The sequence below is a fragment of the Oncorhynchus nerka genome, linkage group LG14, assembly GCF_034236695.1.
Source record: "Oncorhynchus nerka isolate Pitt River linkage group LG14, Oner_Uvic_2.0, whole genome shotgun sequence".
Lineage (NCBI taxonomy): Eukaryota > Metazoa > Chordata > Actinopteri > Salmoniformes > Salmonidae > Oncorhynchus > Oncorhynchus nerka.
The window spans coordinates 59,363,582-59,496,395 of record NC_088409.1 but is presented as its reverse complement, the minus strand read 5'-3'; the positions used below and the strand labels follow the sequence as shown (position 1 = coordinate 59,496,395).

The following is a 132,814-nucleotide window of genomic DNA, read 5'->3' as shown; positions in this document are numbered from 1 at the left end:
ACATGCCTAGAGAATACGTACTTCATTGTATTTTCAGAAGTGACCCCTGCTGTGTATTGCCGCTGTTCTCTTTAGACAGTCAACATGCTGACGACAATAACATCCCTTGTAACCTATTTGTTTGAAGGGTCAAGGCCTAGCCTGTTGTTATTGGTCATGAGGCTGATGTGGTGGTGACCTGTCAACACGTGCCTGATTAGCAAAGAGGAAGAAGGTCATGGTAATCCTCCGAAACAGCATTAACGTCTCCTCGGGATCCTATTTGTTTTGCCCTCTGTGCTTCAATCGTATGGATGAAGTCCTGTTTTTTCTTCTCCTGTAACCCCTAGGTAAACAGACGATGTTCTTGATCACTGACCATTTGGAATCCTATTTTAGTCAGTACTTCAAAACACTTAAAGGTCGTCGTTGGCAAATACACTTTCAAGTACTTTGTTCTGTAGGGGTTTGCACCAAAAACCTCTGCAATCCTATTTGTGCATCAAAGCAATTGCTGTCCCACTTGAAATTTAATCTGTCAACTATTCAGAATACCTCACTCATCATTTTAATAACATTCCCATGTTTTCCTGAAAAGAAACAAGAAAATGGTAGGGCATGTGCGTTGACTGTCTACATATATCAAACCCAGCTGTACTGTATTATGTGAAACGGATCTCTCCAAACCCAAGCTCAAGCAGGAAGGTTAGTGGATTTTAATCTTCAAAGAGGAAGTGCATATCTTTGATGCTGCGGTGGCTGTGTCAAAGCCCTGGTGTGTGGGAACACTATTCTGCCTCTTTCCAGGCTGCCTCAAGTGGCTCCCTCCCTGGTCCTCAGTCACTGAGGTTGGGGGGTGGGGGTAATAATATCGACTTCTTGGGGGATACGAAACCATATTGCTGACATTTCTCTAGTGGAATTAGACGGATGAGACTCCCAGCAGCAAGTGCCGAGCAGTCGCTTGTTGAGTGGCTTTTGCTGTGTTTTCACTCAAAGATTAAAGCCCAGGCTCAAACTAGAACAACGTCAGTAATAGAAAGTGTAGATCATTTACCCCATCTTTCCCCTTTGAAATTCCCTCTAAGGTTGATGACAAAAATGATATTATTTGTGGTATAAATTATGATTTGGTCATTTTGAATAAATTCGCTTACCATAAAGTAGGTCTAAATGTTTTGAAGTGCCTGCTGCTTATCAGATGTCGAAATCAAGTAAAACAAGTAGTTTATTTTATTTCAGGATATTTTAAGATATTTTACATTGACCATTTAAGGTAGAACATCTTAAAATATCTTAATTAGATAAATTACTCGTATTAAGCCTTTTTAGGGTTAAAATCATTTTTCATGGTAAGAACTCACCCCACCTTCCCCCCACTAATTTTAAGTATTTTATTACTCAATATAAGATTGCTTATATTTTAAACTTTTTGCAGTGTAAATAAATCTGAGCTGCTTTTTTCTGTCAGGACCATGGGCTCAAAGACAGAAGGATGCCTCAGACTCATTACCAATATATTTATCCATATTTAGCTCTAATACTTAAGTCTCTGATAAACATAACATATTACAGGTTTAGGCAAGATTCCAAATCTAGAAATGTAGACATAAGAATACAAATGAAATGCTATACCTTTTGTCTCAATTCGCTGCAATTGGCTTCTCTGTGTTTCTTTTAAATTCTTTCTAAAAAAGTTTATTTTAAATCTCACCGCAAGGTGCCTGTCTGATGAATTGATGGGTTAACATTTGTAGACCTAAGAATGGCCACAAGGGGGTTAGGGCTCCAGTCCAATATCAATATCTATAAAGTGTGGTGCCCATTGGATGCCCAGTAGTAATTCAAGTCAATAGCCAATTCGGAGGAATCATTAATCGGGTTATCTCTTGAACCATTCAAGACCAGAATACTTCTGATTTATATACATTTTTGGATCTCTGTGTATAAATATAATTGGAATGGAATGAATCCTCTTAAAACAAAGTACATATTTTTAGTAGGAAAGTTGGAATAACTGTTGATTTTTACCCCTTAGAGATGGTGATTCAGGACAGAAAATAAGCAGATAAGCCAAAACAGATTCCAAGTAAAACCGCAGCGGGTGGAAGAGTTTGACTTGGGTCTCCCACATAACATAAAATCACGCTTGACATCTATTTGACTCTTTGACACACGTCTAGCCCGTGCTGAGTCTGTTTACCATGCTTCTGAACACACTGTGTTCCCATAGCCCACCACACTGTAGAGAAGCCATCTCCCTTTCACTCTCAACGAGGACCATTTAATTGATCACCTTCCAGTCTCTGGTCTTGTGTGCAGTATTTATGTCGGCCACTATGAATCAATCTCCAGCTGGATATACAGAAGAGATACACTGGGATTCCTTTTCCATTTATGGCTCGCTTGTGAATTATAGATGTTCCCTCACTTAGGTGCCCATAAACATTCTCTCTTCTACTTTATAGCCCTGACATCCCAGCAGACTGGATGAAAGACTAATGGGATCTCTCACCATCACAATGTAGACTCACAGGTCATGTGGACAGATGCAGTTTCTACAACACCCGAGTGAACACTGAGATGAAAAGTCTACAGTGGGGTCCAAAATTGACAGCATTTATAAAGATGAGCAATAATGACTGTATGAAGTAAATAATTCAAATACTGAGCTATATTGTACGCTCCAACAAATTGGGAAGTTATACTATTTGATACTAATTCAATTGCGCAGAGAAAGACATTTTGTTTAACAAGGTAGGGGTCAAAATGATTGATTGTTTAGTATTTTGTCCCATATTCCTAGCACGCAATGACTACATCAAGATCGTGACTCTACAAACTTGTTGGATGCATTTGCAGTTTGTTTTGGTTGTGTTTCAGATTATTTTATGCCCAATAGAAATGAATAGTCAATAATCTATTGTCATTTTGGAGTCCTTTTTAATTGGAAATAAGTATATAATTTGTTAAAAACTTTTACATAAATGTGGATGCCACCATGATTATGAATAATCCTGAATGAATTGTGAATAATGATGAGTGAGAAAGTTACAGAGAGTCAAAGATCATACCCCCAAGACATGCTAACCTAGCATGTCTGGTGGTATGATCTTTGACAAATTTCAGACCCCACTGTATTTCCACATCATATACTGTAAGCTGGAATGTTGTTGTCATCATATGGGAAAGATACCTGCCCTGGGTGAAAAATTCTAATAGATACCTACTATTTGTAGATACCTGCCCTGGGTGAAAAATACCCTTCTCTCTGTTTCAGGCTTTAATCCTCCATGTAACAATAATTTCATGTTTATATGTAGGCAAATGACAGGTCAAGGGGTCGATAATCCAGAGTAGTGGCAAAGGCACAGGACGGCAGGCAGGCTCAGGGTCAGGTCAGGCAGATGTCGGTAATCCAGAGTAGGTGCAAAGGCACAGGACGATAGGGAGGCTCAGGGGCAGGGGCATGCAGAGTGGTCAGGCAGGCGGGCTCAGAGTCAGGACAGGCAAAGGTCAAAACCAGGGGAGCAAGAAAAAGAGAGACTGTGGAAAAACAGGAGCTGAGACAAACTGCTGGTTGACTTGACAAACAAGACGAACTGGCAACAGACAAACAGAGAACACAGGTATAAGTACCCAGGGGATAATGGGGAAGATGGGCGGCACATGGAGGGGGTTGGAGACAAGCACAAGGACAGGCGAAACAGATCAGGGCGTGACAGTTTGTAGAAACCTGCCTGGGTGAAAAAGTCCCTTTAAATGTGGAAAGCTTTACGCTTCATTAATGACATATTTATGGTGTGCTTATAAATGCCTAATGAATGCTTCCTTATACAGTTAATGTAAATCATTACCAAATTGATGTGTAAATAATTCTCACTGTGACCTCTGTGAAACATTCTACCTGTGTAGACTGGATATAGTATTTATGACCTTTTCAATAGACCTGAGCTCTGCCCAGTACAAAAGGACAGGAAACAGAGGCTAATTTCTCTCCAGAATACATGTACCAGTCTCCTCTCTGGGAATATTTCACATATCCAGATACTACTATTTTAATTATGCTAACTTTTTATTAATCAATCATAGCAGTCGGCCTATGTTATGAAGTCATGGTCAGTAAAGGCTATTATCTCTTTACAAGAGACTACAGCATCATTAAAGCATGGTGATGCAGCAGTGTTCTGTCCAACATTCTGTTTACTATATGTGCTACTGGAAAATTGTACTAAAAAAAAAGAGCCTGGATTTGGCCTGGGTCAAACCCCTTGCCAAGACAAAAAGACACAGCTAGGAATGTATGTCCATAACAATAATTAATTGACACTACAGGGGATCCATATATGCACAGGCGTGCTTTTGAATTAGAATGTTGATGTTTCTGTATTGAATGGCTGCTAACTTGTGCATGATGTACACTGAGTGTACAAAACATTAGGAACATTTTCCTAATATTGAGTTGCACCCACTTTTGCCCTCCGAACAGCCTCATTTGTTGTGCATGGACTCCTCAAGGTGTTGAAAGCGTTCCACAGGGATGCTGGCCCATGTTGTCTCCAATGCTTCCCACAGTCGTGTCAAGTTGGCTGGGTGTCAGCTGGGTGGTGGACCATTTTTGATACACACGGGACTGTTGAAAATCCCAGCAGCGTTGCAGTTCTTGACGCAAACCGGTGTGCCTGGCACATACTATCATACCCTGTTCAAAGGCACTTAAATATTTTGTCTTGCCCATTCACCCTCTGAATGGCACACATACACAATCCATGTCTCAATTGTCTCAAGGGATAACAATCCTTCATTATCCTGACTCCTGCCTTTCATATATACTGATTGAAGTGGATTTAACAAGTGACATCAGTAAGGGATCATAGCTTTCACCTGGATTCACCTGGTCAGTCTATGTCATAGAATGAGCAGGAGTTCTTAATATTTTGTACACTCCGTGTATATCCTGCAGTGCCTTGAAACTCTGCAGTCCCCGACATTTGCTTACTGCTTGGCCCAGTGCTTGTAACGGTATAAAGTTCAGGCTTTTCCAGGATTGAATGGCTGCGCATTCTGAACTCTGTTGAGAGCGAACCAGATAGCTGAGATCCCCTAAAACCTCTTGGTGGAGATTGTTCTAGTGCTGAAATCAGCCCATGCCTGAGCTCTGAGTAATGTAGTAACTGTTGTAGGCTACACTGTTGTATTGTGTGTGAACTAAAAATGGATACCGGTAAGTGGATTATTATTATTTATTTTAGCATGGACACAATGTCCTCCTCCTGTCACAGTCTTGATTCATGTCCAGAACATACTGGGGGACTTGGTGGGAGGAGCTCATAGAATATAGAAAACAATGTTGTTTTTTTTACAGTGGAAAAACTTTAATCTAGCAAATAAGTATTTGATCTGATGTGGAAATCTGTACACGCTACAATGCGTTGCTCTATAGGCTACTGTAGGTGGGTTACTATGACTCCAGGCCTGCATTTGACAAACCCCTTGCCTTTATCTCTCCCGTAGATTCTAATCGCCCTAGGCGATCTGTCTCCGTGTCTCTTTGGAGGTTTGGTTTGATCAGAGCTGTTTGTGCTGTGCATTTGACACATTCCATTTGCCACAGTAGTGGGTCGGCAAGGCATAGTGGGGTACTCTCTCTCTCTCTCTCATTCTCTCTCCCTCTCTTTATCTCTTGAGTTCATCTGGTGTAACACATGAGGAAGGTAGCTCTTTTAATGGACTGGAATGACTCTGTTGTTGCTAGGATAGAGACCTTTTAGTGTGATGTACAGAAAGATGGGCTGTGATTTTAGCAGGTTTAATTTCACATTGAATCTCTCTTATGGTGTTGACCATTACTTTCCAATCATTTATGTCTTGTTCATGGCTGCAATTGAATCACTATCACTCTCACTCTCTCTTTCTCTCTCCATCACCTCATTACATAGAGTGCTGGTATAACAGTTTATTTGAAGTATCCCACTGTTGAGGTGAACCTATAAATGTTTCAATATTATGAATATGAAGTACTGTTTTCATTCACAACTATGCCCCGGGATCCAGCCCAAAACCCCATTTTGGCTGTGACGGTAACAGCACTTAAATCTTCTCTGAGGTACGGTGCATTCAGAAAGTATTCAGACCCCTTGACTATTTCCACATTTTGTTACGCTACAGCCTTATTCTAATATTGATGAAAATATTTGTTTTTCTTAACAATCTACACACAATACCCCATAATGATGAAGTGAAAAATGTTTTTTAGAAATGTTTGCAAATGTGTTAAAAATACATTTAAAAAACAACTTATTTACATAAGTGTTCAGACCCTTTGCTATGAGACTCTAAATTGAGCTCAGGCGCATCCTGTTTCCTTTGATCATCCTTGAGATGTTTCTACAACTTGATTGGAGTCCACCTGTGGTAAATTCAATTGATTGGACATGATTTAGAAAGGCACACACCTGTCTATATAAGGTCCCACAGTTGACAACGCATGTCGGAGGAAAAACCAAGCCATGAGGTCGAAGGAATAGTCCGTAGAGCTACGAGACAGGATTGTGTCGAGACACAGATCTGGGGAAGGACACCAAAACATTTCTGCAGAATTGAAAGTCCCCAAGAAGACAGTGGCCTCCATCATTCTTAAATGGAAGAAGTTTGGAACCACCAAGACTCTTCGTAAAGCTGAGCAATTGGGGGACCTCCCTTGATCAGGGAGGTGACCAAGAACCCAATGGTCACTCTGACAGAGATCCAGAATTCCTCTGTGTAGATGGGAGAATCGGCCATTCCGATTAAGCGGTCGACTTCTAATCCAGACCTTATGAAAGTTGCCCAGTATACCCTTAAACTTGTAATAAATCAAATCTAGTGATACATAACTTGACATTGTGGGAAGATAACCAACCTTCCAATTAATGGAAATGCACTTCTTAGCCGCTATAAATGCTTGGTTACACAGTTTCCTCAGATAACAGTTTCCAGTATCAACGTTTCCAAGCAAACAAAAACAGAGAGAAGGGAGAATCTGTGGACATGCTGAGATAAAAGAACATGTGCATAACATATGCAAATATATCCCTTTGGGGTTGTATATGGAATGACATGACTGCACGTAATTCAGTTTCACTGGCATATAGTACGTTCTATGGATGGCCTTAAATGACAGTAATTTATGTCTGAGATTATATGAACATGACTGGGCATTCAAACATATCTGTATCCATTCATCATCATCATCCATAGCTTATACCAGGTCTCCTCACATTTTAGTTTGACATGTTTTTGTTTTGTGTCATCGAGAAAAGCTTTTATCAAACCTTGATACAGTTAGGATATCAACTGTGGAGGTTTGCCAGACTGCCTTAAAACATTATCTGGCTTGTCCAGTGTTTTGCTGCACAGAGAGAATAAAGTGTTGTGTCTGCAAAAATGTATTTCCCTTCCATGGCCTTCCCTGGCCACCTGACCCTGCTGAGATCCCTGTCGCCATCTGATCCTCCTAAAATGAGGCATGATAAAGAATTACCTTGGTGTACATTTAGAAATATTATACAAGAATAGAATCAATGGTTCAATATTAGAAATGACCATTATTCCCAGATCCCAGACTGTAGCTTTAAACTGCTGTCCTGTACAGATCCACAGATGATGCAAACTCCATTGCACTCCATAATGCCCTTTCCCACCTAGACAAAACACCTATGTGAGAATGCTATTCATTGTGTGCTCAGTCCCCTCCTGTACAACCTGTTCACTCATGACTGCACGGCCAGGCACGACTCCAACACTGTCATTCAATTTGCCAATGACACAGTGGTAGGCCTGATCACCAACAATGACGAGACAGCCTATAGGGAGGAGGTCAGAGACCTGGTCGTGTGGTGCCAGGACAACAACCTCTCCCTCAACGTGATCAAGACAAAGGAGATAATTGTGGACTACAGGAAAAAGAAAACTGAGCACGCCCCCATTCTCCTCGACGGGGCTGCATTGGAGCAGGTTGAGAGCTTCAAGTTTCTTTGTGTCCACATCAACAAACTAACATGGTCCAAGCACACAAAGACAGTCGTGAAGAGGGCACAACAAAACCTATTCCCCCTCAGGAGACTGAAAAGATTTGTCATGGGTCCTCAGATCCTCAAAAGGTTCTACATCTGCTCCATGGTTGCATCACAGCCTGGTATGGCAACTGCTCAGCCTCAGACCGCAAGGCACTATAGAGGGTGGTGCGAACGGCCCAGTAAATCACTGGGGCCAAGCTTCCTGCTATCCAGCACCTCTATATCAGGTGGTGTCAGAGGAAGGCCCTAAACATTGTCAAAGACTCCAGCCACCCTAGTAACAGGTACCGGAGCGCCAAGTCCAGGTCCAAGAGGCCTCGAAACAGCTTCTATCCCCAAGTCATTAGACTCCCGAACATCTACTCAAATGACTACCCAGACTATTTGAAGTCCCCCACTCACCCCCTCCTTACACTGCTACTCTCTGTTATCATCTATGCATTGTCACTTTAATAACTTTACCAACATGTACATACGACCTCAAATAACCGGTGCCCCCGCACATTGACTCTGTATCAGTACCCCCCTGTATATAGTCACGTTATTGGTTTTTCACTGCTGCTCTTTAATTACTTGTTACTTTTATCTTGTCACGAACCGGCTCAAAGCCCGTAACAAAAGGGAGACAACGTGGAGATAAGGAGTAACAAAATATATATTTATTAAATAAAGTAAATGAAGTACAATATACAATGGTGTGTGTAATCAGTAGTGTAAGTGAGTGTTTTGCATGCATGAATGTGATAATGCAGGGTGTTGAAAGGTGCCAAAGCAAACAACCCAAAGGTTGTGTGACGAATACAATTTGTAGCTACTGTAGGTCTACCCATCAATTCAAGATGGAGCTTTGTATCATTCACTGATATTGTTAATACAGGCATACTGCTAAGACAGGATCAGATGTTGTGTATTGACTGCACTAGAGGGCTCCATTTCCGCGGGATGCCTGCAGGTCTTGACAGAGATCGGGCGATCAGACAGACGACTTTGGGATTAAATTATTTTTGTTGTCCCATTTGGAAATGGTCCTCTTTCTGCTTTGTATGCGTTAGCCTACCTATTGTATTAAAAGTACATATTTCTCGCATTATTCACACACTCAGAATTCACTGCTTCAACTTCAGTAGTCTACCTCTCCTAGCTGGGCGTGAGAGTTCAAGTGTGCCTAGTATGTGTGGTCTCTAGTGTGGGTGCCTACATGGACGAAGAATCAAGTGGCAGTTAACTTGAACATGAAATTAACTTAAATATGATTAGAGAGACCGGGTCAGTCAATTACTTATATACTAATACTCTTAGTAAAAGTATTTATCTTCAACTCGCAATCTGTGGATTCTATTTGATTAGATAGATTGAAATTGTATGTTAAACATCACAGCATAGCTGAAAGATACAGTGCGGCAAAAAGGTATTTAGTCAGCCACCAATTGTGCAAGTTCTCCCACTTAAAAAGATGAGAGAGGCCTGTAATTTTCATCATAGGTACACTTCAACTATGACAGACAAAATGGATCATCCAAATGCTCTCTAGCAAACTTCAGACAGGCCTGGACAAGTACTGGCTTAAGCAGGGGTACACATCTGGCACTGCAGGATTTGGGTCCCTGGTGACGTAGTGTGTTACTGATGGTAGGCTTTGTTACTTTGGTTCCAGCTCTCTGCAGGTCATTCACTAGGTCCCCCCGTGTGGTTCTGGGATTTTTGCTCACCGTTCTTGTGATCATTTTGACCCCAAGGGGTGAGATCTTGCGTGGAGCCCCAGATCGAGGGAGATTATCAGTGGTCTTGTATGTCTTCCATTTCCTCCCACAGTTGATTTCTTCAAACCAAGCTGCTTACCTATTGCAGATTCAGTCTTCCCAGCCTGGTGCAGGTCTACAATTTTGTTTCTGGTGTCCTTTGACAGCTCTTTGGTCTTGGCCATAGTGGAGTTTGGAGTGTGACTGTTGTGGACAGGTCTTTTATACTGATAACAAGTTCAAACAGGTGCCATTAATACAGGTGACGAGTGGAGGACAGAGGAGCCTCTTAATTAAAGAAGAAGTTACAGGTCTGTGAGAGCCAGAAATCTTGCTTGTTTGTAGGTGACCAATAGTGCCATACATGTGTAATGGATGTGAAATGGCTAGCTAGTTAGCGGTGGTGCGCGCTGGTAGCGTTTCAATCGGTGTCGTCACTCGCTTTGAGCCCTTGAAGTAGTGGTTCCCCTTGCTCTGCAAGGGCCGTGGCTTTTGTGGAGTGATGGGTAACGATGCTTCGAGGGTGACTGTTGATGTGTGCAGAGCGTCCCTGGTTCGCGCCCAGGTCGGGGCGAGGGGACAGACGTAAAGTCTATACTGTTACACATGCATTCAAACATATTCAGTTTGCCTTGCTGTTATGATTTCCTTTGTCTTTTTCTCTTTTGCACATTTTGTTGGTGCATTGGGGGGATGGAATTATTTTATTTATCATTTTTTTCTCAGGGGGAGGGTCTGTGGGTGGGGGTTTGGATGGTTGAGGGGCAGCTCTTGGAGAACTGTGGGGGGGATCTTGGAGGGCTACTGGCCTGGCGGTTGGGAGCTTGGGCCGGGTCCCCATTTTTGACCTTGTGGGAGATCTGTCAACGTGCCTTTGAGCAGGGCGTTGACTCTGGTTGCTTCTTGAGCAGGGCGTTGACTCTGGTTGCTTCTTGAGCAGGGCGTTGATCCTGGTTGCTTCTTGAGCAGGGTGTTGACCCTGGTTGCTTTTGTGTGTCGCTCTGGATGGGAGGCTGTAAGATGACTAATGTGATATAGTTGTTAAGCGGCTTCACTGCAAGTATATTGTATGTTTTAAATATTCAATAAAAAAATATATAATAATAAAAAATATGAAAAATAATATGATTAGACTGTAGTTTTACTACAGTGTCTGTAAATAAATATGGATAATGGAAAGAGTGGAGGGAACTCACCAATGTGAGTCAATGTGCAATCAAAAAATGTAATCATCATTGAAAAGGCACAACGCGCACATAGGTTAGGCTACTATGGTGAGCGACCACTGTGCCTTTTCATTTTTGATTAAAATTGATTACCCATTTTATTTGTCTCTGCGTGCAAATCGTCCTCCTTAAAGGTAGGCTATATCCAATAGGCCCATGCAAAATGTAGCAAGTGTTGCTGTCATCATTCTTCCTGCTTCCAGTTCAGTAGTCATACCTGTGAGATCAGGTGCGCTTGTGGTCTCAATTAAATAGAGTAGGCTATAGCCTATACATGGACGGAGGCACGGGCAGTTATCTTTCCAAGGAAATGTACTTCTTATAGGTCTATGATTCCGCTATAGTTTACTATATTCCCTAGAAATATGACAGAATATTGATCACTCATATTTCTCCATTTGAAAATCTTCCCACTCCTAACAGGTAGGCTATAAAAATAGCTCAAGAGAAAGTGCAAGTCTCTCCAACTCTGCTCTCTTCAAACTACATCTATCATATTGGCTGACATAGCCCAATAATAGCAATATAAGGGCCATGTGAGAATCTCTGGTAATTGAATCTATTTCCAAAGTTATTTTTGAGCGTTTGATATTGCCTATGGGGCGCAAAATTGCTGGAACTATGGCCGGCAAGTGAGCTGCGTCACATACGCCTAAAATAACATTGTGGGACTGTGGTTGGGTTTGGGACCAGTTCTTGCAGTAGCAGGTAGGAGTTGGACAGACAGCCAGGGGGAGCAGTAATGTTAGAGCTGTTTATTACTGTGTGAAAAGTAGGGAATTAGCTAGGGAAACTGACAGATCAATAACGTTACATTGCCATACTGACTAATTAAACTAACACTGCACTGAAAAATCATCAGAATATCAATCTTCAATCATTTGGCCAGTGGTTTCATCGTTTGATTCAGGTTTAGTGTGATTGAGAGAAAAATAATAGCTAATTTTAGCCCATTTTTGCTCAGCTCTCTCTAATGCTACATCAACTGGCGAAAGCTAGCCAAGTTAATTCACTTCTGAAACGGAACAAAAAAGGATAGAAAACATTTCCGTACAAACAACAGCTCTTAGATAGTGATATGAGGCGGCTATTATTACTATCTGACAGATACTTAGAGGCTAGAGCTGACCTGGCTGTGGTAGCTACTAGCTAGCGTAGCTTATTCATTCACTTCAGTCGAGAGGGGATGAAACATTAGCTAACATTACATGTCAGTTACAATACTAGTTTAGCACTGCGAATAAACACTGGTTTCGCTTGTTTCTGTTAAGTTCAACAGAAGTTACCTTGCCAGCTACATCATTAAACTAAAGAGTAGCCAGTCTCTGCTCTGCTTTCTTTTACAACTCGTGAAAGAGCGCAACACATACACACTGAACTATGCTCAACTCTCCCATGCTGGTCCAGCCAGCCATCCAGAAGCTTTTCCTTCATACAGCATGTCAGCCCGCTCTGTGGTGTCAGACCATCCTATATCCAGTCAGCTGAACACCTCAAACAGCCTACCAGACAGCTCGGAGGCATCCGCATGGTCTTAAAGCAGACCGTTGCCGCTTTTTGTATCACATTGCAATGATAACACTGTGGGTGACTAAAATGCAATTTCAGAATGTGGGAGGGACATGACCCCCGTCCCCAGTGAAAATTGCGCCACTGGAATATACTTTATCAGCGGGTGAAAGGTTAACAAAAATGTTAGTCATCCTGTAAACCTACTCTCCCCTCCCCCCATGATGAATTTCCCTGAAATGGAGCTATGCACCATAAAATGAGGAAAATGGCTCTTTCAATGGACTGTAATGACTTTGTTGTTGCTAGGATGGAGGTATTTTAGTGTGATGTACAGAAAGACTGGCCATTATTTCAACAGGTTTCATTTCACACTGGATCCCTGTTTTGGTGTTGACCATTACTTTACAATAATTGATGTCCTGTTCATGGCAGCAATTGAATCTCTCTATCTATCTTTCTCTGTCTCACACACGCAGGCACGCTCTCTCATATAAGTACGCACTCGTTCTCGCGCTCTCTCGCTCTTACTCTCTATTTCCCCTCTCAATTACTTTTTGGGGTTTTCCACAGAAGTTAAAGAAATGCAATGTCCGATAAACAACTGATGGCAAATATGAAGCATTCTGCCAGATAGACTACAATGTGCAGATTGCAGACGCGTACCGCGAGTGCAGTGTACCAGTGGCGCCATCTACAAGGTGAGCAAAGAAGAATTCGACACAGCTCCGGACTCTCTCTCGGAGGAATACGGAGTGAGGATTACACAGTTTCCTCAACGAATGCGTTGTACTATAGACAATGTCGTGGAGGTAAATTGACACCGAACCTACCTGAATGTAAGTGTTCCACCGTGTATTTAAGGTAAACTATAAATGCCAATTTAGACTTTAGAAGTGCGCGCTCCTGTTATCACCTGCTTGAGGATGGGCATTTATTTTAGGCGTATGTTTTGTACCATCATTACATTTATCATTGCCTTTTTATTTCAATAGATCTCTCTGTTTTCTATCTATCTAAATCTATTTTGGGTAGACCTATCGAAAGTAACGTAATAGTGTGAATTCCTGATAAGATAACATTTGCAATTGTTGATGGGTTTAGTGAAAAGGAAACTACTATATTGGCAGCATTTATAGTAACTTTATTTGAAGGTTTTACTATCTCTACCGCTCCCACTTATTTAACAGTAGCAAAAGCAGTTAATTGATAGCACGTCCTTAAGTGAATTGCTCTCCTGCTATACCAAAAAATATTCCATTATTAATGTATTAATGGAGTCAAGTCCAATGCACATTGGGGGTCTTTTCTGTAAACATTCAGCACAATGTAACGTCTGTTCCTCCTTCAAAATGCTCATTGGCTGCATTGATGGTTGTAGTATTTACAGCAGAATCTCACCGATTAAAAACTCTGTATTGTATTCAACTAATGCCCATTTCTGAACAAGGAGAAACGATTGCCCTTTAACGGGTTGAGCTACTGACCTTCAAGACTCACAGTGTGGTTTGCTAAAAGCTCTGGAATTATTTACCCTGGCTTTTAGACGGTGTCGTCTTACCAAACCGCTGCAATTAACTGCTGCTGTTCACTTCCAGTGCTTTTATAAGCCATTTATTCAAACACTCTGCAGTAGCGATGCGTGGGTAAAATCAGTGGGGAAGCCAAGCCATAAAAAAAGCCATATTACACCCTACGTGTTGTGATATGTGTGTTCTTTGCTCGAGAACCTGTTAGTTCATAAGCCACACCTTCGTTTCATCACAAAACCAGAGAGCAACATCTGTCTGGTGGAGTCCACAAAGCATACAGTTAGTTACCCGACGCTGGCTGCAACCTGGTCTCAGAGCATTTCGTATTGTTTTGTATGATATGTTACATTTCGTATGGTATGTATTAATTTGTGGATGCCCATCACCCATTTTGTATGATATGTTACGAATTACAATTCGTATTATATGTAGCTAAAAGTAGTAAGTTGTTGAAAAGTTGCTAATTAGCTACAATGCTAAATTTGTCCGTTATGAGATTCAAACTCACAACATTGGTTTGCTAGATGTGTATGTGCCCACTGGAAGACAACAACATATCAAGATGCAATAACTAAAGTTTTTTTCTGTCAATAACGTTTGGCTTTTGATGTGATGTGATTGGTGTAAAACCAAATCCAAACTGGCTACCCTTGGCACTGTTAATTGATGCAACAGGACCATTCACAGTTGAGCTCACTCAGTTTAGCTCAGCGCTGATTGGCTATTATTGTATCATTTTCTAATCAAGGGAGGCCAAATGCTTGCTGGCTTCCCTTGCATTCAGTGCTACGGGCGGCAACAATATTATACTATTTTTGACCAGACAGCATCAGATAGATGGGCTACAGAGACAGAGGGGCGCTGTTTTGCTCGCTCAGATGCTTTCCCCTGTGAGATACATTCAGCCTCTTGCAAATTGAAGGACAATTATGAAACACAGAGGGACGAACTCTAAATTATTTAATAAAACAAGTTATTGGTACATTTTTTGGGGGAAGCCTGACTTCCCTTGGCAACCATGAATACACGCCACTGATACTCTCCCCAATACCCCATACATTTATTCGTGTACGTCCTTTCAAATCCCAGCTTAAAAAGGGATAGATCAGCAATTTAGATTTAAAAATTTTTTTTTTACATTAGTTTCCTTACCTTGAAAGTGGTGTATGGACAACGAATGTCTGCAATCCACACTTTGGTTTAGCTACACTAGCCACTGCAAACAATGAGCAGCATGAGCATTGTGGGATCAATGTTACAGTCACTCCTTGTCCATAGACTGGAAACAAATATCTAAATATCTAAAAATGCTGTCCCTTTAACTTGATGAGTTATAGTACAGTGCTCTCCTTATGCACTCACTTTGTATTGGGTTGTATGCTGGCACTGTACCTACTGTAGTGCACTGTACCCACTGAAACGGAGCTAGGGAGGGTTTTACCGCCTCATTGACTGTGTTTTCATGGCATCATATTAAATCATGTCCACACACAATGACTGGTGGTTGATCTCTTCCAGGTCAACCACTTATGAGGGTTCATTCAGTAGCTAGTCCTCCTGCCTCTGCCTGCCTGCTTGCAGGCCTTTCTCTCTGGGGCTGGGTCCTCAGTATCCAAGGTCACTGAAGGGGGAAGCGCTCACATGTTTAATCTAGCCAAGCTAGAGCCACTTGATTGCTCACAGTCTCACAAGGGGGACGTGTGATAAGCATGGACACTTAAAGCTGCAATATGTCACTTTTTGGGTGACCTGAACATATTCACATAGAAATATATGTAATAGATCTGTCATTGTCATGGAAAGTAAGTCTAAGAAGTGGTAGAGCTGTTCTATGTGTGCTATGCTTTCATTTTTGCGACTTTTACTTTTGTACACCAGCTTCAAACAGCTGAAAATACAATATTTGTAGTTATGGAAAATATATTTCACAGCGGGTTAGATGGTACAATTATTATTACCTTTATTTAACTAGGCAAGTCAGTTAAGAACAAATTCTTATTTTCAATGACGGCCTAGGAACAGTGGGTTAACTGCCTGTTCAGGGGCAGAACGACAGATTTGTAACTTGTAAGCTCGGGGATTTGAACTTTCAACCTTCGGTTACTAGTCCAATGCTCTAATCACTAGGCTACCCTGTCGCCCTGCTTTTCTACACTATACTTTCTTGTTTTGTCACATAAACTGATATTAGGTGAACTATTCGAATTTTAGAAACCAGGAAATTGCGGAATGATTTCTGCACAGTGCACCTTTAATAGCCTGACAAGTGAAGTGGTTATCACCAAATAACGAGCGGGGAGCCTCAGCCGGCCCAACCACAGCTTGGTCTAATTGAATATTGTTTTCCAGGCAGAGCTGGATTGCCTGCTTAGGTGTTGTCATTGGACTGTAGTCTCTAATTTGTTGTGCAGGCCACTGAGGTAGACGGTCCACTGAGAATATGCCATGAAAAGGCTTTTGACATGTTTTCAGGTCTCTTGCGGAAGGCCAGAGCGTCAAGCGTGCACTCTGAACGGTGAATGAGATGGGTAGGGCTAAAGCTTAAGAGGGTGTGAACGATGCTGAATGGGTGTAGACAAAGAAGAGCTCTTCACTAGATACCAAAACATTCAAAGGCCATTTTTTTCAAAAGTGAGTTTACAAGTCTATCAACTTTCAAAGCAGAATTGCTTTCCCATTGTTCCTCAAAAATATAGTGTATGATATACCATTTTGTAGTGCTGAGTCTCTACTTTTATCCAATGTAAAAAAAAACACAAAGTTGCTACATAAGACCGAATCCAGGTGGTGAGTCACATATGCTACTGTAAAAGCTCCAAATGCTTTAGAGGGAAAACATCTTCCCATTGTTCAGGCATATCCCTATCCCTCATAAAGCTAACTGGAATTTACATTGAAACAATCCATCTCCCATGCTTGTTTGTGTTCTTTCGGTAAAGCAACAAAGAAAATATTTGTATATTCAAATATTAAAGGACTAGCCTCCTTATGCCCATCTGTTTTTTTTTTCATTTTTGCTTTATGACAGCTGTGACCAATACCATGTTATGCAGGTGAGTGAGGACCCAAAAGCGATTTAACAGAAACAGAGTCTTTTAATGTCCAAACAGGGAAAACATAAATCCTCAATCTTTACAGGAGATGTCCAAACATAAATCCTCTATCTTTACAGGAGAGTCCCCCTTCTAGTAGTAGAGGAGAATAGCAGGGCTAGCGGCAACAGACTGCTGGTCCCTCCGGGTAGGCGCGGGCCGTAGAGGACAGAGACACCTGCTCACACGCAGCATCTGATGAAGAGGCAGATTACGACAGGACGGGACAAGGGCAAAGCAAACAAGAATCCGACAAGGACAGAAGCAGAAACAGAGAGAGAAATAGAGACTTAATCAGAGGGCAAAAGAGAGGACAGGTGTGAGAGAGTAAACGAGGTCGTTAGGAGAATGAGGAACAGCTGGGAGCAGGAACGGAACGATAGAGAGAGAGAAAGTAACCTAATACGACCAGCAGGGGGAAACGAAGAGAAGAGAAAGCACAGGGACAAGACATAACATGACAATACATGACAGTACCCCCCCAGTCACCGAGCGCCTCCTGGCGCACTCGAGGAGGAAACCTGGCGGCAACGGAGGAAATCATCGATCAGCGAACGGTCCAGCACGTCCCGAGATGGAACCCAACTCCTTTCCTCAGGACCGTACCCCTCCCAATCCACTAGGTACTGATGACCACGGCCCCGCGGACGCATGTCCATAATCTTCCGGACCCTGTAGATAGGTGCGCCCTCGACAAGGACGGGGGGGGGCGGGAGACGAACGGGGGCGCGAAGAAAAGGCTTGACACAGGAGACATGGAAGACCGGGTGGACGCGACGAAGATGTCGCGGAAGAAGAAGTCGCACTGCGACAGGATTAACGACCTGAGAAATACGGAACGGACCAATGAACCGCGGGGTCAATTTGCGAGAAGCTGTCATAAGGGGAAGGGTGCAGTGGAGAGCCATACTCTCTGACCGCGACAATACCTAGGACTCTTAGTCCTACGCTTATTAGCGGCTCTCACAGTCTGCGCCCTATAACGGCAAAGTGCAGACCTGACCCTCTTCCAGGTGCGCTCACAACGTTGGACAAAAGCCTGAGCGGAGGGGACGCTGGACTCGGCGAGCTGGGACGAGAACAGAGGAGGCTGGTACCGAGGCTACTCTGAAAAGGAGATAGCCCGGTCGCAGACGAAGGAAGCGAGTTGTGAGCGTATTCTGCCCAGGGGAGCTGTTCTGCCCAAGACGCAGGGTTTCGAAAGGAAAGACTGCGTAAGATGCGACCAATAGTCTGATTGGCCCGTTCTGCTTGACCGTTAGACTGGGGGTGAAAACCGGAAGAGAGACTGACGGAAGCCCCAATCAAACGGCAAAACTCCCTCCAAAATTGAGACGTGAATTGCGGACCCCTGTCCGAAACGGCGTCTGACGGAAGGCCATGAATTCTGAAAACATTCTCAATGATGATTTGTGCCGTCTCTTTAGCAGAAGGAAGCTTAGCGAGGGGAATAAAATGAGCCGCCTTAGAGAACCTATCGACAACCGTTAGAATAACAGTCTTCCCCGCTGACGAAGGCAGACCGGTAATAAAGTCTAAGTCGAGAGGGAATGGAAAGCGGTCTGAGACGGCCGGCAGGAGGAGAGTTACCGGACTTAGTCTGCGCGCAGTCCGAACAAGCAGCCACGAAACGACGCGTGTCACGCTCCTGAGTGGGCCACCAAAAACGCTGGCGAATAGAAGCAAGCGTACCCCGAACGCCGGGGTGGCCGGCTAACTTGGCAGAGTGAGCCCACTGAAGAACGGCCAGACGAGTAGGAACGGGAACGAAAAGAAGGTTCCTAGGACAAGCGCGCGGCGACGGAGTGTGAGTGAGTGCTTGCTTTACCTGCCTCTCAATTCCCCAGACAGTCAACCCGACAACACGCCCCTCAGGGAGAATCCCCTCGGGGTCGGTGGAGGCTACTGAAGAACTGAAGAGACGGGATAAAGCATCAGGCTTGGTGTTCTTTGAGCCCGGACGATAAGAAATAACGAACTCAAACGAGCGAAAAACAGCGCCCAACGAGCCTGACGCGCATTAAGTCGTTTGGCAGAACGGATGTACTCAAGGTTCTTATGGTCAGTCCAAACGACAAAGGAACGGTCGCCCCCTCCAACCACTGTCGCCATTCGCCTAGGGCTAAGCGGATGGCGAGCAGTTCGCGGTTTCCCACATCATAGTTACGTTCTGACGGCGACAGGCGATGAGAAAAATACGCGCAAGGGTGGACCTTATGGTCAGAATGGGAGCGCTGGGACAGAATGGCTCCCACGCCCACCTCTGACGCGTCAACCTCGACAATGAACTGTCTAGAGACGTCAGGTGTAACAAGGATAGGAGCGGATGTAAAACGCTTCTTGAGGAGATCAAAAGCTCCCTGGGCGGAAACGGACCACTTAAAGCACGTCTTGACAGAAGTAAGGGCTGTGAGAGGAGCTGCCACCTGACCGAAATTACGAATGAAACGACGATAGAAATTCGCGAAACCGAGAAAGCGCTGCAGCTCGACACGTGACTTAGGGACGGGCCAATCGCTGACAGCTTGGACCTTAGCGGGATCCATCTGAATACCTTCAGCGGAAATAACAGAACCGAGAAATGTGACGGAGGAGACATGAAAAGCGCACTTCTCAGCCTTCACATAAAGACAATTCTCTAAAAGGCGCTGGAGGACACGTCGAACGTGCTGAACATGAATCTGGAGTGACGGTGAAAAAAATCAGGATATCGTCAAGGTAAACGAAAACAAAGATGTTCAGCATGTCTCTCAGTACATCATTCACTAATGCCTGAAAGACAGCTGGAGCGTTAGCGAGACCGAACGGCAGAACCCGGTATTCAAAGTGCCCTAACGGAGTGTTAAACGCCGTTTTCCACTCGTCCCCCTCCCTGATGCGCACGAGATGGTAAGCGTTACGAAGGTCCAACTTAGTGAAAAACCTGGCTCCCTGCAGGATCTCGAAGGCTGAAGACATAAGGGGAAGCGGATAACGATTCTTAACCGTTATGTCATTCAGCCCTCGATAATCCACGCAGGGGCGCAGGGTCCCGTCCTTTTTCTTAACAAAAAAAAACCCCGCTCCGGCGGGAGAGGAGGAAGGGACTACGGTACCGGCGTCGAGAGCTACAGACAAATAATCTTCGAGAGCCTTACGTTCGGGAGCCGACAGAGAGTATAGTCTACCCCGGGGGAGTGGTACCCGGAAGGAGATCAATACTACAATCATACGACCGGTGAGGAGGAAGGGAGGTGGCCCTGGACCGACTGAAGACCGTGCGCAGATCATGATATTCCTCCGGCACCCCTGTCAAATCACCAGGCTCCTCCTGTGAAGAGGGGGCAGAAGAAACAGGTGGAATAGCAGACATTAAACACTTCACATGACAAGAGACGTTCCAGGAGAGGATAGAGTTACTAGACCAATTAATAGAAGGATTATGACACACTAGCCAGGGATGGCCCAAAACAACAGGTGTAAAAGGTGAACGAAAAATCAAAAAAGAAATGGTTTCGCTATGATTACCAGAGACAGTGAGGGTTAAAGGCAGCGTTTCACGCTGAATCCTGGGGAGAGGACTACCATCCAAGGCGAACATGGCCGTGGGCTCCCCTAACTGTCTGAGAGGAATGTCATGTTCCCGAGCCCAGGCTTCGTCCATAAAACAGCCCACCGCCCCAGAGTCTATCAAGGCACTGCAGGAAGCTGCCGAACCGGTCCAGCGTAGATGGACCGACAAGGTAGTACAGGATCTTGAAGGAGAGACCTGAGTAGTAGCACTCACCAGTAGCCCTCCGCTTACTGATGAGCTCTGGCTTTTACTGGACATGAAATGACAAAATGACCAGCGGAACCGCAATAGAGACAGAGGCGGTTGGTGATTCTCCGTTCCCTCTCCTTAGTCGAGATGCGAATACCCCCAGCTGCATGGGCTCAGCACCTGAGCCAGTGGAGGAAGATGGTAGTGATGCGGAGAAGGGGGGAAACGGATAACGCGAGCTCTCTTCCACGAGCTCGGTGACGAAGATCTACCCGTCGTTCTATACGAATAGCGAGTTCAATCAAAGAATCCACGCTGGAAGGAACCTCCCGGGAGAGAATCTCATCCTTTACCTCCGCGTGGAGACCCTCCAGAAAACGAGCGAGCAACGCCGGCTCGTTCCAGTCACTGGAGGCAGCAAGAGTGCGAAACTCTATAGAGTAGTCCGTTATGGATCGATTACCTTGACATAGGGAAGACAGGGCCCTGGAAGCTTCTTTCCCAAAAACTGAACGATCAAAAATCCGTATCATCTCCTCCTTAAAGTTCTGATACTGGTTAGTACATTCAGCCCTTGCCTCCCAGATTGCCGTGCCCCACTCACGAGCCCGTCCAGTAAGGAGAGATATGACGTAGGCGATACGAGCTGTACCCCTGGAGTACGTGTTGGGCTGGAGAGAACACAATATCACACTGGGTGAGGAACGAGCGGCATTCAGTGGGCTCCCCAGAGTAACACGGTGGGTTATTAATTCTGGGCTCCGGAGACTCGGAAGCCCTGGAAGTAGCCGGTGGATCGAGGCGGAGATTGTGAATATGTTTCGAGAGGTCGGAGACTTGGGCGGCCAGGGTCTCAACGGCATGTCGAGCAGCAGACAATTCCTGCTCGTGTCTGCCTAGCATCGCTCCCTGGATCTCGACGGCTGAGTAGAGAGGATCCGAAGTCGCTGGGTCCATTCTTGGTCGGATTCTTCTGTTATGCAGGTGAGTGAGGACCCAAAAGCGATTTAACAGAAACAGAGTCTTTTAATGTCCAAACAGGGAAAACATAAATCCTCAATCTTTACAGGAGATGTCCAAACAGGGAAAACATAAATCCTCTATCTTTACAGGAGAGTCCCCCTTCTAGTAGTAGAGGAGAATAGCAGGGCTAGCGGCAACAGACTGCTGGTCCCTCCGGGTAGGCGCGGGCCGTAGAGGACAGAGACACCTGCTCACACGCAGCATCTGATGAAGAGGCAGATTACGACAGGACGGGACAAGGGCAAAGCAAACAAGAATCCGACAAGGACAGAAGCAGAAACAGAGAGAGAAATAGAGACTTAATCAGAGGGCAAAAGAGAGGACAGGTGTGAGAGAGTAAACGAGGTCGTTAGGAGAATGAGGAACAGCTGGGAGCAGGAACGGAACGATAGAGAGAGAGAAAGTAACCTAATACGACCAGCAGGGGGAAACGAAGAGAAGAGAAAGCACAGGGACAAGACATAACATGACAATACATGACATACCATGCCTTATTTACATTTTTAAGTCCGATTTTTCATATTATAGAATTTCAAATGTTTCATTCTGGTTTTCAGAATGACCTTTGCTGCTGTTTCTGACATCCCAGGTTTAGTACCTTGGTAGGAGTCAATTCCATTTCAGCTTGCTCTGTTCAGAAAAGTAATTCATGCTGAACTGACTCTATTAACATTGGGATTAGGGATGTTAACGGTTAACCGTTAATCGGCCCAAAAATACGCTTGACCGCTCATGCATATCGGTTTATAGGTGCATTTGCATGATTTAGTGGAATTAAATTGGCCACTAAATGGTATTTTAGTTAGTCGTCATGTATCTTATTTATCACACGCACACAGCATACATACAGCATACATACTGTACAGAGCCTAGTTTGAGGAGAAGAATAGCCTATTACCTGTCCGCTGGTATTGGAGTGACACGTGTTTTTATAAACCCAGTCATTGTGCATTGCGCAACAAATAACTATTCTAAATGCAATTGCGTGTTAAAAACTGTTTTGATGGCCACGATTTAATAGAGTTGCTTGTAATTTAAGCACGCATCCCATTTGTCATTCGACTGCATAGGCTATAGTCAACAGTAGGCGGCTATCAGCGTGTCACCCACCACTTTGCAACATGAGCCTGACGCAGTATAATTGTTTGAAACCTGAACGTTTTACTTTACTTCAAATAATGAGGCATTTCTTACCTTGCTTCAAAGTAGCCTAGTGAAAATCCAACCTTCGTGCCATTAACCATCGTTTCTCTACTGTTCTATTGGTTTTCATATCAACTTTCTTTAGTTGTCCAGAAGCCAAAGGCACAATCCTAGCCATGTTAGTTTTTGCTATTAGAATCCCCATCTTTGTAAGTTTCAAACTGAGATTTTCATCTCTGTCACAAATGGAATCACTCGCATTAGGTTCACTGTTTAGAACAGTGTTTCCCCCCCCTTCCCACCCTGCCTAGGAACAGGATGTTGGTTGTCATTCCCCACTCCCCCATATCTCTATCTGACCCCCTCCCATAAACATTCAAGGTTGCTTGTCAACCGTGGATGTTTTTACATCCTCACTCCCTCCCTCCTCCTGGCGACCCAGAGAAAACCCTCCCCATACCACCCCTTCCCTGTGGGACTGAAAGCATGCATAGTATTTTCTGTTGGTCACATCATTTTACTGTTTGGAAAGATGTTTACCATTTGTTGACCGGTTAATGAGGGTTGGCTAGTTGACCGAAATTTGCATCCCTAGTTGGGATTGATTGAACTGTACAGTCTGTCTCAGTGTCTCCGATGTGTTATGTAAACGGGATTACCATGTAAGAAACAATACTAACAGATATTTCAAAACCTCTTTGACCGTGTCTCTGTACACCTTTGTGTAAAGATTTAAACACGTGTCTCCAATGACCCGCTAGAACAAAGAAGCAGCTTCACAAGAGAGGAACGCTGTGACAGAATACAGTGTGTTTTACAGAAACACGGATGATGACTTCATAGACAACAAGCATTTCGAGATGGCGTCAGGTTGGCAGCACTTTCACAAAGACATCAGAGAGGGAATACAAGCCTCTGAGTCGTCCTGCACTCTGTGTGCACCTGCTACCAGCACTTTGCCTAATCTGCAGGCCATCGATTACACAGCACTCTGAAAATGTAAGTGCATGTGGATGAAATATCATATGGGAAGAAAGCCTCGGGGTTAGAGGAGGAAGATTTCTTCTTCCGTGGTTTGGAAAGTGCAGTCATAGATCCAGGGTACTTTGTCCATGAGTGCTGTTGTGACAAACATGATTTGTATTGTGAATGTGAGGGGCAATGGATTGGCATAGCAAAAGGGTTGCTTTCGTTTAGGTGAAAAATGATGGTGGAAAATATCTAATCTATCTAAAAAATCGAATTGAGTGACCATTTCTAAAGGGGCTGCGAACTATCCTTCCTGTCAAGAGGTTGTTTTTCTTTCATATTCACGCTGCTTGTAAACTGGAGGATTTCCTGACTTTGAGTGGTGTTTTAAACAAAAGATGGGTTAAACACACATAGCAAAACATGCCAACTTGAGTTAGTACTGCCTCAGATTCTCTGGCACTTCACATAAACCTTTTATGGTCGGCTAGGCCTCTTTCCACCTTTTTAAACAGTAAACAAAATGTGTCCTTTCTCACCCCTATTTTCTCACTGTGAGGACAGAGGAAAGCTTGTTGGGGACTTGTATTCTTGACCGTTAATCAAGTAATATTTGGTTAATTTGGGCACCCGTCCCGCACTTCCTTTTTGGTAATATAAAGCTCATTCTGGTTAAGAACTCCCACGGCACCCATACCCCCAGAGCCAGACCTCTCTTTGAAGTGATCTATTTGCACTCTGGCATTCGCCTTGTAGTACCACCATGTATTTCCTCTTGCAGGCAGCCGTTTTATTTGTCTAGGAAGTGTCAGTGGCATTCTTCCACTGTGTACTCTGGGTCTGCTGCCATTTCAAGCCTGTCAACCAGCAGGCTGATAACAGTTACTAGTGGGGCTTTGGCTCAGGGAGGATTTCAAAGCCTGAATTCAGACTCAAACAAAAGCAGCTTTCAGCTGTGATTACTCAAACTCATAATGTGCTGGCGTTTACAAAAATCCCACAGATTCTTCTGTGGGATCTGTGGCATCTTGAATGCCCCGGTGTGTCCCTGGAGCTGGCTGGTACTTCAGCATCCTACCTCAGAGAGAGAGAGAGAGAGAGAGAGAGAGAGAGAGAGAGAGGAAAGGGTGATATGTCAGTTGTCTTCTAAGAACCTCAAAGGGTCTGCGGCTCAGAGTGTGGCCACAGTCCAACACGCAATAATTCATTTCCGGCACAACAAGCTGATTGGACCAAATTAAGGCTCAGCCAATAAAACCCTCCGGTGGGAATTTGAATGGAAAATGCGTCATTTTTATTGAAGTCATTAATTCTCCCTGCAGGAAGCCTGCCCAGGGCTTTATAGAGACCCGACGTTGGCTCTCTAGCCGAGCGTGAAATGAGCAGCCTGCTAGGCCAGGATTAAATACCTGCTCTCTGCTTAGGGCCAAGTGAAGGTTGCTGCAGCCGACACCGCACACGGGCTGGGCTCCCCCTCATCAGTCACAGGCTGTATTAAGTCACAGGGGTGATGCAGGGAGCTAAGGACACTGTGCTGCAATGGTTTGCACTGCAAACATGGGGGCCAAGGGGGATGGCAGCTGAACTTGCCCTTCATCTCATGGACAGTACAGTATTTCAGATCATAATGTCTGGAATGGGATGAATGGGTAGCTGACCTCCTATTAAACCTTTATTTAACAATGTGTCGGTCACTTTAAATTGACAGACTTTGTCATGGTATGAAAGAACAGATGGCCACCATCCAAACACAGGTCAGCGTTCGAGATAGTAGAGAAATGATAGAACGTTTCGGGTAGCCTTCCAGGGGCTTCCCACAATAAGTTGGGTGAATTTTGGCTAATTATTTCTGACAGAGCTGGTGTAACGGAGTCAGGTTTGTAGGCCTCCTTGCTCGCACACGCTTTTTCAGTTCTGCCCACAAATTTTTATAGGATTGAGATCAGGGCTTTGTAATGGCCACTCCAATACCTTGACTTTGCTGATGTCTTGAGATGTTTCTGCAATATATCCACAGAATTTTCCTTCCTCATGAGGCCATCTATTTTGTGAAGTGCACCAGTCCCTCCTGCAGCAAAGCACTTCCACAACATGATGCTGCCACCCCCGTGCATCATGGTTGGGATGGTGTTCTTCGGCTTGCAAGCCTCCCCCTTTTTCCTCCAAACATAGCGATGGTCATTATGGCCAAACAATTATATTTTTGCTTCATCAGACCAGAGGACATTTCTCCAAAAAGTATGATCTTTGTCCCCATGTGCAGTTGCAAACCATAGTCTGGCTTTTTATGGCGGTTTTCGAGCAGTGTCTTCTTCCTGGCTGAGCAGCCTTTCAGGTTATGTCGATATAGGACTCGTTTTACTGTGAATATAGATACTTTTGTACCTGTTTCCTCCAGCATCTTCACAACGTCCTTTGCTGTTGTTCTGGGATTGATTTGCACTTTTCACACCCAAGTACGTTCATCTCTAGGAGACAGAACGCGTCTCCTTCCTGAGCGGTATGACGGCTGCCTGGTCCCATGGTGTTTATACTTGCGTACTATTGCGTGGACTGGGATATGTTTCGTATTGTTTCGTATTGCGTCAGACAACAACAGTGACGAATACGCGGATTCGGTGAGCGAGTTCATTAGAACGTGCGTTGAAGATGTCGTTCCCATAGCAACGATTAAAACATTCCCAAACCAGAAACCGTGGATTGATGGCAGCATTCGCGTGAAACTGAAAGCCCGAACCACTGCTTTTAATCAGGGCAAGGTGACCGGAAACATGACCGAATACAAACAGTGTAACTATTCCCTCCGCAAGGCAATCAAACAAGCTAAGCGTCAGTATAGAGACAAAGTAGAATCTCAATTCAACGGCTCAGACACAAGAGGTATGTGGCAGGGTCTACAGTCAATCACGGATTACAAAAAGAAAACCAGCCCAGTCACGGACCAGGATGTCTTGCTCCCAGGCAGACTAAATAACTTTTTTGCCCGCTTTGAGGACAATACAGTGCCACTGACACGGCCCGCAACTAAAACATGAGGACTCTCCTTCACTGCAGCCGACGTGAGGAAAACATTTTTAAAATTGATTTTACCTTTATTTAACTAGGCAAGTCAGTTAAGAACAAATTCTTATTTTCAATGACGGCCTAGGAACAGTGGGTTAACTGCCTGTTCATGGGCAGAACGACAGATTTGTACCTTGCCAGCTCGGGGGTTTGAACTTGCAACCTTGCGGTTACTAGCCCAACACTCTAACCACTAGGCTACCCTGCCGCCCCATTTAAACATGTCAACCCTCGCAAGGCTGCAGGCCCAGACGGCATCCCCAGCCGCGCCCTCAGAGCATGCGCAGACCAGCTGGCTGGTGTGTTTACGGACATATTCAATCAATCCCTATCCCAGTCTGTTGTTCCCACATGCTTCAAGAGGGCCACCATTGTTCCTGTTCCCAAGAAAGCTAAGGTAACTGAGCTAAATGACTACCGCCCCGTAGCACTCACTTCTGTCATCATGAAGTGCTTTGAGAGACTAGTCAAGGACCATATCACCTCCACCCTACCTGACACCCTAGACCCACTCCAATTTGCTTACTGCCCAAATAGGTCCACAGACGATGCAATCTCAACCACACTGCACACTGCCCTAACCCATCTGGACAAGAGGAATACCTATGTGAGAATGCTGTTCATCGACTACAGCTCGGCATTTAACACCATAGTGCCCTCCAAGCTCGTCATCAAGCTCGAGACCCTGGGTCTCGACCCCGCCCTGTGCAACTGGGTACTGGACTTCCTGACGGGCCGCCCCCAGGTGGTGAGGGTAGGCAACAACATTTCCACCCCGCTGATCCTCAACACTGGGGCCCCACAAGGGTGCGTTCTGAGCCCTCTCCTGTACTCCCTGTTCACCCACGACTGTGTGGCCACGCACGCCTCCAACTGAATCATCAAGTTTGCGGACGACACAACAGTGGTAGACTTGATTACCAACAACGACGAGACGGCCTACAGGGAGGAGGTGAGGGCCCTCGGAGTGTGGTGTCAGGAAAATAACCTCACACTCAACGTCAACAAAACTAAGGAGATGATTGTGGACTTCAGGAAACAGCAGAGGGAACACCCCCCTATCCACATCGATGGAACAGTAGTGGAGAGGGTAGTAAGTTTTAAGTTCCTCGGCGTACACATCACAGACAAACTGAATTGGTCCACCCACACAGACAGCATCGTGAAGAAGGCGCAACAGCGCCTCTTCAACCTCAGGAGGCTGAAGAAATTTGGCTTGTCACCAAAAGCACTCACATACTTCTACAGATGCACAATCGAGAGCATCCTGTCGGGCTGTATCACCGCCTGGTACGGCAACTGCTCCGCCCACAACCGTAAGGCTCTCCAGAGGGTAGTGAGGTCTGCACAACGCATCACCGGGGGCAAACTACCTGCCCTCCAGGACACCTACACCACCCGATGTTACAGGAAGGCCATAAAGATCATCAAGGACAACAACCACCCGAGCCACTGCCTGTTCACCCCGCTATCATCCAGAAGGCGAGGTCAGTACAGGTGCATCAAAGCTGGGACCGAGGGACTGAAAAACAGCTTCTATCTCAAGGCCATCAGACTGTTAAACAGCCACCACTAACATTGAGTGGCTGCTGCCAACACACTGACTCAACTCCAGCCACTTTAATAATGGGAATTGATGGGAAATGATGTAAAATATATCACTAGCCACTTTAAACAATGCTACCTAATATAATGTTTACATACCCTACATTATTCATCTCATACGTATATGTATATACTGTACTCTATATCATCTACTGCATCTTTATGTAATACATGTATCACTAGCCACTTTAACTATGCCACTTTGTTTACATACTCATCTCATATGTATATGCTGCACTCAATACCATCTACTGTATCTTGCCTATGCCGCTCTGTACCATCACTCACTCATATATCTTTATGTACATATTCTTATCCCCTTACACTTGTGTCTATAAGGTAGTAGTTTTGGAATTGTTAGCTAGATTACGTGTTGGTTATTACTGCATTGTCGGAACTAGAAGCACAAGCTACACTCGCATTAACATCTGCTAACCAGGTGTATGTGACAAATACAATTTGATTTGATTTGATTTGTACAGATGAACGTGGTACCTTTAGGCATTTGGAAATTGCTCCCAAGGATGAACCAGACTTGTGGAGATCAACAATTATTTTTCTGAGGTCTTGGCTGATTTCTTTTACATTTACATTTAAGTCATTTAGCAGACGCTCTTATCCAGAGCGACTTACAAATTGGTGCGTTCACCTTAAGACATCCAGTGGAACAGCCACTTTACAATAGTGCATCTAAATCTTTTAAGGGGGGGTGAGAAGGATTACTTTATCCTATCCTAGGTATTCCTGAAAGAGGTGGGGTTTCAGGTGTCTCCGGAAGGTGGTGATTGACTCCGCTGTCCTGGCGTCGTGAGGGAGTTTGTTCCACCATTGGGGGGCCAGAGCAGCGAACAGTTTTGACTGGGCTGAGCGGGAACTGTACTTCCTCAGTGGTAGGGAGGCGAGCAGGCCAGAGGTGGATGAACGCAGTGCCCTTGTTTGGGTGTAGGGCCTGATCAGAGCCTGGAGGTACTGAGGTGCCGTTCCCCTCACAGCTCCATAGGCAAGCATCATGGTCTTGTAGCGGATGCGAGCTTCAACTGGAAGCCAGTGGAGAGAGCGGAGGAGCGGGGTGACGTGAGAGAACTTGGGAAGGTTGAACACCAGACGGGCTGCGGCGTTCTGGATGAGTTGTAGGGGTTTAATGGCACAGGCAGGGAGCCCAGCCAATAGCGAGTTGCAGTAATCCAGACGGTAATCCAGAGTTTTCCATGATGTCAAGCAAAGAGGCAATGAGTTTGAAGGTAGGACTTGAAATACATCCACAGGTACACCTCCTATTGACTCAAATTATGTCAATTAGCCGATCAGAAGCTTCTAAAGCCATGATATCATTTTCTGGAATTTTCCAAGCTGTTTAAAGGCACAGTCAACTTAGTGTATGTCATCTTTTGACCCACTGGAATTGGGATACAGTGAATTATAAGTGAATTAATCTGTCTGTAAGCAATTTTTTGAAAAATGACTTGTGTCATTCACAAAGTAGATGTCCTAACCGACTTGCCAAAATGATAGTTTGTTAACAAGAAATGTGTGTAGTGGTTGAAAAACGGGTTTTAATGACTCCAACATAAGGGTATGTAAACTTCCAACTTCAAATGTAAATACTTAATGAGTAATGATAACATGGCTGTATACACAGGGTACCAGTACCAAGTTGATGTGCAGGGGTACGAGGTAATTGAGGTAGATATGTACAATCAACAGGATAGATAATAAACAGTAGTATCAGCTTATTTGATGAGTCAAAGAAGTTACTGCTAAAGGGGTCAATGCAGGTGTCCAGGTAGTTATTCGGTTAACTATTCAATTAACTATTTAGCAGTCTAATGGCTTCGGGGTAAAGCTGTTCATGGTCCTGTTGGTTCCAGACTTGGTGCATCGGTACCACTTGCCATGCGGTAGCAGAGATAAAAATCTATGACTTGAGTGGCTGGGGTCTTTGACAATTTTTAGGGCCTTCCTCTGACATCACCTGGTATAGAGGTCCTGGATGCCAGGAATCTCAGCCCCATTGATGTACTGGGCCATACACACTACCCTCTGTACCACCTTGTGGTCGGATGCCAAGCAGTTGTCATACCAAGCGACGATACATCCAGTCAAATTGCCTTTAATGGTGCAGCTGTACAACTTTTTGAGGATCTGAGGTCTCATGACAAATCTTTTCAGCCTCCTAAAGGAGAAGCGGTGTTGTCGTGCCTTCTTCATGACTGTGTTGGTTTGTGTGGACCATGGTAGATCCTTAGTGATGTGGACACCGTGGAACTTAAAGCTCTCAACCCGCTCCACTAAAGCCCTGTTGATGTGAATGGGGGCGTGCTCGGCCCTCCGTTTCCTGTAGTCCATGATCAGCTCCTTTGACTTCCTGACTTTGATGGAGAGGCTGTTGTTCTTCCTATAGGCTGTCTCATCGTCGTCGGTGATCAGGCCAACCACCGTTGTGACGTCAGCAAACTTAATGTTAATATTAATATTTAAATCACAAGTCACGTATTAAGGTTGGTCAAATACTGTAGATGTAACTGTAAACAATAAATTACAGTTATATCTGATATGATCAAATAAATAACTCACAGAGGTGTGGAGTCCGCTGTGCTTCAGCTGTGTGACTCCTGTAGCTTAGCATCTGCTTCATCGGACCATTTCCGTATTGAATGGTACTTCCTGTTTGAATTTTTGCATGTGAGCAGGCATCAGGAGGATAGAGTTATGGTCAGATTTGCCAAATTGAGGGCAAGGGGGAGCTTTGTAAGGGTTTCCGTGGGGTGGAGTAAGGTGATCTAGAGTTTTGTCCTCCTCTAGTTGCAAAGGTGACATGATGGTAGAAATTGGGTGAGACAGATTTCAGTTTCCCTGCATTCAAATTAAATCTGTTGGGTTCGATCCCAGGCTGTGTCACAGCTGGCCGTGACCAGGAGTCCCATGGGCCGGCGCACAATTGGCCCAGCGTCGTTTGGGTCAGGGGAAGGTTTGGCCAGGGGTGATTTCCTTGGCTCATCATGCTCTAGCGACTTCTTGTGGCGGACCGGGCACCTGCAAGCTGACTTCGTTTGTCAGTTGGATGGGGTTTCCTCCGACACATTGGTGTGGCCGGCTTCCGTTTAAGCAAGCAGTGTTTTAAGAAGCAGTGCGGCTTGGCAGGTCGTGTTTCGGAGGACGCATGACTCTCGACCTTTGCCTCTCCCGACTCCATTGGAGAGTTGCAGCGATTAGACAGGATCTTAACTACCACTTGGATATCACGAAATTGGGCAGAAAAAGTCATAATAATATACAGTGGGGAGAACAAGTATTTGATACACTGCCGATTTTGCAGCTTTTCCTACTTACAAAGCATGTAGAGGTCTGTAATTTTTTATCATAGGTACACTTCAACTGTGAGAGACGGAATCTAGGTGTGCAAACCTGGTCAAGAACTACAGGAAACGTATATCTCTGTAATTGTAATTATATATATCTCTGTAATTGCAAACAAAGGTTTCTGTACCAAATATTAAGTTCTGCTTTTCTGATGTATCAAATACTTATGTCATGCAATAAAATGCTAATTAATTTCTTAATCATACAATGTGATTTTCTGGATTTTTGTTTTAGATTCCGTCTCTCACAGTTGAAGTGTACCTATGATAAAAATTACAGACCTCTACATGCTTTGTAAGTAGGAAACCTGCAAAATCAGCAGTGTATCAAATACTTGTTCTCCCCACTGTATATATATATATATATCATTGTGTTTCATAGGTACTGTAGTAACCTAGGTGAGCCAAAGTGCGACATATGGTGAACTAAATTTGTGTGTGTGTCCTCTGTATGGGATATGTGTATGTTTGCTCTTACGACCTTTACCAAGACAAAATCCCGACATAATCCTAATTAGGGGGCTAAGTGCATGTCGACGACTGAGCACACCACATAGTCTAGACGGTGATAACTGCCCTGACACCTCGACTACCCCTATGGTTAGCAAGGCTGTAATGGTCTACTGTGTCGTCATGCCTCCAACGCCCATTCTGAGCTGCACTACATCGATGAAATAGGAACTGAAACCAGGGTGTCTGTTGAGCAGAAAACATGTTGCTTCCTATGATCTTATAATAGAAACAGGATCTCATGCACATGGAAGACGTATTTTTGACGACCCTATCGAGCCCACGTTTCAGCTGATCAGTGAGTCGGATGAAACAGAAAGAAACAGATGAGACCACGATCAAAAGGCCAGCCTCTGTAAAGTAGAGCATTGTTTTTGTCAGAAGAGTAGAGACTGGGTAATGAATGTGTTCCTGACCTGGTTTTAGCGCCTCTTATCCATCTCCCTCTCGCTGTTCCTCGCTAAATTGAATTTTCTTGCTTCTGGTTGGGTTTGGGGCACTTTTTATCTTGATATTTTCAGCAACCACCTCATCTTTGATAGAAATGACAAACACACACACGCACGCACGCACACACACACAAAGCTTTGGTCTTATGACATTCAACGACTCATACTTAAAGACAGTGCGGTCAGAGTGAGTGATGATAATTATGATAACTATCTCTTGCCCACCGTACTAAGTTTGGATTGCTTGTTGTGCCACCTATTTGTTGGTCATGACTCTGTTACCACCGTTGCGGTTTTGTTTGGCCGTGTAATGTACTCTGATGAGTCCATTTTCTTTTTCAGTTCCAGCTAGTGGACAATCCAGATAGAAAGCACAGCTGGTAGGGTGCAGTTGGCATCCGAACACCTAGTTATCAGTAATCTAAAGCAAAGAATGTATAACCATGACTCATCTGTAAAAGGAGCAGCCTAACATTTTGAAGAAAATTCATGATCAACTCTGGTATCCTGTTAGACTAGATGTGAACCATTGATGAGTCTATGTCATCACCTATACGTTCAGAAAGGAATGCTTTTGTGCCGGAGTCTGCCCTAGTGGTTAGCCCTCTAGACCGTATGCCACTGGCGACGTGGGAATGAATCCCGTCTCAGTCCTTCCTCTCTATATGTTTCCCCGTCATTGTAAGTAAGAGTTTGTTCTAAACTGACTTGCCTGGTTAAATCCAATTCCAATGTAGCCTCCATTTCTGACTATCACTGTCTAAAAAAACAATGAAATATATTAAAACATTCTGGCTAACAATTAAGTACTTTACTGTGATTGTTTTCAATTAAAAAATGTTTTAAAAAAATAAACTGAAATAGCTTCTTAGCGAAGAGCAATTTCTGAAGCAAGAATTTTGCTAGGACTGTCTGGGAGTGGTCTGAGTGGGGAGGGGAAACTGAAAACCATCTGTTATTGGCAGAGAGGTTTGGAACTCTCTTATTGGTCTATTAACTCATTTCAAATCAAATCAAATGTTATAGTTTACCCCCTGATGTCACCAGGCAGGCCAAAACTCAGTCCCACCTAAACAGGTTGAAATTTCAGGCTGTCTTTTCAAACAGCTCTTACACTAAAAGGGCATTATCATCATTTTCGCAATTTCACAGTATTATTCCAACCTCCGTAGTGTGGACACATACAAGGACTGCACTGGGCCTTTTAAAGGATTTTTTTTGAGAATCTGAACATGGCACGTTATATAATATACTTCCTGTTACCTAGTCACCTTACACAGCCCTGATAAAGGCCAAGTCTAATTTGTCATTATATGAATCCTTTGAATGTGAACATCTATTCATTGTGGGTCTTGTAGAGTTGTGCCCTGCACTGCTTCCTTGTGACAAACCAAACTACGTGCTGTGAGCAGTTCTTCATTTGAACAGATGTTGTGTTGACCGTTGCAAAAAGGAGAACATTAGATCACTTCAAAGCCATCACCAGGCCAGAACGGCCACACAAAGTGCCTGTATCTTCACATCTGAGTTTGGCCTCTGCCAAACATACACCAAACAGTGGTGACCGAGACTTTTGAGAACAGATGCCCTCGGCAGTCAGCTAGCTCTGGTTCAGTTGAGTTCGGCACAGGACATTGTGTAACACCAGAGACTCAGCACAGTGTGGCCTCTCCACCAGCTGGAAGAGCAGGATTCCCCGGAGAGCACAACAACATATGAGCTCGAATGTGTTGAACCTAAAGAAGATCTCAACTCTTATCCACATGCTGTAGATAGCATTGCTGTGTTATGGTACGGTACATTAAGAAAATAACACCCACACACTCTGATGGCTCCTAAGCAACACATGTAATAGATACCAACAGTTTGACAGCTATGCTTCCCTCATCAGGGTTTCATCTTGTACACTATACTGTGTGCTGTGATGTCACAATAACTATTTCCAATGGCAGCTGGACTTGAGATGGCCATGTGTAGCCCTAGTGTACAGCTGCATCCTGTGGGTTTAGAATCAGTGAGGCAAGTAATCCCTCTGAAGAAGATTATTATCTTACGACTTTCATTTCTTTTGTTGAAAAAAGATGTGTGATTCATAGCTAGACGTATGAGTGGCAGCGTCTGTATTATGTTGGTTAGATATTCGTTTTCCACTCCACCAGTTCTTATGTCAGCGGCAGCTGCTAGCTTGAGTTATGTCACGTCATTTCCTACCCATTTCCTACCCACAAGGCACACACGTTGTTTCAGCGTAATTTGTTGACGTGTTGTGACGTGGAATCAACGTGGAAAATACATTGGGATTAGAAAAAAAGCCATATCATCCAGCACTGTTTTCATCTCATTTCAACCAGCGTTGTAAACCTTGAAATTAGGTTAAAATGTCAACTTAAAAACATTGACTTAACCGGACTAACATGTTGTTACATCAATCTAATTTCAACATAATCATCAGAACTATGTATACATTGAAATTGCGTTGAAAATTCCACATAGAAACTTAACTTTTTTATTTTATTTTTCATCCTATATTCAATATACACTGAGTATACAAAACATTAAGAACACCTGCTCTTTTGATGACATGGACTGACCAGTTGAATCCAGGTGAAAACTATGATCCCTTATTGATGTCACTTGTTAAACCCACTTCTATCAGTGAAGATGAAGGGGAGGAGACAATTTAAAGAAGGATTTCTAAGCCTTGAGACAATTGAGACATGGATTGTGTATGTGTGTCATTCAGAGGGTGAATGGGCATGACAAAATATTTAAGTGCCTTTGAACGGGGTATGGTAGTAGGTACCAGGTGCACCGGTTAGTGTCAAGAACTGCAACGCTGCTCGGTTTTTCACACTCAAGTTTCCTGTGTGTATCAAAAATGGTCCACCAACCAACGGACATCCAGCCAACTTAACACAACTGTCGGAAGCATTGGAGTCAACATGGGCCAACATCCCTGTGGAACGCTTTTGACATGCCCCAACGAATTTAGGCTGTTCTGAGGGCAAATGTGTAAGGGGGGAACTCAATGTTAGAAAGGTTTTCCGAATGTTTGGGGTGGTTGACCGTATGTAGAATATCATATTTGATTAGACATATTTTATTTGAGTTAGAGGAGTTACTTTTAACTATTCAATGTTATTCAAAGTTCAACATAATCTCAAACACCCCAATATAGGCTATATTGAATATACAGTAGGGTGAAAATATTTTGTACATTTCTGTGGAATTTTCATTGAAATTTAAATGTATACATTGTTCTGATGATTATGTTGTAATTAGATTGATGTAACAACCGGTTAAGTCTATGTATTTAAGTTAAGGTTGTACCCTAATTTCAATGTTTACAACGCTGGTTGAAATGAGATGAAAACAATACTGGTTGATGACTTACTTAAAATTCAATGTATTTTTCGTGCTGGGTCCACATCATGTTGGGTGAAAAATTGTTTTTTTTGTTACACCCTCTTTTTCTTTTTTTTATACCAGAAAATGAACATCCATTGGGTAATTTGTCATTTTCAATGATTTGTAATGTTTTGAGCTAGTATGTATTCAAATGTTGTATATATGATATAATAAATAACAGATTGCATTTTGCACTCCCTCCCCCGTCTTCTCAAGATGAATGGTTTTGACCCCTCTAAAGTTTTTCCTTCACTCCCGCACGCCACTGTTTTGCTTTTGTTACATTTGTATCGTTGTTTAATGTCCGATGCACTCAGGGTGTTGTCACGTATCATTTTAGCTGCGTGCGCCCCAAGCAAATTCATTGGATCCTTTCACGTTGCCTGTATGAACCATCGTGTCTGCTTTTCTGTATCGCAGTCTTTGCCTCTGTGTGGCTTGCCCTTCCATCAGCCTACCAAAGGCTGCACATTTGACAGAAAACTGCATGCCCAGTATCTGTGCCTGTATGCACAGGAAATGTTTGATTTGATTAGTTTTTTAAAAATATTTGTATCTCGATGAAACAGCTCTGCTTGGCTTGGTAAGTAATATCGACCAATTAAGCCATTTCTACTCTTGTGGCATCAAATGTGTATGCTGCTGAGAGAAGTTAAGTGTGCCTTGAATTCTAAATAAGTTACAGACAGTGGCCACATCTATCACTGTGGGTGGGATTGTCAGGGGTGGAGCAGGATATATGTGAGTCACAGGGTTGATAGGGTTTCAGGCCTGTCAATTAATTATCGGGGGTGGGATTTTCAGGAAAGGGAGAAGATTAGAAATTTAGTCCTTAAAAAACTTTTTCAATACATTTTTTTTTGTGGCAAACCTTGTAGGTCCACTAGACCCCCGGCCCAACCATTGGGTAATCAAGTATGTATTTGGGGATGAAATTACACATACTAGAATAATGTACATACATTTACATTACATTTAAGTCATTTAGCAGACGCTCTTATCCAGAGCGACTTACAAATTGGTGCATTCACCTTATGACATCCAGTGGAGCAGCCACTTTACAATAGTGCATCTAAATCTTTTAAGGGGGGGGGTGAGAAGGATTACTTTATCCTATCCTAGGTATTCCTTAAAGAGGTGGGGTTTCAGGTGTCTCCGGAAGGTGGTGATTGACTCCGCTGTCCTGGCGTCGTGAGGGAGTTTGTTCCACCATTGGGGGGCCAGAGCAGCGAACAGTTTTGACTAGGCTGAGCGGGAACTGTACTTCCTCAGTGGTAGGGAGGCGAGCAGGCCAGAGGTGGATGAACGCAGTGCCCTTGTTTGGGTGTAGGGCCTGATCAGAGCCTGGAGGTACTGAGGTGCCGTTCCCCTCACAGCTCCGTAGGCAAGCACCATGGTCTTGTAGCGGATGCGAGCTTCAACTGGAAGCCAGTGGAGAGAGCGGAGGAGCGGGGTGACGTGAGAGAACTTGGGAAGGTTGAACACCAGACGGGCTGCGGCGTTCTGGATGAGTTGTAGGGGTTTAATGGCACAGGCAGGGAGCCCAGCCAACAGCGAGTTGCAGTAATCCAGACGGGAGATGACAAGTGCCTGGATTAGGACCTGCGCCGCTTCCTGTGTGAGGCAGGGTCGTACTCTGCGGATGTTGTAGAGCATGAACCTACAGGAACGGGCCACCGCCTTGATGTTAGTTGAGAACGACAGGGTGTTGTCCAGGATCACGCCAAGGTTCTTAGCGCTCTGGGAGGAGGACACAGTGGAGTTGTCAACCGTGATGGCGAGATCATGGAGCGGGCAGTCCTTCCCCGGGAGGAAGAGCAGCTCCGTCTTGCCGAGGTTCAGCTTGAGGTGGTGATCCGTCATCCACACTGATATGTCTGCCAGATATGCAGAGATGCGATTCGCCACCTGGTCATCAGAAGGGGGAAAGGAGAAGATTAATTGTGTGTCGTCTGCATAGCAATGATAGGAGAGACCATGTGAGGTTATGACAGAGCCAAGTGACTTGGTGTATAGCGAGAATAGGAGAGGGCCTAGAACAGAGCCCTGGGGGACACCAGTGGTGAGAGCACGTGGTGAGGAGACGGATTCTCGCCACGCCACCTGGTAGGAGCGACCTGTCAGGTAGGACGCAATCCAAGCGTGGGCCGCGCCGGAGATGCCCAACTCGGAGAGGGTGGAGAGGAGGATCTGATGGTTCACAGTATCGAAGGCAGCCGATAGGTCTAGAAGGATGAGAGCAGAGGAGAGAGAGTAAGCTTTAGCAGTGCGGAGCGCCTCCGTGATACAGAGAAGAGCAGTCTCAGTTGAATGACTATTCTTGAAACCTGACTGATTTGGATCAAGAAGGTCATTCTGAGAGAGATAGCGGGAGAGCTGGCCAAGGACGGCACGTTCAAGGGTTTTGGAGAGAAAAGAAAGAAGGGATACTGGTCTGTAGTTGTTGACATCGGAGGGATCGAGTGTAGGTTTTTTCAGAAGGGGTGCAACTCTCGCTCTCTTGAAGACGGAAGGGACGTAGCCAGCGGTCAGGGATGAGTTGATGAGCGAGGTGAGGTAAGGGAGAAGGTCTCCGGAAATGGTCTGGAGAAGAGAGGAGGGGATAGGGTCAAGCGGGCAGGTTGTTGGGCGGCCGGCCGTCACAAGACGCGAGATTTCATCTGGAGAGAGAGGGAGAAAGAGGTCAGAGCACAGGGTAGGGCAGTGTGAGCAGAACCAGCGGTGTCGTTTGACTTAGCAAACGAGGATCGGATGTCGTCAACCTTCTTTTCAAAATGGTTGACGAAGTCATCTGCAGAGAGGGAGGAGGGGGAGGGGGATTCAGGAGGGAGGAGAAGGTGGCAAAGAGCTTCCTAGGGTTAGAGGCAGATGCTTGGAATTTAGAGTGGTAGAAAGTGGCTTTAGCAGCAGCGACAGAAGAGGAAAATGTAGAGAGGAGGGAGTGAAAGGATGCCAGGTCCGCAGGGAGGCGAGTTTTCCTCCATTTCCGCTCGGCTGCCCGTAGCCCTGTTCTGTGAGCTCGCAATGAGTCGTCGAGCCACGGAGCGGGAGGGGAGGACCGAGCCGGCCTGGAGGATAGGGGACATAGAGAGTCATAGGATGCAGAAAGGGAGGAGAGGAGGGTTGAGGAGGCAGAATCAGGAGATAGGTTGGAGAAGGTTTGAGCAGAGGGAAGAGATGATAGGATGGAAGAGGAGAGAGTAGCGGGGGAGAGAGCGAAGGTTGGGACGGCGCGATACCATCCAGTAGGGGCAGTGTGGGAAGTGTTGGATGAGAGCGAGAGGGAAAAGGATACAAGGTAGTGGTCGGAGACTTGGAGGAGTTGCAATGAGGTTAGTGGAAGAACAGCATCTAGTAAAGATGAGGTCGAGCGTATTGCCTGCCTTGTGAGTAGGGGGAAGGTGAGAGGGAGAGGTCAAAAGAGGAGAGGAGTGGAAAGAAGGAGGCAGAGAGGAAAGAGTCAAAGGTAGACGTGGGGAGGTTAAAGTCGCCCAGAACTGTGAGAGGTGAGCCGTCCTCAGGAAAGGAGCTTATCAAGGCATCAAGCTCATTGATGAACAATCCGAGGAACCTGGAGGGCGATAAATGATAAGGATGTTAAGCTTGAAAGGGCTGGTAACTGTGACAGCATGGAATTCAAAGGAGGCGATAGACAGATGGGTAAGGGAGAAAGAAGAGAATGACCACTTGGGAGAGATGAGGATCCCGGTGCCACCACCCCGCTGACCAGAAGCTCTCGGGGTGTGCGAGAACACGTGGGTGGATGAAGAGAGAGCAGTAGGAGTAGCAGTGTTATCTGTGGTGATCCATGTTTCCGTCAGTGCCAAGAAGTCGAGGGACTGGAGGGAGGCATAGGCTGAGATGAACTCTGCCTTGTTGGCCGCAGATCGGCAGTTCCAGAGGCTACCGGAGACCTGGAACTCCACGTGGGTCGTGCGCGCTGGGACCACCAGATTAGGGTGGCCGCGGCCACGCGGTGTGGAGCGTTTGTATGGTCTGTGCAGAGAGGAGAGAACAGGGATAGACAGACACATAGTTGACAGGCTACAGAAGAGGCTACGCTAATGCAAAGGAGATTGGAATGACAAGTGGACTACACGTCTCGAATGTTCAGAAAGTTGAGCTTACGTAGCAAGAATCTTATTGACTAAAATGATTAAAAATGATACAGTACTGCTGAAGTAGGCTAGCTGGCAGTGGCTGTGTTGTTGACTTTGTAGGCTAGCTGGCAGTGGCTGCGTTGTTGATTCGGGGGCTAGCTGGCTAGCTAGCAGTGTTGATTACGTTACGTTGCTTTAAAAGAACGACAATAGCTGGCTAGGTAACCTAGAAAATCGCTCTAGACTACACAATTATCTTTGATACAGAGACGGCTATGTAGCTAGCTATGTAGCTAGCTACGATCAAACAAATCAAACTGTTGTACTGTAATGAAATGAAATGAAAATGTGATACTACCTGTGGAGCGAGGCGGAATGCGACCGGGTTGTTGAGTTCTAATTGGTAGACGTTGGCTAGCTGTTGGCTAGCTAGCAGTGTCTCCTACGTTAAGGACGACAAATAGCTGGCTGCGTTGTTGATTCAGGGGCTAGCTGGCTAGCTAGCTAGCAGTGTTGATTACGTTACGTTGCGTTAAAAGAACGACAGTAGCTGGCTAGGTAACCTAGAAAATCGCTCTAGACTACACAATTATCTACACAATTATCTTTGATACAGAGACGGCTATGTAGCTAGCTATGTAGACGGTGGGCGTTAGCTAGCTGGCTAGCTGCTGGGCAGATACGTTAGGATGACGAAATACGATAATTACGCAATTATCTTTGATACAAAGACGGCTATGTAGCTAGCTAAGAAGAAATTGCTAAGATTAGACAAATCAAACCGTTGTACTATAATGAAATGTAATGAAATGTAATTAAAAGTTATACTACCTGCAGCCGGAAGTGCAGACCGAAGTGCGGATGCGACTGTACAATTATTATTTTATTTTTTTACATTGTTTTTAACATTGATATTTTGTGTGCTTTGATCATTTTAATAATTATCGTCTCACAATCATAACTATCTGATGAGCCCATGTGTTATTCAGACTTGTGGAACTGCCAATGAATGCATTCCCATTAGAATACAAAGTAAAAGTCCCAAGTTCTTCAGAGACCAGAGTCAGGGAGTTGCAGACGACATGATCCCTTTGACCTGACCTTTCCCTGTGCTCTATGCATTCAGTCCAACACAAATAACCCTTAGCTGACCCCTCTGTTTGTTGTCTGTTTAGGAGACCTGCCAAGCCTTCTCGTAGTATCCTCTCACTGATCTGCCCTAATGAATGAATAATCATGCGGCTCAATTTTCGACCCATCTCTCTCTCTCTCTCTCTCTTTCTCTTTCTCTCTCTCTCTCTCTCTCTCTCTCTCTCTCTCTCTCTGTCTCTCTGTCTCTCTGTCTCTCTCTCTCTCTCTCTCTCTCTCTCGTTAAGTGAGGGGGAAACAGAAGCGCCTCTCTCTCTCCCGGGCATTGCTGGTGGTTGATTGAAACACTGCCAGGTTCGTGATCACCATCCCTACTGTGTTTATTGTTGTGTAGCTGATTCGATAACGCAGGGTCTTTCCCACCCGACCTCAGAGAGTTGACAGAGAGGGGTCCTCGCCGAGGCCATCAGGAGGCCTATGTGTTTACGCTCATTATTAAACTGGGACCAACTGGGCCGTCCAACTGGGACGACCTGTCCAAAACACAGACTTGTGAATGCCTGCGACACTGTCCAACTGGTAATGTCACTTGTCCAACTGGTTATGTTACAGGGAGGGAACAACCATCCTTATCATTGCTAATATTAAGTAATGTTGGGTCAGTATGGTGATGGTATAGATTGCTTATCCGCACTGATCTGGTGTGAGGTCATCACTACTATTGAGGTAAGGAGTAGGAAAAACTGATCTCAGATCTGTGCTTTGAAGCATATATTACCTGGAGTGTATTTACTATGTCACTTGTGTCAAAGAATATATTATTTAGAAGTTTATTACAATCAAAGTTTCCCTATGAAAATGTCATAGCCTAAATGAATGTAAATCGATTATGAACTGTCTATTGTGGCCCTAGCTTCTCAATTGTCCGTTCGTCATAGGGTTCACCAAAAGGGTTACTTTTCTATCAGACAAGGAATAGTTTGAGTGGTTGCGGTGCGGCTTGGACAGCCATCGCCAGGTTAGATAGAACTGTCTGAATGTGACTCACATCCTTGTGTTTCCTGTCCCAATCCAAGCAACACTGACAATTTCTCCTGAGCTGGAAATAGATAAAAAAAATTATATTATGGTAAATGGTTTTCAGACTTAACCGTGTCTGGCAGTTTTAAGTATTACATGCCGTTTGAATATTGGCCAGGGGACACTGCTAATTCAGTTGCACAAATGCACTTATTCATGTGCGGTAAAATGGCGACTGTGTTGAATCTAAAGAGCGAAAGTCACCATTATGAAACGTATGAAGGTTGGTCAAATAGATATAACTGTGAACAATAAATCACAGTTATCTGATATGTTTCAAATAAATAACACACAGGGGTATGGAGGCTGCTGGTGCTTCAGCTGTGTGACTCCTGACTAACCTGAAGCTAATGGTCCACTGTTACGGATACAGGTGTCCTGTGTGTATTTGTTATCTCTCCTTCTGCCCTGGTCACAGGTGGCAGTCATCAGTCGCCAATCTGAAGACACTGCTCCTTTTCCCTTACCCAATCACATCCCCTATCCCTTGGTTTAAAAGAAACCCAATCAGTTGTCTCTGGAGCTATCGCTCTTTTGATTTTGAGCCTACATCTCAAATAGTCATCTATCATCTGTTATCATCTGAGTATGTATTGCTGTGGTGTATGACTGTTTGTTTGTTGGTGGGAAAAGGGGATACCAAGCCAAGTTGCCCATGGGCATACATTACCCGTAGGAAAACTTTGTCTAAATACCCTAGTTAGTACTGGGCGGACCACCCACTGTATTTTATTGGTTAGTTAGCTAGCTGTTCTTTACCCAGTAGGGGTTTTTGGATATTTATTATTTCTTTCTTTGGGTCCAGCTCAGCCCCTTTTTCCCACACCCCATTACCGTGTGTTTGACAATAAACCTAAAGTGTTTGACGGTAGGTTTAGGTTGTCTGTGGATTTCTTTTAGTTCTCACTGTTCCTTTTCACTGTTGTGATTTGCATAAGATATGTTACGGGTCTCGTTTCCCTCCCCCCTAGACTGCTGGGAGTAAGGGGTTCGTAACCTTGGCGTGATCCTGGACAACACCCTGTCGTTCTCAACTAACATCAAGGCGGTGGCCCGTTCTTGTAGATTCATGCTCTACAACATCCGCAGAGTACGACCCTGCCTCACACAGGAAGCAGCGCAGGTCCTAATCCAGGCACTTGTCATCTCCCGTCTGGATTACTGCAACTCGCTGTTGGCTGGGCTCCCTGCCTGTGCCATTAAACCCCTACAACTCATCCAGAACGCCGCAGCCCGTCTGGTGTTCAACCTTCCCAAGTTCTCTCACGTCACCCCGCTCCTCCGCTCTCTCCACTGGCTTCCAGTTGAAGCTCGCATCCGCTACAAGACCATGGTGCTTGCCTACGGAGCTGTGAGGGGAACGGCACCTCAGTACCTCCAGGCTCTGATCAGGCCCTACACCCAAACAAGGGCACTGCGTTCATCCACCTCTGGCCTGCTCGCCTCCCTACCACTGAGGAAGTACAGTTCCCGCGCAGCCCAGTCAAAACTGTTCGCTGCTCTGGCCCCCCAATGGTGGAACAAACTCCCTCACGACGCCAGGACAGCGGAGTCAATCACCACCTTCCGGAGACACCTGAAACCCCACCTCTTTCAGGAATACCTAGGATAGGATAAAGTAATCCTTCTCACCCCCCTTAAAAGATTTAGATGCACTATTGTAAAGTGGCTGTTCCACTGGATGTCTTAAGGTGAACGCACCAATTTGTAAGTCGCTCTGGATAAGAGCGTCTGCTAAATGACTTAAATGTAAAATGTAAATGTAACATAAGTGGGGGCTCATCCGGGATCAAGTCTTTACTAACACCCATGCCGCTCGTGCAAATAATTGTTGTGGTCTAGTTCAGTGTTGAGCGTCACAGCTGGGAATAGCTGATGTAGCATTAGTTTGCTATTTGTTGGCGCTTGTGTTTTAGTGGTAGTTCAAAATAGCTACTTTTGATTTGAAATCCTTTTTTGGATAACCCTATGTAGGAGGTTTTTGACAAATGTCGTAGAATTGATTTACTGACCTTGGCTGACCATTATTCTGTATCTGTTCCCGCAGAGTTTAGTTAAAGCAGAGGTTAAACAACTTTTGTTGGAAGAGCAAGTGCTTGTGCTTGTGGCGCCGACAGAGATGGCCGCCTCGCTTTGCGTTCCTAGGAAACTATGCAGTTTTTTGTTTTTTTACGTGTTATTTCTTACATTAGTACCCCAGGTCATCTTAGGTTTCATTACATACAGTCGAGAAGAACTACTGAATATAAGATCCGCGTCAACTCACCATCAGTGAGAATATGATATGAATATGATTTTCGCGACGCGGATCCTGTGTTCTGCCTTTCAACCAGGACAACGGAATGGATCCCATGCGGTGACTCAAAAAAACGACTCCGTAAAAGAGGGAAACGAGGCGGTCTTCTGGTCAGACTCCGGAGACGGGCACATCGTGCACCACTCCCTAGCATTCTTCTCGCCAATGTCCAGTCTCTTGACAACAAGGTTGATGAAATCCGAGCAAGGGTAGCATTCCAGAGGGACATCAGAGACTGTAACGTTCTTTGCTTCACGGAAACATGGCTCACTGGAGAGACGCTATCGGAGGCGGTGCAGCCAGCGGGTTTCTCCACGCATCGCGCCGACAGAAACAAACATCTTTCTGGTAAGAAGAGGGGCGGGGGCGTATGCCTTATGGCTAATGAGACATGGTGTGATGAAAGAAACATACAGGAACTCAAATCCTTCTGTTCACCTGATTTAGAATTCCTCACAATCAAATGTCGACCGCATTATCTACCAAGAGATTTCTCTTCGATTATAATCACAGCCATATATATTCCCCCCCCAAGCAGACACATCGATGGCTCTGAACGAACTTTATTTGACTCTTTACAAACTGGAATCCATTTATCCGGAGGCTGCATTCATTGTAGCTGGGGATTTTAACAAGGCTAATCTGAAAACAAGACTCCCTCAATTTTATCAGCATATCGATTGCGCAACCAGGCGTGGAAAAACCTTGGATCATTGTTACTCTAACTTCCGCGACGCATATAAGGCCCTGCCCCGCCCTCCTTTCGGAAAAGCTGACCACGACTCCATTTTGTTGATCCCTGCCTACAGACAGAAACTAAAACAAGAAGCTCCCACGCTGAGGTCTGTCCAACGCTGGTCCGACCAAGCTGACTCCACACTCCAAGACTGCTTCCATCACGTGGACTGGGATATGTTTTCATTGCGTCAGATAACAACATTGACGAATACGCTGATTCGGTGTGCGAGTTCATTAGAACGTGCGTTGAAGATGTCGTTCCCATAGCAACGATTAAAACATTCCCTAACCAGAAACCGTGGATTGATGGCAGCATTCGCGTGAAACTGAAAGCGCAAACCACTGCTTTTAATCAGGGCAAGGTGACTGGTAACATGACCGAATACAAACAGTGCAGCTATTCCCTCCGCAAGGCTATCAAACAAGCTAAGCGTCAGTATAGAGACAAAGTAGAATCTCAATTCAACGGCTCAGACACAAGAGGTATGTGGCAGGGTCTACAGTCAATCACGGACTACAAGAAGAAAACCAGCCCAGTCACGGACCAGGATGTCTTGCTCCCAGGCAGACTAAATAACTTTTTTGCCCGCTTTGAGGACAATACAGTGCAACTGACACGGCCTGCAATGAAAACATGCGGACTCTCCTCTCCCAGCCGAGGTGAGTAAGACATTTAAACGTGTTAACCCTTGCAAGGCTGCAGGCCCAGACGGCATCCCCAGCCGCGCCCTCAGAGCATGCGCAGATCAGCTGGCCGGTGTGTTTACGGACATATTCAATCAATCCCTATACCAGTCTGCTGTTCCCACATGCTTCAAGAGGGCCACCATTGTTCCTGTTCCCAAGAAAGCTACGGTAACTGAGCTAAACGACTACCGCCCCGTAGCACTCACTTCCGTCATCATGAAGTGCTTTGAGAGACTAGTCAAGGACCATATCACCTCCACCCTACCTGACCCTAGACCCACTCCAATTTGCTTACCGCCCAAATAGGTCCACAGACGATGCAATCTCAACCACACTGCACACTGCCCTAACCCATCTGGACAAGAGGAATACCTATGTGAGAATGCTGTTCATTGACTACAGCTCGGCATTCAACACCATAGTACCCTCCAAGCTCGTCATCAAGCTCGAGACCCCGGGTCTCGACCCCACCCTGTGCAACTGGGTACTGGACCTCCTGACGGGCCGCCCCCAGGTGGTGAGGGTAGGCAACAACATCTCCACCCCGCTGATCCTCAACACTGGGGCCCCACACGGGTGCGTTCTGAGCCCTCTCCTGTACTCCCTGTTCACCCACGACTGCGTGGCCACGCACGCCTCCAACTCAATCATCAAGTTTGCGGACGACACAACAGTGGTAGGCTTGATTACCAACAACGACGAGACGGCCTACAGGGAGGAGGTGAGGGCCCTCGGAGTGTGGTGTCAGGAAAATAACCTCACACTCAACGTCAACAAAACTAAGGAGATGATTGTGGACTTCAGGAAACAGCAGAGGGAACACCCCCCTATCCACATCGATGGAACAGTAGTGGAGAGGGTAGTAAGTTTTAAGTTCCTCGGCATACACATCACAGACAAACTGAATTGGTCCACTCACACAGACAGCATCGTGCTGCGCCTCTTCAACCTCAGGAGGCTGAAGAAATTTGGCTTGTCACCAAAAGCACTCACAAACTTCTACAGATGCACAATCGAGAGCATCCTGGCGGGCTGTATCACCGCCTGGTACGGCAACTGCTCCGCCCACAACCGTAAGGCTCTCCAGAGGGTAGTGAGGTCTGCACAACGCATCACCGGGGGCAAACTACCTGCCCTCCAGGACACCTACACCACCCGATGTTACAGGAAGGCCATATAGATCATCAAGGACAACAACCACCCAAGCCACTGCCTGTTCACCCCGCTATCATCCAGAAGGCGAGGTCAGTACAGGTGCATCAAAGCTGGGACCGAGAGACTGAAAAACAGCTTCTATCTCAAGGCCATCAGACTGTTAAACAGCCACCACTAACATTGAGTGGCTGCTGCCAACACACTGACACTGACTCAACTCCAGCCACTTTAATAATGGGAATTGATGGGAAATGATGGGAAATATATCACTAGCCACTTTAAACAATGCTACCTAATATAATGTTACATACCCTACATTTATTAATCTCATATTCATACGTATATACTGTACTCTATATCATCTACTGCATCCTTACGTAATACATGTATCACTAGCCACTTTAACTATGCCACTTTGTTTACATACTCATCTCATATGTATATATTGTACTCGATACCATCTACTGTATCTTGCCTATGCTGCTCTGTACCATCACTCATTCATATATCTTTATGTACATATTCTTTATCCCCTTACACTGTGTATAAGACAGTAGTTTTGGAATTGTTAGTTAGATTACTTGTTGATTATTACTGCATTGTCGGAACTAGAAGCACAAGCATTTCGCTACACTCGCATTAACATCTGCTAACCATGTGTATGTGACAAATAACATTTGATTTGATTTGTGTTACCGCTGCCTGAGCCTACTACCCCTGTAGGGGATGTTGCAGCTCCTCTAAGCCCGTTGGTGTCTGAGAACGAGGGCGAGGCTAAAGCTCCAGCCACATTGCTCTGTTTTGAGCAACTGTCACTGTCCCCACTGTCAAACGGTGATGCCATGAGGGATGGCCATTTGACACAGCTCCAACTGGAGGCGTAAGAAAGCCCAAATCAGGCGAGAAAATCTCCAGTTGGAAATGTGTAAAATTGAGGCAGAAAGAGAACTGCGGCAGTTGGAGTTCAAAATGCGCCAGATGGAACTGGAGGCAGAGACAGCGAGGCTAGTTTCCGTTCCTGCTGTGCCTGTTAGTGAGCCGTCCTCACCAGCTGTGTCTTCCAACACTTTTGACATTAGTAGGCAGATTGCCTTGGTTCCTTTGTTCAAAGAGTCAGAGGTTGACTCCTATTTTTGTGTTTTGAATTTAAAGCCATAGCATTGAAATGGCCTGAAGCTGTTTGGTGCCTATTACTTCAGTGTAAATTAACTGGTAAAGCCCAAAAGGGTTTGTCAGCGCTACCTCTTGAAGACAGTTTGAATTATGAAGAGGTCAAAGCTACTGTTCTTCGCGCCTATGAGCTTGTTCCTGAGGCATACCGACAGATTTAGGTCTCATAGAAAGTCTTCTACTCAGACTTATGTGGAATTTGCTAGAGACAAGGAAAATGTGTTTGATAAATGACATGCGGCTAGCATGGTAACTGATTTCAACTCTCTCCGGGAGTTAATCTTGTTGGAAGAGTTTAAAAATTGCTTCCCAGAACGCATTGTAGTTTACCTAAATGAACAGAAAGTATCCTCCCTGTCAGAAGCGTCTGTGTTGGCAGACGAGTTTGTGTTGATGCACAAGAGTGTTTGCGGCTCATACTGAGAGTAGAGCCACTGAATTACCTACTTGTAGCCCTACTCGGTCAGCAGTGAATCAAGCACGCCAGAAAAATGAGCGTCCCTGTTTCTATTGTCATAAGATGGGACATATGATTAATGATTGCTTCCTGCTAAAACGCAAACAAGGGATGCCTCTTCGTGCCAAGCCGCCAACAGGTGTTGGGCTAATTCGTACGGTTGTGAGGTCTGAAACGAAACGGATGCCTTAGTGTAAATGTATTTTGAAAGTCTCAGTCCCCGACTGAAGTTATGAGCCGTTCGTTTTTGACGGGTGTGTTCCCTAACGAATGACGAAGCATCTCTGTCCGGTTAAAATCCTTAGAGATACTGGTGCGGCGCAGTCATTTATATTGTCTGATGTGTTGCCCTTCTCCGACAATACCTACTGTGGTTTCAGTGTGTTAGTTCAGGGTAATGAAATGGGTTTTGTCCCAGTGCCATTGCACTTTGTGAGTGTACACTCTGAGTTAATCAGTGGAATATCCAGAGTGGGGGTACATCCTATGTTGCCAGTAAAAAGTGTGACCTTTATAATGGGTAACGATATTGCTGGAAGAAAGGTAGTACCCGTATTGGATAAAAGTGACCGCTCTCTCTCCAATGAGCTGGCACAGAATTTTCCACATGTGTTCCCCGCTTGTGATGTCACTCGTGCTCAGGCACGACAAGTGGGTGACGTGATAGATTTGTCAAACACTGTTCTGTTCAAAGAGTTTGATCAAGAGGATGGGTTGTGTGCTACCTCTGAGAAGCTGATCCCCTCTGACAAACAGCACAGGGAAGAATTGAAGGATATTGAACGTATTGCTGATGCAATACAGTTACCAGTCACTCGTGAGCAGCTGATTGCTAACCAAAAGGTTGACAACAGACTTGCTAAATGTTTTTCTAGGGTTGTCTCATGGGAAGAGGTGCAGAAGAAAGTGGTTTACTTCATTGATGGTAATCTCCTCATGCGTAAATGGACATCCCATGTTGACGCGGGCAGAGATTGGAATGCTGTTTACCAAATAGTGATTCCTACAGCCTTTCGACAAAATGTGTTATGCCTTGCTCATGATCACCAGTGGTCCGGTCATTTTGGAATCACCAAGACTTATGATCGGGTCCTTCAACATTTATTTTTGCCAGGTTTAAAACAAGATGTGGCTCAGTTCTGTCGGACATGCCACACATGTCAGATAACAGGAAAACCAAATCAGGTTATTCCTCCCGTTCCTCTTTGTCCAATACCTGTCATAGGTGAACCATTCGAACATGTGGTGGTTGATTGTGTTGGACCTTTACCGAAGACAAAATCGGGTAACCAGTTTTTGTTAACAGTTATGTGTATGGCAACAAGATACACCGAGGCCATTCCTCTGCTAAGGATTACAGCTCCGGTAGTGAGTAAAGCTTAATGAAATTCTTCACAACATATGGGTTACCTAAGGTGGTACATACTGCTCAGGGTACCAATTTCCTATCAAAACTCTTCAAGCAGGTGTTATAATCCTTGTCAATTAAGCACTGTGTCAAGTGCATATCACCCAGAGTCTCAGGGTGCGCTTGAACGTTGGCATCAGACACTGAAGTCTCTGCTACGTAAATATTGTTTCGAATCTGAGAAAGATTGGGATGAGGGAGTTCCTCTAATTTTGTTTGCTGCTCGTGAAACTGTACAGGAGTCCCTAGGGTTCAACCCGGCTGAACTAGTGGTTAGTCACACAGTGAGAGGACCAATGAAAGTCCTTAAAGAACAGTTTTTGTCCCAAGAGTTGTGTGCGGGAGATGAGAATGTGTTGGACTACGTTAGTCACTTTCGTGAGCGCCTACACCAAGCATGTGCTCTCGCAAAGGAAGCTCTGTCTTCCTCACAGAGGAGTATGAAAAGATACTATGATAAACAGGCTGTTTCTCACCCACTACTGCCGGGTGACCAAGTTCTGGTGTTATTGCATGTTCCAGGGTCTTCACTGTCAGATTGTTTCTCTGGTCCTTATTTATATAATTGAAAATAAATTAAGTGAAACTGATTATGTGCTTAAACTCCTGATAGAAAACGCCAATCTCGTGTGTGCCATGTTGAAAGCATACCACACATGAGCCGTCACCCAGTTAGTTCATATACAGCAGCAGGTACTGCTGTCTCCTCTGCTTCTGCTGCTATGATAGTGGGCTGTCATATTAATGATGTTGATGGAGATGGATTAGAGTTGCGCAATACTCAGCAGCAGTGCGTTAGATTGCCCAACTCAGGAATGCTGCTGTCTCTCCAGTCAGGTCTGGTTCATTTAACAGACGGACATGCTGACGATATTGTGAGGCTACTACACAGTTTTCCATGTCTCTTTAATAACGTTCCTACTCGCACAAATGTGTTGGAACATGATGCTGCCTCTATCAAGCAACACCCATATCATGTCAACACTTCTAAGAGGAAGATAATGAGGGATGAGGTGAGATATTTGTTGAAGAATGACCTGGCTACGCCAAGTTCAAGCCCTTGGAGTTCTCCTTGCATTCTGGTTCCTAAACCTGATGGTACTTCCAGGTTATGTACGGATTATCAAAAGATCAATTCTGTCACAATGCCAGATTTGTTCCCGTTACCCAGACTGGACGACTGTATCGACACTGTTGCTGCTGCTACTTATTTAACTAAGTTAGACCTCTTAAAAGGTTACTGGCAGGTTCCGTTAACCTCACGAGCTTCTGATATTTCTGCCTTTGTAAACTCAGATAACTTCCTGCAATACTCTGTCATGGCTTTTGGGATGCGGTATGCACCAACCACTTTCCAACGACTGGTTAACTCCGTATTAGCTGGCGTTCCCAATTGTAGTGCCTACCTTAATGATCTTCGTCTGAGTGGTCAGATCATGTTAACTCTCTAAGGGTAGTATGTGAGTGTTTGGCAGCTACTTCTCTAACCCTGAAATTGGCAAAATGCGAGTTTGGGAATGCCCGGTTACCTACCTCGGCAAAGAGGTCGGCCATCGACAGGTGCGCCCTGTTGATGCCAAGGTCTTGGCTATAACTGCATTCCCCACACCTACCACCAGACGAGAGCTATGCCTCTTTTTAGGGATGGTTGGCTACTGCCGTAGTTTCTGTAAATATTTCTCTGCGGTAACTGCTCCATTGACTGATTTGCTCAGTCCGGCTAGATCATTTGAGTGGTCCCCTGATTGTCAGGTAGCTTTTGATATTGCTAAAGCACTCTTATGTAGTACCCCTGTACTTGCTGCTCTGGATTTTGAATGACCGTTTAAACTTGAGGTAGATGCTAGTGCCAGAGGTGCTGGTGCTGTTCTACTGCAGCAGGACAAGAGTGGAGTGGATCATCCTGTTTGTTATTTTTCTCGAAAGTTTAACAAATGTCAGGCTAATTATGCAACCATCGAACAAGAAGCTCTAGCTTTGTTGTTAGCTCTGCAATACTTTGAAGTATATATTGGTTCCAGTGCCCTACCAGTGATAGTATATACTGATCATAACCCCTTAGTGTTTCTCCACCGGATGTACAACCAGAACCAGCGCCTTATGCGTTGGACGGTTATTGTACAGAATAATTTGGAGATCCACCACAAAAAGGGGTCTGAAAATGTATTGGCAGATGCTTCGTCTCGTGTTTAAAAATGTATGATTTTTGTATGTCTCGTTAGGCTGCCTTTGCTTGTTGAACTTGTTAGTATTCGTTGTAAATGCTTTGGTCGCAATCCTTATCGGGTTGCTCTTTTAAGGGTGGGAGTGTTACGGATACAGGTATCCTGTGTGTTTGTTTTCTCTCCTTCTGCCCTAGTCACAGGAGGCAGTCACCAAACTGAAGTCGCACCTGCTCCTTTTCCATTTCCCTTGCTTTAAAAGAAACCCAATCAGTTGTCGCTGGAGCTATCGCTCTTTTGTTTTTGAGCCTACATCTCATATTGTCCGTTATCATGTGAGTATGTATTGCTGTGGTGTATGGCTGTTTGTTTGTTGGTGGGAAAAGGGGATACCAAGCCAGGTCGCCCATGGGCATACATTGCCCGTAGGAAAACTTTGTCTAAATACCCTAGTTAATACTGGGCGGACCACCCACTGTATCTTATTGGTTAGTTAGCTAGCTGTTCTTTACCCAGTAAGACTGGCTTAGGGGTTTTTGGATATTTATTATTTCTCTCCTTGGGTCCAGCTCAGACCCTTTTTCCCACACCCCATCACCGTGTGTTTGACAATAAACCTAAAGTGTTTGACGGTAGGTTTAGGTTGTCTGTGGATTTATTTTCGTTCTCACAGTTCCTTTTCACTTTTGTGATTTGCATAAGATATGTTACAGGTCTCATTTCCCTCCCCCCCAGACTGCTGGGAGTAAGGGGTTCGTAACATCCACTAACCTACATTTAATAAAGAAACAAACTAAGGCCTATGTGTTTAGTAACTTCAATGCTGTGCAAGCTCTGTTTTCATTGGCATAAGGATTAGTTCAACAAAGCTCACCAAATAATCTCAATAGACTGTATCCTCGTGTTTTTCCTGTGGCTATGTATATATCAGAATCACTAGTTCATGATGGTACAGTATAGAGTCTAATGGGTTAAGATTAAGAATACCGTGTCTAGGTTCCTTTGTCCTGGATTTACTTGTGTTGTGTTATGCGTTGAATTGTTAGTCGTAGTACTTTTACTCCCAGTGTTTCATAGTCAAAGTGACTGTTTGGCTAACCGCCAGCTAGTTTCCGATTCTCCTGAACACACTGTCGTGTGTCTGAGTGAGCGCTTTCTCACTATGTTAGGTCCATCAGCTTTAGCTCATGGTTAAACCACTAGACATCCAGAAATACTCACTGGGAAGTTCCTGTAATGTTAGAGCTCCTTGTTAGAGCACTTGTACTTAATCACGCTTTGAGACCTGTTATGCTGGTTCTATGGAAAAGTCTGGTCTATTATTCATTCATTATAGAGGGTGACCTACATGTGCCCCAATTACCAGGGTATAATGGCACAGACCAACAGCACTCTGGTGTGAGTTAGGACGTCAAAATAACTTCTACACAAAGGTGGCGCCAAGATCGTGGTAGTTGCTCACAATGACTTTGTGAAATTGGACTGAGTTAAGTTGGGATCCATCATTCATCAATGTTTTCAATTAGTTTCAGTTACCCACTGTATTATGGTATAAGGGCACACTCTCATGCAAACTATAGCTGAATATACCCATGGAAAGACATCCAACGTATATACCCCCATTGACAATGGAAATCTCTGAAACAAAAGTAAACAAAAGACCTACAGACCAAAATCAGTTGAACGGAAGTGACATTTGTAGGAGTGAGCAAAATGTGTGGGCTAAGCACATTTATGGGAGTGAAGGGTGAATGCATTGTGCGGGGGTGCTGGGCGCGACAGCCAAAGTGGTGGGCTTTGTGTGGTGGGGCTTCGATAATCCTAGCTGGCAGCTGATCAAACACCACGCTTTGTTGCACAATGTGTTCCAGGTTAGCACAGGCTCCCCTAGTTCTCCCTGCTGCTCCCACTGGAATCTATAGGCTGTGTGGGCAACAATGTCAAGCCCTCACAAACCACTGGCTAGCATAACGTCCAATATGGCACAGGTTTAGACAGGGCACAATTCCAAGAGTCATCCAGCCAGGCAGGCCTCTGGGCTCGACTGACCAGGTAGGAGGACACAGGACAAAACAAACACCCTTCGGATGAGTTATATTATACAGGCTGAGGCTTGTACGCCAAAGCAAACTGTTGGAAGACGTTGAACCTGATGAATGTTGTCAGTACGCCTACAACCTTCAAAAGACTAGCGCAGGTATGATGATAACATCGGTGTGGTCACTGAGCCATGAAGGAAGAGTTGTCAACACAGTCTAAGTACAGAAAATGAATATACCCAGGCAAATAATGTACAAATTTAAAATCACCAGGGTGAGCATTAATAGAAAGACCTGTGCATGATTAACTTCAAAGTCAACCCAATATCAAGCATGTTAAGTCCAGTTTGTCTCAGGGTCAGGTATAGATCACAGCTACATTATATTGTAGTTGACATTGCAGTGTTAAGATTCCTCCCTCGCATATGCAAACACTCTGAGATAAGCATCTGAAATTGACAGTAGGCACAAACCACATTCTTCAGTGTCAGTGCTAATTTTTTTCCTGGAAAGAAACCAGATCCACATAAGCTTTAAATCTGTGGAAATGAAAATAACCCCAACAGCGCAGGCTGTAAAATCGTCATAATATTAGTGCTGGTGCTGATGTATGCAAGTGTCATTAGACATTTCTGTGGATGAATTGAAGTCTACTTGCATTATCTTTCCTTACAGCATTACCCTAGCCTATCTCTGCTACTCAGCACCTCTCCACTGCTCCTCCCTGAGGTAGGTAAATCAATAATCAGAGGGGAAATTCTCGACATCATTTTACAATGCAAGTATGACGGTTAGGGTGTAATCGCTATAAGCATGCTGTGTAATTCCCCAAGAAAACCAACAATTATTTTTTGCCTGTAATTGAATGGTGATAGGAAAATTACACCTTGATACAACACATAGTGGAATTACACCATGCTGTGCCCTGGATACACTAGAATTATGTTGAATTATTAACATGCCCTGTCCTTTAATTTTCCGTGCCCTAGTCATTAGGGGGTATTCCCAGGGATAAATGTACCCAGAACACGCGGTCGTACTTGCAAACTGACGAGAACGATTTACATTATTGGTCCCTCGTCACCATGACTGTGTCATTTGTATCTGTCCTATTGTGGGTACTTACGGGAGCCGTAACTCTAAGCACTTTTTATTATGGCTTGCTGACTACGTGTTTTGTGACCCTGTATATCAATAGGAGTGTTCCCGTTGAACTGTATTCGACAAGGTCACCATAGGAGTGGTCCGTCCTTCCTTTCTCTACAAAGACTAGCCTGGTATCTTTCGGGGCCTACTTCAGTAGTGAACTACTGTTCACTACTGAATATTACGCTACCGGTGATTGGTGTAGTTTCCATCAGAATTGGGACTAATTGGACCAATCATGACAGGTGGATAAGACAGGGCTGTCCCTCGTGTCCGTCTGTATTTCTTTTCAAGAAGGAGGAACTTGGAATGTGGCTGTGTTGAGTGCTGTGTTGTCAATAGAAAAGTACACTTTCAAGTATGTACAGTGGGGCAAAAAAGTATTTAGTCAGCTAACAATTGTGCAAGTTCTCCAACTTAAAAAGATGAGAGAGGCCTGTAATTTTCATCATAGGTACACTTCAACTATGACAGACAAAATTAGGGAAAAAATTCCAGAAAATCACATTGTAGGATTTTTTATGAATTTATTTGCAAATTATGGTGGAAAATAAGTATTTGGTCAATCACAAAAGTTTATCTCAATACTTTGTTATATACCCTTTGTTGGCAATGACAGAGGTCAAACGTTTTCTGTAAGTCTTCACAAGGTTTTCACACACTGTTGCTGGGGGTGGAAACATCATGCTTTGGGGCTGTTTTCCTGCAAAGGGACCAGGACGACTGATCCGTGTAAAGGAAAGAATGAATGGGGCCATGTATCGTGAGATTTTGAGTGGAAACCTCCTTCCATCAGCAAGGGCATTGAAGATGAAACGTGGCTGGGTCTTTCAGCATGACAATGATCCCAAACACACCGCCCGGGCAATGAAGGAGTGGCTTCGTAAGAAGCATTTCAAGGTCCTGGAGTGGCCTAGCCAGTCTCCAGATCTCAACCCCATAGAAAATCTTTGGAGGGAGTTGAAAGTCCGTGTTGCCCAGCAACAGCCCCAAAACATCATTGCTCTAGAGGAGATCTGCATGGAGGAATGGGCCAAAATACCAGCAACAGTGTGTGAAGACCTACAGAAAACGTTTGACCTCTGTCATCATTGCCAACAAAGGGTATATAACAAAGTATTGAGATAAACTTTTGTTATTGACCAAATACTTATTTTCCACCATAATTTGCAAATAAATTCATTAAAAATCCTACAATGTGATTTTCTGGTTTTATTTTCAAATTTTGTCTGTCATAGTTGAAGTGTACCTATGATGAAAATTACAGGCCTCTCTCATCTTTTTAAGTGGGAGAACTTGCACAATTGGTGGCTGACTAAATATTTTTGCCCCACTGTAATTATATTCTTGTGTAAAGCATACACTATGTGTAAAAACATAAGAAACTGAGAAAGACCGGAATGACAACATGAAAACAAGCAGAGAGGTGAGGAGTATTGGAAGTTCAACGTTTGACTACATACCAGAAACGATAGACAGCAGAAAGTTGATATAGAGTAACTTGAGAATTTAATGGATCTGACAATTCACTCCACGTGCATAAACATTTCTATGTGAAAAACTGACTGGGTTGGAAAACTCAAACAAAGTGTGTCTTGCCAATTCCAATATCTCACACGCTCTCCTTTCTTCTGTTTCAGGTGGGCAGAGCCTGAGGCCTGAGTTAACAGATCGCCTGCTGCTGTGTGCGTGGCACGGATCGTCAGTGACTCTCTTGGAGGGAGTGTGTGTGTTTGGCCTTTGAAGAGCTCTCATCCGGCACACAGTGGCCCGGTCCTCCCCCTTCACCCCATCGTCCTCCCCACCCACCTCTCCACAGCTAGCGACAGACCCCGGACAATAGTCTCGCCAAGATTTATGAGGTCCTTGTGGTGGCCTGGCTCTTTGTCAATAAGAGGGGTTTTATTTCACCACTTTTTTCTTCTCTTGTCTTCTTCCTCTGAAAAAGGTGTGGGACCCAACTGTGAAATGGGAGACGGCTGTTTGACATGTGAAGCCCGCCTGGAGAAAATGTCTGCTTTCAGGCCTGGATATAAGGAATTACTCAACAAGAAGGAAACGTCACTGTACGGAATGTCGTTTTCCCTCTTCCCTTCTCATTAACAACAACATGTCGGATTGTCCTGACCCTGCAAATGCTTAGTGTCAAAATAACAATGCACCTACAGAATATGAGGACAATGTGCAACATTTCCTTCTGCAATGTGGACTCAAAGATCGACCAGTACTTCCAGCCTACGCTGTACATCATTGTCATCGTCCTGGGCCTGCCCACCAACTGCATGGCTCTGTGGGCGGCTTACTTGCAGGTGAAGCAGAAAAATGAGCTGGGCATCTACTTGATCAACCTCTCCGTGGCTGACCTCCTCTACATCGGCACCCTGCCCCTATGGATCGACTACTTCCTCCAGCACGACGACTGGATTCACGGCCAGAATTCCTGCAAGCTGTTCGGATTCATTTTCTACACCAACATCTACGTCAGCATCGCCTTCCTCTGCTGCATCTCCATCGACCGATACCTGGCCGTGGCCTACCCGCTCAAGTTTGCCAAGGTCCGGAGGGTCAAAACCGCCGTGCTGGTCAGTTCCGTGGTGTGGACCATCGAGATAGTGGCCAACTCTGCACCCCTCTTCCACGACGAGCTCTTCCAGGACCGTTTCAACCACACCTTCTGCTTCGAGAAGTACCCCATGCAAGACTGGGTGGCGGGCATGAACCTTTACCGGACCTTTCTGGGTTTCCTGGTTCCCTGGCTGCTCATGCTGGGTGCGTACCGGGGCATTCTGCGGGCGGTGCGTGGCAATGTGTCCACGGAGTGCCATGAGAAGGCCAAGATCAAGCGCCTGGCGCTGAGCCTAATCCTGATCGTATTGCTGTGCTTCGGGCCATACCACGTGCTCCTGCTGTGTCGCAGCATCCTCTTCCTCCAGAAGCCCTGCAACTGTGGCGCAGAGGAGGACCTGTTTGCAGCCTACCATGTGGCGCTGGCGCTCACCAGCCTGAACTGTGTGGCTGACCCTATCCTCTACTGTTTTGTTAACGAGGGTGCACGCCATGACGTCGGTCACGCGCTCACCACCCTGCTGGGGGTCTTCAAGTGGAACTCGCCCTCGCCAGCTGACGCACTGACAGCTGGCTCTGTCACCTTGGAGACACCACTGTCCACCAAGAAGCAGCTGGGCCTGTACAGTGAGGTCAAGGCCAGCACCTACAAGACAGAGCTGGTGGCCCTCAAAGAGGAGTGTCTTCAGATGACCATACTCGGTGTTAAGAAATGAACAGCCATCCTGAATCGCAATGGGCGGACATGAGAAAACACAAGACTATGTGGAAGTGGGGGATGATTCAGTTTATGTAGAATAGAACGTGGGGGAGATTTTAGAATTCTCATGTGAAATGTTTTATCAGTTTTGGGGATGACACCTCATTATGTACCTCAAATGGTAAACTGCGATTGAAATGTGTTTGATACAGATGAAAATAATCATATCAAGATTGACCACGAGTACATTGTGACGACAGTAAGAAAGACCACACTAAGTTCAGTCGCATAGATGTGATGCAACGTGAAACTAAGGATGTTTGCCATCAAACTGTGTCTTTCTCCACCTCGTCATCTATTATAGGTATGTGTTCTGGGTGGGACAGAGTTATCTAACAATGGATTTGACATGTTTACATTTCTCTTTCAATGAGCCTCCAGATGCATTGTAACAGCTCCAAAAAAATCCTAAATGTGTTCTGTCACCCGGAGAGTGAAGCACAATGCTACGTGTTTGTGTTCGACAATTTCACTGGGAAATAAATTAAGTGTATCATCGTTTCAACTGTGTTGTGTCTGCTGTAACGGTACATTGAACAAATATCATGCCAGGAAACCGAAGTCGGGGGTTCAACTGTATGGATGATGTGTTGCCGTAAAAGCATTAGTGTGTTGACCATGGGCCCGATAACAGTGTTGTGTCGCTGTCTTTCTTCAATGTTCATTGTCTTGCAGTTGGTGCCTATTTGAATAGATAGAATAACAAACACTTAAGATTAATGTCCCCATTAACATTTCTTGTGTCTTGTCTGTCATATTTGGAAATCACACATAATGACATTGACACTGCAATACCATTCCCTGATGTGAGGATGATGGGTAATTCCACTGGCTGATGGGACTGTCACATTGTTGCATGCAGAGGGTGGGTGTTCTTGAGATGTCAGCGAGACATAACTCCTCCTAATGGTAACAGTACAGAGCGAGTTAAATAAAGGTGAAATAAAATACAAAGTAAAAGATCCAGGTCCACGCTACATTGGCATTGCAAGACCTGCATGATGTGCCTATTTAAAGTAAGCAGGGCAAGGCAGCTATCACCCTCATCACCACTGCTTACCTGCTAATGAGCCAGTGAGATTCCTAATCAGATGTGATCACAGCTCTGCCAGTCAAATGTTTCCCAGATCAGATTGAGGCCATCTGCAGCCTCTCACTCTGCCTCCAGGGTTTTAATGGTTTTGCTCAATGACATGGAAATGATTAAGGTCAATAGTTCAAATACAATGGGTGTCTTATCTCCGAGAGGCAGGTTATGTTTTCATTGATATTAATGGGTTTAAAGCGAGCCTGGTGACCTACTTTGTTAAGTCAATATGGAAATACGAATGAGTGTTTAAATTAGATTAAGCTATGGTTTTAAAATGGATTTTGAATCACCTAATTGTGGAAAGTTCAGGAGGAGGTGTAAAGCAAGTGACATACACTAGGTTTGTCTGGAGTCTGTACAAAATGTTATTTCTAAAGGAGCTCTTGTCACAAAAATAATCCGGGAACGAACGACCAGTAAAATATCCCAGCCTTAGACTATTCCATTCCACTGATGTTTGTTGTTGTTATTGGCGTAGGCCACTTAATCAGATGTAATAATGGCCATGCTGTAACCGAAACAGTCATTTCCTTATTATTACACTTGCGTAATCTTAGCACGACAAGCCCACCCCTTGCTTTAGTGAGCACCGCCGAACGAATCCCGCTGCATTGCTTTCAAATCATTTTACCACAAACAGGTCTCTCCAATGCGCCCTTGCCAACCTACAGATAAAACAGAAAATGCAGAATTTTCCACTGCTAATTAATTAATTGGCATCACAAACCCATGTTTATTCCGAATTTAAATCTCATTTGACATTTCCCACAAATCAAATCACTGGCTGGACACTGATATAAAATACAATCTACAGAGGCATTTCATTTGATTGATATCCTCAGTGGTAAGACAAGGTGTTAGTGTACCCCAGTTGTCCTATATCAATCAGAAATAACTAACACTGTGAATACTGATCTTTGTGTTACTGCTGTATTTGGGATTGTCATGCATATGATAATTGGTATACTATATTACTCTCTGAGGAACCCAAGCTTGAAATTACTGTAAGCTTTTACCCAAATGAACCCATTCATTTGTATGGTACAGTAGGACACACTGTCAGAGCAGCCTGGTCTCATACACTAGTCATAACATAGCAAACGAAAATCCTGGCCACTCAAATTAGTATAATAGTTTATGTTTGGTATGGTATTAAAGTGTCATCAAACACACATCCTTTAGTGTGGGCCGAAGAATAAAAGTCGGCATAAAAAAATAGAGCCCGCAAACAAAAGGAGGGTGGTTGGTTGACGTGGATGGGTTGCCATATAATGTGAACGTCTAGCAAACCAAAGGTTACATGTTTGAATCTTATCACGGACAACTTGAGTATTTTAGCTAATTAGCAACAACCACTTAGTATATTTTAGCTACTTTGCAACTACTTAGCATGTTAGCTAACCCTAACCGTAACCCTTTAACCTAACTCCTAACCTTAACCCTAACCCCTAGCCTAGCTAACGTTAGCCACCTAGCTAACATTAGCCACAACAAATGGGAATTCATAACATATAATACGTATTGCAAATTTGTAACATATTGTACGAATTGCAATTCATAACATATGATATGAAATGGATCCACAAATTAATACATACCATACCAAATGTGACATATCATACTCATTTCAGTCCAGGTTGGTCAGAGGTGTGCCTGATAGGATTGTAATCAGGAAAATGTGAAAACAATGTCTGTTTTTGCTTTCCTTCATGATGTCATGCTAAACGGGCCAAGGCCCTTTTAGGGTGTTGTGTCAAAGTCAACACTACATTTAGTGTGTTTTTCCCTGTGCTGTTGGTCTCAACATGGAATTAAGTCATTTTTCTCTGAAAAAATATAGTTGGCCCCCCATATGAAAATCTGTTTACTGTGTCACAATGATACACAGTGGGTACATTTGACGTGTAATATTGTGAATTTTCATGCAGAGCTACAGATAACCTCTTATTGTATGTAATTACTGTCTCATTGTGCTGGCTTTTTCAATTCACACAACCATCATTTTCTTTACCACAGTATTTTGTGATATCCTCTGTAAAACACACGGGTTTGCTTCCCAACACGTGCTGTTGAGAGAATACTGGCAAAAGATAACAGCGCTGTATTTATGGAAACTGGGATGTTTTCACCAGATGTAAAACATTTTAACCTAAGGTTTTGTATTCATATCCATTCCATGAAATCTGATCTCCAGCTAGGATAACTTCTCTTTACATAGTTGAAAATGTGGAATCATTTTATGAAAAAATATTTACATATGAAAGAACATGTATTTTTCTATGTATATGACAGGCACTGTATCAGAATGGATCCTTTACCCAGTAATACAAATTGCTTAATTATTTCATTGTGATCTAGTTTGGTGGTTCCTATTAAATTACCTAATGCACTGAATGGGCAAAATGTCATATAATTTGTGCAAATGTAGAATAGCATTAGCATAGAACTTTGAAGCAATTTAAAATCAGGATAGACACTACACTTTTAGAAAAAAGGTTCTACCCAGAACCTAAAAGGGTTTTACGCAATGGCGACCCATGGCTATTGGACCTAGGCCTTCAGTGGGGGGATTTTATTGTTTTTACAACATGTACCAAACTCAAAAATCAAGAGAAATTACAGAAACGTAGCATCACGTATTAATGCGCCCAACTGAATCGAACAGGCCTGAGGCTGAGCCGTGATTCGGACTGCCACTCACACAGAGATGGCATCCGCACGGATAATGCTACCAGCAACAACAACCACACTGCTTACACAACCTGTGGTAGCCTAACGCCATCACTATCCCACCATCACCAAACGCGACAACAGTGACACATCAAAAGATGGGAGTGTGACAGTCTTGTGATGCTGAACGGACAACGACCGTAATATGCAGCGCTCTCCATGCACTTTTTTGTAAAGCACATTAGGGCCGATGGAAAGACAGCAGTCAAACACAGCGTGATGTTAAAGAATAAGCAGCACATTCACGCGGACATAATAAGAGAGTAGGTCCCAATCGTAAGAATACAAAAACACAAGCTAGCTAAGTCAGCCATTGGCTAGACTAACAGAAGCTACAGTGCCTTCAAAAAGTATTCACACCCCTTGACTTTTTCCACATTTTGTTGTGTCACAGCCTGAAAATTGATTAAATTGAGTTGTTGTATCACTGGCCTACACACAATAATGCCATAATGTCAAAGTGGAAATGTATTTTTAGAAATGTTGGCAAATTAATTTTAAAAAATAAAATGGGGTATTGTGTGCAGATGGGTGAGAACAAAAAAAATGTATTCCATTTTTATTTCAGGCTGTAACACAAAAAATGTGGAGTAAGTCAAGGTGTATGAATACTTTCTGAAGTCACTGTACTGTAAATAGAAGTCATCTGCCATTCAACTTTATTAGGGCAGAATTTTGGAGTGACAGTGGAATTAACCAATCACATTTGGAGTTGTAATGGGTGGGACTGGACAAAAACGTATGGAATCGTCCACCTTCTCAAAGGCCGACAGGTCACTGCGCAATAGAGCGTAGTAGTTTTCCCACAGTCTAGCTAGCTACTGGCTGCAGTAGGTGTTATCCTAGCCAAGTACAGTATATCTCAACACCACAATATTACATCCGCGGAGTTGAGTGCAGACTAGAGTTTTTGGAGTGAACCTCCGACTCCTTCGAGTCGCTTCTGCCCTAATACATTTGAATGGCAGACAATTTTAATCTAACTTCTGAGGGCCTAGCCAATGGCTAGCCAGATTTATCACCCCACAGAGACCGCCAAAGAAAAATCCTGATTCAATCTTTTTTTTCTCTTCAACAAACTAAAGAGATTAGATCAGAATATCATTGAAAATAATAATATAATTAGAATATCGTTGAAATATTATTGAAAAGATAACATAGAAATGAAAAGGACATTTACATTTTAAAACTACAATTATTTTATAAATCCTTAGGCCTTAGGCATAGAAGGCCCTAACTTCCCCACTGGACTATCCCCTTGAAGAACCCTTTTGGGTTCCATGTAGAACCCTTTCCACAGAGGCTTAAACTTGGAACACAAAGGGTTCTGCCACAGGGACATCTGGAGTGTAATAATATAACAATATAATAATAATAATCATGTGCCACTTAGCAGACGCGTTTATCCAAAAGCGAGTTACAGGCACGCGTGCATATATTTTACATATGGGTGGTCCCGGAAATCAAAACCACTATCCTGGCGTTAGAAGTGCTGTGCTCTACCAACTGAGCTACAAAGTGTAGGCTGCACGCATCCCACTTCCTGCTGGTGTCATCGTCATGGTGATGGCTCGTGGTTCGTCACACTGTTGGGTCACCGAGGAGACAGGATTCCAGCTGGTCCCGCAGTGTTGAGTCCAGGGGGACCAGGGGAGACAGAGACAGATTCAGGATGCGGTTATGTTTCCCGCATTCCCATCCTCTCTGTAAACACACCCTCCAAGAACTTTGTGTTCTGCACCAGTGGGGAGCCTGAGAGACAGACAGAGGGAGAGAGAGAGAGAGAGAGAGAGAGAGAGAGAGAGAGGGTGAATGGTGGATGATGGCGAAGCGTACAAGCGACAGGCCTAAATCCCTAAACAAAGAAATGGTCAGACTGTTTTACTGTTGTGACATAAGGTACTTTCATCAACAGGTTTGCTTTGGAAGTTAGCTCGTATGGCTAATTGTATGTCAAAAGTGAATTTCAAAATGTAAGCCCCTGTAAGTCCTCTTGACAATCTCTTCAGCGCACAGTACATGGGAATGTGAATGACCTCTTAGCGTTGCTGTAATTATTTCCTGCCAAGCATCATGCACTGCACGGCCTTAATAAGAGCAACTGAGAGCAACTGCCTTTAAAAACAACAAATCTCTTTGAAAAGCTGGTCTAAAACAGAGTTTGGAACATGTGTGCGTCACAATGGGTAAATGAAGGCTAGGATGATGTCCATGATGTCCATTTGCCCACAAATATGGGGTGAATAGCTGCTGTGATTGCGCTCTATCCAATAGCTTAGACCATGAGACAGACCTGCCCAGCAACTACGACTTTGTTAACAGACATGTTGCAAAATAATTATACTTGAGAAATACTGCACCAAATTGCGACACTAAAACATGTGGCACATTTTGTTACTTGAGAAACACTGCACCAAATTGCTCAACTACAAAATTTACTACAGATTTCTTGAGTTATCTTCATTCTGGGGATTTTGAGGAAGTGGAATAGGCTTCAGTGTCTCGTGGGGAACAAACATCATTGATTGTCTAGTACAGGTTTTCGTAGGCAATGGGTAGGGAACCAAAGTGGGCCCCGGGCATGTGAGTGGTGGGCAGTGAGTTATAAGAATCCATCTATTAATCACAATGATTTATTCTTAATTTGGGTAGTTGGAGGATGATTTGTGTCCCAGAAGGATGGTCCATTTCTGATTTGGGTCTCGAGCTGAATTTCTTTTAGAAACACTGGTCTAGTGATTGGTACCCAAAGAGTGGACTAAAAACAACAACAAAAACTCACCACTGTAAAATCAGCAGGACTTCTGCCCCAAAATCAACGTGTCAGAACGGGTTTCACTTGGGAGCTTCACTCCTGTTCATCCTTTATTATTGTGCGGCAAATGAAGATGAAGAAGCCAGTGAGGATGTGGCCCCAGTGATGGGCCTGCGAATGCAAGGCACCCAGACACCAAGACAGAGATGTACGTTGCCTAATTCTGCATTGAACCAGGGATCATTTTCCCCACACACAATCCAAACAGAAAATAACGTTGGAAAAATAAACACAGAGTGGTAAAAGAATATTGTGTCTATTTGTCTTCCATCAACCTATCACATGTACCAACATCCACTGTGGGGGACAATGTCTCTGTGCTAGACAGGCAAGAACAGACCACACTTAAAATATACTAGTATATACAAATATATGTACAAATGTACGATAAGCATGAATCAATGCCTTTAGCGACCAATACCTCTAAGGGTGTATTAGGAACATCTAGAAATGACTTGCTTATAATGTTGTCCCTAAACTAGATGATGAAAAGAAAACAACACTTTGGCAATATACAACAAATACACAATGTTCAGTATGTTTTATAGGTGTTGATGTACCACAATTGGCCTTGTACCACAAGTACACAGCTGTTGCTGTAGAACAATTTAAAATGGACAAAGGTAAAGACACAAGAGCGCCACCTAGTGTACAGTCATGTGCACCTTTCTACATTTTCCAGCTTCTGCCTGATAGTCTGCATCATTATCTTTACCAGCGCAGCTATTGCCACACAATACATCCAGGGAGAAGTCAATGATAAATATCCCTCAAATTTGTCAAAACTATTAAATTAAATCACACTAAATAGTGGTCTAGTGCTTCTGTGGTAATAAAACTGTGGCAGAACAAACGTTTTGGTCAGTGTTTCACAAGGGACCTTAATTAGTGGTGGGCACGCAGAAATGACATGTATAAACACATAGAAAATCTCTAAATGGAATCCTTAGGATGTCTCAACTCTGACCATCACCCCACTGAAGTTGAAATGTAAATCTGTTAAAGGTCCATTGCAGCTGTTTGTGTATCAATATCAAATCCTTTCTGGGTAACAATTAAGTATATTACTGTGATTTATTTCTATTAAAATGATAAAAAATAAACAAAAATAGCTTTTTAATAGCAAAGAGCAATTTCTCAATAAATAATTTTGCTGGGACTGGGAATGGTCTAAGTGAGGAGGGGAAACTGAAAACTAGCTGTTATTAGCATAAAGATTTGGAACTCTCTTTATTGGTCTATTAACTAATTTACTGACGGGTGATGTCAATAGGCAGGAGGCAGGCCACAACCCCATCCCTCCAAAACAGCAGAAATTGCAGGCGGTCTTTTCAAACAGCTCTTACACTATAAGGGCATTGTCATAATTTTCACAATTTTACAGTGTTATTCCAACCTCATAGTGGTATATATTAAACACTGGAAAATTCAGTTTTTGACTGCGCTATGCCTTTACAGCTGAAATATGTCACTTCTTTTGGCAACCCGACCAAATTCACATAGAAATATAAGTTATAGATCTGCCATTCTCATAGAAAGCAAGTCTAACAAGTTCTACTTGCGCTACTTCAATGCATCCATTTATAAGTTTAGTTTTTGGTTCTTTTACTTTAGGTTTTGTACACCAGCTTCAAACAGCTGAAAATACAATATTTAGATGATATTTAAATGAGTATCTACACAATTACTGCTTGTTCGCTCACATAAACTGAAGTTAGGTGAACTATTAGACTTTTAGCAACCAAGAAATGGCGGGCCGATTTCTGTATACTGCACCTTTAAGTAACGCTAACGTTATGGTTAAGGTTATGGTTAGGGTAAGGGTAGGGACGTCCCAGGATCCAGGATAGCACTAACCGTAAAAGCACCTCTTAGATCTCTTCAGGTGCAACACTCAGGTGAGCAATTGTTTGGGGTGTGGTCAAATCTGTTTAGGAGATATGTTTGTTTCTCTACATCAGTGTTATTGACCATTTGACAATCACAATTTTTGCTCACTGATCATTTGGACAAATAATGATTTTGCAGGCACTGGAATTTTCTGAACTTCGGGGGGGGGGGGACTTTTCAGATACTGGCTGAGAGTTTCCGTTGAGACGGGGGAGACGTCACTATTCTTGTTTGTACATTTTCTAACATGTCTCAGAACTTAATCAAGCATCTTAATCAAGTGTCCAAGATTAGTAGTCTGTGAGCACTGCAACATTTTGAAAGTGATATAGCCATCCAGTGAAAGGAACTGAGATATTTGCGTCCTTGTGTCAATGTGTTTTACTGTAACCTAAACCTCTAACCTTTAATAAACTAAGCTTGTTTTTTTCAAATATCTGAATGTTTATAAATGGGCCTAGAACCTGTACTTTGAATAGATCTTACAAAAAGTTAGCAGTAGTTTTAGTAGCCTAAAATATTTAACATTAGCCAGGGGCCATGTTTGTCGGGGACTGCAACTAGATGCTGCTACATACTGTATCTAGAGTAGTTTAGCTGTAGAATAAACTGTGTCAGTTTAACCACTAGGTGGTGACATTTTATAATAATCCTAGTTCCACCTCTCTCATAGCCTACTTTTACTTTCACCAATCACAATGTGGATAGGCCTATAATGCAAAATGATGAGGGTTTGTAGATTCTAACACAGTTACTTTTTGGATCAAGGATCCAGAAAAAATATGAAATATATCTACAAAACATACCAGTAAATAACAATGCGATTTAAAAATAAAACTCTTGCATACAACTTGGACCTAATTTTCATGTAGTTGAATAATACAATTATTATTAATAATAATAATTATGATAATAAATCATAAAAGTACATAATGGAGACTTGAATAGCTTAAATAACATAAAGATGATCACACCAGATGTGGATATTTGACCGGCTCCTTTCATGCTGCAGGTCAGGAGGGAACAGTAGTCCCAACACCATGTAGGAGGGGGCAGATGGGGATCCCTCCAAACAATGGGATGGGGGTTATGCATGGAGAATCATCTGCTGCTGGTCTACATCAAGCTTGGCTTTAGCCTTTTACTTCTAGCACAGAAGGAGAGCCACATGGGTTTATGTGAAAGCTCATAAACCCATATTGCTGGAATGGAGGGGTTTACCCCGAGCCATCTGTCCAAAATTACCAGATGAATCCAATGCTTTGATGGGAAAATTCTGAGATTGGTGGCTTTACCTACACATAATACATGCCAAATCACTCTAAAAAAAATAGTTATTTTAATGGTGGCATTGGATCTAGTTGCCATTGTTACATGAATGATCTCTATCAACCTCCTGATAGTTTACTATCGTTCTAATTGCCTTGTCCAATGTTTGCACTTGTTTTGGTATTTATATTGTCCTTCTTGTACACAGCATTTTGCTTTTCCTTATTGCATATTTCTTATCTCTATTATTCTCCCCTTCTCAGAGGAGCCTTTGTACCAGACCATGCTATGTTAAAGATTCTTCCAGTCTCATCTGCTCCTCTATTGGACCTGCTGTGCTCTCATGGCATTGTGGCCTGACACTTTTCTTTAGGGGGACTTCTATTGTGACCTATGACTTAAAATGTGATTTATTTGATTGATATTACATTATTGTTTGAAACCTGTGTGTCAAAATCAAAAGTCTACAGCATATCATTTGGATTTCTTTTTGTCTAAAAAACTAAATCAAAAATCTACATGTGAAAACAATAATGAGAAAACATAACTGGTGTATATTCACAGACCAATCTTGCTTCCTCACCCTAGTTACCACATGGGGAGCCAATCGGACAGGCTCCATCTGCGATTCAGTAGGGTCAGACAGGGCCGGCCCTAGCCTTTTAGGGTCCCTGGTTGGGGGGCCTCCCACCTAGCGGCCAAAATATTTTAGTGCCCTGCCGCTTTAAAGTGGAGAGATTTCATTTTGAAAGTTGATTTCCTGCTGTTCTACACATTTTGCAATGGAGCGTAGAGAAAATGTTGCCGTTTTAAAACAAGTTTCCTGCAATTCTACACATTTTGCATGGCGAGGAGTGACATTTTTGTCATTTAGCAGACTTAAAGTTAGTGCATTCATCTTAAAATAGCTAGATGGGACAACAACATATCACAGGTATAGAAAGTACATTTGCAGTGGATGAGAGCTTCGACGGGGGCCCTAAGTGACCGCTTATGTTGCCTATGCCTAGGGCAGGCCCTGGGCTCAGCTATCATCCGTTTTACTGCCTGCCTAGACAGTCCAGAGTTTTGAATAATGCCAAAGGGTCACAGTTGTAAAGATTGCTTTTCTTTCTCCATGGTAATCAGAGAGAACTGCAGTTCCTTAGCTTGTGTGTGTGTGTGTATACCCCAACTCCCTCATTTTCATTGAAGCAAAATTATAATTTTCTGGCTAATAATGGGGGCCTCAAGGAGTTAAATATTCTGGTGTGGGTCCCTCAAGGGGGCGAAAATGGGCCATTGTGTGGGCCTCAAGGGGGGGAAATGGTCCAGTGTGTTAGAAATGCCAGAACCGATTTCTGGTGCCAGTCCGCCCCTGCGATGAGGAACCAATTGAAACCTTGTCATATTTCATATCATACATGCATATCATATGTTGTGCTGTGCATCACCTGAATAATCAGCCTTTCTAGCAACAGGTACAAATAGTATCCTACATTTTTTATTAAGCAATCTAGGAAACTTTACACCCAGATAGCTTCAGAATAATCTACGCTACAACAGCTGTTAGCTCCTATACATCCTGCCTTATAAAACTTATAAAAGAATGTTCTTACTATGCCTCATTGTAAAAATAGTTTATGGGCTAGGCTACTTTATATTTTCGATATTACTGTAGCAGGCAACCACTAAAAAGATAGCTGAACAGTATAGGTCCACAACATGGGCTGAAAAAAGTAGGATACTGCGCAATTGTTTCTTATCCGAACTCTGGCGGTCCAATAACGTGTTTTTATACATCTGCCTTGGATTTGCCACGTATTTCTACACATCAAGCGGCGTATTCTCGGAGAAAACCGAGATGGCTCAAGGCTGAGAATTTCACAGCAATGTGAAATCGTGTGAGATCCCTGCTTGTGTGTAGGCCACGGTCGACGTAATGTCACCTTGACGAGAATCTAGAGGAGCACGAGGGGCGCTCAGCATCTGTCTATGACTGGACAGGGACAGGGAGAGAGGGTGTGTGCCGGCAAGTGTGTATGTGTGTGACAGAGGCAGTAAAGCCCGGCTCGGAGTGTTCGCGCGCACGGAGGATCACCTCCATTTGGTTTCTTCCACACGGAGATGGCTGGATTCCACACAGGTAGTAGCCTACTATATACTTCCAAGTTTCCTTTCCTATAGGTAGAGCAGTTTTTGAAAAAGGTTTATTTTAGAATCTGTTAAGGGGTGTAATTATGTATAAATATTTAGTCAACCCTGTTATGGCAATTATAGGCTGTAGGTCTACACTATAACATAGGCGAATAACATAATAATTATGCCTACCCTAATAGGCTAATGTATTATTAATGATAATAATAATAATAGTAATCTCTGACTAAGCCACTTCATCGTGGCTGTTTTTTATTTTAATAAAATGTGCACGATAGGAATTCCAGTGAATGAGGCACTGTGGAGCGCCGTTAGAAGTTACGGCTCCAAATCAGCCTAGATTTACATCTTCCTGTGCATCGACCCTTGGTTAGTTGTCCGATTTTCACTAGATGGGATACAGTTTTTCTCAGATTTGACATTTCATAGCAAGTTAGGAGAACTTACGCAGCAGGTTAGGATAATTAACGTAGCAGTTTAGGATAATTAGGTTAAGTTTAGGAAAAGAGTTAGGGTTAGCTAAAATGCAAAAAAAAAAAATCAACTTTTGACGTTAATTTGACCAAATCTGTATCCCTTCTAGCATTGACCTAGTTGTCCCCGACACCTCCTCTTTCTTTATCATGTGACATTTATTTTATACTCTGTTTGCCGGAGAAAATCAGTTCACCCAATCGCGTTTCGAGAGGGGCGGCTCGTTTTCTCAACATTTGACAGGGATGATTCTGATCCTCGTGACGTCACCCGATACCCTGCGCTCCTACAGTCAGTCAGCGAAGGGATGCTCTGAACGAACGATTGCAGCATCTTTCCTGAGAGACTACAAACAATTCGCATCTCCCTCTAGCTTTGTATCCATTCTCGGCATTCTCTTCCCTTTGGACCGTCCTGAAAACCCACCTCTTGCCCTCCAACATCGACTGCAGGGTGTCTTCATGCACGAAAGGACGACCGGATAGAACACCATATTTTTATTTCAGCACTTTTCCTTTCCCTTTATTTATTTAACCTCTTTTGTCGTCTGTATATTTTTGTTTTGATCTTTTATTTTGTTGGCCATTGCCTAACCGCAATACAGAGAGGAGCGCCATCGTTCTCCATTGCCTGATAGGAATATTGCCGTGGAGTGAAATAACACATATGAAGAAATTAATGGAAGATTAAATTAGCCTACGTTCTACAACACGTTTATAGTATCTGGAACGGGACATAATTTATCTGTTCATTGGATTTTTGTTGAGGTTTACGTTCCATACGCAGCGCAAGCATCGTCTTCCTCCGTCAGAACAAATAACCCATACTCTGCGTAGCATCTCGGTGTTCTCTGAAAAGGCGAGGATAACGCGCACGATATTTCATTCGCAAGAATATACGCATTTTCGATTTTTGAATCGCTTCGTCTATTTAAATACATTTTTTTTCAATAGGCTACGTTGCATAAAGGGATAAACGCATTTTCACCCAACCTACTTTTAAAATGATGGCCGGCGGGGCAGTACAACAAAACGGGGTTTTCTTGAATCCTCACCATCACAATCAACAGCCGCACATGGAGTCAGATCCCCCTGATTCGCGCAAAAGGCCACTGGAGACCCCAACCGAGGCTAGCAGCACTAAACGCACAAACACGGGAGGTAAGTAAAAGATGGGGATGCGAGGGATTATCTCGAATGTGTGAATCCAGGTTATCCTTATGCGCACACTGGGGTAGCACCGAAAAAGGGAAAGGATGGCAGGTTGATTGTCTGATTATCATCTTGATGTGTAGCATGGCTCAACACAACACTAAAACTAGTGTTATTTAGTCATGTATAAAGCAACATTTGAAATATATTGCATCTTGTTGTAGTCTTTTTTTCATTGCATCTATTTACAAAACAAGGAAAATCCTTTGTGTTGATGGAATGAGTACAATGAAGGGGGTGAGTGAGAGGGTGCTGATTTGGAGGGAACCCTCAGGTCTCATGTACACTCTTAGAAAAAAAGGCGCTATCTTGAACCTAAAAGGGTTATTTCATTCATATTTTATTTCACCCATTTTGAGTTTTACGCAAAGGAAATTGTGGATGTCCAAAATAACAGAACAGTCTCGAAACTACAAATAACTGAAAAAACATTCCATTGTTGACCGCGCTCACATCCCTTGCTTTGTGACGGGTAATCGTGTGATAGTCGATAATCTGTCACATAGGCTACGCTACTCTAGTCTCTTTGCGTGCAATTGCTCAAGAAGACAGTAACATTCATGCAGACACCATTATTAGTAGGCCTTAATAAAGGAGTTTACAGTATATGTCGCCATTTCATTGTCATCTGCTATTATGCAGTCACTGCTTATGCATCATTGTCATTGTAGCATTAAAAATACTGCAACGCTCATTAAAAGAAAGGCTACGTTGCCATTGAATACATTCCAATCATGATTATGTTCACTGGTTGGAGCAAACATGGATGTCACCGTAGGTAATCACCATTTGGTTTTTGTTTACATGCTATCATGCGCCAAGGATTATCATCCTCTACTGGCATTATTACTATACCATTAGTATTTACTTATGCTGTCTTCGTGGACTTTTGATAGGCCTACAAAACATTTTTGAAGGTAAAAAAAAAGAGTTTTAGAATAGCTATTTTAGTGTGGCACACCTACCTACCACACACATAACAATATCATGATATTTTTTACAACCAGAAATAAGCCTATAGTGACACAAAAAAAGTGATTTCCCATAACCTCTTGCGATGATTAAACACTGTCAAGGAAATTAAGTGAGACAGCTTTGTTAAAAGGAATCGATGCACAGCTGCACATATCTAAAAACCATGCAGCGCTCTTGGGAGACATTACCAACACACACATCTCATCCATTTGACCAAATGAAATGTCTGTGATTATGAGAACAGCTAGAGTACAGTAGCCACACTTTCCTGTGGAGTATTGTAGTCAACAGACGCCCAGTCAAAATATTTACACACACACACATCTACTCAATGAGGTTGTTTTTGTTTACACATTGGAGTTACTTTCTCTGAAATTATATAAAGAGCAATATCCTGGAAAGATACAAGCTTGATAAGAACACATTATAAAGGCTCGTACATGCTTAAAAAGTAGTAAAGCCTTATAGCAGTCGGTTATATCGAGTTCAGTGTTACCAACCACTTCAATAGCTTGATGTTTTAATATTTGCATCACACACAAACATTTAGAAATGGTTAACTAAAAGCTTGACTGAGACCTTTCTAAACAATACTCTCGTGATCATAATACCCCAAAGTGATGTGTTCTATAGCAGAGCAACCATTGATACTATATGTAGGCTAGCTGGCGGCCTGTCCATATTGGAACCCAATAGCTTAATCAACAGGCCTCGTGTGCAGGTTGTTTGTGGTTGAACAGAACCAGTACTTCAGGACATTGAAGCTAGTTACAGGGGGGGTACAGTACCTCATAATCATTTGTGATAACATTAGTTTTGCCACACACACACAATGTGCTTCCTCTTCCTGTATAGTGGCCTTCCTGCAGCCCCTTTTTGAAACTGAAGGCATTGTATTCCCTCACCAGGAATCACACTCTGAGGCACATGGTAAGAGAGACACTTTGATTTTGTTATTATTCTACTTTCTTTTGCTATTCGCTTACTAAATTACAATATTACTATAGCAGTTTGACAGTGATATGAATAGTTCCTAAAGAAAGGCAAAAAATAGTCTGCAGACTACAATAACCCAATCTTTTCTGAAACTATTTTGGAAAAACTTTAAATCTGATTTCACATTTTCGGCCTACATCTTTTATTGAGCTAAAGATATCTCAATTCATAAGCATCTTATGTATATGGACTATCATGGAAGCTTGGATTATAAGCATATCATCTGCAAAACAAATGTAGCCATATGTTTTAAGTTTTATATAATTAAGTCCATAGCATCCATTTTCATGTTAAACTGCCATGCTTATTTTGCCATGCTATTCATATTTGTGGAATCATATTTATAATATTTGCATATCTATTGCATATATTGTGTATATTCAATTGGTTGTTTATAATTTCATAATTAACATGATCACCTTCATTCCTTTTGCATGAAATTGTTAAAAGGGGGATCGATTGGGAATGGTGATAAAGTGGATTAGACATAGTTCAACCTCAATGAATGTTGTGTCCTCTAAATATGGTCTACTTTACTGAATGTTCATCTTTGTCTGAGAGTGCTTTGTGCTGTAGCCTGTAGAGGCTGTAAATCATGATTATATCTTACATAAAGGTGACATTCTTATCAGGGAAAAATCACTGACCTGGTTTGATTTATTTTACAATCCAGATGCTTGACTTGCTCCCCACTGCATACCCATGGGACGCATATTAAGATAGGTCTTCAGCCCAACTCCCCTCTTATGAATAAATACATTATATTCCCCTCTGTCCACTATAATAAGATATGTTGAAGTCATTTTGTAAATGGATGGACTCGCACCAAAGTGTCTTTAGTGGATAGTGGTGAGGAGGCCTTCTAATGGCCTTGCCAAATGACGTGAGGAGACTGGGAATAAGTCCAGGGGGGGGGGGGGGCAGAGGGGGGGTGCAAAGATGACGAGGACCCAGACGAGCTAATGATGGGAGGGGGGGGTGATGATTCCCCAACCCTCCCCCTCTGGCAGATACCATACACAGCACTGAGCCATCGGTCTATAGGACAGGGCCTTTGATGTTATCGATCGCATCGCTAGTGTTTTGTGTTGCTTTTCCCTCCGGAGCTGAGCGCCTCTCACGCATGCTTAAGTGACTTACCTTCCTTGGATCAAACGGTTGGTGCTGAGGAGAATGCGTCACACTTTCACAGAGTGAAAAACCCCAAAAGGGAGCAGAGCTGCTTTTTATAGAGGCTTTGCACAAACATTTGCAAATTGATCTGTCAATGATGTTGAAGGAGCACCATGAACAAAGAGCAAATATAAGCTTTGCCCATCGCCTACCAATCTCGTAGCCACCCAGTGTGTGTTATCCCGGGCTGTTGTAGCCGAAACACTTCTCTGCGGCATAGCTGTTTTTCAGCTGAGCGTTTCTAGGCAGCGCGGCGCTCTCTTTCTCTCCATCCATGCTAATCATTACTCTCCTTCAGCCCATCACAACTGCTCCCTCCTCTCCACCTCCACCCACCTCCTCATCATTCGCCAGCTGCCATTGACTACCTACCCCCAGCAACCGCATATGCAGCCGTGTCTGCCCATCGATTACCATGAACATGAAGGGGGAGCTGCTTCTTCTTCATCATCAGTTTTTTTTAAGCACTGCGTCAAAAAAAAAAAATCCCATTGTATAGGGCGGGGTTTGAGTTGGGGCGGGTGAAATGGTGGCTTACAATTGGGCGCAGGAGTCGCCTGTCTCCTCCAGCGGGTTGCTGAGTGGAGGAGAGGCCTCGCGATGAATATGGATGAGAGTGATGAAAAGAGCGATGCAGAGGGGAAGATCTAGCCCCCTCTCGAAACAGCCGTGCTCGACGAACAATGCACAGCGCCTTTCACACACTCACGCGCTGGAGAAGGAGCGCCACTCGGGGCATTAGCATAGTTCAGATAGCCATGTCCGGAAAGGCTCAAAAGTGGACACTAGAAGGGGTGACATTTTGAAAAAGCTACCAAACCGAAACACATTAAGCGCCTGGCTACATAAGAAACAGAGGACAGCCACTAGGAGGTTCATACAGATTAACTGGTGACCTTGAAAACACTCCCAGACAACAGAATGGCTACAGATGTTAAATACTTTTTTATTTTGTCTTATTCATGTTCTAGGGTTTACTCAGAGTAGCTCCCATATAGAACCAAGACAGGTGGTTGTCCACTAACTGGTTTGGAGATTTAACTTGAACAAAAGGAGTGGAGGGTGAGACCAAGGCCCGCTCCCCCACACAATCTCCCCAGCTTAAGTGAATTGCATTTTTCCAACACCCCATTGCTTTAGCCTAGCCCAGAATCCCACCCAGCCGCCGACACCAGATCTCCAGATTTGAACCGTCCAGGCTGATGGAGCCTATTCTGGGCTCCAGGACTCCTGGGAGCCCCTAGCAACGGATTGCTGTGTTTACAAACTAGTTTATTATGTCAGATGCCTATTCATTATTTATTGTAGCTACCCCTTACATACACACATAATGACACACACACACACTTGAACGAATGACACTGATCCAACGCCAAGCATACTAGGAGTAAGACATGTGGGATGCATTCTGACCTAGCTGGCTCAATTTGTTGTTTTCCCAATAGAGCACATTGGGAGTGGTGAGTTGGAAGCATTTCTCTAAAACACACATACGCATGCATACACAAACATGCATAAAAACACACACACAGAGAATAGGTGACTGATTTTCCTCCATTAAAGGGGCACTTCCCCAGTCAGAGGAACTAATGGATACCATTTTCATCTCTCTGTGTCCAATAAGAAGGAAGCCAGAGGTAGTTTCGCAAGCCAATGCTAACTAGCATGCTAGCAGATATCCATAGGCTTCCAGTCATTGCGCTAATGCTAGTTAGCAATTGCGCTAGCACTAGTTAGCAACTTCCTTCAAACTGCTCACAGAGACATAAAAATGGTATCCACAAGTAGATAAAGGGCCTCATTGCCAACATCTTGACGTATCCCTTTGAGTCTTATGCAATGACAAGTGAGGGGAAATGACTGTGTTCCGGCAGAAATTGTAACTGCTGGGATGTGTCCCTGTTTTTGTTGTGTGCGGGGAAAGAAAACAAAGACCCTTGGCAACCAGGAACCACAATCCTGATGCCTAATATCTGCTCAGGGCGGATCACATCTCTTTCAGGTCTATGCTAATTTAAATCAATCCATCCACAGTCCTCACTGGGATGCATCAGACAATTATTTAAAACCCACAACAGTTCAGCATGAAGCCTCTTCTCACAAAACATACTAATTCAATCTGAGGATCTTGTGCCCTAGCCTGACTTGGCTATTTTCTGACAGCGCCTGGGAAATATATCTGACAGGGCAAGTGGTTTTATTTTTACCTATCAGAGATCGATGTAGAATGTGTGCTTGTCTAGACAGGAGTAGCCGAGCAACTGTGCGCAGTCATCATGCTTGATTAGTACGGGCTGCATGCAGGTTTATCATCTGAGCAACTGGGACTAGCCATGATACAGGCAAATCTGTATAACAAATTATTAAAGACAGAGACAATTAGAAATCATTTCTATGTATAAAAGTGACCCACTGTTTATGAAAGGCATGTATTTACTGTTTATGAGATGTTTATATGGATATACAGTATGTATGTATGTATGTATGTATGTCCACCTGTCTGTGTGTGTATTTGTTGTATTTGTGTGTGTTGTGTACTTGTATGGTGTAGTTTGTATGAGGGTTCATGTGCAGCAGCAGAACCCGTTTGTGTTTGATATTATTTATTCATTCCATTATTAATTGAGGCTGGTTAAAAGTAGACCCATCCCAATCAAAACGAGGTCAGTCTTGGCTTTATTGGGAATCTGGGTCAATGCAGAACGCAGGCAGTTCTGCTGTTTCTTATACTCAGTGCAAGCAGGTTTACTGTCAGACATTGCTGTGTGGGAGAAAACAATTCTGTAACTTGCTTTAAAAGGCCATCCCAGCTCTATGCATGATTTCATTGCTATGACCTTACTCCCAGTTAGAACGGAAAGTATCGTATTTCCTCCTTGTGTAAAGCGCTCTCTGTACATCACCGTTGGGTGGGTTCAACAGACCAGGTCCCAGATGGTGCCAATGGTGCAATTTTATGATTTGGAGAATGCTGAGGAGAACAGCAGTGCTGAGAAAATGATATTTCTAACAAACATACTCTTTGCACACACACAGACACAGACACACACACACACTGCCATCCACAAACAAACAGTCACAGAAAACACAACAAATGGGGGTGCATCGATTAATGAGATTATAGCAGGACCAGTGAGTGTTTTGATGAAAGATAATGAACTCTCTTAATTAGCTGCTGATTCCCCCAGCTAGGCCAAAAACCTCTTATGTCTGCCTGCCTGCACCCCTCTCACCATCTCCCTCAACCAATGCTCTATAAGGTACTCAGTGTTCTCCCCCCCACCACCACCACCACCTTCTCCACATCTTGCACAGTGGATTGATTTCTGTTGCGTTAGTAAGGAACAGGTATTATGGCATGTTCCATCCATAGCGTAGCTTGCACATCAACAGTGCATGTGTGTCGTGAAGTGACACAAAACCATGCCCTCGTAATAATAATCCTATTTATATCTGCCGCCTTGGGGGAGGCAACCTGGATTACTTGTGGTGGAATATTAAGAGAGGACGAGAGGACTGGTTGAGATACTGGGATACAATGTCACCTTAACCCTTCAAACTACCAACATATTTTATATACGCGTATTACCAACTTGGGTCATTTTGACCCCAAGAAGAAACTATTGGAAAAAGCAACATTCATAGAAAAATAACAACTTTATTATTTTCAGATATTAATATTTTTTTTACCAAAACAGACTGTTATTTTAGAAAATGTACAGTTCATTAGCATCTGTAAAACTGATGTAAAAAATGGCGTTATACACATCCACATGAACACTGAAAAGCAGATTTACCATAATTTGATTGTAGTATCATTCAGTTAAGTAAATATTAATTGTGTCATATTTGTGGTAAAAATGTCTGTCAGTACACCACCAAAATTTGAAATATGCTACATTTTTGGGATGAAATGGAATTCACCTATTGATCCTGAGAGACATATGGCTTAGTTTTCTTCATTTACATACCCCATAGCCAGCATTAACATTACTGCTAGTGAAACAATGGGAGTGGTAGGGCCTCTGGCAGGATGCTTCAAAAAGCATACCCAAATCCTCAAGTCACTTCAAAATAAATGTTATAGCAACCAAAAAACCATAACAAGTTGCACAAATATAGAATATTGTAGAGTATCATAGGAATTCTGGTATTTGTATAAAAAAAATTAAAAATGTTATACAACTATTTTTCAGAGAATAAACACCAATACAGCACTATGTGTACTTTCAGGGGGGAGCTAGCTGGTTTCTGTGTTATAATTCTACCAAGCATTCATACCACTGACGTACTTTTATGAGCTGTTTTGAATGCAACTAAGCATATGTCTAAGGTCATTTAGATTTTGTACACGGTCATACCTAGTTACATGTTATAACCATAGCCAAGCACATAAGGTGCTCCATTTTTGCAGGTGATCTGTCTATCAGGTTAAGATCACTCCAACAGGACCTCCTCCACCTTCTGAGGATTTGTCTAGCTTACTATTATGTCTCTGGAGAAACCAAATAAATAGTTTTTTAGATTTGCCCTAGAACAGGGATCTCCAACCCAGTTCCTAACTAACCTGCTTCAGTTTATCAACTAGCTCGTTATTAGAGTCAGGTGTGCTAGATTTGAATTGAAGCTAAAACCCGCAGGACGGTAACTCTCTAGGAACAGGGTTGAAGGGATTCAGAACATATCGGATTTCTGTATTACAGTTCTATCAAGTATTTACACCATTGGCAGACTTTGTATACCATTGGCAGATTTTTATATTCACAAAAAATAAGGTAATTTTGGTTTTGTACAGTGTCATACGATACGTGGTATAAAAAAAGTACAATTTTAGGTGAGTACATGGGGAGCTGTATCTCTACAGATGATCTGTCTATCTGGTCAAAATCACTGATACTGCTCCCCCTCCACCCTCTGGTGGCATGGATAACATATTAAACAATTATTTAGATGTATTAAGAAAAAGTTGATTGACAAATTCATAAAATTAAAAATAAGAATAGAATAAACCACATTTGGGATATGGTCAAAAGTATGCCTTTGAGGTCAAATGACCCAAGTCGGTAGTTTGAGGGTTAAAGTCCCAGCCAGGGAAGAGGCTATAGACCTTAAAGTCACAGTCAGGCAAGAGACTATAGACCTTAAAGTCACAGTCAGGGAAGAGGCTATAGACCTTAAAGTCACAGTCAGGCAAGAGGCTATAGACCTTAAAGTCACAGTCAGGCAAGAGGCTATAGACCTTAAAGTCACAGTCAGGCAAGAGGCTATAGACCTTAAAGTCACAGTCAGGCAAGAGGCTATAGACCTTAAAGTCACAGTCAGGCAAGAGGCTATAGACCTTAAAGTCACAGTCAGGCAAGAGGCTATAGACCTTAAAGTCACAGTCAGGCAAGAGGCTATAGACCTTAAAGTCACAGTCAGGCAAGAGGCTGTAGACCTTAAAGTCACATTCAGGCAAGAAGCTATAGACCTTAAAGTCACAGTCAGGCAAGACGCTATTGACCTTAAAGTCACAGTCAGGCAAGACGCTATAGACCTTAAATTCACATTCAGGCAAGAAGCTATAGACCTTAAAGTCCCTGTCAGGGAAGAGGCTATGGCCGGTTGCTGGCTTAAGGCTTCCGCATGCTTCGGTTCGGCTGGCGCCTAGGTATGTGAGTGTGCTCGACCACTTGAAAAACTAGCAAAAAGCGACAATATAAAAGTTTCTCCATCTTGAGATGCCATAGCCAGTATACACTTCCTCAACCTATTCATTTATTTTGGAGATCTTAGTCGCACAATTTTACATCTAACTAGGATGTTTGGTGCAGTATTTCTCAAGTTAAAAAATGTTCATGAAAATGAGTCGTCTATCGTTGAATGGCAACAAACACTTAATTGAAGAATCCCTACTGTTGACCAATCACTGAACTGTTTTGGATAGGAAGCATGTGGACGCTTCAGCAGGCAGGTAGCCATCGCCATACAGAACAAAGGCACTTTTGTTTCCGAAAGGGGGTGGGTAGCTTTGTTTCCTCTCTGCTGCTAAACCCCCCATTTGCCCACTTTGAAGCAACGCCTTCATGTCTTCAAGCTTTTGATGTTTCAGTTGTGTTCCTACTACAGTAGCCTGTGTGTCTTCTTGTTTTGTCCTATATCCAAGGAGGGTGGGCGGAAGAACAGGAGCTGAGAGCAGTGTACAAGTTTTCCCTGTTATGTGTACAGTAGTTTTGAAACTGGCCAAAGTGTAAGGGACATTTATGGAAACCAGACTGTAGGGGGTAGATGATATAAATATGGGAGTATGGTTATGCAATTTGTGAGTGTGTTTCCAAAAGCATTACATCTATTTGATTAGATTTAACAAATCCCATAGCCCTTTATTAATAACGGTCTGCCAAGATGATGACAAAGAGCAGATACTTCTGTGAAACGCTAAAATGAGATTAAATCAATTTGTGAAATGATTTACGGCTGTAAATGCATAGAAAGAGGATAGTTGTTGTGGATTGTCGTCATAATCTAATCATGCACTAAGATGATTTTCTGTAGAGTTTAAGGATGCCTGAAAGATGAATGGATTGGTTGAGGGGGAGAAGGGGGGGGGACTGTGCAAAACAGAGATGGATGATAGTGGCTGTGCGATTTTAGTATAGGTAGATTGATCACCTACCTGAGTGTAGTACATTCTCACTTTCTTTTTCCGTTTCCTGCCTGCAGAGGAAGGTGAGTACTTCCTGAAGGTGCTGATCCCCAGCTATGCGGCCGGCTCAATCATTGGCAAGGGAGGACAGACCATCGTCCAGCTGCAGAAAGAGACCGGCGCCACCATCAAACTGTCCAAATCCAAGGACTTCTACCCTGGTGAGTGCTCGTTGACCACTGCTATATTTCAATCAATGACGTTGTATTTTAGAGATCTTTCAATATAAATGAGCTTATTTCAGGAGTCTCCTATATGTATTTATTTATTGACCTCTGCCCCTCAAAGAGGCTTCCCCTTTCCCAGACGTGTTGTGTCTGGAACCTGATTCCACTGGGTAACAGACATGGCCTCTGTCAGGGCTCAATGCAGCCGTGGATCACATAGGGACATGCGAGTGAACACAGAGTCAAGTTCGCCACAGATACAGGATTAAAGGGTTAGTTAAAGGTGAAATTGTATTTGCCTAAACTCTTAATTCCTTCATGACATGACGTTTTTGCACGGCTAGACACATGAGATGCGCCTCAGCTGTGTGCCCAGCCTGTCAGTGAAGGAGCTTGTGTGCTCGATGAGAATTTGCTCTGAACTTCACAGGCAGGAAGGGATACATTGAAATTATGAGACGAACCAATCGCTGTACATGTTATATCTCTATCGCACTCAATGGGATTCTTGTCTGGACATGTGAAATGGGAGAAGGTGCAATCTGTTTCAGATGTTGGGCTCCTTGTTAGAAGAGCATTGTAATTCCCTGTACATCCTTCTACTGCTAGCCCTGTCAATAGAACAGGCCATCTCTGTTGTATCTCCTCTCCCTGGGACTGAAGACCCCATACTCCAGCCAGCTAGAGCAGATGCAAGGTGCGAGATCCCCACCACCCTCGACTCCCCAAAACATCCCAAACCCTCCTCCCTTATTGGAATTGGCAGTAACCAGTGATCTGATGTTGAGAACGGCCTTGTTGAGATAGAGATTGAAAAGGACCACAGAAAGAGAGAGGGAAAGAGTGAAAGGGAAAGAAAATAAAGAAAATGAAAGAGATGGCTGTAAAGGCCCTTTTCTGTCGTCTTGGGGGAGTGCAGGGGGGGGGGGTATGGAGGTGGGGGGTATAGAGGAACTGTGTGGGGGGGAGGGGGTGTCCTTCCTCTGTACTGAAGGAGGCATCTGTATGCAAATGAGCACCGGCGCTGCTCTTCCTGGCTGACAAATCAAAAGGTCCACCTGCTGCGATGTCCCGTCTGGGGTTTCACCAGGGGGGCACGGAGGTAGGCGCTGGGCAAGGTGGGTGCCGTGGGGAATGATGGGGGGAAAAGTAGAGTCAAGCCAGAAGGAATGGCTGTGTAGTGCATGAGACTCTGTCCCAAGGCACAAGACGTGCTCCTTCAATTCATCCTGGGATAGTGCCTCGCCAGCATTTCATTGCCAACCAATTAGTTGGCCACAGCAGTATTGGGCCAAGACAGGCAACCATTCATTATTATAGGAGCCAAGATTTATTAGATACAGCCCCTTGCAAATACAGGCCCCTGCGACATTTACTGGAAAGTAGCGACCATATTTTACTGCGACCTTGCGTCGGCAGAGTGGAGGTCCGCTGCTCTATTTTACAAAGGCTGAAAAAAAATCTCTGTATGACAGCATCATTGCTCATACCTGCAGGTGTCTGGGCCGATAGGGAGAGAAGGTAAAGGATGCTGCAGCCACTCGTGTCATCCATTACTCTTTCTTTGGGGATCACAAGTGGAATAAAGATATTAAGACATTAGCTATCGCATCCAGAGTGCAATTGGAAATGATCAGGCTTTTCTTTCTCATGCTCTATGTGATATTGAAGTTTGAGAAATGCCAGAAACGGATTAAGAAAGTCAACATCAACATTTCTAATGTCATGCCCTCAGATGGCAATTAGCCTCAAGGCGCTATGTGCTCGTTCGCTTTCATATGTTAGCTACCGGCTAAGGAATACAAGAAGATAGCTAGGTGTTTTCCAGTCCAATTATCATCCAGGTGATGAGCTTACTTGTTCTGGGTCACCTCTCCAGTCTTTGGAAGCTGTCTACTGTCTCCAGAGACTGTAAGTAGGTCAAGAGAACGGTGGTGGCGTCTCTTCCCACCTTTAATATGAGGACCATTTTGCGTCAAATTTGGGAGATACAAATGCTTATGAACACATGGTTCATAAAGACCACAGCCTTAACATGTCTTTGACCCATGAACCCACCTACAGGTTACCACCTACAAATGTTTGCCCCTGTGACACCCCATCCCTTAGGAAGACCTCCCAGTATGACATCACCACAGGGACGGTTTAATGGGGCTCAAAGGTGATGGTGGAAGGATAAAGAACTCTCCTTTTAAGTGAGAGACAGTCTTGTCATTTGTTCCTAAACGTGGACTCCCTCCACGTTTAGTTTGTCCCGACCAACCGCTCACTGATCTTCCCCTGTCCCTCTGTATCGCTGGAGCGTGGCACCATGTTGAAGCTTTGTCTTAATCCTCTGTCATGATTGCAGTTTTCAGGATTTAATACCTAGCCAACCCCCTCCCCCTCCCCCCTCCACCAAAGCATTATCAACATCACAGATTTTTCCCTTCCGAGCCGCTTAGTCTATAAGCTTTTTGACTGAAAGATGAAAAGCCGCAATATTGCATATCCAACTCGTCTGGCTGAAATGAGTTTCCTGTTTGTTTTCATTTACGGTCTATTTTCTAGATTGAATCATTATTACCGTCTGTGGTTTAATTCAGTTATTCAGTTAATTCAGTATATCATCTAAATACAATTATTATTATGTTGATTCTGACTGAATTTCAGAAATATTGTGATGAATGTATAGTTTGATGTGCTGTGCTGCCTAACCAAGACCTTCACTATTAATATGAAGTTGTGTTGTCATTATCTAGACTGCACTCTCCCTTTTCATTTCTGGTCAGCCATGTTCCAGGAAGTAGTTTTATTCCAGGAAGTGATGCTGTCCAGGGGAGTAGTTAGATATGGGATGGGGCATTTTAAGGCTAATGGTAGAAGGATACCACTATTTTGACTGTCTTTTGAAGTTATTCTCTGTGAACACACACCTAGAGACTGGCCAGTTTGATTGGGCCGAGATAGCTGTGCCATGAACTGTTAATGATTTCTGTCATTGATTACTTTTAGAAAACATAGAAAATGTTCCCATATCCACCATTCCCAACATTATGCCACTGGCATACATGTACAGCTCATATGAGGTTGGTGGCACCTTAATTGGGGAGGACGGGCTTGTGGTAATGGCTGGAGCGGAATGGTGGAATGGTAGCAAATACATCAAACATATGATTTGATGCCATTCCATTTGCTCCATTCCAGCCATTATTATGAGCCGTCCTCCCCCTCAGCAGCCTCCACAAAAGCAGCAATTCTCATTTTAATACACTCCATCTCCATTTTAAAACAATATCATGAAATCCACAGCACATGGCTGATGCTAGGTCAATGCTATCTAGCTATACTCAGTGCCTGTGTGCATGTCAGCCTAGTATGTAGAGGGTCTTTGTTGAGCACCATTAGTGACAGTGTCGCCAGCAGTAGAGGATCACAGGCTGGTGACAGGGTGTCCCGCGTCACCGTGGGGACAGAGAAGGTCCCCCTGATCCCACTGGCTTTGTTTTTGTTTTCCATCATGTGTGACGTCACCGTCAAGCCAACGAATGGCCGACTGGCTGAATAATTCCTCGGTGCCAGTCAGTGCCTGAGCAATCACTGCGCAGCCTACCATGCCACCATGGGGCTGTCACGTCACAGGCAGGCAGCACACACAGGAGCACAGGGAGGATTAGAATGAGGATGATTAAACTACTACTTATCAGCCTCATCATCCACATTATCTTCACCAGGTTATTGTTTTGATTTGAATGGTTTTCTGGGATTATCAAGGTGGCCTTTATTGACCGTACGACAGCTATTTTTGTGACGTATTCAGTTTGCTGGACATTTTGTATGCTTCCCTGTCCACTCCATCAGCCAGCTGACTTGTGTAACTAACCCCGAGGCTTCACTCACCTCTGCTACAGCCTGCGTCAGGCCACATCAATCACCCTGCCCAGCCAAGAAAGGCATGGCTAATCAATCTAATAGCCACATCCAGAGTGGAGTGCAGGACATTGTAGCTACCTGCAGACATGTATACCCACATGCATTCACCCCAATCTCTCTTCTTCCCTCCTACCCTTTGCAGCTATCCAATTTTGCAGCTCTCTCGCGCGCTCTCTCTCTCTCTCTCTCTCTTGCTTTCTCTCTCGCTCTCTCTCTCATTAGCTACCGCTCTCTCTTTCGTCTTCCAAGTCTCCTCACTGTTTTGATCTCTCATTCATCTTGTATCCTTTGTTCTCTCTCTCCCTGATCTCTTCAGTCTCTAGGGTGCTGGAGCTTTGCCGGCTCCATGTGCTCCAGCTTTTTAATCAGATATAATAATAAAAAAGAGCAAACTGGGACCGGCCATAAATATACTTCCACCAATATATCCCACAGATCAATTGTGCTGGGAGTGGGAGCAGGGTCTGCAGTGTAATACACCATGCCCGCCTGCTCCCCCCCCCCCTGTGTTTACTTCTGGAAATGAGAACTGTGACTAAGTGTGCAGAGAAAGGCTAAGGGAAGAGAGGCAGTCATCTTTTTCCACCCGGTGAATTTTATCACACAGTTACTCATATCCCCCCAGACTCCCCCTGCGCCACCACAGCCAGTTAGTCTGATAACTCACACCTAAGTTAGAGTTAAAAAAGAGCAATGAAAGTGCTTGAATAAAAACCAAACGGGGGGCATCATTCCAGCTGAAATTTTATGTCATGAAACAAGTTTTTTTTTTTTTTTAAGTCATGCAACAAGACTTGTTTAAAGCTCATTTTTCAAATATTCTCTCCGGGAAAAGAATGCAGGGGACAGTGAATCCAGTCATTATCTAATTTCTTTTAAGAATCTTTGAATAGGATCCTTTTCTGTGTCTAAATGGGGGATATCTGACCCTGTGAATCCCACTCCACAAGGCACCTGCCAATCACAACACCATCAGACCTGGCAACCAATCAGAATACACCTCTGTGGTTGCCGGCACTGTAGACAGACCAGAGCTATCCTGGGATTGGCTGTAGCCGGGCTGGCTGGCAGAGAGGGACGGGGGCTTTTGTTACAGGCCGATTATGTACGAGGGGAGTCGAAAATAGCCCGCCTCAATCATTCCTTTGTGCTGGCATGACAAAGCTCTGCCCCAGCTGTGCTGTCTCCTCTCTGGGACTATGCAACAACTGCTACTGCCTGGCCTAAAGAGGCCCAGACCTACATAGGACTAATCTGCACTAGAGCCTGTTTGTTGGAGGGTGTTGATGTAGGTATATTCATATCTATGGTTGAAGGCACAAGGAAAGATATGGCTCTGGGTTTTTTGTTTTTGAGTAAGTAGCTGTATGAATGGATGAGGTTTCTAAGAGAGAAGCTGTATGAGTGGATGAGGTTTCTGAGAGAGAAGCTGTATGAGTGGATGAGGTTTCTGAGAGAGAAGCTGTATGAATGGATGAGGTTTCTGAGAGAGAAGCTGTATGAGTGGATGAGGTTTCTGAGAGAGAAGCTGTATGAATGGATGAGGTTTCTGAGAGAGAAGCTGTATGAAAGGGATGAAGTGAAAGTGGAAGGAGAGAGGTGTGCGTTAATTAGAGGTGGAAATGTGTATGTGACAGATTGGGGGAACAGAGAGAATGGGAGGGAGAAAGGGAATGAGAGCGTGAAAGAGAGAGGGATGAAGGAAAGCAATATCCAGTAGATTGAATATGCAGTGATTTGAATATCCAGTGGACTGAATATCCAGTGGTTTGAATGGTCAATGATGGCCCCAAACTGTCAGGGACAATAGAGAGTGGTGGGCCACTATTAATGACAATAGAGTCTTTGACATTGTGACCGCTCAGCCCCTCAAGGGTGGGGGAAAGGGTGAGCGAGTTGGTCTCCCATCTGCCTCAAGAGGGTCATGTCAGACCGTGTGTGGTGTGTGGTGTGTGATGTAGTGTGTGTGGTGTGGTGTAGCGTGCGTGGTGTGTGTGGTGTGTGGTGTGGTGTAGTGTAGCGTGCGTGGTGTGTGTGGTGTGTGATGTAGTGTGTGTGGTGTGGTGTGTGGTGTGGTGTAGCGTGCGTGGTGTGTGTGCAGGCAGGCCTTTAGAACTGGACTACAGTTGTATCAGTTTTTGAATGTAATGCATTTGTTTGGTTGCTAGCTTGAGCTCATGTTTGGTTGTGTCGTATAAGTTTGATAGCTACAGTAATTCTACCAGTGGAGGCTGGTGGGAGGAGCTATAGGAGGACAGGCTCATTGTAACGGCTGGAATGGAATACATGGAACCGTATCAAACAGATCAAACATATGGAAACCACGTTTGACTCCGTTCCACTGATTCCATTCCAGTCATTACAATGAGCCTGGCCTGCTATTGCTCCTCCCACCAGCCTCCACTGAAATCTATTATCTAAGGAGATACAAATCCAGGCTTTCTAACTCATTGTACTATCCTAGCAGTTAATCAAATAATGCAACTCACTCTCCATGTCTTGTCAATGCCATGAGTATGATTTGATATAATCACAATATATGTTGTTGTTGTGTACAACCCTGCTAAAGTCAGCAGAATATAGTTGATGGACAACAGACAACCGCTTGCCTATCTCTTCTCATCTTGTCATCAGCTGCATATTTTCTGTGAGTTTATCAGAAAAGTCAGTGGTCTTTATTTAGGTTTGCTTGGCTAAGCAACAAGGTTTGCCTCTTCAGACAAAAAGAGGGGGGGGTTACTGTGGAACACGCCATGACTGACAGTATAGGAGACAACAAACATTCTGGCTTCAATAACAGAGTCAAGTTAGGGAGAGGAGAGAGGACTTGACATGTTCTCTCCTGAAACATGTTGTCACAAAGCTCAGCCCCACCCACTGAGATGTCTGAATCACCACCACAATTGACTTGCTTTGTGATCTGAATTGAGCGGATGGGATGATATTGGAAGAATTGTGATATATTAGAGAGCTGAAAGGGAGACAGAGAGCGACTGCCTGTGTTCGATCACAGGAGGTTGGTGGTGCCTTCATTTGGGAGGACGGGCTTCTGGTAATGGCTGGTGCGGAATTAGTCGGATGGTATCAAATACATGGTTTCATGTGTTTGATGCCATTCCATATGCTCCGTTTCAGCCATTATTATGAGCCGTCCTCCCCTCAGAAGCCTCCACTGGTGTGCATGCATGCTTGGGTGTGTATACGTGTGTACGGTGTTCTCGAGGTACAAAGCAGGAGACAACACGCCCCTCGTACTCCAACTCCCAAAACAAAGCGGGTTTTGTGGGACTGCGCCGCACACCCGGTTGCCTTGGTGATCAGAATGAAAGTGACAGTTCCCCAAGCAACAGAGCCCTCTCCCCTCCTCCTCCTCGCCATCTCCCTCCTCCCCCTCCTCTTCCCTACCCGCCCCAGCAGGTGTAGCAAGAAGAGGAAGATGTCTGTCACTTCTGACCTTGTGTCTCTGCTAGAGGAGAGGAGAGTGAAGTGGGAATGCGGCTGCGCAGCTCATCTTCAACTCTCCGTTGTTCGACTCACATCGAGGGCGCACAGATTCAGGGAACCAATGGGTAGCGAACATTCGTTTCTGTGCGCTTGGGAAAGGATGGGAAGTAAAAACACAACACCTTTTATTCAAGTACTTCCTTGAGAACAGAACTGGATTGTTTCGATGCCTTTTTAGATTCGACAACATTGGGCCCCGAGCATAGTCTCCTGTGATTGCACACTCACAACTAGAGGTTGACCGATTAATCAGAATGGCCGATTAATTGGGGCCAATTTCAAGTTTTCATAACAATCGGAAATCGGTATTTTGGGGTGCCGATTTGTCTATTTATTTAGGTAAGTTTAGCTAGCATTAAACTTATCTTATAAAAAACTATCAATCCTAATCACTAGTTGACTACTCATGGTTGATGATATTACTAGATATTATCTAGCGTATCCTGCGTTGCATATAATCTGACTGAGCATACAAGCATACAAGTATCTAAGTATCTGACTGAGCGGTGGTAGGCAGAAGCAGGCGCGTAAACATTAATTCAAACAGCACTTTCGTGCGTTTTGCCAGCAGCTCTTCGTTGTGCATCAAGCATTGCGCTGTTTATGACTTCAAGCCTATCAACTCCCGAGATGAGGCTGGTGTAATAGAAGTGAAATGGCTAGCTAGTTAGCGCGCGCTAATAGTGTTTCAAACGTCACTTGCTCTGAACCTTCGAGTAGTTGTTCCCCTTGCTCTGCATGGGTAACGCTGCTTCGATGGTGGCTGTTGTCGTTGTGTTGCTGTTTCGAGCCCAGGGAGGAGCGAGGAGAGGGACGGAAGCTATACTGTTACACTGGCAATACTAAAGTGCCTATAAGAACATCTAATAGTCAAAGGTTAATGAAATACAAATGGTTTAGAGGGAAATAGTCCTATAATTCCTATAATAACTACAACCTAAAACTTCTTATCTGGGAATATTGAAGACTCATGTTAAAAGGAATCACCAGCTTTCATATGTTCTCATGTTCTGAGCAAGGAACTGAAACGTTAGCTTTCTTACATAGCACATATTGCACTTTTGCTTTCTTCTCCAACACTTTGTTTTTGCATTATTTAAACCAAATTGAACATGTTTCATTATTTACTTGAAGCTAAATTGATTGTATTGATGTATTATATTAAGTTTAAATAAGTGTTCATTCAGTATTGTTGTAATTGTCATTATTACAAATAAATAAATACAAATCGGCCGATTAATCGGTATCGCCTTTTTTGGTCCTCCAATAATCGGTATCGGCGTTGAAAAATCATAATCGGTCGACCTGACAACAATGACACTTAGCGTTTATGATTGTCATGGAGATATCCCCCGTTGCAGAATGGGGGATGGTTAGAAGCAAGGGTCTGAATCTCCTAGTGTCCTTGCCGTGGGTGGAGACTCTGTCTGAGGAAAAGAGAGTGTATACCGCAACTCTCAGGAGGAAGAAGTGGAAGGTCATAAAGGACCATGCTGCACTTTTACTGCCTGACAATGGAGCGCTGCTTTGTGTGGAGGTTGCATTCCCTTTAAAATGGAAGGTGAGCGCTGACAAAGAAGTTCATTGAAAAGGAGAGCTGGCCCGGTAGAGGATTTTTCCTCCTTCTTTACAGACCTAATCTCTTACATGGGGACAAAGCTCCCCTGTGCCCCTTCCTACTTGCCCCCCATACCCCCCCATCTCCCCCCTAGAAAAAGACGAGGTTCCACAGCTGCCTCTAGCTCCGCCCCCTGTCCCTCCATTATCTCTAATCTCCAGTGAAAAGCTCCCCCCTTCACACCCCGGGTCCGCCCCGCCCCAACCCCCTATATCCTCACCCCCTCTCTGTGATTAATTTCCCCTCCGGTTGGTCGGTCCCCAAAGCCATTAGTTGTTGGAACGGCCCCTTCAACACACAATCTGTACTCTCGCTTTAATTGCGGCAGAACGGGGAGCGCTAATTAACTGTGACCCTACAGAGGGTTCTCGTTAGGGGGCAACGGGGCAGGGGAGCAGGGCTGTGGGTGTGTTGGCTGGGGTCAGTACATTTGGTGTCCAGCCACGTCACGAGACAGCCGGAACCATTGTCACATGGCTGCTGGAGCCCTGAGAGGGCTTGTGATGAGAGCTTGATGGGTTTTATAACCCTTGACCTGCGTCTGATGATGGGTGGCGTCTACATTCTGGGGTCTTGTTCTTCCCTTGCATGACACACTCTAGATGATCATTTTAGACCGTTTTTATCAACTCTAACCAGAAATACACTATATGATGATTTACGATGTTGGAGGAGATTACATTTACATTACATTTAAGTCATTTAGCAGACGCTCTTATCCAGAGCGACTTACAAATTGGTGCATTCACCAGGAGATATATGGAAACAGTGTTTGCAGTGCATGAATTGGTGAGGCTGTTTATGAAACACCTCATTTTTTTGGGAAGTTGAAATCATAGCCATCCAACGCCATATGGTTTTGATGAATGATAATGACATCATGGATGGATGAGGATGCTTTACTGTGAGTGAGTTTTTCATGTCACTCCTAGAGCAGCAGCCTCAGCTCCACTTCATAAGTAAAGACGGGTGAAACCTTGATCCCGTTAGTCACTAAAGACATTGCTAATTGTTGTTTTGCTGATAGCTAATTGCTATTTTCTCACTCCGCTGTTGGAACCACACAAACACCCCCCAAAAAGACAGACTGAAAGGGGATACTGCTCCCATAAATCAGGGAGAGAGAGAGAGAGAGAGAGAGAGAGAGAGAAAGAGAGTAAAAGAGATCCGTAGAAAGAGGTAGAGTTGAAAGGAGAGAGTAGGAATGGTGTCCTCCTATTCATTTTTTTAGTTGAGTCAGACGCTCTCCTCTGCATAATTATAGTCCTGCCGATTATGTCTTTAGTCTAAACACAGAGAGACCTACGAGAGGTAGCTCAGGCCAGGGTCGCCCATGGGCCGCACGTGCAATCCCAGCCTTCTGCCCCCCCCCCCACCCCTCCTCTTCCTGGCAGGTGCGAGAGGAGAGGAGAAGGCTGCTTTTCAGAGCCTCTTTCTAGAGCCGCGCGCTATAGCGCCTTACACCTCTACCCGGGATGTGAGGGGACAGGGGATCGTCTGTCCGTCTGCCAACAGGCAAAGAGAGAGAAAGGGGGGAGAGAGGTAGGAAGGCAGCATTTTAACCATGACAAGTTCCTGGGAAAAGCCCCTACGACTCTCCTTGAACCATAAACTCAAGTCTTTTTTTTGTTCTTTTTTTTGGGGGAGGGTGGATCAGCTTAATATTGCGGAAAGAATGTTGCTTCCAATGTAATTGTCTGCATCATATCCAATCCCCCATATTTTTTGGGTAAATATATGTATCCATACACGCATGCATATATATACACATATATACATACACATACCTATATAGACATACATACTTTTTAAAAGAATATACCTTTATTATTATTCCCCGCAAACCCTACCGCCGATCCCCCAATTGGAGTAAACTAATAAACACTTCTGCTTCTACCTTCAATCCATACATCTTATACACACTCTACAGACACAGTCTACTTTACAATAGTTCTCTCTTGTTTGTTCTTAGTCCTTCCTCTATTTCTGATGTCCATCCAGTTTGATTTCTATTTGTAACTATGCTATTTCACAAAAGCTCCGAACCTATATACATTCTACAGATCCCTTATGCCCTACATTGTTTATCTTGTTATTAGTCCCACCCTCCAGCTCCACTCAACCCCTCCCATCTGTCTATCAACATCATCCATTTCAGACTTCTACTTGCCATATATTTTTCAACTGTGCTGTGATGCTTCACAAATGAATTGAATCTTTCTATTCTCATAGCTTCTACAGATTGTAAATTAAAAATAAACATTTTTGCTAAAATAATTATTATATTATTGATTGATTTACCATGGCTTTTCAAATCACCCAGTATTGCTATCTGCAGCGTTAGTTCTAGGCAAATGTTGCAATTCTTCAGCCATTCCTGGCCCTGTGACGAAAAATGAGCTACATATGGACAATACCAAAATAAATGATCTAATGACTCTGCCTCCTCACAGCAGAATCTGCAGAGCTGGGAAGATTGTATCCCCGTATATATAACATTCTATTAGTTGCAAGAATTTTGTATAGAAATTTATATTGAAAAATTTGAAGTTTTGAATCCGGCGTTGTTTTGCGTATCAATTCAGCGGAGTCAATCACCACCTTCCGGAGACACCTGAAACCCCACCTCTTTAAGGAATACCTAGGATAGGATAAAGTAATCCTTCTCACCCCCCCCCCCTTAAAAGATTTAGATGCACTATTGTAAAGTGGCTGCTCCACTGGATGTCATAAGGTGAAAGCACCAATTTGTAAGTCGCTCTGGATAAGAGCGTCTGCTAAATGACTTAAATGTAAATGTAAATATATAAACCATGTGCCATGGAATGGGTACATCGAAAATCTCTTCCCAACTATTTTGCAATTTATATGGCACAGCTGTCAGTTTTTTGGTCCTTAAATTAAATTGGTATATGTTTTTATTTATCACACTTTTCTTTAACCATTTATGTTCTTTAAAACAGGGCCGACATACAAGTTCCTTACTTTTTTAAATCTCAAGTCTTTGGCGTTCTCATGCTGAACCACATTTGAAAGATCCACATACAGTATTCAGCGGTAGAATCTTTACGAGTAGTGTTCTCCACTTGAGAATTCTTTCCATGGTTTCTAACACATGCATTCCTGCCTGTACCATGAGGTTGTTGAACTATTTCACAACATATTGACTGACACGTAGCTGTCTATTTGACACTCCAGTGAGTGTGACAGTCTGTGTGTTTAGGAGAGAGCGAGAGTGCATTCAAATCAAGGCAACCTTTATTTGTCACATGTGCCGAATAGAACAAGTGTAAACCTTACCGTGAAATGCTTACTTACAAGCCCTTAACCAACAGTGCAGAGTTTAAGAAAGTACTTACCAAATAAACTGAAGTAAAGAAATAATTACAAAAATAATTACAAGTAACACCGGTACCGGTACAGAGTCAGTGTGCAGGGGGACAGGTTAGTTGAGGTAATTTGTACATGTAGTTAGGGGTGAAGTGACTATGCATAGATAATAAACAGTGAGTAGCATCAGTGTACAAAACAAATGGAGGAGGGGGGGGGGGGGTTAATGTAATAGTCCAGTGGCCATTTGATTAGTTGTTCAGCAGTCTTATAGCTTGGGGGTAGAAGCTGTTATGGAGCCTTTTGGTCCAAGACTTGGCTCTCCAGTACCGCTTGCCGTGCGGTAGCAGAGAAAACGGTCTATGACTTGGGTGACAGGAGTCTATGACAATTTTATGGGCTTTCCTCTGACACCGCCTATTATATAGGTCCTGGATGGCAGGAAGCTTGGCCCCAGTGATGCACTGGGGGTACGCACTACACTCTGCAGCGCCTTACGGTCAGATGCCGAGCGGTTGCCTTACCAGGCGGCAATGCAACCATGCTCTCAATGGTGCAGCTGTATAACTTTTTGAGGATCTGGGGACCCATGCCAAATATTTTCAGTCTCCTGAGGGGGAAAGGTTTTGTAGTGCCCTCTTCACGACTGTATTTGTGTGTTTGGACCATGATAGTTCGTTGGTGATCGATCCGCTCCACTACAGCCCTGTTGATGTTGATGGGGGCCGGTTCGGCCCGCCTTTTCCTATAGTCCACAATCAACTCCTTTGTCTTGCTCACATTGAGGGAGAGGTTGTTGTCCTGGCACCACACTGCCAGTTCTCTGACCTCCTCCCTATAGGCTGTCTCATCGTTGTCGGTGATCAGGCCTATCACTGTTGTGTCGTCAGCAAACTTACAGTGGCTTGCAAAAGTATTCACCCACCTTGGCATTTTTCCTATTTTGTTGCCTTAAAACCTATAATTAAAATATATTTTGCGGGGGTTTGTGTCATTTGATTTACACAACATGCCTACCACTTTGAAGATGCAAAATATTTTTCCTGTGAAACAAGCAAGAAATAAAACAGAACATGTGAGCATGCATAACTATTCACCCACCCCAAAGTCAATACTTTGTAGAGCCACCTTTTGCAGCAATTACAACTGCAAGTCTCTTGGGGTATGTCTCCGTAAGCTTGGCACATCTAGCCACTAGGATATTTGCCCATTCTTCAAGGCAAAACTTCTCCAGCTCCTTCAAGTTGGATGGGTTCCACTAGTGTACAGCAATCTTTAAGTCATACCACAGATTCTCAATTGGATTGAGGTCTAGGCTTTGACGAGGCCACTCTAAGACATTTAAATGTTTTCCCTTAAACCACTCGAGTGTTGCTTTAGCAGTATGCTTAGCGTCATTGTCCTGCTGGAAGGTGAACCTCCGTCACAGTCTCAAATCTCTGGAAGACTGAAACAGGTTTCCCTCAAGAATTTCCCTGTATTTAGCGCCATCCATCATTCCTTCAATTCTGACCAGTTTCCCAGTCCCTGCTGATGACAAACATCCCACAGCATGATGCTGCCACCACCATGCTTCACTGTGGGGATGTTGTTCTTGGGGTGATGAGAGGTGTTGGGTTTACGCCAGACATAGCGTTTTCCTTGTTAGCCAAAAAGCTCGATTTTAGTCTCATCTGACCAGAGTACCTTCTTCCATATGTTTGGGGTGTCTCCCACCAAATGTGTTTGCTTTTATCTTTTCTTTAAGTGGTCTCTTTGTTACCTCTCTGATTAATTCCCTCCTTACCTGGTCTGTGAGTTTTGGTGGGCGGCCCTCTCTTGGCAGATTTTTTGTGATGCCAAATTCTTTCCATTTTTAATAATGGATTTAATGGTGCTTTGTGGGATGTTCAAAGTTTCTGATATTTTTTATAACCCAACCCTAATCTGTACTTCTCCACAACTTTGTCGCTGACCTGTTTGGCGAGCCCCTTGGTCTTCCTGGTGCCGCTTGCTTGGTGTTGCCTCTTGCTTAGTGGTGTTGCAGACTCTGGGGCCTTTCAGAACAGATGTATATACTGAGATCATGTGACAGATCATGTGACACTTAGATTGCACACAGGTCAACTTTAAATAACTAATTATGTGACTTCTGAAGGTAATTGGTTGCACCAGATCTTATTTAGGGACTTCATAGCAAAGAGGGTGGATACATATGCACGCACCACTTTTCCATTTTTATTTTGTAGAATTTTTTGAAACAAGTAATTTTTTTCATTTAATTTCACCAATTTGGACTATTTTGTGTATGTCCATGACATGAAATCCAAATAAAAATATATTTATATTACAGGTTGTAATGCAACAAAATAGGAAAAATGCCAAGGGGATGAATACTTTTGCAAGGCACTGTAATGATAGTGTTGGAGTTGTGTTTGGCCACACAGTCGCGGGTGAACATGGAGTACAGGAGGGGACTAAGTACACAACCCTGAGCGGCCCCAGTTTTGAGGATCAGCGTGGCAGACCTGTTGTTGCCTACCATTTCCACCTGGAGGCGGCCCGTCAGGAAGTCTAGGATCCAGTTGCAGAGGGAGGTGTTTAGTCCCAGGGTCCTTAGCTTAGTGATGAGCTTCGTAGGCACTATGGTGTTGAACACTGAGCTGTAGTCAATGAACAGCATTCTCACATAGGTGTTCCTATTGTCCAGGTTGGAAAGGGCCATGTGGAGTGCGATTGCGTCATCTGTGGATCTGTTGGGGCAGTATGCGAATTGGAGTGCGACTAGGATATCCAGGAGGATGTTGATGTTGATGTGAGCCATGACCAGCCTTTCAAAGCACTTCATTGCTACCGACGTGAGTGCTATGGGGCGTTAATCATTTAGGCAGGTTATCTTCACTTCCTTGGGCACAGGGACTTTGGTGGTGTGCTTGGAACATGTGGGTATTACAGACTCAGGGAGAGGTTGAAAATGTCAGTGAAGACATTTGCCAGTTGGTCCGCGCATGCTTTGAGTACATGTCCTGGTAATCTGGCTTTGCGGCTTTGTGAATGTTGACCTGTTTAAAGGTCTTGCTCACATCGGTTACCGAGAGCATTATCACACAGGCATCCAGAACAACTGGTGCTCTCGTGCATGCTTCAGTGTTGCTTGCCTCGAAGTGAGCACGAAAGGCATTTAGCTCGTCTGGTAGGGTCGCATCACTGGACAGCTCGCGTCTGGGTTTCCTTTTGTTGTCCGTAATAGTTTTCAATCCATGCCACGTCCGACGAGCGTCAGAGCCGGTGTAGTAGGATTCAGTCTTAATCCTGTATTGACGCTTTGCCTGTTTGATGGTTTGTCTGAGGGCATAGTGGGATTTCTTATTAGCATCCAGATTAGTGTCCCGCTCCTTGAAAGCGGCAGCTCTAGCCTTTAGCTCGATGCGGATGTTGCCTGTAATTCATGGCTTCTGGTTGGGATATGTACATACGGTCACTGTGAGGGACGACGTCGTCGATGCACTTATTGATGAAGCCGATGACTGAGGTGCCATTGGATGAATCCCGGAACATATTCCAGTCTGTGCTAGCAAAACAGTCCTGTAGCGTAAGCATCCATGTCATCTGACCACTTCCATATTGAGCGAGTCATTAGTGCTTCTTGCTTTAGTTCTTGCTTGTAAGCAGGAATCAGGAGGATAGAATTATGGTCAGATTTTCCAAATGGAGTGCAGGGAAAACTTTGAATGCATCTCTGTGTGTGAAATAAAGGAAGTCCAGAGTGTTTTTTCCTCTGGTTGCACATGTGACATACTGGTACAAATTTGGTAAAACTGATTTAAGTTTGCCTGCATTGCGTCTTCTGGATGAGCATTTTCTTGTTTGGTTATGGCCTTATAAAGTTGGTTGAGTGCAGTCTTAGTGCCAGCATCGGTCTGTGGTGGTAAATAGACGGCTTCGAATAATATACAGTGGGGCAAAAAAGTATTTAGTCAGCCACCAATTGTGCCAGTTCTCCCACTTAAAAAGATGAGAGAGACCTGTAATTTTCATCATAGGTACACTTCAACTATGACAGACAAAATGAGAAAAAAAATCCAGAAAATCACATTGTAGGATTTTTAATGAATTTATTTGCAAATTATGGTGGAAAATAAGTATTTGGTCACCTACAAACAAGCAAGATTTCTGGCTCTCACAGACATGTAACTTCTTCTTTAAGAGGCTCCTCTGTCCTCCACTCGTTAACTGTATTAATGGCACCTGTTTGAACTTGTTATCAGTATAAAAGACATCTGTCCACAACCTCAAACAGTCACACTCCAAACTCCACTATGGCCAAGACCAAAGAGCTGTCAAAGGAAACCAGAAACAAAATTGTAGACCTGCACCAGGCTGGGAAGACTGAATCTGCAATAGGTAAGCAGCTTGGTTTGAAGAAATCAACTGTGGGAGCAATTATTAGGAAATGGAAGACATACAAGACCACTGATAATCTCCCTCGATCTGGGGCTCCACGCAAGATCTCACCCTGTGGGGTCAAAATGATCACAAGAACGGTGAGCAAAAATCCCAGAACCACATGGGGGGACCTAGTGAATGACCTGCAGAGAGCTGGGACCAAAGTAACAAAGCCTACCATCAGTAACACACTACGCCGCCATGGACTCAAATCCTGCAGTGCTAGACGTGTCCCCCTGCTTAAGCCAGTACATGTCCAGGCCCTTCTGAAGTTTGCTAGAGAGCATTTGGATGATCCAGAAGAAGATTGGGAGAATGTCATATGGTCAGATGAAACCAAAATATAACTTTTTCGTAAAAACTCAACTCGTCGTGTTTGGAGGACAAAGAATGCTGAGTTGCATCCAAAGAACACCATTCCTACTGTGAAGCATGGGTTGGAAACATCATGCTTTGGGGCTGTTTTCCTGCAAAGGGACAAAGACGACTGATCCGTGTAAAGGAAAGAATGAATGGGGCCATGTATCGTGAGATTTTGAGTGAAAACCTCCTTCCATCTGCAAGGGCATTGAAGATGAAACGTGGCTGGGTCTTTCAGCATGACAATGATCCCAAACACACCGCCCGGGCAACGAAGGAGTGGCTTCGTAAGAAGCATTTTAAAGTCCTGGAGTGGCCTAGCCAGTCTCCAGATCTCAACCCCATAGAAAATCTTTGGAGGGAGTTGAAAGTCTGTGTTGCCCAGCAACAGCCCCAAAACATCACTGCTCTAGAGGAGATATGCATGGAGGAATGGGCCAAAATACCAGCAACAGTGTGTGAAAACCTTGTGAAGACTTACAGAAAACGTTTGACCTCTGTCATTGCCAACAAAGGGTATATAACAAAGTATTGAGATAAACTTTTGTGATTGACCAAATACTTATTTTCCACCATAATTTGCAAATAAATTCATTAAAAATCCTACAATGTGATTTTCTGTAGTTGAAGTGTACCTATGATGGAAATTACAGTCCTCTCTCATCTTTTTAAGTGGAAGAACTTGCACAATTGGTGGCTGACTAAATACTTTTTTGCCCCACTGTAGATCAGAACTCTCTTGGTAGATAGTGTGGTCTACAGCTTATCATAAGGTACTCTACCTCAGGCGAGCAATACCTCGAGACTTATTTAATATTAGACATCACGCACCAGCTGTTATTGACAAAAAGACACACACCTCCACCCCTCGTCTTACCAGACGTAGCATCTCTGTTCTGCCTGTGCATTGAAAGTCCTTCCAGCTCTATATTATCTGTGTCGTCGTTCAGCCACGACTCGGTGAAACATAAGATATTACAGTTCTTAATGTCCCGTTGGTAGGATAATCTCAATCATAGGTCATCAATTTAATTTAATTTATTTTATTGTATGTTAGCAAGTAGAACGGAAGGCAGTGGGAGTTTACTCGCTCGCCTGTGGATTCTCAGAAGGCAGCCCGATCTGCGTGCTCTTTTCCACCATCTTTTCTTCACGCAAATAACGGGGATCTGGGCCTGTTCCCAGGAGAGCAGTATATCCTTCTCGTCGGACTCGTTAAAGGAAAAAGCTTCTTCCAGTTCGTGGTGAGTAATCCCAGTTCGGATGTCCAGAAGTTATTTTCGGTCATTAGAGACGGTAGCAGCAACATTATGTACAAAATAACTTTCAAACAACATGTAAAACATTAGCCATACTCTTCAGCGCCATCTTAATTCATATAGATGAGTTTTGTTTCATAGTATTTACATAGTGTAGAGTAAACACGCTTGTGAAAAGAATGTGCCAACATTGGTAAGCTTGTGTTTTATGTGTTTTTTTCCATGTGATTGTGCATTTCAGATAGCAGCCCATGTAGGGATGAGTGCAGACTGCACAGCCTCTGTTATTTGGCTGAGGCCCGTTCACAGGCTCCATTGCCTCATTGCAGTTTGCAGCTGTATAAAATGAGGAACAGATTGTGTATGATGTAAAATGGCAAGCATCCCCGTCTCCATGGAAAAGGTTGAGTAAACGTTGTGCCGCAGATTAGTACAGTTTAGAAGGAACAACACTACTAACAACACGTGCCCATGGAAACAATGAAAAGAGCTCTGCTTCCAATCTGTGGCTCCCACTGGACTCCATCATCATGGCTGGAGAAGGTGTGGTGGAGAAGAAGTGCTGGAGAAGAAGAGGTAGAGAAAAAGAGCTGGAGAAGGTGTGGTGGAGAAGAAGAGCTGGAGATGGTGTGGTGGGGAAGAGGAGCTGGAGAAGAAGAGCTGGAGAAGAAGTGGTGGAGAAGAAGAGCTGGAGAAGAAGTGGAGGAGAAGAAGAGCAGGAGAAGAAGAGGTGGAGAAGAAGAGGTGGAGACGGTGTGGTGGAAAAGAAGAGTTGGAGAAGAAGAGGTAGAGAAGGTGTGGTGGGGAAGAAAAGCTGGAAAAGAAGAGGTGGAGAAGAAGGCTGGAGAAGAAGAGCTGGAGAAGAAGAGGTGGAGGAGAAGAGATGTTGTTGGCAGTCGGGGGAGGGGCAGTGCGGTCTTGCCAGGGTGTGTGTTTCTGTGTGTGTGTGCATGTGTGTGGCAGTATGTGTGGCAGTGATGGGGTTACATTTAGAGGGATGGGGGAGGTGCTAGCAGGGCGATAAGGGGAGAGAAGCGGCGGCAGGATTAGAGCAGTCTATAAAGTCGTGAAAACGGAGGTAAAGTTGAGCAACCGTCCCAATAAACCCTGCAGCTCAGCAGAGGAGCCACACGACCGGGTGGAGGATAGAGGAAGGAGGAAGGAGGGTGGCATGGGAGGGTGAGTAACTGTGGGGAGGGAGGGAGGCAGCTGACATACAGGGGCAGGAGACAGTCAGAGGGACAACGGGTACAGAGATGGATTTGGGGGGTATTTTAGGGTTTAGAGATTGGGCGGGGGCAGGGTGGGGCGGTTGATGCCAGCTGACACAGTCTGGCCATCCTCCAGACCAGACCAGACCAGGGGGATGTTTAGACAACTTTGACGGATGCAGGGTGAGCAGGGACAGGTGTGCGGTAACCAGGCCTCCGCCTGGCAGTTGGGTGATACCCAATACCGTCAAAGGGGAGATGTTCTTAACGGGTGCTCAAAAGAGCATTTGGGGTGGGAGGGTTAGAGGCTTAGGTCCCTTATCCACCACCTTCAGCTGCCCCCACCCCATCCCCAGAGTGAAGGCTTCACCAGGCCCCCGTCTTGTTCCACTGACAGGAGCCACCATGGGCTGGTTGACCCTGGAGCCCAGGCCCACTGCAGGGAAGGTCAAAGTCAACCTTAATGCTACCTAAAATCCCGGGCCACTGCTGCCAGTCTAAACACAGACCTCCATTCCTGCCCTCCTCAAACACACACACGCACACCCACACCCACACACGCACACACACACACACACACACACACACACACACACACACACACACACACACACACACACACACACACTGCAGGGTACTAGAGGGATAGTTAGGGTGGGAAGTCAAATAGTAAATTCAACATAATAGAATCCAAGTAGAAAAGCAGGACAGACACTTAGTCATCTATCCTCCTGTTGTGGTTGTAAAGATTCTGAGGTAATCAGCACAGTGGTTTAGCTGACATGGCAGTACAGCAGGGTCCCCGTACACCTCTCAAGTGTGATCTGTGGTAGAGGAGATTTGAGGGACACCTCTGTAACCTAGCTGTGGTGAGGGGTTGAGGAGAGGGAGGGCTGGGGGGGGGGTGATGTTCAGTGAGGGAGGGCAGCATGCTGCCTCCTCCTTCAGTCAAGAGCCTCTCTTCTCCTCTCTCCCCCCTAACCTCATTCTTCCAAACCTCCCTCCCTCGCTTCCTCCCTCCCTCCTCCTCTCACTCCTCTCCATCACCCACGAGCCAAGAGTAGCTGCTTCATTATTCATAGTGGGGGTTGTGTGTTTGTGAGACGGGGAATGTGGGTGTATCATAATTAGGGCCGTCTGTGCAGTACAGCCCGGCCCAGGGGTTGATGAGACAGGGTTTCAGAGCGCTCCAGCGCCCCCTCCTCCTCTCATCTCATCTCCTCCTCCCTCCATTTGAGCCCAATGCGGATGGCAATCAGTCACCGTTAGACTCATCTGGGCTGACCAGGAATTTACACGAGGTCCAGTTACCACACAAGCCCTGAGACGACAAAGGAGCTGCTGAAATGTGTATTTTTAACTGTGTTTCTGTGTGTTTCCAATGTGCACGGTTTAGCTGGAAGAGAGCATCTTTTCTAGCTATGTGTGTGTCAGTGTGTGTGTGATTCCTTTCTTGCTCTGTGTGTCTGCAGGCTGGTATGTGTGTGTTAAGCAGAGTGAATGTCTGGTGATTATGGCTGTATATATAGTCCTCTGTGGGTATGCTTTTGGACGTGTGAGTTTTCTCCGCATGGATAGGCGAGCAGCTTATGTGTGTGTGTGCGCTTGTCCTTGTGTCTTTGTGTATTGTGGGTCATATGTTTTAGGATGTTAGTAGTATCAGTCACTTGAAATCATCTCCATAGTAAACACGTTGCTCCTCGCTATCGCAGCCTGGTACACAGCCAAACAAGGCTGGTTAGGCACATCTCCCTACTCTGGCTCTGTGGCCATGTTAACATGCAGTTAGACCTGTTTGAAATTGAAAAGGAAGAAAGTGTGACAACTGTCCATAGAAACATCAACTTCTAAGAGTCCTTACAGCAACCTGGCAAAATAGATTTTTCTCTGGGTAACACCCCTCATCCCCCCCCCCCCCCTCTCTCCCTCCCTATCTTCTCTCTCCCCCCTCTCTTCTGTGTACTCTCTACTAGCTGGAAGGTCTCAGAGGGGTGTGATAGAGGGCCTTGGGAGGGTGAAGGAGAGAGTGTGAGAGGAGATGAAGGGCAGACCAGCGGAGGGAGCAAACACGGCATCCTTCAGCTGTTTGCACGGCATGGGCCCCGTAACCATGACAACGCCATTCTTGCTGGCTGAAGTCGAACTGAGGAAAAGGGGGAGGGGGGGGGGAGAAAGCCCTGGACCCACTCAAAAGGGTGACATCACTATAGAGGAAGTTACTGTTTCTTCCAAGTCCTTTAGTTATTCTTTTGAGACTTTCTTATACTTCCTCTGGTGCGTGCACTCAATCGTTGCAAGGCTGAGGAGAAGGAGGCTGTGAATCATTTGCTGATTTGCTGTTACATGTACGTAATTCCTCTAGTAAGCTGCAGGCCCGTTGTCCACACCAACACTCAGTTTTCATATGGTTTCCTAAATGACCTAAATGCGTTCCTTGGCTGTACACCGGCCCAACCTGGCCCTCAGACTCAGTGGTTGCAGACTGCTGCAGATCGTTGTGTTTTTTTTCGATCGTTGTGGGTGTTTTTTTTTCGATCGCTGTGGGTGTTTTTTTTTCGATTGCTGTGGGTGTTTTTTTTTCTTCTCTCTCTCTCTCTCTCTCTCTCTCTCTCTCTCTCTCTCTCTCTCTCTCTCTCTCTAACATGGCTGACATGAGCACATTCAAAAGACATAAAGTGATTTTTGACAGAGACCATTTGCCAAGTTTCCTTGACCCCCACCCCCTCCTCCCTTACTGTTCATGATTTCATAAGCACATGCAACATCCACATCCAGTGCAGTCTCCTCACATGCAACGTCCACATCCAGTGCAGTCTCCTCACATGCAACGTCCACATCCAGTGCAGTCTCCTCACATGCAACGTCCACATCCAGTGCAGTCTCCTCACATGCAACGTCCACATCCAGTGCAGTCTCCTCACATGCAACGTCCACATCCAGTGCAGTCTCCTCACATGCAACGTCCACATCCAGTGCAGTCTCCTCACATGCAACGTCCACATCCAGTGCAGTCTCCTCACATGCAACATCCACATCCAGTGCAGTCTCCTCACATGCAACGTCCACATCCAGTGCAGTCTCCTCACATGCAACGTCCACATCCAGTGCAGTCTCCTCACATGCAACGTCCACATCCTGTGCAGTCTCCTCACATGCAACCTCTCCTTTTTAAATAATAACACATTACGTCACCCAACAGGCAACAGCTGCCCTGCAATATTTTCGGGGGACCTGCTGGTTGCCTGGGTGACTATGAGGAATAATCATGGGTCTGGACTGAACCAAACCCCCTTCTCTATAACAAAACACACATAAACACACTGCATAGGGTCCCTGGAGTCCCCTGTCCCTGGTGAGTAGGGCTCCGGCTCCAAGCCTATAGACAATGAGCCCCCGACTCTCAGGGGCCCCATCTGTTTCAAAAGTGCAATCAAGTGAGCCGCGATGGGCGGACAGGAAAATACGAGTCACGGAGGAAGGCTGAAGCCTGTTTTTATATTCTCCCCCCTCTCTCAGTCATCCTCGTTGACTCTCTCTCACACAATCTCTTTCTTTCTCTGTCTCTCTCTCTCTCTGATGGTCATAAAGCCAGGAAACATCTGTAACCCCTTCCACGGGTTAGAGTTCATGTTCCAAAACCTAGTCAGAACAGGCAGGCAGGCAGAGTATTCTGCTACAGTGTCCCCCTGTCTGCTGAGACAGATAGCCCTGCGTCCTTTGTCCCCGGTCGTTAAGCCATTAAAACCAATTTAATTGGTTATTGAGGCGGCCATGGTCATTTCTATGGGTTCAGTGCCCTGTCAATCAATAAATCTCTCTCTGCTAGGCTGGTATTAGCTTGTGGTCAGCACTTTTCTAAATGACAGTGAGTTCTTCCCTTGGAGACTGTTGTGGTGTGACTCAGTTAACCTGTAATCTGTAAATAGTTTACCACCATAGTATGACCATAATGATACTTGAGAGTATGCATTCTGTTTACCTATGAGAACAACACACTTTCAGTGTCTGAGAGAACTTTAAAAAAAAATGTTTTAATCGGCATTAGTTTTTGTTCTTAGGCTGCATTTACACAGGCAGGGGAATTCTGGTATTTTGCTGATTATTGGCAAAGGAGCTGATCTGATTAGTGGAAAATATCAGAATTGGGCTACCTGTGTCAACACAGCATATTGCTGAGTGATTCTACCTCATCACATTTCCTATTTGGTGATTTTTAACCCATTGAAACCAAATGGATGAAAGTCTCACCTATCATAGGCAGATAATCCTGCTATTAGATCAAAGGTACACAGTTTACCGGGTTTACCCAGGGCCTAAGGAGCTCCCTTTAATGAGCTTACATTAAACCTACCCACCATATCTCACTGTTTAAGATTAGTATTTATCAGGCTTTTCCTCTCTAAGGTTATCCCAGTGTGAATCCAACCATAATAGAATCCTGGATTGTTTTCAAGAGGTCTCCGAATTGGAATAAGGGATTAAACTGGGATGATTTCAGTGAAAGCGGAAGAATTAAATACATCTTCAAGTACTTCCTGGTGATCCAGAGATGGGCTCTGCCATTGGACGTCCACCAGAACTATCTGGGAGAAGTGTGTATGTAAGAGCTGTGGAGGAGGACATGGAGGCGGAGGGTTGCCCCCTTCTGCTGCTACTGCATGTAAGGCTTGTCATGCTCTCAGGAGCAGGGGAACAGGGGAGCAGGGGAGGCCAGGGCACACATCATCTCTCAGCAGCTCCCCATCTCTGCCCATTCGTGCAGGGAATGAATGAGTCACACAATTAATGATTCCATAAAAACAACTGCTCTTGAAATGGCCCATCGCTCTCAGCATGGCAGTTGTTGCTGAGCTGAATTCTCCTAGCCAGGCCATCCCATCTACTACATGAAGGGCTTCTCAATGACTAGTGTCAGGCCAAAGGCTCCAACACGTGGTTCATCGGGCCACATTTGAAGAAGATATTTTACCCGTTCCCTATAATGCCTATGAACAGTTCAGTTGTAATTCCTATTTTCATTCATTTCAGGTTCTGATTATTGTAGAAGGAAATCCTGGCCACACAGTAAATAAGAAAATACAACTTACTTTTAACCTCTTTGGGATAGGCGGGATGCAAATGTCTCAACTGGCCAATTGCCAGGGAAAATGCAAAGCGCCAGATTCAAATAAAAGACTATAAAATTCAAACTTTCATTAAATCACACATGTAAGATACTCAATTAAAGCTACACTCAGTGTGAATCCAGCCAACATGTTCGATTTTTAAAATGCTTTTCGGCGAAAGCATAAGAAGCTATTATCTGATGATAGCACAACAGTAAACAAAAGGGTTAGCATATTTCAACCCTGCAGGCGCTACACAAAACTCTGAAATAAAATATAAAACATGCATTACCTTTGACGAGCTTCTTTTGTTGGCGCTCCAACATGTCCCATAAACATCACAATTGGTCCTTTTGTTCGATTAATTCCGTCCATATATATCCAAAATGTCCATTTATAAAGCGCGTTTGATCCAGAAAAAACAGCTTACAAAAAAAACGCAAGGTCACTACAAAATATTTCAAAAGTTAAACTTTGCCAAAATATTTCAAACTACTTTTGTAATACAACTTTAGGTATTTTTAAACGTTAATAATCAATCAAATTGTAGACGGGTCTTTCTGTGTTCAATACAGGAATGAAAACAAACCAGCGATACCTTTACGTCTTGCGCAACTCTCAACAGTGTACCCAGTTCCTAGGTGGCCTACTTCTTCATTGCACTAAAGAATAACCTCAACCAAATTCCAAAGACTGGTGACATCCAGTGGAAGCGGTAGGAACTGAAAACAGGTTGCTAAGAAATATCCCTGGGCAATGACAACCTAGGGAAAAGAGAGAGGGGGAAAAAAACTGAACAGTTAGTCCTCTGGGTTTTGCCTGCTACATAAGTTCTGTTATACACACAGACATGATTCAAACAGTTTTAGAAACTTCAGAGGGTTTTCTATCCAAATATATGAACAATATGGATATCTTATATTCTTGGCATGAGTAGCAGGAAGTTGAAATTGGCACGCTATTTATCCAAAAATGAAAATTCTGCCCCCTAGCCCCAAGAGGAAGCGGTCTTTTGTGCTTTTGATTGGGATGAAACAAGGGGATTCCCAATCATAGTAACTGACTATAGCAGTAACCAGGTAGAGGTTAGTCAGAGCAGTGGTGATGGGACTGCCAACTGAGCATGCTCTGTGAGCACTGTGGGAAATGTCAACATAGCAGAGAAAGGCTTTGTCAAACAGTGTCACTTCTCGGGCAGGGTTACCCCATGTACCCCCCCACCACACACACTCACACACATACAAGAAGACTCAAGGCTGTAATTGCTGCCACAGGTGCTTCAACAGACACACACAAACACTTTTCCCCTTTAACTACATTACAATAGTCATCGCTTTCCTAGGCCTTCATCTAACTAGTAATGTTCAACTGTGCTGCTGAATATCAAACCTCAGACAGACAGTCTATCTATAGAAATGACCTCTTGTGTACAATTGAAATACAGAAAAAGTATTGCAAAAAAGGGTACAATTTGATAGGATGGCCTTTGCTGCTGCTTAACCAGTCTGCCCTCCCCTCCCCTCCCCACTCCCCTTACCCACATCCCCATGCCAAGACAATGGCCATATCTGCCCTAATAATACACTGGCTGGTTTTTTCGGGCCCAGATTACCCCTGGGATACCAGTTGTCAGAAACTCACAGAGGCTCTTCACCCCAACCCATAGTCTGAAATTCCTAAATGTCCCTGTATTAATAGTTCGCCACAACTGGTACTGCGTAGGGCCAAACTCAACCCCATTGGCCCAAGAAAACAATGGAGGGAAAGCGTGAAGCAGGAAGCTGCGACTGGTCGGAGGCGATAAGGACAGATTTCAGTCCGGCCCTAACAGAAGAGAGAGGGAGGGAGAAAAAGAGGTAGGAAGGGAGGGAGAGAGAGAGGGAGATGGCTCGGTTTGGGACTGGCCTAGTTTCTGCCACGTTATGAGGGCTTTTAGGCGGGTTGTTTTCCTTTCATGGTCTAAACACACTCATGTTCAGAGAGAATGGTGATGATATATTTACACAGAGAGAAGTTGTGTTTGTCTTGGATGCGTGGCGCCAATGCACCTGATAACGGCAGTAGAGGAAGATAATTAACCAAGGTCTGTAGCCAGACTGATAGAATCCGGACCTAAAAATTAAGTGCTTACTGTATAGTGCTGGTAATGCAGAGGTCGACATTGTAAATAAACCCTTTTATTGTCCAATTCCCCTCCCGAGGGAGACTCCAATGTCAGACCAGTCAATGACTCGTGTTACTATCGAATTAGTTCCAATACGGAGTCTTTCAGTAGACTCCCTGTCCCACACTAGTCATCATGTACTGTAGCCCACGCTCCGGATAACAAGACACTCCATAGCCGTGTGGCTGTTTTTTCAGCTGCGCTCACAACTTCATACTGTCATGGGATCACAGTACAGTGTAACACTGAACAGATGTGGCCATGTGGACGTTTTAAAAAAATTTTTCTCCCTGCTAATCATGGTTGTAGACATGCAATAGTGATACCAAATGGTTGAGGATGAATGTAGCAGACCGACTCCTACTATATATATATATATATATATATATATATATATATATATATATAGATAGATAGATAGATAGGAGTTGGGTATACATCACTAACAGATATGGGACTAATTAACATCACCCCCTATATATATATAGAGGACCAGTGCATATAGCTTCCTTAATCTGCTGTATTTCTGTAAGCACAGTTTGACCTGGGGTGATGTTAATTACTCAGTAGTAATCATGCTGCCTAACAGGCTTCATTAGGTATATCACCACTGTGTACATTTCAAATGACCTGACATTCCTAGCCTAGTCCCATGTCTGTTTGTGATGTATACCCAACTCCTATATGGTCAATGTGACATGACAATGACCATAGGAGTTGGCAAAACAGTACAAAAACAGATCTGGGACCAGGCTGTATTCATCCTGTTGACTCTGTATGACGTTACTGATGGACTTTGACCAGGCGTTACTGATATTACTTTCACAGATGGGAGATGTGAAAGTCAGGAAACGGCAAACAATCTGCACAATAGTTTAAATAGCTACATTTAATGCTCATAGAAACAAACTACATTGAGTCATTGCATAGATACTGTAGGGAGCGTCTGCTAAGGGGAACCAACTAGAAGAGGCTGTAGTTAGAACGTACACGGTTGTATTTTATGAGATGGCAAATATTATTAACCAATTCCTATGTTGACCACCATCTTGGGAAAGACCAGAAGTGAAACTTTTGAAATCTGGGAAAAGAGGGAGTCACTGGACATTAAAGAAATACACATACTGATTTGTATTTATTTATTTTATTTCACCTTTATTTATCCAGGTAGGCAAGTTGAGAACAAGTTCTCATTTACAATTGCGATCTGGCCAAGATAAAGCAAAGCAGTTCGACACATACAACAACACAGAGTTACACATGGAGTAAAACAAACATACAGTCAATAATACAGTATTGTGTGTTGTGTGTTTTTTAAATGTTTGATTAGGCCTACACATACCCATAAAATGACATTCTCTCAAGATGCTTGATTGGTAATGAGAGTACATTACCATTAATTCAAGTTGCATATGTTCTGTATGTATTTGTCAACAACCTATAAACAACTTTATAGGAACCAAAAGCATTAAGTTAGTAAGTCATGTTCTGTATGTATGAATGAGACATTGAAGTGTTTCCGTCTGTTCTCCAGGCACGACAGAGCGGGTGTGTCTGATCCAGGGGACAGTGGAGGCTCTGAATGGAGTCCATAACTTCATCGCTGAGAAGGTGCGGGAGATGCCACAAAGCACCCAGAAATCCGAACCGGTCAGCGTAATGCAGCCACAGACCACCGTCAACCCTGACCGCATCAAACAGGTGAAGCCCATTACCATGATCCCAACCCCTGCTTCTTTACTCTCAAGACCCTCTAGTGTTGAGACCGAGACTACATTCTCTCCCTGGACTAAATGACAGTTCAACCTGAGAGTGTATAGTGAATGTAAAAGGGATTTTTTTCCACTGAGGCAATGAAAGTGTCTGTGTGCGTGTGCACGTGAGTGTGTGGTTCTAGATGTGTGTTGGGGTAGGTAGGTTTGAATATGATTTAGCAAACTGACAATCCTGGACCGAACCGTTATGGAGGAGCGTCATTGCGGTAGTTAAGCCAAAATGTTGACCCCTGAGCTAGTCATACCAAAATGGATGATTCTAATCCCAGTCATTAGTTTGTATATAGCCTCACCCCATTGTCTATGTGTTGGCAGCTACCATCTCACAACAAGGCGCTGGAAGTCATGATTATTTGTCTTTCGAAGAAGGCCCAATTTAATAAATGTTTTCAGTGTAAGTTTGTGGCCAAGCTCTGATTTTGTGTCTGCACAAGGCTCGAGGGAGTGTTCCCAGCTTCCATGTAAACAGACAGAAAGAGACATCCTCCGGCTGTGATATAATCCACCCAGACAGGATATGGCGTCTGGGGTGTGGGGTTTCTTGCTCTTCCAGATAGGCCCCCTTAAACCCACACATGTGACATTAACAATGGATGGCTAGCCTCACTACCCTCAACCTGTCACCAGCTATCACACAGACCAGGGTCTGGAAGGAAGCTCCCCCAGCACCGCAAAGGAAGTGTGGCTCATAAGTGTTGTCCAGCTAAAACACATAGATGAGGTGTTAGAAGTGAAAAAGGCCATCCGCCAAAATCCACATTGTCCCACATCAGGGCTGAGACTTTCAGCTCATTTGTGCTGCGGCATTCCATCCAGATGATTTGCTCCTTCCATCACCCTCTCTCCCCTTCCACTTCCTTTAAAATCAACCATGGCAGCACTATCGAATGAAAATGACAAGACAAATTGTCACTGTATTTTGTCATGTATAACTCTATTGTTTGGCCTTTCAGAGTCCACCAGTTCATACCAACACAGAACAGGCTCAGTTAGCCACGCCATTGATTCCCCCTCCCAATCTCTTTAAGTGATTATCACTTATGGTCACTTGATGATTACACCCCATTGATTGTTCGGGGAGGACCTGCATTGTTTTCATCTGCAACATTGACCCCAACATTCTATTTATCGTCACGTTAATTCAATTACCTCTTAGAACAAAGAGTACATGTTGGGTATTCATAATTCAGAACTTTAGTTATTTTCTGGTATCTGTGCTGTGCTAATCCCTCACGGCATTGTCCCTTTCGTGCTTACCGAGCAGACTCAGTGATGGCAGGCCATAACCTAAATTCGTGGAACACAATACGAGGGCCTGCCGATGGCGGCTCCTGCTCCTTCTGCCGCGAGGCCAGCCTGATTATTAACGTGTATAATTATAGGAGTTATCAGACATGTTACACACGTCTGCTAGGCAAAGAATACTCCACTGGGAAAAAGTTACTGCAGAGTGAACACTTTGCGGTTCTGATATAGTCAGGAATTTATGCATAATATACACTTACACGCACATTATACAGGCACGCACATGCACTCAAAAATCAAATCAAATCAAATCCAATTTTATTTGTCACATACACATGGTTAGCAGATGTTTAATGCGAGTGTAGCGAAATGCTTGTGCTTCTAGTTCCGACAATGCAGTAATAACCAACAAGTAATCTAACTAACAATTCCAAAACTGCTGTCTTATACACAGTGTCCTAGGAACACACACATATAGTATACAGTTGAAGTCGGAAGTTTACAAACACTTATGTTGGAGTCATTAAAACTCGTTGTTCAACCACTCCACATATTTCTTGTTAACAAACTATAGTCATTTTTCCAACAATTGTTTACAGACAGATCATTTCACTTATAATTCACTGTATAACAATTCTAGTGGGTCAGAAGTTTACATACACTAATTTGACTGTGCCTTTAAACAGCTTGGAAAATTCCAGAAAATGATGTCATGGCTTTAGAAGCTTCTGATCGGCTAATTGACATAATTTGAGTCAATTGGAGGTGTACATGTGGATGTATTTCAAGGCCTACCTTCAAACTCAGTGCCTTTTTGCTTGACATCATGGGAAAATCAAAAGAAATCAGCCAAAAACTCAGAAAAAAATTGTAGATCTCCACAAGTCTGGTTCATCCTTGGGAGCAATTTCCAAATGCCTGAAGGTACGACGTTCATCTGTATAAACAATAGTACACAAGTATAAACACCATGGGACCACGCAGCTGTCATACCGCTCAGGAAGGAGACGTGTTCTGTCTCGTAGCGATGAACGTACTTTGGTGCGAAAAGTGCAAATCAATCCCAGAACAACAGCAAAGGACCTTGTGAAGATTCTGGAGGAAACAGGTACAAAAGTATCTATATCCACAGTAAAATAAGTCCTATATCGACATAACCTGAAAGGCCGCCCAGCAACGAAGAAGCCACTGCTCCAAAACCGCCATAAAAACGCCAGACTACTGTTTGCAACTGCACATGGAGACAAAGATTGCACTTTTTGGAGAAATGTCCTCTGGTCTGATGAAACAAAAATAGAACTGTTTGGCCATAATGACCATGGTTATGTTTGGAGGAAAAAGCCAGAAGAACACCATCCCAACCGTGAAGCACGGGGGTGGCATCATCATGTTGTGTGGGTGCTTTGCTGCAGGAGGGACTGGTGCACTTCACAAACTAGATGGCATCATGAGGGAGGAAAATTCTGTGGATATATTGAAGCAACATCTCCAGACATCAGGAAGTTAAAGCTTGGTCGCAAATGGGTCTTCCAAATGGGCAATGACCCCTAGCATACTTCCAACGTTGCTGCAAAATGGCTTAAGGATAACAAAGTCAAGGTATTGGAGTGGCCATCACAAAGCCTTGACCTCAATCCAATTGAAAATTTGTGGGCAGAACTGAAAAAGCGGGTGCGAGCAAGGAGGACTACAAACCTGACTCAGTTACACCAGCTCTGTCAGCCAATTTATTGTGGGAAGCTTGTGGAAGGCTACCCGAAACATTTGACCCAAGTTAAACCATTTAAATGCAATGCTGCCAAATACTAATTGAGTGTATGTAAACTTCTGACCCACTGGGAATGTGATGTTTTTGTATTTCTTTGTTTTGGCCGGGTATGGTTCTCAATCAGGAACTGTCTATCGTTGTCTATCAACTGATTGGGAACCATACTTGGGTAGCTTTTTCCCACAGGGTTTTTGTGGGTAGTTCATTTCTGTTTCATGTTTTCCACCTTTCAGGACTGTTTTGGTTATTCCCTTTGTTATTTTGTTATAGTGTTCAGTTTTAATAAAGGAAGCATGAACACTTACCATGCTGCGCTTTGGTCCGATGATTCCTCATCTTCAGACGACGAATACCGTTACAATTATTCTGACATTTCACATTCTTAAAATAAAGTGGTGATCCTAACTGACCTAAAAGAGGGAATATTTACTAGGATTAAATGTCAGGAATTGTGAAAAACTGAGTTTAAATGTATTTGGCTAAGGTGTATGTAAACTTCCGACTTCAACTGTATATCGAAACTAATGCACTCTTATACACAAACCAGTATTTAAAGGAAAGATTCACTCATTTTGAATGGTATGTGGTTTTTGTGCATCTCGATGCACATTTGACATACCGCCTGTATTTCTGCCTGCTTGAATGGCAATAAGCTCAGATGCACATGAAAACATGAAATGACCCCGGGAATTGATAGAACGTTCAAAATGGGTGATTCTTTGCTTTAAGCTTTTGAGTGAACGATGGATTGATGGAGGAGCCGGAAAAAGGAACAGCTCCTATGGCATCAGATAAAGGGCAGTTATTTTAGACAGAAATGATTCCTGTGTCTCTCTTTTACTATTAATAATAATGAGTTTGAGAGTGTTGTTTGGAATGATTCTGTGTTTGAGATAAACAGAGACAGACAGTGTAGCCTGTTGGTTGCTGGGCTATTAGTAACGTAAGCTATTCTCCAAACTCCAATGGTCCATACCCTACTCTCTGCAGAGCATGGTCGACATTGCTCAGACAACGGTTGTAACCAAAACAACAAGTGAGAAGGGAGGTCTTCTGATGAATGGACTTCCATACTCCATACTCAACTCAAAGGCAAAAACGCATGCGCTTTCAGAGCCTATTTTGGTTGTGTGTGTGTGTGTGTGTGTGTGTGGTTATTTTTTTGTCCTGGTTGTTGTCACGAGCACGGCTGTCGTGGCATGTGTCTCATTATTGGTTTCCCCAGGGAGCAGAGTGAGTGAGAGATGTAAGATAAGATGTGAAGTCATGTTAAGCAACAGCTGCCAGCCTGGCTCTCTATAAGCTACAGCCGCTAATCTCCACCAGCCAAATGGAGACGGGACAAGTAGGAGCACAGGCAGCAAACACCTAACTCAATCAAATCCAAATCTTTCACTCAGGACAGACAGACAGGCAGGCACAAAAAGCATCCACACCCACTGACACTGAATCTCACTTAACATGGAGCAACGTTCAGTACTCAAACTGATATCTAGGCTAATACATGACTAATTTAGCTGAAATGCTAAATAGCATTGTTGTGCTAGCTAACGTTGATCTGATCTGGCATTGCAAGGCAACAACTGCCCACTATGGCAAGACTGTGACGTCTACAATAACACAATGACAGTGAGTTGTGTCAACTTTGAGCTGTGCCCCACTGCCTTTGGTCTCAAATGTTTTCAGAATCCTCCCTCCAGATTTCCTCTGGCCAACCGCAGTTTCCTGTGACCTTTCACCCCATGCAGGAACACCTGCTTCCTACTTCCTGTTATTGCCCTGGCCACACAGAAAGTAGCCCAAAAATGTATAGGAATTTGGGAGTCAGGTTAACTTCGAGTTAGATGTGAGTGAGTGGAAATGTGGAATATGGAATTTCTCTCAAATGTGTGTTGTTCCGCCCTACGACACCAAAATGCATTGCAGTTGTGGCTAGCTCACCATGTGTAATTAGAGGGATATTTGTTGTGGTACAGAAATTGTTTCATAGTTGAGTGAATCTGCACAGTATAAACAATCACTTCCCATACAACATGAACCCTCCCTCACTGCATGACCCAAACAATTCCTGAATAATGTAAAATATTCTCTGGTTTCTGTGATGATCACACCTATTTGGACACACCTACTCATTCAAGGGTTTTCCTTTATATTTACTATTTTCTACATTGTAGAATAATATGGAATCATGTAGTAACCAAAAAAGTGTTAAACAAATCAAAATATATTTTATATTTAATATTCTGCAAAGCAGCCACCCTTTACCTTGATGACAGCTTTGCAAACTCTTGGCTTTCTCTCAACTAGCTTCATGAGCAATGCTTTTCCAAAAATCTTGAAGGAGTTCCCACATATGCTGAGCACTTGTTGGCTGATTTTCCTTTGCTCTGCAGTTGATGTTAAGATGTGATTGTTACTTGAACTCTGTGAAGCATTTATTTGGGCTGCAATCTGAGGTGCAGTTAACTCTAATGAACCTGTCCTCTGCAGCAGAGGTAACGCTGGGTCTTCCTTTCCTGTGGCAATCCTCATGAGAGCCAGTATCATCATTGTGCTTGATGGTTTTTGCAACTGCACTTGAATAAACTTAATATGTTCTTGACATTTTCCACATTTACTGACCTTCATGTCAGTAATGATGGACTGTCGTTTCTCATTGCTTATTTGAGCTGTTCTTGCCATAATATGGACTTGGTATTTTACCAAATAGGGCTAACCTCTGTATATCACCCCTACCTTGTCCCAACTCAACTGATTGGCTGACCTGTTAATTGAAATGCATTACAGGTGACTACCTCATGAAGCTGGTTGAGAGAATGCCAATAGTGTGCAAAGCTGTCATCAAGGCAAAGGGTGGCTACTTTGAAGAATCTCAAATTTCAATTTGTTTAACACTTCTTTGGTTACTACATGATTCCATATGTATTATTTCATAGTTTTGATGTCTTCACTATTATTCTATAATGTATAAAATAGTAAAAATCAACAAAAACCCTTAAATGAGTAACTTTTGACTGGTATTGTAACTGAGGTTGGGTGGTTAAACACAAGGAACTGTGTTTTAGGGATTTAGTTCTTTAGGGATTGAAAGTTAGATCTTACTCTTGTGGGTCAGAAACAGTAACATTTATATTCTTAACGGTTCAGCGACCATGAAGATGCTACGCAGTAAACTATCTTTCTTTGGCCTAATCTCTCAAAAGCTTTAGTGAGCCATAAACCTCAACTCTTAAAATGCTCCCTCACTCTGTGGTGACGCAGAGGTTCTCTTTCATTGTAATGACATCACTGTAAGTGATTGCTTTAAGTGGCTGCGCCGTTTCAGCCCAACCTTCCCTCCGCAACACCACCAAGCCCAGTCTATTTCATTAACCAGCATCCTGTATCTAATAACTGTTCTCATTGGAACAGCACACAGCGCCGGCTAATCCATACAACCGGGCCTAGCGCAAGCAGAGTGGACCGTTCGTCTCCTAAATTAAAAGCTACATCAGGGAAAATCGCTGTAACGTATGAAAAAAGAAAACAGAGCAGTGCAACCTGTCCAACAACCCTCCACCCCCCCCCCCCCCCCCTCCTCCCTCTCCAGCCTTGTCTCAGGAGGACCGATGGCCAGCAGAAAATAGTTTAATGCCGTTTTTAACCTTCAGATGCATCAGCTGGCTCAGGAAAAGGTCACTTCCTACGCCAAGTATCGATCCCATTTGTAGGAAAGCCGGCGAAGAGAGGCACTACAATATATTTGTTGTTTGACAAGGATGTGCACCCGTAAATGTTGGGTTAAATCTCTTAGGACGGAAGGACGCATTTGCCACTTTGTATGGATGTGTGTGTGAAGCGTGCTTCCATGCGTGTGTGTAGTTGGGAGGGAGAGGTCCTTTGAAGGAGAGTGTTTTATTATGTTGATGAATTACACGTTTATCCATCTGCTGCTTTACAGTATGTGTGGAGAGGAATATTAGATCAGGTTTAGATCAGGCTTTTGTGGAAGCGACACTAACGTCTGGTGTTCATTTTGTATTTGTATGCGTGTGTATGTGATATGTCCAGCATTTTAAATGTATAGCCTAAACGTATACTTAAAAACAGGAAATTAACCAATCCTCAATCGTTAACACAATGGAAAGGTCAAATGCTTTATTTATTATCTAAATGTTGAAAGTACGTGGGAGTGGAGAGAAACAAAATGGTGCAGTTTGAGGCCATGTGGTGGAGACTGATGCGGGTGCTGGGGATGGGGGTGTGAGCAGGTGGGTCTGGGCAGGTGTGATGTCATTGATGTTTGTGTGCTTCTGTATGCTGTTTGTATGTGTATATTAAATGTATATTTTGTATTGTAATTTTTTTTAATGAATAAATGTGTAGCCACAATTTAATGTCTGTCTGCAAGGCTTGGACTGGGAATGGGACCAAGATGGAGGATGGAGGTCAGCAGTTGCCATGGATACTAGAACAATTCATTACTAATCGCCTTTTATTAAATATGCGTGAGAAAATAGCAACTTTCCTTCCCAGTGGCACACCAGGGTTCTGAGTTATTGTAATCCACTGTGAGAAGAGATGTCTGTACAAACAATCCGATAAGATTGTGGTCGCCAACATTTCTGAACGTGTCATCCATCGCCTCCTCTGATTGGCTAGTGTTTGACATGGGCTTCCCAGCCCAGCCTCAAAACACACTGCCATTCCCTAGTGACTTAAAATTCTCTATCAGCTGTGCCGCAGCTCAGGATTCTTCTGTTAATGAAAGCCTTGGGGGGGCTAAGTGGACAGTGGTGTTGTATTACTTAAGGTTGAATGGTACTTCCAAGGCTAAAAGCCTGAACACAGCATCAGCCCTGTTTCCGTTGGAACTGGAAGGAGAAGGTCTTCCTCTCAGTCCTCTCTCTCTCTCTTAACCGCTCCATGTTGTCACAGCGTGTTAGGGTCTGTGAGTGAACATGTCCTGGTGGAGCAGCCCATCGGCCCGGCTCAGCAGCACACTGAGGCTCCTCTCGGTTGGACGGACGTGGCCCCACCTCAGCCCCACAAGGACAGGCTATTTTTGCCCTCATCAGCACTTGTTAGATGGCAGGCCTCATGAGGTCACTTAATGCATGATCGAGGGCCCAGGTTTGGGGTCAGAGCCAGCCACGAATCTGAGCAAAGTTGGTGTGCAACACACATGCATATGTTCATGTACTGTATATTAGAGTATATGTGAATATACTGATCCAAATAATGTAATTAAGATCCTATTTTAGATCACAATCCATATCAAATTCACTGCTTTCTTAATACAGTTAAAGTGGAACTTTTAGCAACATGAAATCTTATTAAAATCTGTTCATATACACCCCCATGAAGAATATATATATATATATTTTTACATTTTCTAACACACGAGCACTTAGATATGGTCATTTCAGCAGTTTCATAAATGCATGGAATGTCTGGGAAGGACGTCTAGTATGGCATTTGTGAAATTTCTATAGCAATATAGAGTGGGAGAGCGGTCGTGCGTTTGGACAATTAATAGACACTGCAGTAAATAAGCCCCCCCCAAAAAAAAAAACCTCTGTCTGACCAGTGCGCCACAGCCAATCATAGCTACAGTAGGCCTATATGCAAATAAGCCATTTGCCACACGGCCTGCCATTTTGAACTGAATTGTGTGTTTACAGGCAGTAGCAACGGCGTGACATTAGATCACATTAACACATTCACCAAAAGCCACAAAATACACCTGAATGGATTTCTGCAAATATGTTAATAGCAAGGTAGTCCTCTTACATTTGGGATCTTCAAAGCCCAATTTATCAGATAACCATGAAAAGGTAGGCTATCTATCCCTCAGTCTCTTATGCACATCAACAACAACACGATCAACAACTAATGCTAGCCAGAGCGAGACGAGCAAACAATCTAACAAGGGATCTTTAGATAAACCTTCTCAGACTTGTTCAGCTAGTTAGCTGTCAAAATTGCACTGATAAACGACAGCGAACAGCACCCTGCTCGTCCTTCTGCAGCTTGGCTGCCAATGCATGCTTGTCCTAACCCACGTTTTGACAACTGAATGGGAACTTGCCTGCCTGCCCGTCTATTTGATCAATGCCAAACCTTCTTCTTCTTTGATGGGGGTTTAACTGCGGTTGGCATCCAATGTTAATGCTGCACTACCGCCACCGGCTGGACGGAGTATTGAATAAGAAACAAAAAAATAACATTTTGGGAAATGGGGAAAACGACGTCGTACAAAATGAAACACGTCAACTAACAAAACCCATCACACTTCTTCAATCACGTTCCACTCCAAAATACATCCCGACATATCCACTCCAAAATATATCCCTACACAGGCTCAGGGACCTGTGATGGGGCTACATTCACCGACAGGATTTCTTGCACGTCCTCGGCTGTGAAATCATGAAGACCCAAAGAAATGTTCTGCGGCATTCACAATGATTCCAATCTTCTTAGGCTTCTTCTCTTCTCAGTTTATGACCATTGCAATAAATAATACAAAGTTGACCTTTTTAACATGTATCATTTCACTATCCCTCATTTGATAAGAGACCTTCACTGGTTGTGGTGGCTTTACTACCATTGCTTCTTCCCCACCACTCGTTCCTTCCAATTTTCTCACTACCTTCAGATAGGAGGCACGCTGGACACTCCTTATCCTTGCCACCTCATTCTCCTTCACCCTAACAGGGCACTCCTTACCCTTGCCACCTCATTCTCCTTCACCCTAACAGGGCACTCCTTACCCTTGCCACCTCATTCTCCTTCACCCTAACAGGGCACTCCTTACCCTTGCCACCTCATTCTCCTTCACCCTAACAGGGTACTCCTTACCCTTGCCACCTCATTGTCCTTCACCCTAACAGGGCACTCCTTACCCTTGCCACCTCATTCTCCTTCACCCTAACAGGGCACTCCTTACCCTTGCCACCTCATTCTCCTTCACCCTAACAGGGCACTCCTTACCCTTGCCACCTCATTCTCCTTCACCCTAACAGGGTACTCCTTGCCACCTCATTCTCCTTCACCCTAACAGGGTACTCCTTACCCTTGCCACCTCATTCTCCTTCACCCTAACAGGGTACTCCTTACCCTTGCCACCTCATTCTCCTTCACCCTAACAGGGCACTCCTTACCCTTGCCACCTCATTCTCCTTCACCCTAACAGGGCACCCCAAGAATTCAGGCACATGTTCACCTCCACAGTTGCAGCATTTCCTTTCATCTGGCATATTATATTCTTCCCTTCTGCACACCATTGACACATGACCAAATATTTTACATTCATGACACTGAAGAGGCTTGTGCACAAAAGCTCTTACAGGGTATCGCATGAATCCTAACTTTATATGAGAAGGGAGAAACTCTTCATCAAAGAACAGTAGCATGGATGAAGTGATTTCTTTTTCCCTCCGTCCACCATACAGGTCAGTCGATGTGCATCAACCACTCCATCGATGTCTTCAGTTATATCCTCTGCCTTTATTTCTTGTGCCACCTCAGAAATAACCCCCTTGATAGGCACCATGCTACGACATTCCCACTCCGATATCTTTTTGAGTCTTAAAACACGCTTCTTCTGCACCGCAGACACACAAAAAAAGTAAACAAGACCACTTCTTGTGACTCTCACCGACTCCACACATGACAGATTTTTTTCCTGGAGACATTAAACGTATTTCCCAAGTAGCATTGACCCAAAACCCTGACTTCGACCAAAAACGAGTCTAGTGGTTTCCTATTTTCCAACATAGCTTTGCTTGTCTTGTCTCCCTTTCTCTTCGCCGCTGTCACCCACTCATTCTCACTTTCCGTGCTATTAGCTTCACTCGACTCACTAGCAGTTTCAAACAAAACCTTGGTTTCCGCCATCTTCCGTCCTACCCAGTTCTCAAACCCGGCAAAACCCTTGATGCCAAATCTATTTGACAACTAAGAGATATGCTAACTGTGGATAACAGTCGATCAAGTTCAGCATAGCTAGCTAGCTAGCTAGCTAGTAAAGCGATTCACATTTCTTTGGTAGCCAACCGAATGACACCTGAATCTTTAGCTGTCGCCACCGACAATAATATGAACGGGGAAAAGTCAGTCACTAACCCACTCCTCCCAGCAGCTAGCTGGCAAACGTTAGGCTCCATGTTTTTAGCTCGCTAAAATAGCTAGCAAAATAAATAGATACGCTAGCCCAGGGGCGCACTGGCCGTATTGAAAAACAACGAATTCGCGGGCCAATGTTTTATTTGAAAAGATATGGCCCTTTATAATGTCCACATGTATATAGCATTTTAACATATTAAAACAACAGAGAGAAATAGTATTTGTCCAGCCTTTGCTGCTAGGCTTGCAGATGTGCATAATACGCTGCGACCCTAATCGAAAAGTATTTAATAACTCCAAATAACAAAAACGTAGCTATAGGTCGTTGTAACATTTAAACGACATGTTTAAACATGTAACATGTTTTTTTATATATATTTTTTTTAATGCGCTGCATGTATCACCAGTGATGTTGAATGCAGCATTGCTGTAGCCTAGGCTACTGCTCAAATGTTGCTGTAATAGGCCAACATGTTTCTCTTTTGCATGGTATTTTGTTGCATGTTTTGTTTTTTTGGTTATTCATTGTCAAGCGTTAAAAAACGATGCCAGACTGCAACATTTTAGTAGCCTAGCTAGGACTGTGGCATGTGTCTGCACATTTCCCCTCTGCTGCATGCTGTAAACAGGACACACGGAACCAGCGCAATTGAAGTCGAATTCACCTATGCGAGCGCACCAGGCTGTAAATACTTCATGACTCAACGGTTGATAATCGCTTGTGTATCATATTTGGCCCGAGGGCCTTGACACATGTGCGCTAGCCTATTAGCCATGTTTACAACTGACTTGGGATCATTGCCTTTGCTAGTTTGATTGTATTGATATTGCCAGTCTGTATTTGTTCATAATATTGACTGGTTGAAACTAAAACAGTGCATCCTGAATGGGTGGAGGCAGCAAACAATGTACCGGGCCAGCTGTGATTTACAACCTGATAGCAATATTTTTTGGACTACCAAGAAATATATTGGTGAATTACAGTGCCTTTGGAAAGTATTCAGACCCCTTGACTTTTTCCACATTTTGTTAGGTTACAGCCTAATTCTAAAATTGATTAAATTCTTTTTTCCCCCTCATCAATCTACACACAATACCCCATAGTGACAAAGCAAAAACAGGTTTTAGGACATTTTTGCTAATTTATTATCCATTTAAAAAACCGAAATATGACATTTACATAAGTATTCAGGCCCTTTACTCAGTACTTTGTTGAAGCACCTTTGGCAGAATTTACAGTCTCGAGTCTTCTTGGGTATGATAAGACAAACTTGGCAAACCTGTGTTCGGGGAGTTTCTCCCATTCTTCTCTGCAGATCTTCTGAAGCTCTCTCTGGTTGGATGGGGAACATTGCTGCACAGCTATTTTTAGGTCTCTCCAAATATGTTTGATCAGGTTCAAGTCCGGGGCCACTCAGGGACATTCAGAGACTTGTCCAGGAGCCACTCCTGCGTTGTCTTGACTGTGTGCTTAGGGTTGTTGTCCTGTTCAAAGGTGAACCTTCACCCTAGTCTGACAACCTGAGCGTTCTGGAGCAGGTTTTCAACAAGGATCTCTGTACTTTGCTCCATTCATATTTGCCCCGATCCTGACTAGTCTCCCAGTCCCTGCTGCTGAAAACATCCCCACAGCATGATGAGACACCATACTTTACCGTAGGGATGGTGCCAGGTTTCCTCCAGACGTGAAGCTGAGCATTCAGGCCAAATTCTCTGGTTTCATCAGACCAGCGAATCTTGTTTTTCATGGCCTGACGGTCTTTAGGTGCCTTTTGGCAAAATCCACGAGGGCTGTCTTTTGCCTTTTACGAAGGAGTGGCTTCCGTCTGGCCACTCTACCATAAAGGCCTGATTGGTGGAGTGCTGCAGAGATGTTTGTGCTTCTGGAAGGTTCTCCCATCTCCACAGAGGAACTACAGAGCTCTCGATTCTTGGTTACCTCTCTGACCAAGGCCCTTCTTCCCCGATTGCTCAGTTTGGCTGAGCGGCCAGCTCTAGGAAGAGTCTTCGTGGTTCCAAACTTCTTCCATTTAAGAATGATGGAGGCCAGTGTATTCTTGGGGACCTTCAATGATGCAGACATTTTTTGGTGTCCTTCCCCAGATCTATGCCTCGACACAATCCTGTCTCAGAGCTCTACGGACAATTCCTTCGACCTCATGGCTTGGTTTTTGCTCTGACATGCGCTGTCAACTCTGGGACCTTATATAGACAGGTGTTTGCCTTTCCAAATAATGTCCAATCAATTGAATTTACCACAGGTGGACTCCATCTCAAGGATGATCAATGGAAACAGGATGCATCTGAGCTCAATTTCGAGTCTCATTGCAAAGGGTCTGAATACTTATGTAAATAATGTACAATTTTCTAAAAATCTGGTTATGCTTTGTCATTGTGGCATATTCTGTGTAGATTGCTGAGATTGCTTTTTTTATATATTTAATCCATTGTAGAATAACGCTGTAAGGTAACAAAATGTGGAAAATGTCAAGGGATCTGAATACTGTCTGAAGGCACTAAATCATGCATTGAACTGCATCCATCTATTCTCTTAACCTCTTATGAAGTTGGTTTTGTAGCATAAACTGGGAATTTGATCTTTTTCACTAATATTATGATTGTCTGTTTGTTTCATATCTGCAAAGTAGCTTAAACGCTGTCTGTTCCACTCTAAGTCCTCCCCTCAAATACTGTATCTCTCTGTTTAGATATCAGTTCCACCCTATTGTGTTTGTCTATGTCATCAGAAAGAAAGAAAAGTCACACACTCCCTTCATATCACCAGCGTGTCTAAATTCAGCTTTCTTAGTGTGATAGGCAGTGAAATGGAGGGAGAATGAGCGGATTAACATTACTGACACAGGGATGGGTTGAGATGACCACCAGGGATAATCCTTACGGCCACAAAAAACAAACAAAAAAGACTATTTTTACATCAGGCTAGCGGCCCAGAGTTCATGCCACAGCGCTCGTTCCAGGCACGCATTCTTTTTTTAATTTCATCATTTGATTTGGATTGTGCGTGAGCGGCGGGCGGAAGAAGGTCCATCACCCGGGACCGTTCTTGTCAACCTTTGGAGCGGAGCGGCTGGTCGGCTGCAGTGTGATGCTTCTGTGTTATTTTTAACCAGGTTTTTTTTTCCAGCCTCGGAGAGAGAGCCACACACTGAAAGGCAGACGAGGCAGAGAGGAGCGGCTAAGCCTGGGGATCAGGAGACAGGCGATTAACCTAAAGTCTGGTGCTTAGAACTTCAAAGTACAAATAGCCCTCTGCTCACGGATCAGATCCCGTCTAAAGGATGGACAGAGGGAGCAGGGGGAAACAGTTGCTCCGTGTCCCCACACGTACGTAGCTGGGGGGGCTGGGGAGGGCAGAGGAGGGTGGGGTGTGGTTCTGGCATCCACAGACAATAACACCCTTTGGGCTCCTTGCTGAAACAGTACTATGGGGGGTTTAGGTTTAGCCTTAGCCCTTGACATAGAGATGACATGAGCTGGGACTCTCAGTATCCCTGAGCATGGCGAGAGAAACCAGGAGAGGGGGTAATGAACAGTGGGTGTGTAGTACTGCTCCAGCAATACATTCTGTCAAGCTATGGACGTGATGGAAACCTGGAACCGAAAAAGAAGTGGTTTCTATATCGGGGCGGCGGCAGCCTAGCAAATGACGCGGTTTTATCTCTTTGATGGCTAGGGGCCTTGTTAACTTCTGTGGTTTGTTTGTTTGTTTGTTTTCATGTTTGTTATCTCCGAAAGCTGGTTCAAGCATATTTCCATGGCTCAGCACCCTCCGTGTCTATTATGGTCCCCATCCCTGGTCCCCATGAGCGCAGCCCCAACCTCCTTCCTCACCCCTATTCCCGTCCCACACCCCCCCTCTCTCTCTCTCTATTGCTCTCTGTCTTTGAAGGAAGAGGTAGGAGGCTTCATTCTCAGTCTGCCTGCATTAAGACACATTCAGCTAAATTAGCCTGGCGTATCCGCCGACGTTGCTCTATTCTTACCACACTCTAAAGAGCCTACATTTTAATCAGCTTGCTCCGACGCACAGGCCAAATGTTCTCCCCTTCATAAAAAAAACACACACAAAAAAATCTGATTGTCAGCTATAACTCTTGGGGATGAGGATGATTACTTTAGATTAAAATGGCCAAACATGACATAGCGAGGGAAACTCAACGGCGACCAGGAACAAAAAAAATGAATGCTTTCGAAACAGTGCGTGTGGGGTAAAGGACTTATGAGAGAAAGACAATTACAATTTTGAACATCTATTAAATATTAAAGAGCTGAATGTGGTCCTAGAGACTCATCATTAGCAGTAATGGGTTTTATACATCGCACTATTCAGCTATTTATTCCGCTGCTTCTAATCTTTAGGAGGCAAGTCCCAACTGAATCATTACACATCCAATCCAACATCATGCAAAAGCTGTGTGTGTGTGTGTGTGTGTGTGTGTGTGTGTGTGTGTGTGTGTGTGTGTGTGTGCGTGTGTGTGCGTGCGTGCGTGCGTGCGTATGTGCAATGCAGAAGATGAAAAGAATTCTTAGGAGAATCTTCACCTCTTTCTCCCCCACTCAGGGGTTTTGATCCTCAAACCCATCTCTAATGCGTGCTTGAGTGAAAAAGAGGGAAATATTTTTGCCTCAACATTGAACCACACACATTTGTATGAAAATTAGGGGAAATGTGGTGAAAATTGGTTGTGAGAAACTGGATGAGAAATTGCACTGAGCCAAGACCAATTTATATGGCACTTATCCATATGGTGACTAAACCAAAACAATTCCTCAATTCCAATGCATGATTATTCTCCATCACTGTCACAAATAAATGATGTGAATAAAATATTTTACTACAAATACTCAAAAATAATATTTTATATTTAATAGTTTGAAGTCAAGTCTTGATCTCTCTCTGTCCCTGCCTTCTGTTCATTTCCCATTTCTATGTAAATTCACTGCAATGTACCACGGCCAGCAAGGCTACAGAATCAAGGTCACAGCAGCGCCTCTGTAAAGAAATGTTGATGTCTTTAGAAGGACTGCAAGCAAACATTGAGAAAGTGTAAAGATCAAATCCAGCCACCCAGTGCGAAAAACATGGAGGCCATGCTAATTACTAGCCCCATACTTCCCCTGTACACACACACACACACACACACTCTCTCTCTCTCTCTTTGTTCCTTTACTTTCTTTGCCTTGTCCTCCGACCAACACTCACTTGCTTTTCTTCTTTCACCATTCAAGATGGATTTTCAAATATTCAAATAAAAAGAAGAGTTTTGTAACTGTTTCCACATCGCACGACATGGACAGATTGTAGGTAACCATTAGCGTCCCTGTGAGACTCCTCTCATTGATCATCCTCGCGTAGTAGGTTCATTTGTAACATTGTGTGACTGGCTTTGGTGCAAAACTACCCTTGTTCAAAATACCACTACAGCACATTTAATGCGTCATAAATTCTTTGTGACCCTTATCAAGTACATACTTATTAAGAAAGAAAAAGAATCCGCCTCCTCACTCTCCCCAGCTGGCACCTTTTTTCTAATGTTGAATGACAAAGGACAGTGAAGGCGTGCATATGTTTTAATATCGGTGTTTATATGAGTGTGTATACTGTGTATACAGTACGTGTATATACATAGTTGTATCGAGAATTATTTAAGGTGTATATGTGTGTGTGGGCACGCTTGTGTGAATTCGGGTGGGGGGGTCTAGTTGCTACGCGTCGCTTCGACATTCAGTACCCATTCAGTACCCCTTGAATGCTGGAGCTGTTTCCATGGTAACACTGACCCCTGGGAGTAGATGCTTTTCACCAGGAGCCTCTTTATAATGGATTCACAGCTCGGAAACAAAGGGGAAAAATACACTTTCTCTTTCCCTATTTTTTTTTGTCCAGAAACTACTCTCTCTCTCTGTCAATGTTACAATGTTTGTCGAAGGAGTAAAAACAGCTCACTCTTATTTCTCCCCTATGCTACAGCATTGAAAAAAGATCTGGAGAATATAACCATTTTTATACTTCTATTCCATTTTTCTAGCCCCCTTTATTTCAAGCTCGATTCACTCTCTTTTTCTCTGTCTGCCAGTTATTTCTAACATACTCCCTATTCGCACTCTTTGTTTGTTATCTTACGCCCTTCTCTATTGTTCTGGGTTGTTTCAAGTTATTATCTTGGTTATCTCTTTTATTCCGTTCCCTCTCCCAGTCCCTTCCTCTATTCAATTGATATCACACTTCTGTCATGTAGAGATACAATGTTAAGGCAGTGTGAAATCAGTGCAGTAACCATCTCTATGTCCTCTCTCTCTGCTCCTCTCCACAGGCCAAGCTGATAGTACCAAACAGCACAGCAGGTCTGATCATTGGTAAAGGTGGAGCCACAGTCAAGGCCGTCATGGAGCAGTCAGGCGCCTGGGTGCAGCTCTCCCAAAAACCAGAGGGCATCAACCTGCAGGAGCGCGTGGTCACCATTAGCGGAGAGCCCGAGCAGAACCGTAAAGCCGTGGAGATCATTGTTCAGAAGATCCAGGAGGACCCCCAGAGCAGCAGCTGCCTCAACATCAGCTACTCCAACATCTCTGGCCCTGTGGCCAACTCCAACCCCACCGGCTCCCCCTACGCCAACTCAGCCGAGGTGAACCCCGCTGCTGCTGCTGCCGCCGCTGCCACAGCCTCCAGCCTCCTGGGTCAGGCCACCATGCAGAGTATGGGCGGCTTCCCCACCACCATGGGTCCCAGCTTCTCAGGCAACGACCTCCTGACCATCACCTCGGCCCTCAACACGTTAGCCAGCTACGGCTACAACACCAACTCCCTGGGCCTGGGGCTCAACCCCGCGGCAGCCTCAGGAGTCCTGGCCGCCGTAGCGGCTAGCGCTAACCCCGCCGCGGCTGCCGCTGCAAACCTCCTGGCATCCTACGCCAGCGATGCCTCCACCAGCGCAGGCCACCAGGCCGCCTCCCTGGGAGGCTTCACCCTGGGCTCGCTGGCCGCGGCCACTGGGGCCACCAACGGCTACCTGAGCGCCTCATCCCCGCTGATGGCACAATCCCTGATGGCCACTGAGAAGCAGATGCAGGAGGGGGCCAAGGACGTGGTGGAGATCGCTGTTCCCGAAAACCTGGTAGGAGCCATCTTGGGGAAAGGAGGGAAAACGCTAGTGGAGTACCAGGAGCTGACTGGAGCCCGGATCCAGATCTCCAAAAAGGGAGAGTTCATTCCCGGCACCCGGAACCGTAAAGTTACCATAACCGGCTCTCCGGCGTCAACGCAGGCAGCTCAGTATCTGATCAGCCAACGGATCACGTATGAGCAGGGTGTGCGCGCCACCAACCCACAGAAGTTGGGCTAGAAAAAGGGAATGGAATGGAGGAAAACGAGTGGGGGCTTGGGGAGTAATGCAAAGTGAGAGAGAAAGGGAGAGGAGAGCAAGAATGTTGGAAGGAATCGTTCACACGTTTTTTCGTGTTTCAGTATTGTAAAAAATGATGTGACGCAAAAAATTTGCTCGGAGAGAGGAGAAAGTGTAATGCGGAATACAAATGAAAATAAGGTGTAAAATGTAAATACGGTTTTATTACTTAAGTCTTGATCTTTCGGGATTTTTTATTGTTTTGTCTTTTTGTTCTTTTGTTTGTTTGGGTTATTCTCCGGACAGTGGTGAATGCGATTTTAAACTGGCATGCTGCCGCGCTGCAGTTTGGAAAAGGGGGGCGGTGGGGGTACTGGGGGCCGACCCCCATGGAATCAGCCCCTTCCCCACCCCCATTCCTGTGTAGCTCACTGATTTTTTTTCTTCAGATTTGCCTTCAGTTTCAATTTGCCCCTTACCCTGCCCCCCCCACACACACACTTTTCACCCTCCCCCTACAAGGGTCTGAGAAGACTGCAAACAAGTGCTTGGTTTGAGATCTAAGGAAAATCCCTGTAGTTGATGACATCCCCCTCCTTTCCCCCATCCTCGCCCCTCTCACAGCCCCCTCCCCCTTGTTTTGGGCAAAAGAGGTTGAGAGATGTGCCCTCCTATCCCTATAGCCTCGCGCCTTAGGTTCTGATTTAGCCAGATGCATGCTATGCCACGCTCCTTATTTATATATGGGATGCTCGTGTTTCGTATGTAGGACGAAGGCAGAGACGCGTGGTGCATCTCATTGGGTCAGAATTCTAGCGTAGCGCAAGAGTACATATAGAGGTTGGGGCATTTTTCTCAACAAGGTTTGCAGTCTGATATTATGATTATTATTAAGATTATTATAGATATCATCATCATTATTTATTAATATGATTTCACCCATAAAGTTCGGTATTTTCCTTGTTTTTTTTTAATCTGTGAATTCAGGTTGACATGAATGTAAAGACTATTTTTGATTTGATTTGTTTAATTTAAGTGGATTTAATAGTATGTCACGTAGTGTAATATACAGTATGTCTTATTTAAGACCAGTAAAAACTGCACCATAAGGACCACTACAGTGACGACGAAGAGGAAGGGTTAGCTTTGATATCCAGCAAAGAGCAGGACAGTAAATATTCACATTAAAACACACACACACACAAACCCTCTGATGCCATTTCAGTGCTAAAAAGGATTATAACATATCTACATGGCAGATTACGGTGGAATCAAGCAGACTAGTCTCTATATACATACATAGCTGCACAATGAAAAATGCCACTTGCACAACAGGCCCAAGAGCAGCGTTCACATTCTTGCAGGAACAAAGTTCTCTAATAACGTCAACCCCCGAAGTTGTTTCAATGTTGTGTGAGCTCAGATTTCTCTCCTCTCTCTCCAGCTTAGTCTGTGTCCCTCAACATTGTGAAAAGCCAAAGTGTTGTTGGGACTGTAGGGCCATAGCCGTCTCCACTGAGATATCCAGCGAGCGCTGCTCTTCTGCCTGTGGCACTATAACTCTAACTGTCTAGACAGGCCAGGCGAGACACTAGGAACAAGAGCACTTAGAACCTAGAGGTGGTGGCCCCGCCAGGATACGTACATACTACTGAAAAATACAAACACTGAAGATGAGAAAGTTGATAGTTGAAATGATCTCACTAGGGTCCAACCAGATTGCCAGGCCCCGTCTCATTGCAAACTGATCTATTTCAAGGTAGTTCATATTTAGAAGTAGTTTTCCCTAATACTTGCTCTTATCAAGCAGTGTTCTTCTGTCCACGATGAACGGGGGGAATGTAAGGTGGTACGGTCTGTTGGGCGTTAACTACAAGTCTGTCTAACGGTTGTGGGTTATTCTGATTTTGGAAAACTGTAGGGACCTCCCACTACACACTCCCTGCAATGGATACTACCCACTAACCTATAAGCTGCTAAAGATGTTTTGGTTTGTTTTATCTTGTTTTGGTTTTTTTTGCAATCGGAGTACACTGAAGTCCATCTTAATGCACTGTGAAGTGTGGGTATCTTTTTCTCTGCCCATGAGGTCAGGGCTGTGTGCTGTAGGAGCTTGGTCACAGGCAAATGTCTTGTTATTATTATGTCAGGGAAATGTACACGTGAAAATACCAGGCAACTACGGGAATCATATCTCATGAACAAAACACTATTTGCATATAATATCAGTTCTCAGTTAGACATGCAAGACGAGGAAAGAGTATTCGTGTTTCTAAACACTTACGTTGAAACCCGTGATCCTGGATTGAGGCTTTGGATGCGCTTTGACTCAGTTTGGCATTGAAAGTAATGTGGTGGTGGGGGGAGTGGGGGGGGGGAGTGGCAGGTGTGCATGTTCAGCTTTTGCTATTCAAAGACAACAGTTGGAGGTATGTGGAGTTTTATCCCAATTTTGACCGGGTTGCTCTTTTTTTTAAGATACTCTAATCGTCCGACTTCCCTTTTCATATTTGCTGTTTTCATAAACAGTTGAAATTGATGTATTCTGTTAGCTAACTGAAAATGGCGGGCTAACCTAAATGTGATTACTTCTAAAATGCCAAAGGAGGGGGGGTCACATTTTGCTTGACACTAAACAATCTAACTTGGTCTGGTAAGGGAACCTATCTCCCCAATTGGACATTTAGACACTGTAATGTAAAGGAAATCTATCCAATGGTGGGCTCTCACTAGTATTCAACATTGGAATGTTTTCTCTATTGTCTATTGGAGCGAAAGTGAAGCGCGTATCTCGACAGAT

General features: G+C 44.0%; 2 protein-coding genes across 7 annotated transcripts; both read left to right on the top strand.

Moving 5' to 3' along the window:
* The first annotated feature begins 12,784 nt into the window (after nt 1-12,784).
* On the top strand, nt 12,785-59,758 carry LOC115141558 (G-protein coupled receptor 4-like). Of its 5 annotated transcripts, none has more exons than XM_029680532.2 (3): nt 12,785-13,349; nt 55,462-55,515; nt 57,573-59,758. In XM_029680532.2, the coding sequence occupies exon 3, from the start codon at nt 58,068-58,070 to the stop codon at nt 59,211-59,213; it is 1,146 nt and encodes a 381-aa protein (XP_029536392.1). In that variant the 5' UTR covers nt 12,785-13,349; nt 55,462-55,515; nt 57,573-58,067; the 3' UTR covers nt 59,214-59,758. The 5 variants fall into 5 exon arrangements, with proteins under 5 accessions (XP_029536392.1, XP_029536394.1, XP_029536391.1 ...); XM_029680534.2 differs by lacking the exon at nt 55,462-55,515 and adding an exon at nt 41,882-41,948; XM_029680531.2 differs by lacking the exon at nt 55,462-55,515.
* A 12,215-nt stretch (nt 59,759-71,973) lies between these two features.
* Nucleotides 71,974-132,365, top strand: LOC115141557 (RNA-binding protein Nova-1-like). Of its 2 annotated transcripts, XM_029680529.2 has the most exons (5): nt 71,974-72,821; nt 74,703-74,777; nt 82,719-82,862; nt 111,291-111,457; nt 128,986-132,365. In XM_029680529.2, the coding sequence occupies exons 1-5, from the start codon at nt 72,665-72,667 to the stop codon at nt 130,012-130,014; spliced, it is 1,572 nt and encodes a 523-aa protein (XP_029536389.1). In that variant the 5' UTR covers nt 71,974-72,664; the 3' UTR covers nt 130,015-132,365. The 2 variants fall into 2 exon arrangements, with proteins under 2 accessions (XP_029536389.1, XP_029536390.1); XM_029680530.2 differs by lacking the exon at nt 74,703-74,777.
* Nucleotides 132,366-132,814: the final 449 nt, after the last annotated feature.

Bases quoted from the DNA above. Each gene is read 5' to 3' on its own strand.
- LOC115141558 (XM_029680531.2), top strand. From the start codon at position 58,068: ATGCTTAGTGTCAAAATAACAATGCACCTACAGAATATGAGGACAATG.
- LOC115141557 (XM_029680529.2), top strand. From the start codon at position 72,665: ATGATGGCCGGCGGGGCAGTACAACAAAACGGGGTTTTCTTGAATCCT. The intron at 72,822-74,702 runs GTAAGTAAAAGA...CTTCCTGTATAG, and splicing joins TAAACGCACAAACACGGGAG to TGGCCTTCCTGCAGCCCCTT. The intron at 82,863-111,290 runs GTGAGTGCTCGT...TCTGTTCTCCAG, and splicing joins ATCCAAGGACTTCTACCCTG to GCACGACAGAGCGGGTGTGT.